This window comes from Antechinus flavipes, chromosome 2 (assembly GCF_016432865.1).
Source record: "Antechinus flavipes isolate AdamAnt ecotype Samford, QLD, Australia chromosome 2, AdamAnt_v2, whole genome shotgun sequence".
NCBI classification, from domain to species: Eukaryota; Metazoa; Chordata; class Mammalia; order Dasyuromorphia; family Dasyuridae; genus Antechinus; species Antechinus flavipes.
Genome location: NC_067399.1, coordinates 385,268,633 through 385,412,811, shown reverse-complemented (window position 1 = coordinate 385,412,811; position 144,179 = coordinate 385,268,633). Strand labels below are relative to the sequence as shown.

The following is a 144,179-nucleotide window of genomic DNA, read 5'->3' as shown; positions in this document are numbered from 1 at the left end:
ATTTGACAGGAAAAAAATTCAAGCCCAGAAGGAAATGACATTCAACATCCCAGACATGGGCAATCTTTTAATAGTGATTATTGTGAATTATATCTATTGACTCTTAGGTCCAACATTCTTTTGGCACAACATACTCCTCTTTCACCTTCTCTCTGTACATTTTTCCTCTTAGCAATCTCATGCATTCCAACACAGATGACTTTAAATCTCTATCTCCACATTGTATACAATAACAGCAAGATTATGTGACCATCACCTATGATAAATTTAGCTCTTCTCAGCAATACAGTAATCCAAGACAGTTCATTAAATTTGGGATGGAAAATGCCATCTGTATCCAGAGAAAGAACGATAGAGATTGAATGTAGGTCAAAGCACACTATTTTCACCTTTTTTTTTTTTTGGTTTGCTTTTCTTCTTGGTTTTTCCCTTTTGTTATGATTTTTCTTTCATTACATGACTAATAAGGAAATATGTTTTAAATAATTATACATGGATAACCTATGCCAGATTATTTGCTATCTTGGAGAGGGAGGGAGATAAGAGAGGGTAGAAGAAAAAAATTGTAACTCAAAATCTTACAAAAATGAATGTTGAAAACTATCTTCACATGTAATTGAAAAAATAAAATACTATTAAAAGCTAAAATGAAATCTGTATCTCCAGCCCTCACCTCTTCTTTGAGCTTAAGATCCTCATTTTCCACTCTCTGCTATATATCATAATATTTATAACAGTGTCAGTTTTTGAGTTTGCAACATTTCTGAAAGTCATAATGCTATTGTAACACTAATAGTCTCTTCTCCAATAGATATAACCTACTAACTAGTTCTATCTCTTTTCCTGGAATCTTCCACATCAGAAAGTTTCTCACTAATTAGTAGCTCTTTACCTATAACTTCAAAGGTAAGAAGATATACTTGACTGAGATTGATTCTTTTCAAAATATAAAATATCTCTTGCCTTACAGATTATGTATGTTCATATGGATTGTCCAAATGCCATTCACATTAGGTATTGATAACTATCTCTGGAATATTCTCTACTCTTCTCCAAGGGAAACTGTAATTCCAGCCTTGAGGAGAAGAGGAAAAATGATCATGAAGCTAGTCAGTGTGTTCTTTGGTCTCTGAGAGAGGAGGAAAATTATATCTATCTGCTGCTCTAAAAGTTAGTGATTTAGAGACATAATTTTGGTTCAAAATCAAAGAAGAGCCACTTTTCTAATTGTTCATGGACTGGAAAATGGTTGTTCCAATCTTATACCCACCAGTTTTGATCCTTTCTTGTCAATCACCATTATACAAAAGACTATCACAAATAGTGAATAACTAAATAAACCCTTTTATGCAAGCAAATGGCAAACATAAATTCATTACAAATTAAAATATACCAGAGAATTCACAAGAGGAATGAACTCTTTAGTTGAGAATAAAATAAAATCTCAGTTCAACTAAGAGAGAGGCCTTGATCTCATTCAAGGGAAATATCTCAAAGTTGCTAAGGAGATCAGCTGATATTCAGGTGCATGTGGAGTAGTAAACTTCCACTACATGTCTGTAGCTTCGCTCTCACACACCACATGTGTGAATCAGTCCCAAAAAGAGTCTGTGACCATATGTGTTCTCTCTCAAAAACAAAATACAGACTTTCTCTTCTCTAGAGTTCTTTTTCCAACCCAACTTCTCACATAGAGATGTAACATTGCATTAGCATTTTCTCTACTAATTCAGAGTCATACCTAAGCAGCAGCACATCAATTGTGATGGCAATGGACCCCATCCTGGTCCTTCACAATAAAATGATTACTCTGTCAGAGACAATTGTATAAAGGTTGCTCACAAGAAAAAATGTATTCTCCAGTATGATAGTGGTTGCCTGCCATAGTATGGAGACTTGACTAGAATTGCAGTCCCACATCTTAAATTGTTACCAACTGCATCTACCCCAAGATGTTTCTGGGTTAAAAGACTTCAAGTTTCTGTCTCAGTCTTTTATTTCCTCCCACTCCCTAACCAAGAATTTCAGAATCCCCTAGAATATTACCATCCACGGCACTCTGGGCTTCCAGGCTTCCTACAGCTTCTTTGGACAGAATGCTGCAGACTTCCAGGCTCTATGAAGTATCTCCATTCAGAGCATTGGGGTCTTCTCAGTTTCATATAGTATTCTCTGTCAGTGAATATGGGCCAACTTAATTAGAGCTCTGATAATTTCAGACCTACTTACCTGAATATGTACTGGATTCCTTGATTAATTCCTTCTTTTAGTGATTACAAGCTTTTGATTAAATTCTGTTGTATAAAGGTGTTTTAATGTTGTTTCTCTTTGGATTTCTTTATCTTGATCTGGTGCTATATATAGATCTTTTTTCTGGAGTATATGTCTGAGAGTTAGGATTCTCTATAACTCTCCTTGTCCTTGAATTCTGTGGGCTAGCTACCTTATAGATAACTTTTGATCCCAGGCTCATACCTTCCTGGTTCTTTAGTTCTTTTCATATGGTGCTGCCTTTTTGTTTTTGTTTTTGTTTTTTTATTGATCCACACTTGCTCCTTTCATTCTCTTCCTCGCTTTTCTTCTTCCTGATTGCCAGCTCCAGGAATATTACTATCTCTATTAATAAAGATAAGAAAAAGGGACTAGAGCTGAATTAAGGCTTTAAGTGGATGCCATGAAAAGGGTGGGCAAAGGAGGACAAAGAGAGAAAGGTAGGGCTAAAATGGATGGAAATTAGAGGATGAGAAATAGCAGGAGTCAGCAAAAAAGCTTAAATTACAGAGATGAGGGAAACCAATGATAGAAAACATAAAATTAAAAAAAAGCATCAGTTGAGTGGGTGTCTTCTTATTGACTAGAATTTTTCAAATCTAAATAAAAAGATATTGAACTGAAGATAGAGGAAGAAGGAGAAATATTTACATTTATCTATCAAGGTAGATACCATAGAAAACATCTAGAGTGTAGAAAGAAAAAAAGCAGTAAATAGCTTCATTAATTCACAGGAGGCAAAACTGAAGAGGCCACTAATAAAACCCATGGAATTAGATGTCAGTACAAAAAGTATAAATAACAAGCAAAGTGCACAAGAGATTCTAACCTAGAGTAGTAAATTTGACTTCATAAGTTTCACTCTATGACTAAAATATGACTTTAAGTCTATGTATTATCAAAATAGGTAAGAGGAAAAACATGAAGTCTCATTGTGCATCAAGAAAATATAATTATTTGAGAAAATTTGGGAACTAACAGGAAGAAGCATTTGGAGAAAGCATTTGGGAGAAGATCAGTAGAGAGAGAAACAAGTGATATTGTCATCAGAACATACTGTAAACCATCTGGACAAAAAGAGGAAATAGATGAGGAGTTCAGGAAATAGACTACAAGCCTAGCACATGATATAGTGGGGATAAGGGACTTCAGTTATCTGGACATCTGCTATAGTCTCTCTCTCTCTCTCTCTCTCTCTCTCTCTCTCTCTCTCACTTTCTCTCTTTCACAAAAATCAGAGCACATAATAATTCTTTTCTCATTTTCTTTTAATGATAATTTTGTTTTTCAAAGGGGAGGTATTATTCTTAGCCAAATTCTAAACAAGGAGCCCAGTTGCCAAAATAAAAATGATGAGAATTTTAAGTGGAAATATTTACTCCATCTTAGAATGTATAGTAAAGAAGGAATGGAAATCTTCCTAAGAGAAAACTAATTTCAATAGATTCACAAAAAGGATTAGAAAGATACCATGGTTCAAAATTCCTTAGAGGAAATCAGTCTAAAAAGAAGGAAAAGCACTTTTAAATTCTGAAGTAAAAAAGAGAAACAATTCTGGTAATTAGAAAAAGGAGGGGGAAATTTAAAAACCAATGTGGACATACAGGAAAATCATCAACCAAATTAATTTGAAAATATCAGACACAGAAGATGGAATAACTATGAATATGAAAGTAGCAAAACCCTATAAAAAGAAAAGAATAAAAATCAGAAGGAACTTATAATAGAGAGGAATGCAAAAGCCAACAAAAACAAATTTTTAGTTTTATACAGAAAAAAAAAATCAGAGAAGGGAGCTCTGAGTGGGGAAAATAATGAAATCAGACAATGGAAAGAATATAGAACTGATCAACTTTTATTTCTTTGCTTTTTCTGTCAAGGAAAATTCTTTTTGGACTAAAAAGAGCAAAAGAAAAATGGTTAAGAAGGAACTAAAAGCCAAGAAAAATAGAGATACACTGGGGAATACAAATAAAAAAAGCAAGACACACCCTGCTTTCAAAAAGTTCATATTTTAATGGGGAAGATAACATACACACACACATACATATACACACATATACATACACACATACACCATATAAAAAGAAAGTTCAGCTATAGAAAGGAAGCAAAGGTTCGGAATTCCTAAGGACACTGAGGTGGAGAACATTTCACTGCCCAGTAGTCAGGTGATAGAACTAGAAGTCTGGTAGTAGGAAATATAATAGGGTCTAGTAGTCCTCCATATCTCTGAAAGGAATAGAGTTGGTTAATCCCATCTTATGCATTAGGTATAAGTAGCCTGTGAGGATTCTAGATGGCCTCAAGGAAAAGGGCAGACAATAGAGAGTTTCCAATGCCCAGTTGGTTCTATGTTGTAAGTACTGTCCTAAGCTCTATGAATTTAAAAAAAAAAGAAAAGGGAGCAAAAATAATCCTTGCCTTCAGTAAACTCTTATTGTAATGAGGAAGACAACATGTAAATAACTAGGTACATATAAGCTTGTTGTTTGTCCTTTGTTTTCTGAGAGGACTAATGATATCAATGTCACCAATGACACTAATAATTTACAAGTGAATTGAATTTAAGTGAAGCTGGTCTGGGCAGTCACCAGTCTCACTCTCCTCCAGAGTCATCTTAATCCAGTAGCAAGATATAGGTCAGGATGAGTGGAGATGACTCCAGATGTATAGGGACTTTTAAAGCTAAAGTCTTTCCCAGGTAGGTCTCAGTCCATTCAAAGATTTAAGGCTAAGTAAGAAATGAGAGAAAAGATGACTTAGTTTGTCTTCTCAAAAATAAATAAATAAATAAATCAAACTGGGAGGAAAGGACCCTCAGGATTTCTGGCCAGAACTGAAACAATTGCTATTCACACACACTCCAAGCCATTAAAAACCAAACTATGACCAAGAGATGCTTGGACAGGGACCTATTATTAACTATACAATGAACCAGGGAGATTTGGATCTAAGGCAAGGTCAAGTAGTTCCATTTAAATTCCCAGGGGCTTCATCAAAGTCTGTTTTTTTCAGAGCTCTTTTCAAGAAATCACAAATGAAACTACATGGGACAAAAGAGTTAATTGTCCCATATAGAGTAAAAAGAAAGAAATCTCAAAAGGAAAAAAGAATAGCAGTGGAAGATCTGATCATGACAGGAAAAGACTGGGAGAAGATTTCTTGCAAAAACTGAGATTTGAGCTGTCTTCTTTATAGGAAGCCAGAATAACAAGGAGATGGAGGTGAAGGAGGAGTGTATCACATTTGAAGAGAAACAAGTAAGTGACTGTTGTTGCAATGTATAGAAAAGGAAAAGTAGAAGAACCTGGAAATACAGAAAAGAACAAGGTTATGAAGAGCTTTAAATGTCCCAAAGAGAATTTTCTATTTGATCCTAGAGGAAATAAGAATCCATTGATAACAACACAATCACATTACATGTATCATTTGATCTTTAAATAATACTTGGAGTAGTCACCATTATTATGTCTATTTTGTGCATGAAACTGAGATAGATTGAGTGACTTGTCCATACTAGCATATAAGGAGATAGTATTGGAAGAGAACTTGGATTTGCTGCTGGAGTTTCAGGGGCTGCATCAGTCTAAGATAGATATTGTAGGATACAGAATTTTTCAAAGACAAAACCTTCTGAGAAGAGAGAAATAAAATTGCCAAAGGAAGCTTGTTTCTTTCTCTGCAGCCACTTTTCCATGATGAAATCTGGGCATGAATTATGTTGAGGGATAAGCAGTGAATGTATGTGAGGATAGATGAAATGAGGATAAAGACAGGATCACTCCAAAGAGGAACCAGTGTTTAATCCAATTTGCCAGTGATGCTGAGTGCCCAAGCTGTCCTTGAGGACACTGAGATCTGCTTGGAAAGCTCAAGTTCCTGAATCACTGAAATCATTCAAGTCACAACAGGTTTAGCCATGAGTAAGAAGAACAGCCTTGGGGTACATGTCTGTTGGGCAGCTAGATGGCACAGTTTGATAAAGGATTGGGCCTAAAATCAGAAACAGTAATCTTCCTGAGTCCAAATTGGCCCTCAGACACTTACCGTGACCCTGGTAAAGTCATTTAACCTTGTTTGCCTCACTTTCCTTTTTTGTAAAATGAACTGAAGAAGGAAATGGCAAACTATTCCAGTATCTTTGCCAAGACAACCCCAATGGAATCATGAAGAGTCAGATGCAACTGAAAAGCAACAGAACAACAATAAAGATGTCTGATAATTTTCTGCAAGAGCAGGAGGGATTGAATTTAATTTTAATAGGAATTTGAGTTCCTGATAGTGTTTCCTTAAGCTTCTGGATTTGGCCTGGCTTCAGACAAAGACTTTGAGTGGCTTGATCCAGAAGCAGTCTGAGGTATCCAGGCAGGTGCGAAATCAGAGGACTTGGGTTTTACACCTGACACTCACCACCTGGTAATTCACTTGATCTCCATGGGCCATAGGTTCCTTATTTGTAAAATAAAAGGTTCAACTATATGGTCTTTGAGGTCCCATACAGCTTCAAATCTATTAGCCAATGGGTTCTTAATGCATTTGATTTTTTTCTTTTTATCCTGTTGTTGTGATTAAAGAACTGTACATATAGATCATATTCTTCTGAGTAAAATTCATTGAAATACCATAAGGCTGGGAAGAGAGAGTTCTTTTGTGTTAGAATCTTTACAAACTGTTAAGTCATTAGAGTTGATAGAGACAATAATTATCTAATTTAGCATGGTTCACTATGATTGATCTAATCCTATAAGGAGATGTTATGGGCCAAAAGAAACAAGGTACTAAGTATAACTAATTGATACAATGCTTGTGTTCACACCAGTATTCATTGGAGTTCACAAGTATGGGAGATTCACAAAGTAAACTTTGTAATTTTGTGAATTCACACCACTCTTCGGTGTGCCTCCAGAAGGAGGAGTCAACCTTTGGGAAATCATATATAAAGAGGCTCTTAGCTTCGGGTGAGTTAGTTACTTCGGGTTAGAGAGCCAGAAGCCCTCTCTCCGAGGCAAGAGAGATTCATTCCATTTTCCACTTGGCTGGCTGGGCTGAAGGACAAACCTTTGGATTTGGAGACATTCGGAGGGAAGGAGGGAGCTCTTGGAACCAAGAAGAGAGATAGGCCAAGAAAACTAACCGGGCTATAACTGAAACTAAGGCTGCCTCCAGAAAACTTCTCCCCCAGAGAGAACCATTATTTATATTATATTATTTTAAAGAAGAAAAAGAACACCACACTTTTGGAATGGAAGAATCATTGAGGAAAGAGTATAATGGATAAGTCCTGACATATTTAGTCATTATAATAATGAGAAGAACTTTCCTAGAGCTCTGAGAACCAGAGAAAGCTTGGAATATTAATCCCAGAGCATCTGATAGTATTGGGTGGAATGCATAATTGCTAAGTATGAGCTTTTGTCTAATTACAGAATTGAATAAAAATACATTATCAATGGAATTTCCTGATTAAAATAGGTTAAAATAGAAATTCAAGAGTTAATCTCAGGTATAACAGACAAATCTGGAAGGATGGCTGCGCTGGGAGGTTATAGACAATTGTTTATCATCTGGAAAAGGGAACCAGAGTACCAGGAATGGGAGAGCAGTTAAAATGGAGGAAAATAACAATAATAATGATAATAATTCACTTTTGTGGCTTAGAATTGTTGATAGATAAGGAGAAAGCCTGAGAAAAATCTGATATGCACCATAGATTTTGGATGAAAATGTCGGAGTTGGAAGAGAATGGACCCTAAAATTATAAGAGAAGTCAATCTAAGAAAAAAAGGAGTCTCTCAGGCATGGGTCTGAAGATGAATATCAAAAATTCTATCAAGAAAAGCAGCAACTAATGTGGATGCAAAAAGATTCACTTAAGTGTGTGTGTGTGTGTGTGTGTGTGTGTGTGCGCGCGTGCGTGTATACGTGTGTGTGTGTAGTAAGTACAGAAAATGAGAATAAGGTCAGATGACAGAGAACAAATACAAAAGAATGAATTGTTTCTATAGGAATGCTATCCTGAGTGTGATTGGTAATGTAAGAACAAGAAAAAAAAGTTTGTTTTTTTACAATTGTATTAGGCACCAAATGAAGATCAAAGAATAGAGAGAAATAATTCTTATGCCAGATCTCAGGATAATTATGAAAAGTGAGATAGTATGTGATGCATAGCACATTAAGATGGAGATTAAAATTATAGGGAGACAATTGTATGCAGTTGAAAATAAGGAAAGTTTTTTAATCAGCAATGGTAGAGGTAATAACATTAGTGGAGGTAATAGTTACTGAGGCACAGAAAACCTTTTGTAAATGATGGAGTAGGCACAAGAATGGGACCCCCAGAGAATTGTTAGACTAGAACTAGAGGATGTCCTATCCCCTGGTAGAACCTCTGGCAGAGCCTCTCAGACAAATGCCTTTTATGCCTCTGATTCTGAAGCCTTTTTTTAAATTTTCCTTTTTTTGTTATGCACTTAATCATCCACAAACACAAATATTTCAACATATCAAGAACAAAGAAGGATTGTAGAAGACATTGTGAACTTTTGTTGTGTACAGTTTGTTTTTAAAGGATATATTAAATTTAACAAGGCATTAAAGTGGCCCTTTATATTTGTGTTCCCTTCTTACCTTATTTTGTTTTGTTTTGAGTATGTTTAATATTTCCTTGGTCCTTTCTCTCTCTATCTGATTCTGCCTCTATCTCTGTCTCTCTTTGTCTCTCTGTCTCTGTCTCTCTCTGTTTCTGTCTATCTCTATCTGTCTGTCTCTCTGTGTCTGTCTGTCTTTCTCTCTTTCTCTTCCACTTCTCCTCTCTCTCTCTCTCTCTCTCTCAATTTTTCTCTCTATCTATCTATCTATATTTCTCTGTCTCTGTCTCTCTCTCTTTGCATATCTTTTCCTATCCACTAATTCATTCCCCTCCCCACTCCAACAAAAAGACTATTTGGATCAAATAGTCAAGCAAACATATCAACACATTAGTCATGTCAGGAAATGTATGTCTTATTCTGTATTTCTAGTTCATTACCATGGAAGGCATACTTTGTCATCAGTCTATTGAAGCCTTTCAAAAATGTTTTCCTGTATGATACTTTGGTCAGTGAGTATATTGTTCTCCTGATTCTGCTCATCTCACTCTACATTAGCTTATATAAGTCCTCCCAAATTTCTCTGAATCCTTCTATATTTATTATTTCTTGGAGGAATGAGGAAAAGATATGAGAAGGGGAAGGGAGTAAGCTTTTTTATAGTGCCTTCTATGTGCCAGACACCACGTTAAGTGCTTTTCAAAAACTGTCTCAATTGATCCTGACAATAACTCCATGAGATAGGTGCTTTATTATTCCCATTTTAAAGTTAAGAAAAATGAGATAAATATAGATTAAATGATTTGCTTAAGGTTATACAGCTAGTTAGTATCTGATGCTAGATTTGAATTCAAGTCTCTTTGACTCCAGTACCTGCCTTTTGTCAACTGTGCCTTCTGGTTTCCTTTATTATAGCACAATAATATTCCATTACATTCACATAATATATTGTCTTTAGTTAACCCCATTCATGAAGTTCTTTTCTTCTTTTCCAAGCAACACAAAAATGAGTAATGGTTACTTCATTTTTCATGGTCTTAATTAAATGATTCAAGTGATTTTAACAAAGATAGTACTCTCTGGTATCCTTTCCAAACAATAAGAAGCTTTATAGGATTGCTAGATCTCCTCTTGCTGAAGTGATTGAAATATTCAAACACATATACTCTATTCCTTTAATTCAGACTTCATTAGTTACAAACAATTTGCAAAAGTTGTAAAATTTAGATGGTTGTAATTATACACTTGCTCAGAACCATCAGCAATTCCCTCCATTCCACAATCTAATATAACTATACCTGATGGCAAATTCAGTATATGGAACCTACAATCCAAACAACAGGCACTAGCAAACAAAAAAAGCACCAAACAGACATACAAAAGAGTAGGGAAAGAGGATGAGGAAAGCAGGGATTCTTAACTTTTTTGTGTATCTTGGAGTTCTTTGACAGGCTCATGAGACCTGTGGAGCCCTTCTTAGGATAACTTTTTAGTATATAAAACAAAATATATGGATCACAACGGAAACTAATTACATTGAAAAACAATGATCAAATTCTATATTTTTAAAAAGTCATGAACTCCAGGATAAAAAATCCTGGTGTAAAGAAAGGGGAAAGAGAACACAGAGAAAAAATGAGTGGACAAGGGATGAAAAGAGGGAGAGAGAATGGGAGAAAAGGGAAAGGAAAGACAGAATGGAGAAAGGAGGAAGAAAAAGAGTAAAGGAGAGGGAGAAGGAGGTAAGGAGAATTGGATAGGGAGCTATAGAGAGAAAAAGAGAAAGGAAGATACAGTGCAATGTGAAATCTGGTACTCGAAGACACAAAATCTATTTTCTAAACCTGGGTTCTGCTAACCATTTGCTGTGTAACTTTAGGAAAGTCACATTTCCACAGGCTTCAACTTTGTCTTCTGTAAAACGAGAATGTTTGGCAAGATGATCTTCAAGGTTTCTTCTGGATTAGACATCCAAGCAAAAAAATTCAGAAAAAAAAATACAAAGGTTTAAAAATATTACCTTTCCTTGAGGAATAGAAGCCAAAATAATCACTAGAAGGAAAGAAAGAATAAATGAGTGAAGGAAGAATGAATGAAAAAGGATTTATTGAGCCTTTACTAGGTGTAAAGCACTTTGCTAAGTGCAAGGAATACAAATAGAAAAGCAGAAATAGTCCCTGCAGTTCAATAGTTCAGATCCTAATGGGCAAGACAACATATCTAAAAAAAAAAGAAATACCAGAAACATTTTCTATAAATAAGGAAAGAACATTGACTGCAACCTCCTGTGCCTGTGGTACGAGACAGAATCACATGCAAATGGGTAAGCTTTTAAACAGTAAAAAATAATCCAGGAAAAACATTGTAGGTGTCAGTGTCGAAGTGAGTTACAGTTATGGACCATGTTCTGTGTTGACAACACCTTATTTCCCAACTCAGTGAATCCTCACCTGCTAATGATATCAACAAGGTCCTGACCCAGCAACCTCCAGGCCTTCCCTGGAAAATATCTGGAGCAAATCATTAAGAGATCAGGTTCCCATTCTCTGGAGGATAAGTAGGTGCTAAGTATCAGCCAAACTGGATTTGTCAAAAACAAATCAGACCAGGTTGCTGCACAGTCAGCTTTGTCTAATATTCTTAACTACAAAACCTGGGGAACATGCGCAATGCATTCAGAGCTAAAAGGGAATGTAAAGAGCATTTTGTGCAGTCTCCTCATTGTACAGGAGAAGCAATGTGAAACTATTGATCCAAGGTTACATCCTGGGTCAGGTCCATAATACTTAGTGACCCTAGTATGCTTTGTCAAGTTGAGAGGGAACATCAGTTTTCAGTTCTGGATAGAGATATTTTTTATAAATACCTTGGACATAAGGAGGGACATAATTGTTGGCTTCGTGAATCTGTGAGATTATCATACAGCACAACAATCAGATTTATTCTGTTTAGTTCTAAATTGCAATCTGTATTAGTAGAGAGGATTTCCTCACCTGTCATTCCTCAAAAACAAATTTCTACCCAATGGCTCACTTTGAGAACTGTGCTCATTTTTGGTTGACATAGTTTAAGAAGAACATTGATAAACTGGAGTGTCTCCAGAATCACAAAATGTCAGTTGAAAGGAAAGTTAAAGGCCTATCCCATACCATATGAGAAATGCCAGTGTGCAATATTCTAGAAGAGTGGTACTCCAATTTTTGCCAAAAGGCTTCCAGTGAAGGGAAATTTGATCATTCCAAGGAAGCCCATTTCATTTTTGTGTAGATGTAATTGCCATACCTAAATCTGCAAATAGATGCAAATGTTTCCTAAAAATGAGAGCTGTCCAACTATGAAATTTGTCATCTTGGGAGGGAAGGAGTTCCTTGCCAAAGGCGTTGCTTCAGATATACTTTCTGTTAGAGACACCACGTAAGGGGTTAACTCATCATGTAGTAGGTTGGATTTTTGACATCTCTCAATTCTATGGAAAAATCTTTAACATGCTTTCAGAAACTATGTGATGGCTCAAATACAATCTGATGTGTTAGCTGGAGATTGTTGTTGATCCTACCCATAGGCCTATTCAGGCTACCAGATTCAGGTTTCCCATTCTCATTCACACTTTATTTTCACCTCTTACTCCTACCTCCCTATATATAGAGACAGTGCTTTGAGATGCCAAGAAAAAAAGTAAAAAAAAAAAAAAAATGAATTCAACAACTATTTATTAGTGCTTTCTACTCATTGTGTTACATGTTAGATATATAATGACAAAAAATAAAATAAGAATCTTGTAGAGAGATATAATATATACCCAGATAAATAAATACAAAATAATTTAAAGTAGAAGAGAGAAATGACAGCTATGTAAATCAGAAAAAGAGATGCTCCCTAATCTGACCCTTGAGGGAATCTAGGCATTCTTAAAAGTGAAAGTGAAAAGAAAGTACATTTCAGGCTCTGAGAATAGCATCTCAAATTGATGGGATATAGCTTGTCAAGTTCAGGAAAAAACTAGTAGGCCAGTTTGTCTGGGATGTAGAATGTGGGATGGGAAGTAATGTGAAATATCTAGAAAGATAAGAGGGGACCAGATTGCAGAGGGCTTTACATCTCAGTCTGAGCTGGCATTTTATTCTATGGCTATAGGTAGCCATTGAATACTATTGGTCAGGGGTAATGTTAGATTCATTTATTTTAAAGGAGATTCATACAAGTTGTAAGTGAAAAATTGGAGATTAGAATTCAAGTCTCCTGATTCCTAGAGTTCTATTACACTACCTGTTTCTTTCCCTTTTCCTTTCTGTTTTTATTTTTATGGACTCATCTTCCCAATCCCAACTACTTACTTCTTCACTCTCCCTAGCATTTGCACTTTCAGGTTTTACAATCCTTGGATCATTTATCCATCCATTTCATTCTCCTGTCTTCCTACCTTAGCTTCTCATTCTCACTGACCTTTTACATGTACATTTTTTTCCCCAAAAAGAATGCTCATTCCAACTTCTTCCTTTTCCTCTTAGATCTATAGAACTGGGAATGGGAAAAACAACATAATGCTTCTGAGAAGGTAGCAAGCAAAAGAAAGAATAGGAAGAGAAGAATAAGAAAACCAAGAAGGAAATGAGAGTCTGATCACAAGAATGAAGCGAAAACTTAATGAGGAAATAATATGAATGAGAAGAGAGAAGTCTTCAGGAAGAAGAAGAGGAGGTATAGGAATAACAGAGAAATAAGGGCAAGTAGGAAGAAGGCCTTTTGAAGGGCAGGAGCCATGTGGACTTTTTTTTATTTTTATCACAGAGGCTAACAGATGGAAGGAAATAAGCATTTATTAAGAACATATTATGTGCTAATCTAATCACATAATAGCAAATAAGTACCTATTAAGTACTCAATATAGGTTAGTCACATAATAGCAAATAAGCATTTATTAAGGACCTATTCCTCTGCCAGGCACTGTACTAAGCATTTTATAACTATTATCTTATTTGATCCTCATACAACCCTAAGAAATACCATGCTCCTGATTTTGCAGTTGAGAAAACTGAGGCAGACAGAGATTGTGACTAATTTAAAGTTACACAGCCAGTTAAGTAAATGTGGCCAGATTTGAATCAGGATATTTAGATCCAGTGCTCTATTTCCTAGCCTCATAGCTGCTTCTAAGAAGCTCCTTTATAGCAGTGCTTTCTATAAAGCATTAATACATATTTGTTCAGTTCACTCAACAAACATTAAACACTATCAGCAATGGAGCACTGTGCTGGGCATTGAACATGCAAAGAAGGAGAAGTAAAAGTGAAAAGGATGAAAAATGAGAAGAAAGGGGGAAGAAGAGAAGGACAGAAAAAAAGTATAAGAAGAGAAGAATGGGGGGCAGTAGATGGCAGAGTAGATAGAGAACAGGATGCAAAGTCAAGAGTACTTGAGTTCAAATGTGACCTCAAACACTTAACACTTGCTGGCTGTGTGACCCTGGGCAAGTCACTTAAGCCCAATTGCCTGGGGTGGGGAGAAGAGGGAAGAGAAAGAGAAGAATGAAAAGAGCAAGAAGAAAGCAGAGAATAGAATGAGAAACAGGGGGACTAGGAGGCCAGAGAGGAGGATAAGAACAATTAATTTATGAGAATCTGCTTTTAGTCTATTTAGCATGAGCTTTGCTCATTCCCAAAAGAATGGGGAAAAGAAACACTCATCCAAGAAGGATCTTACTATAGCTGAATGAAGCCCAGGCTACTTCTCCAAACTCAAGCACAGAATTAGAACTTCACACCCTGTCAGGTGTCTGGACAAGTTATTCCTTTTTCTTGGATGCCTTTTTCATTTGAGCCTCATTAGAGCAGAGCCCAGACTTGCTCACACATGGCAGGTGCCAGCTTTCTTAATGTGTGCTGTGACAGATACACGAACTGCGACATTTTAAAACCATGAAGTCTACTAGGAAAGTCCCCAAACACTCTGGGCTTTGCTCAGCCTATAAATCCCTTTGGTTCCTCCTTTTTCCGCCTCCCCTTCACTACCATTTTCTTTCACAGTCTAATATCCTGAAGTCCAAGTTTAATCAGAAAACATCCATCCTTCAACACCTTTCTCTAAGGACTTTTTGGATTATTATTTAAAAAAAAAAACTCCAAAAACCATTTACAGGAGAGAAATGTCTTCCCAAGACTGGATGAGAAAAAAGACATTAATTCAAACTTCTCCAAAAGAACCCTGTGGTGCCTATGGCAAGTTGAAGAAACTAGCTTTGCCAAAGTTCCTTAAACTTCTTTCTCCAAAAGCCTCATTCTACTCCTGCAGCTCATATTCCTTAATGAATTTCTTCCCAGAGAAAGGTTCTGGGCAGAGACTGCTCTAGAAATAATGACATACAGGAAGGTTTAATCCATGCAATAATGTAATAAAAAAAATACAAATGTATCTTGATTAAGCAACTCTGTTTTGGCAAGACTATGCTGACCCAGCATCCCAGGCCAGGAGGGGTGCAATGTTTAAAAAGAAAAAACCTGGAGATGGTCTCCTTGAAGACAGATTGCTGCATCATGAACAACTGCCTTTTTATTGACTTTCAAAGCTCATAACTAAGGGTTACGTTCCCAAGTCACTTGAACTATATTTTCTATATTACTTTGACCCCAGAACATTGTGGATCTAAAAAAAGACTGAGCATTTCATCAATGCTAATTTATACATTAGCTGAATGCTTACTTGTCAGGTACATTAGAGTAGGATTCTTTTTTTCACAAATAGATTGGACTAGATGGTTGGTAAACTTTCTTCCAGCTTGAAAATTTTGTGAGGATTCAATGATTCAGTGATCGCTTGCCCCACAGATTGCAGAATACCCATGATACAAAAAGAAGAAAAGAAAATATTGAAGAAAAATGGAAAAATTAATCATATTTTCATAGTTAAATAGAACACTAAAATATGCATGTGCAGTGAAAATTTAATGCTGTCTCTTCTATCAACTCTCATTAAAGGCAGGAAAACAGGAGAAACCTCATTTTTTGTAACTCTCCATCTTCCACTGTTTATATATGGATTTTTTTCTCCACTATGCCTCTGGCATGTAATAACTATGTGACTTTGGACAAGTCACTTAACTTTGCACTTCAGTTTCCTCCTTTGTAAAAATGGGAATAAAATAACACCTACCTCAAAGAGTTGTTGTGCCAATGTGTTAACATATGCCAAATGTTACACATACCTCAAAGCACTTTATAAAAAAGCTATGATAATTGATGGTGATAAACCCTACAATATCCCTCTATATAGCCTCTTCTTCTGAATGGTTGGTTTTCCTAAAAACCTTAATTTCAAAGAAGTGTCCTGGCCATTGCACTCTAGCCTCCACTCCAGACTAATGGCCTTTTTTTTTCTCTTTCATGTACAAAGCACTTTCTCCTTCCACCTTCCAAACCATGCTTGACTCCTCATTTTCAGTTTTCTTTTTTATGTTGGCTTCCTCTTTAGACGATAAGGGACTTACAAGTAGACACTGTCTCTTCTTGCTTGTATATGGATTCTTAGCATTTAGTACAGTGCCTTATATGTAATGAACATTTAATGATTGTTGACTTGACCTATTCGGCTACATTGGGCTGGATCTAACCAAAATTTTTATCATCAATCACTGAGACACTTCTGTTAAGCCCATGTCCTGAGAAGAAAAAATGGAGCCAGTGGGAGCACATGATAAACCAAAAAGTCAGCACTTTGGACTCCTAAAGCATATAAGCAAACACAATAAAAAAGACTAGAGCTTTGTGGAGAGAGATTGAACAAATTCCCTCATTGGCACTCTCCATATTTTGTTTCTTGACCTAGTACTAAACTCCAGTTCTGAATCTCTCTCTCTTCCTTATCCTCTTATCCTATTCAAAATTTTTCTCTGTCAAAACTTAGCCTTGGATTACTCCTTTTCTATTTTGCCTTAGCTCCCTTTCATGTACTACTGAACAAAACCGGAAAAAAAAATCATGAAATCACAGTGACCAGGTCCACTACACATTGAAATTACATAATCCCAATTGGGCACTCTCTATGGAAAAGCAATCCTTTTATATCTCCCTAATTGATTCACAACCCCATTCACCACAGCATCTTTCCTAAACTCCCATTTTCCCTTTCCTATTCCACCCTCTCATTTGAGAACCTTAATTCATATTTCACTGAAAAAAAAATTGAAGCCATTTGCCAAAAGTTCCCTTTTCTCCCCTCCCCCTTATCTCATATTATTCAGATGCCTTCACTGCTATCTGATTCTTCACTCCTATCTCACATGAAGATGTGGCTCTTTTCCTTGCCAAGATAAATCCCTCTACATGCATGTGATCCCATTTTGGTCTCTTTTTCTGGCAGATTGTGCTTTCTATCACCCTTACTTTCTTATTTAACTTCAATCTTTCTCTGTCTACTGATTGCTCCACTAAAACCTTCAAACTACCTCTGTCTTTTCTATCTTTAAAATACCTCATTTGATCTATTCACCCTCACTGATTATTATCCTCTATCTGTCCTCCCTTTTGTTCCCAACCTCCTTGAGAAGGCATTTCACAATGGAAGCCTCTGCTTCTTTTCTTCTCACCCTCTTCTTATATGCCTGAGTCTGGCTTTTGACCTCGTTATTCAACAAAAACTCTCCTTTCCAAAGTTACCCATGATACTGTAATCACCAAATTCAATGGCCTTTTCTCAGTCTTCATTTTCCTTAACCTCTCTGCAACCCCTGATACTGTTGATCTTCTTCTCGGTGATTTTCTTCTCATGTTTTCAAGGAATTATTCTCTCCCAGTTCTCTTTCTATCAGTCTGACTGATCTTTCTCTCTTTCCTTTACTGGACCTTCATTCATCTATTCACTGTGAGTATCCCCCAAGGCTGTCTTGGGCCCTGTTCTCTTCCTCCTGTATTTTATTTTGTGATTTTATCAGCATTCATGGATTCAATTATCATCTCCATGCTAATGATTCCCAGATCTACTTATCCATCCCCAAACTCTCTCCTAATCACCAGACTTGCATCTTCAACTGCCTACTGGACATTTTGACTGGATGTGCCATAGGCAGCTCAAATTCAACAGGCCCCAAATGGAATTCATTATGTATCCACCAAAATGCTCTCTTCTACCTAACTTTTCTATTACTGTAAAGGGTATTGCCATTCTTATAGTCACCCAGTCTTATAATCTAGATTTCATCTTTGATCTACAATTCTCTTATCCTTCCCCACATCCAATTTATTGCTAAATCTTGTCAAATCTTGTCTTTGTCACTTCTTTAGTATATGTCCGCTTCTATCATCTGGTACTGCAGGCCAATCTCACCTTATACTTGAAAATAGCCTGGTTGTTGGTCTTCTGCCATAGGTCTCTTCCTACTCCAGTCCATTATTGACTTCTAAGCACAAGTCTAACCATATCACCCACCTATTCAATAAATGCTAGTGTTTATCAAGTCCAGGTTTAAATATGAAATTCTCTGTTTTGTGTTCAAAGATCGTCACAACCTGCCCCCTTTCTTCTTTTCCAGTTTTCTTATACCTTACTCAAATTCAAGTCCCAACTCCTTCACTTCTAGATAGAGATTGTCTTTCTTCTACCCAAATGTCTACCTAATTCTGGACACATATCAGCCCTACTTTGGAGAAAATACCAGAGTGCACATCTGCATGAGCAAAACATGGAAAGAGAAAGCCCAATTTGCATCTATGGTTCTCACCAAGCCTTCAGCCTTATCCATCCTTTCCCTCATATGCACTTCTACTCATTCTCATAATATGCTCCTGTTATCACTACATTTTTACATATAAGTTGAGTCTATTTTCAATAGAGATAGAGCATCAAACTGATGCACACCAGCCCTATTAAAACACACTGGCTTTTCCAATAAAAGAGCAGAAATACTGCAATCCACTGCCCTTTACTTTAGAGAGACTGTTCCTATAAAATCTTTCCCATGCTGTGCAGCATTTAGACCATGCCAACATCCCCTGCCAAACAGAAGTGACAGAATTTTGGCAATATACATAATTTCACGTGTATAAAATTTCATCTTGAAGGGAAAAAATATCACTAAGGTTGACATTTCTTGCTAAGCGATGTGTTGAATATCAAGGTTTAACAAAACAGTGTAAAGATGTTAATTTTGTCAATGGCTTTGAGCACTGACCCAGGGGACTAAGCATTTACCAGTGTTTGACTATCCTTATCTTACTTATCAGTCCCTTGGAGGACTAAAACCATATTCTCGCTCCAGCCACCCCTCACCTCTCTTGCCTCCAGAAATATGAAGTACTCAAATGTAAGAATTACTAATTCCAAGACATGGCCTGGTAAAGCAGAAAGAAAACTGACCAAGTCCAAAGATCTAGATTTGAGTTCTTGCTCCATCCATGATTAGGAGTTGGATTTGGTGCAAGATACTTTGTTTCTCAAAACCTCAGCTTCTTTGTAACTAAAATGGTGCCTCAGAAATAATTCTGATAAATCCTTACCTAACCCTGGCCCCTTGCCTAGGCTAGCTCAGTGACCAAAGTATTATCATCCAATATATCAAAGGCAGTATGATGTTACAGAAAAAGTAATGAATTTGAACACCTAAATTTAAATGGATACTTAAATTTAAATTTTGGCCAGACACTAAAGTAGTTAAATGACCTTAGTAAACCACTTAATCTTACTAAGCCTCAGTATTCTCATAGTAAAATGGGGGAAATAATACTAGGACTACTTAATCACATAGGCCATAGCATTCCATGTCAATGCCCTTTTAAAAGTGTGATCCTGGCGGTCTGATGGGGAAGAGGGATGTCTGAATGAGAATGGTAAGGGAATGAGAAGCTTCTCCAGAGAGGAGAGAATGTCAAAAAAAAAAAAAAAAAAAGAAAAAAGAAAGAAAGAAAAAGCAGTGGAAGGATACATCAAAGTTTTCATAAAGATCAGTATAAACCATCCATAGTGTAGCTCTCAGGGGCAACTGTATTTCTCATGTTCTCCAATAAAACTGTATATATCCCACTTGTTATGCTAGTTGTTAAAAGGAAAAGTGCAATTGGTAGAAGGGAGCAAGTGGAGTCATTTTGCCAGGTAGGTGTCTCCTCTAACTTCTCTGTCTATATTTAATCTCTTTTCAATCCAAATCTTTAGGAAAAGGATAACTATATGAATATTTCTAATGATATTTTAAACTATTTCCTTCTTATTCTGCCTACAAAGTAATCAATTACATAGTGAAATAATTTTAAAAAATCAAATAGTAATCTTTTTGAAATGAGGAAGCTTCCTTCTCAATAATGCAATGATTCAAGGTAATTCCAATAAACTTGGGATGGAAAATGTCAATCACATCCAGAGAACTATGGAGACTGAATGTGGATCAAAGCACAGTATTTTCACCTCTTTGTTTCTTTGGTTTTTTTCTCATGAGGTTTTTTTTTCCTTTCATCTGATTTTTCTTGCACAACATGACAAACATGGAAACATAAAAGGATATATATATATATATATATATATTAGTACATATTTAACCTATATCGGATTGCTTGCTGTTTTGGGAAGGGTGGAGGTGAGAGAAGAGAGGAAAATTTGGAACACAAAGTTTTACAAAAATGAATATTGAAAACTATTTTTACATGTATTTAGAAAAATGAAATACTATTGAGGGGGATAAAAAAGAAAGAAATGAGAAAGCTTAGCCGCAATGATTTCATTTCTTCCTTAGTGTGTGTCAGTGGGTTTTGTTGACATGTCTACCTTAAGAGGAAGGCATCCAAAAGAGTACATGAGGTTTCTGTTTCTACCCAAGGTGTCTTGTCTATCCAGAGGTAAGATATACTGCCCCAGGGTCAGAGTGCAAGGACCACCATCTGGTAAGAGACGTGTCCCTGAACTTTTGGACTCAGCAGACACTAAATACCTGTTAAGCCCCATGTGAGAAAATTCTCCTTGTTTAAATGGTGTCAAATTGCTTTCAGGTGTCAACATGTGCTATTGTTTAGGGCAATGATCACAATATCATCCACAAACAAAAGCGCATAGGCAGGACTTTACATTAATAGTATCACAATGACATGCAGGAGTTCTCTCCCTGTGTAACTTGTAATGACAGGGACATATGCAGCATAGAGAAGAAACATGTTACAGATGATTAGATGCTGACTTCAGAAGTCAAAAGAACTGGGTTCAAGTCCTACTTCTAACATGGTTAGATGACCCTGGTCAATGTCTTGGTCACTTAACTTCTTAATACCTTCAAAGAAAGTGCCAATTTGCATTGCAGAGGAAATTCTTCACTAAGCACTTTCTACACTAAAATTGATTGTCCAATTTCTGAGGGTTCTGGAGTATATGTGTGTATAGTAATAATACTGAGCACTTAGAGTTTTGTGTAACTGGGCTCCCATCTATAAATGCCCACATATGTAAAAAAAAAGGTGCTCATGTATAGTAGCAATTAATGGTTACAGGATTTAAGAGTATATATAGTAGTCATTTTTGTCTCTTTTACTTTGGGAATGTCCCTAATTTTAAAAATATTATTAACATAACTAGCATTTCTTCTTAAAATTTATTTTTATTTTCAGTTCTAAATTCTTGCTTTCCCTTTAGCCTCTCCCTCATTAAGAAGACAAAAAATATGATAGCCCTTATACATATGAACTCATGCAAAACATATTTTACATTAGCCACTTTCTGAAAAATAAAAGCAAAAAAAAAAAAAAAGAACAAAAATATGCTTCAGTCTAAATTTCAAGTATATCACTTCTTTATCTGACGGAGGCCAACATTTTATATCTTAAGTCCTTTGGACTCATGGTGAGTCATTGTACTGATCACATTGTATTTTCCACAGTTGGTTATCTTTACAATATTGCTCTTACTGTGTGGATTATTCTCCTGGTTTTGCTCCCTTTTACTTATATAGCTAGCATTTCTAGATCTATATTAAATAATAGCAGCAGCAATAGATATTTGTGTCTTACCCATAACTGCAATGGAAAGGCCTGTGAATTTTGCTTCTCCATTGTATCTAGAGCTAATTTTTTATTTTAAATAGATAATATTTTATCATATTAAAGAAAGATCCTATATAATTTTGTTTAGCATAACCATTGTATTTCTATACCCATTTATAATCATGTAATTTTTATTGTATATATATACATAATATATATAATATATATTATAATTAATAGCTCCTACTATAGTTATATATTTTCTAATATTATCTAAATCTAACCAATCCTAAATTTCTGTTATAAATCCAAACTAATCATAATGTATAATTTTTTCAATACAGCATTATAGTCTCTGTTGATACTTTTTTATGACTTGTTCTCTTTTAAATTTTTTATTTAATTAAATATTTCTCAATTATATATAAAATTTTAATAATTAAATTTTATTTAATCTTAAAAATATCTTTCTCTCTCCTGTCTATCCCATACCAATTGGGAAGCCAAGCAATATATCAATTACACATGTGAAGTCTTGCAAAATATATTTCTATATTACCCATGTTGGGGGAAAAACAGTAAGAAAAAATAAAGTAAAAAAAGTTTCACTCTGTACTCAGAGTTCTTCAGTTCTCTCTGGAGGTGGATAGCATCTTTTATCATGGGTCCTTTGGAATTGTCTTAGGTCATTGTCTTATTAAGAGTAAACATTTCACAGTAGATTATTGTACAATATTGCTGTTACTGTGCAGAATGTTCTCTTGGCTCTGTTTACTTCATTATGTATCAGCTCATGTAAGTCTTTCCAGGTTTTTCTAAAGCCATCCTGTTTGTCAGTTTTTATACTTCATAGCATTCCATCAAATCACATATCACAGCTTGTTCAATTATTCCCAATTGATGGGCATCTTCTCACAATTACACAAATTACACTCTTCTTAGCTATGTCATTCAGCTTCAGATTCCTTCCTTATTTGTAAAATGGGATTAATAAATGCACCTATTTCACAAAGTTGTTGTGAGAACCAAATGAGATATTAGTAAAGTGCTTTGCAACCCTAAAAGCTAGGAAAAGCAAAATACAATACTCATTCCTATGTATACATATATAGACGTGTGAAAACACACGTTTATATGTATATATTATATGTAAATATATACATACTGCTTTGTATTACCATTCAGTGATCACCAGAGATTTATCATATTTAATTTTTCCAGAGGTCTATTTATGTTCTTAACTTCTATGCAAATTTACTTCCACTACTACTAAAGATGCAAACTCATCCAAATTGTCTCCTGTACAATTATTAGCCATGCTTCCATATATCCAATCTATGAAAATATATGATGGCAGCTAAATAGAAATTAAGCTTCTATTGAAGATCTCCGATACTTGCCTCATTACATAGTTCAAATTATTTCTAGACAGTTTCAATTGTTAGGGTATTCAAGACATTATAGTAAAACACTACAAAGTAATTATATCTACCATATGTCTTTTCATGGCCTCTTAAGTCAGGTGTAAATTTGTAATTCTTTTAAGATTGTGATGTTCCATTACTTTGAGCCAAAGTGCATCACCAAAAGAACAATTTATATAGTATTTAAATGGTGATCTCTTTAAAGGAGTGAATTGTTTGGACTCATTAATAATAAGTACTGTACAATTTCTCAAAAGAAATCCTACTGAAACTCCTCATATATAGTCCTCTTCCAAGCCATTGTACATCTTTAATACTATTCCCAAATATACGTTATATATACATATATATACACATATGTATATTTACATAATCAACATATACACATACATTCACACACAAACATATATTTGTGGGTTAAGAACACTGAATATGGTGTCAGAGTATATGAAGTAAAATTCTGGTTCTTCGGAGTGGAATGATTTAGTAATAAGTAATTGGTCTATCCAAGCCTCAGTTTCTTCTTCTGCTCCCCTCCAAAAAAGATTAAAAAAAAAAAGAGAGAGAGAATTGACTAAACAATTTCTGAAGTCTTTCTAGATCAAATCTTGAAATTATGTTATAATCTGGACAATATGCATTTTTCATCCAGCATAGATTTGCATCTCAATCCTTTTTTAGTAATAATAAATCTTAGGGATTACAGAATTTTCAGGAATCACAAAATGTCAGAGTTTGGTAGTACCTTAGAATATATCTAGATCAATATCCTCATTTTATATATGAGGAAAGTTGTAAAGGACACACACTTCAGGCAAGTGGTTGTATAAAATTTCTCTTCTAACTTTGAGCTACTCTGATTCTATTTCTAAGATCCCAAATTCAAGGAAAACTTCCATGAATTTTAACCTGAATACAGTATAGAAATTGACTAGCTCTAAAAGAAAACACACAAATAAAATCTATATCAAAAGTGCATTCAAATTCATATAGCAATTCTCTTAGTGTATTTGTCAAAAAGAAGAAAAGAAACTTTCATCAAACAAATAAATGTATGTGGTGGGATTTGTGTATATATATATACATACATACATATGTATGTGTTGTGTTGTTGTTCAGTTCCATTGTTTTAGTCATACTGATTCTTCATGACCACATTTGAGGAATTCTTAGTAAAAAATATGAGAGATTTGATAAAATGGCAATCTCTTCTTCATGTCATTTAACAAATGGGAAAACTGAGGCAAATATGGTTAAATAACTTGCCTAGAATCACACAGCTAGTAAGTTTCAGAGGCTGTATTTGAACTCTGGTCTTCCTGATTCTAAAACCACCATGGTGTAATGGATAGAAAACTGTCTTTGCTACCAGAAGGAACTGGTTTCAAGTCTTGCCTCTAGCATATGTTGATTATTTGACTCTGTGCAAGTCATTTAATCTTTCAGTATTCTAAGCCATTTGTTCCACAAATGCCTTTCAGCAATGACAAGCACAACAACAAAGATTAGGAACTCTGGGGTAATTGAACATCCTATTCACAATATTCTTTTAGAATTATTGAGTACTGACAATAACTATGATGATGACTGTTGCCCCCAAATGCTACAAATTAAATTTGCATTATATATTATAAAATTAAAAAAAAAATCTAGCTATTAAATAACTTACAACTTTGAAGAAGTTACAACTTGGAAGATGTTACAACTTGGAAGACCTAATATAATAATCATATAGAAAATTTAAATCTGATGTTGGAATTTTATTTTTATTTGGTTAAGATTTGCAATATTTGGCTCAATGTCATAATCTAGCCTCACATCAATATTATTTTTTATTTTAATTTAAAATGTGAAGTTGAAAAAGCCACTTATACTAAAATGTGATAGGAAATGGTAGAAGTATTTCACAAACTTCATTGCTGAGAGGTAGAAATTTTTTTTAAGATGTCTAACCAAACAACAGATATGAAGTCAGTTAAAATACAAAATATTTATTTTTGGAATGTATAATGACAAGCACTGTATTAAATGACAAATGTACTTAAAGTTCAATTACATGTATCACTTTGCTTTTATTTTAACAACATTTACACATTCATTAACCTTTATAAAAAAATCATCTTTTCAGACGTGACATTTTTCTCTTCTATCACTGGTATGCTAGAAATATTTGCACAGAAACTTTACTAAATCACTGTTACAAAACAGTTTATTTAAAATTTTGATCAATAGAAAATCTTTAACATAAATGGAGCATGAGTTTAAATCAGAAAAAAAGCCTTCAATATTGCAATGAAAGGCAATATAAGGTTTATTTCTGCAAAAAAAAAAAAATGTGATAGTGGTTTTGATGGTTTTAAGATGGCTTGTAATACATGTGCCCAGTGATCACTTTTAAATATCTTGACATTTGCACTGCAAGAGCATGAATGTTCAAAGAATCTTGCTCACATAATTATATAATTGATTACATGAGATTACAGGATAACAGAAGGAAATATAGTACAGCACACAGTACACAAATGAGGGGATGTGCATGTCTGACCATCCTTCATGAATTAGTGGTGGTTTGGAAACAACCTGATCACAGGTTGAAAAATGGCAACATAGTTTAGCTGGATCTTAGTGGTTAGAATTTGATATCAGTGCTATATGAACATCTGAATCTTATACATGATAGTGACAGTTTTCAATCACTGTAATAACAAACCTATAATACTTTAAATATTCATATGCTCCTTATCATAGAAGAAAAATCTATTTATAACAACTGAGCATTTATCTATTATTTAGGCAAAACACTGCCTAAATACTATTAGAGAATTTTTTAGTATAAACACCCACTGTAAATCATTGAGGAATGACCATCCAGGCTCTTCTTAAAGGTCTCAAGTGATAGGAAATTATCTATTACTTGATATAGACTATTCCTTCTAGAGGAGACATTGTCAACTTTTTTATATCAGGGATTCCTTTGACAACTGCTGCAGCCTATTGACCCCTTTTCAAAATAATGGCTTGTTGCCTCCGTTCATATGGGAAGTAAATACTAAATTTCAGTTCAAGAGTAGTGAAAATAAAGATAAAATAAAGTTTTCCCTATCCAAGCACAAGGACACCTTAATCCATCAGCAAAACTCTTGGGCTTCCATGAACCCTGAATCAAAACTTTCTGATAGAGAAGTTATTTAAATAATTAGGAATTTCATTCTTGCATCAAACTAAAATCTGTCCTCCCTATAGCTTCTACTCATTAAGTGATAATGATGACAAGGAAGAGAAAAATAACCATCATTTAAGAGTACTTTAAAATTAGAAAAAATAATTTACATATACTATGTTACTTGGTCTAGTTGCTAGCATTGGGACTAAGCTGAACAAATCTTATCTTTTTTCCACACAATAATCTTGTAAATAGTTCAGAACAATTATATTACTATGTAAGTCTTTTATTCTCTGGCTAAATTCCTTCAATCTATTATTAATTGACTTAATTTCACAGTTTTCTTCCCTACACATACTCAAGCTCATCATAATATTTTCCCAAACATCATACTCCTTTTCCAAATACAACTATACATTTTGTACTACTGGACACAGTAACTAAATAGGATCTCACAAGGGTGGTGTCTTGTGAGATCAAAATTTCACAAGTCCTGGACAATATGTCTTTTCTTTTAAAAATGCACTCTAGCATCATTAGCATCATTAATACACCAAACTGTCCACTCACAGAAACTTAAGAGTTGAAAAGGAACAATGACCTCCTCAAAGGCAATTTAGTATAATCTACTTAGGATCAAACTTGTTGTTGCATCAGTACAAGGAGTGCCCTGTGAGAAACTTCCCTTATCCATTATAGATTTCTGTACTCTCTGCAGTTTATAATCTCAGAGAACCTAATTCACAATGGACCAAAAATCCACTCCAAAGAATAATGAACACGTGGTCATCAAGCCCTCCTATGAAATGAACCCATAATTTCCTAAAGTATCCCCTTCCATTTTTGATAATCTAATTACAATTAAGGTTTTCCTTATATGTGCTTCCCTGAAACTTCCAATCATTTCTTTTAAAATCTCTAATTTACACCGAATAAATCTCATCACTTTTCTATGTGATAGCCCTTCACATATTTGTAAATAATTACAATTGTTCTTCTAAGTCTTTTTTTCTCCAAATTATACACTCTTGGTTTTTTTTCTTCAATTTATCATTTTATGGAATGATTTCAAAATCCTTTACGAGTGTGGTCATATTTCTCTACTAAAAATCAATGCCTTCTTAAAATGTGGTGATGCCTAGAACTGAACACAGTAATCTATGAGTTCTGATCAGGACACAATAGAGTAAGATTATTAAGTCTTCAGTTGTGGTCATTTTGCCTGAATTAATACAGTTTAAGATTGCTGCTACCATTTGGGGCTACCATATCATACTTAAATTGACTTATATTGATCTTATATTGAGTAGCAGTCTACTAAACCTGGTGGATCTTTTTCAGATAAACTACTATCTAGTCTGAGAGAAAATTCCTGATCATTTTCAGTCAAACTCTTTAGTCAAATTTTCCTAACTGGTACTTGTAGAATATTTTTAACCAAGTGTAAGAATTTACATTAATCCCTATTGAATACTGTTTAATTAGATTGCACCCAACATCCTAGACTGCTGAACTTTTTGTGAATCCTGACTCTGTTTTTAAATGCATTATTCCTCCTAGCTTTTTGTCATTTTGTCATTTTTTAATTCATTTTTTGTCATTTTTTAAATTAAAAAAAATTTTAATCACAACTATCTATTCCATTTTCTACAATACTGATAAAAATGGTGAATGATCCTTGGATGTACTCTACTAGAGCTGATATCCAAGTTAATATCAAACCATAAATGTCTACATTTTGATTTGGGGGGGCCCCAAAGGAAAGTGTGAGAGAGAAGAGATATTAGACTGCCTACCAAACTTAAAGGTCTACAAAGTCATTATGCTAACCTCATTCTTGTATACCTGTAAAACCTGGCCAGTATACCATCACCATTCCAGGAAACTGAATCACTTCCATTTGAACTGTTTTAGTTAGATTCTGAAGATTACCTGGCAAGATAAGGTATCAGACAATAAGGTCCTTTCTTGAGCTGAACGGCCATGCATCCAAATTTTACTTCTGAGAGTGTACTCTTTTAGACTAGTCACATTTTCTTCTTTTTAAAATGAAACTTTTTAGGTTACATATGTATGTTCATTTTTTTTTTTACATATTTCTATATGCATCATATTGGGAGAGAAAAATCAGAACAAAAGGGAAAAACCATAAGAAAGAAAAAAAACTTAAGGAAAAAAGATGAAAATAGTATATTTCAATCTACATTCAGTTTTTGTAATGGTTTGATTGGTTTTCTGGAGGTCTCTGGACCAGCCTTCATTTCAGCAAAGTAATCACCACGAGAAGAGCCAAGGATAAAGTTCAAATTCTTTATTGTCTCCTTGCCTGGGGCTTGGCTAGTTTTCTGGAAGCCCTTCAGAGCGGCCTTGGTCTTGGTGCGGGAAGCAGGAAGACAGGCCAGCTGCCAGGGTAGTGTGAGATGGAGTGAATGAATCTGGCTGAGTTTATCTCAGTTTACATACTCTATTCTAATTATATTATCATAGGTGTGACTCTTGTAGAATAGGTGTCAATCTTGTAGAACTATATTAAGTACTGAGTACATGTACTGAACTAGAGAACTATTAATCACCTTGCTAACTAGCTAACCATTGTCTTATCAATTCCACTGAGTTAGCACCTTGTAAGAATCCTTGTTTCAAGTACAGAGTTCTGGCCCATTACAAGTCTCCATAGTTCTTTGTCTGAATGCAGATTGCATTACATTTTCTATTCAAAGTTTATTGGAATTTCCTTGGATCACTGAATTACTAAAAAAAAATCTATCATAGGTAAAATCATTACATAATTGTGCTGTTGCTGAGTACAATGTTTTTCTGTTTCTGTTCACTTCACCAAGTGTCAATTCATGTAATTCATTTTAGATTTTTTTGAAGTCAGCCTGTTCATCATTTCTTATAGAACAATAATATTTCATTATTTTCATATCACCATAACTTATTCAGCCATTCCCCAACTGATGGGCATCAACTCATTTTCCAATTTCTTCCTACTACAAAAAGAGCTGCTATGAATATTTTTGCACATGTGGGTCTTTTTCCCTCTTTTATGGAATATAGACCCAGTAGTAGCACTGCTGGATTCAAAGTGTATGCAAAGTTTTATAGCCCTTTCACCATAATTCCAAATTGCTTTCCAGAATGGTTAAATCATTTTACAACTCCACCAACAATGCATTAGTGGTCCAGTTTTCCCACAAACCCTCCAATATTTATTATTGTATTTTCCTATCATCTTAGCTAATCTGAACGATGTGAGGTGATGCCTCAGAGTAGTTTTAATTTGCATTTTCCTAATCAATAGTAATTTAAAGTACTTTTTTCATATACTAGTCACATTTTCAAATGCTAAAAACCATTTTACATTGATCTTATATAAGATTCATATGGAGCTCAGAAGTAACACAAATACCCCCAAGGTCACTTTGAAGAACTTTGGACTTGCTTGTAAGATATAAGAGACACTGCTAACAAGTCTGCCCAGCATGGCATGCCTACATCATAAAAGGCACAATGCTCTGTGACTAAAGAAGAATTGCACAAGCTCAAAATAAATGTGAGCTGTACAAATTTAGAGACATTTCCACTCCAAATGTTCATGTGGACTATTTGTGCATGACTTGTGGTAGAGCCTTCTGAGCTCATATTGGTCTGATCAGTCACAGTCAGACACACTATATCTTGACCCCAATATAATGATGTCATTTTAGTCCTTTTCAAGCACAAAGAATAACCAACCAACCACAGCTTCCTTTTGAAGTATCATGGAAAATAATCTATAAAGACCTTAAAGTAATTATAGGATCTGCTTATTTAGTAAAAATAGAAGGATGTTAACCCTTTTGTAAAGCCAAAAAGATCCATTTAAAACCATCAACAAACATTATCTGTAATGAGGATAAGCTAGAAGCCTTCCCTATAAGATCAGGGGTGAAGCAAGGATAGTCATTATTACCACTATTATCCAATATTGTACTATAAATGCTAACGCTAGCAATAAGAAAAGAAAAAGAAATTGAAGAAATTAGAACAGGCAAAGAAGAAACAAAACTTTTCCATATATTTGCAGATAATATGATGTTATACTTAGAAAATCCTAGACAATCAACTAAAAAACTAGATGAAATAATAACTTTAGCAAAGTTGCAGGATATAAAATAAACCCACATAAATCATCAGCATTTCTATTTATTAACAACAAAGTCCAGCAGCAAGGAATAGAAAGAAAAATTCCATTTAAAATAACTGTAAACAATATGAAACACGTAGGCATCTCCATGGCAAGACAAATCCAGCAATTATATGAAAACAATTATAAAACACTTGTCACACAAATAAAGTCATATCTTAACTTTTGGAAAAATGGCAATTGCTCATGGGTAGGCTAAGCCAATATAATAAAAACAACAATTCCACCTAAATTAACTTTCTTATTCAGTGCCATACTAATAAAAACTACCAAAAATTATTTTTAGATCTAGAAAAATAACACCAAAATTAATTTGAAAGAACTAAAGATCCAGAATATCAAGGAAATTAATGAAAAAAAGAAGGTGAACTAGGTGTACCAGATCTCAAACTATACTACAAAGCAGTAATTATCAAAAGTATCTGGTACTGGCAAGGAAATAGAGTGGTGGATCAGTGAAATATATTAGGTACAATGGACACAGTATTAAAAGAGCTTAATGATCTAGTGTTTGATAAATTCAAAGACTTCAACTTCTGAGACAAGAACTCACTATTGACAAAAACTATTGGAAAAACTGGAAAACATTATGGCAGATGTAATATATAGACCAATATACCATATATCAAGATAAGGTTAAAATGGATACATGATTTAGACATAAACATTGATATCATAAGCAAATTAGGAGAACAAAGAATAGTTTATCTATCAGATCTGTGGAGAAGGGAAGAATTTATGACCAAATAAGAGATAGAGAGCATTACAAAATGTAAAATGAATAATTTTGGTTATATCAAAAAAGTTTTTGCTCAAGCAAAACCAATGCAAGTATGATTAAAAAGAAAGCAGAAAACTGGGGAACAATCTTTATGGCAAGTGTCTCTCTAAGGGCCTCATTTATCAAATATGAATCAAATTTGTAAGAATACATGTCATTCCCCAATTGATAAATAGTCAAAGAATATGAACAAACAGTTTTAGATAAAGAATTCAAAGCTGTCTATAGTCAGATGAGAAAATGCTGTAGAGAAATGCCAATTAAAACAACCCTGAGGTACCATCTCATATCTATCAGACTAGCTAATATGAAATAAAAGGAAAATGATAAATGTTAGAGAGGACTAGGAAAATTGGGACACTAATTCATTGTTGGTGGAGGTGTGAATTGATTCAACTTTTGTGAAAAACAATTTGGAACTATGCCCAATGGACAATCAAACTGTGTTTACAGTTTGATACAGCAATATCACTACTAGGTCTATATCCCAAAGAGATTTTTAAAATGGAAAAATAATCTACTTGTACAAAAATACTTATAACATTTCTTTTTGTGGTAGTCTGAGGGGATGACCATCAAATGAGCAAAGTGTGGTATCATGAATGTAATAGAATGATTTCAGAAAAAAAAAATTAAAAAATACTTACATTAATTGATGCACAGCAAAGTGAGTTGAACCAGGAAAACATTGTACAGTGTAATAGCAATATTGTATGATGATCAAATTTGCTAATTCCAAGCTTAGCTTCCATGCTTAGCTAATTCCAAGCAAGACAGTGATCCAAAACAATTCCAAAGGTCTCAAGAGAAAAACTACTATTCATAACCAGTGAAAGAAGTGAGGATATATGAATGCAAATCAAACATACAATTTTCACTTTATTTTATGAATGTGAGTGTGTGTGTTTTAGGGGGTAGGGTTCACTTCTTTCACAACATGACTAAATGTGTATGATATAGAAAATTTAAAGCTCAAAAAATTTAAATGTATGTTAAAATCTGTCTTTAAATGTAATTAGAAAAAATAAAATACTATAAAAAATAAAGTGGGAAAAAAAATAAAGTGGGATACACATCTAAAAATCAGACAACCTCACTATCAGAATGTCTCTTTCTATAATCCTTTCTATAATATATGAATGTCTCATATATCTCCAACATTCCCATAAAATAACAAGATAGATTTTGTCAAATTCTTTTCTACAATGTAGATAAACAATAACTAAAGACTTCCCTAAATGTAGCAGTCTAGTATTGTCACAAAAAAAAAAAAAAAAAAAAGGAAAAGAAAAAGAAAATGTTTGGCATGACCTTTTTTTGATGAAATTTTTGTAATCTTTTCCTATTCTAGATACTCATGAAGTATCATTAATAATTCAATCCACATGTCTATTCTATTGGTCTATAGATGACAGATTTTACTCACTTCCCCTTTTTGTAATGTTTAGGGAAATATTTTCTCTTTTCTAAATCTCTAGTATCTTTCCAGTTCATAATATTTCAAAGATCACAAATAGTAACCAGCAGAGGCTTGAAAAGGCAACTGAATTTCAAAATTTTGGGGTATTTGTCTATTGCTGCCTTCTTGATATCACAATCTTTTGGATTTTTAACAAATTGTTCATATGGAGTTATGTGATATTTTCTATCTGTTATAAAATTCTAACAGGAGAAGCATTCACTTAAATGAGACTTGGGGCATTGTGAGTAATTTTGAACCTGAAAATAGAAAGATTACTGAGATTGCAGATTAGAATGCTGTTACATTAAAAAATTATGAATAGTATGAACTCATAAAAGAGTGAGAAATTAGGGGGAGGTGTAAAGAGTACAAGTTTGCAAAAAGCTTGGTGTGATTCTCATTTAAACAAAACTGCTTAATACAGTTGAAGATAAAACCAAAAAGAAGATTAAAAATGAAACAGATATGTCAGCATTTCTATAATACTTTTTTTTAAATCAATGACAGTAAACTAGGCACATTTAGATTCTAACATCTCAATCCCCAAGGTATTAAATGAAGAATTAGAAACAGAATAATAAAGACATGAGACCAAGATCTTTATTCAAAATGATGAGGAATATAGTTAGGCAGGGAGTAGGGACAATAACTTTGACTTTCTTAAACTCTTCCCCTTGGAAGTGACTTTTTTTTTTTTTAACCAGTTTACCAGTTTGAAAACTGGTAGATTTTGAACTCCAGAGCTAAGATGATGAAACTGATTAACTCCTGAGTTTTAGGAGCCATTGGCTTATAGTTTAATCTTCAGATATGAAAATTTGGGAGATATATATAGAATGCTAACAATAAGCTAATGTGATTTCTTTCAGAAAAATCAGAAAATCAATTGGCCCACATCCTGGACCAAAAAGAAGAGTGCAAAGAAAAACCCAATGCTAAAGTTATAACATAATTGACAAGGCTCTGTTTTTTATTGTAAAGCTTTGCACCTAGAGCTGAGAATCTCTCCTTAGGAAAATAAGAAATAGCCAAGATATCAAGATGGCAATGAGGTAGTATAGTACATAAATTTCTGGGCCTGGAAAAAGAAAGACCTGAGTTTAAATACAGCATTAGACACTAACTGTGTCACTCTTGGCAAGTCACGTAACTTCTGCCTCAGTTTCCTCAACTGTAAAATAGACATAATAGTACCTACCTCTCAGGATTGTTATGAGGATAAAATCACATATTTGTGAAATGTTTATCATAGAATATATAGTAAACACTGTATAAATGTTTGTTCCCTTCCCTCTCTCTTCTCGCCAAAAGTCTGAGAAAAGAATATCAGGAGAATTTTTGCTGGCCCTAAAATAAGGGCTTTTTCTAAAAGAACAGGAAAAGGAATGTGTGAAGGTTTAAATCTGAAAGAACACAGCAGCACCTATTCTCTTAAAATGAGAGCTAAGGATTTAGCTAAGGAAAAAGTTTGTGATTACCTGCTAAGCAAATATCAAGTAGAGCAGCATCTTAGTCAAGAATACAGATATGTGTCCAGTAGAATAATATCTAATAGAGACCATTTATCAAGGAGAATAGGGTCTAGCAAAGTAGCACCTAGATGATACCGTAAGAAACAGTGAGATGATATCACTCCCAGACACAAGCAACCTTACAACATTGAAGATATGCTATCCCTCTAGAAAAGAATCTTAGTCATATGTGCATGCCTCTCTAAAAGCACTGTAGCTGCATATTTTCTCTATGTGTACACCCTAGCTGCGTGTGCTCCCTTTGTACATATCCCTCCACATATATTCTTTATATGTGTCTACTCTTCCCACTAATGTAATATGTGTGCATCTAGTTTATAGGGTGATTTTTTGTTGTTACTTTTCTTAACTATTCATTTCATTATTCTGTTTTGATTTAATTGTGTGATCTTGCTGACTATTAATGATAAAAACAATGGGGTCTTATATATGTAAATGTTGTTTCCCTATTAAAATGGGGGAAACAACTGTTTCATTCTTGTCTTTGTATCCCTACTATTTAGCTGCTCTTTCATTTAGTTGCAATTTCTTTGCATTTTCCGCTTTCATTTATAGTGAAGACATTCATATTGATATGTATATACCAATGAGATCATAGACATGGCAAAATACTAAAGTATTCACAGCATGCTTGGTCCTATGATGGACTTTGAAGATAGAGAGACAAGCATCTTCAAGTGTACCAATGACCAAACTGCTGAATGAACTTTGAGATTTGTGGCACTTGAAAAATGTTAATAAGGGACAGCTAGGTGGTACAGTGGATAGAGCACTAACCCTGAAGTCAGGAGGACTTGAGTTCAAATCTGACCTCAGACACTTAACACTTCCTGGCTATGTGACCCTGGGCAAGTCACTTAACCCCAATTGCCTCAGGAAAGAGAAAGAAAGGAAGGAAGGAAGGAAAGAAGGAAGGAAGAAAGGAAGGAAGGAAGGGAGAGAGGAAGGAAGGGAGAGAGTAGGAAAGAAAGAAAAAAGAGAAAGAAAAAAGAAAGAGAAATAAGAGAAAAAAGAAAAGAGAAAGAAAGAAGAAATATTAATAATATCAATTCATGAAAAAGTAAGAAAGACAAATTGTGTATGACATCCAGTTAAGCAAAATCATTCCAAGAGCTGAAGTATGTAGAGCAGTAAAATGCTGCAATAAGTTCTGTGAATAAAGAAGTTTGGTCTGGCACATGTATAAAGAATGGATTAGAGGGGAATAGAAAGGAGACAGAAAGACTTAAGAAACTATAGCTAACTTGCTCCAGGCAGGTAGTAATGAGAGCAGGCATTAGAGACAGAGAACAGAAAGGATAGGAAGATACTCAAGACATCATAGAGATAGAATCAATAGAACTTGGTGACTGCCTGCATATGAAAGATAAAGAATGGGGGAGAAAACTATGAAAATGTCATGGCTTTGACCATCAGAGACTGGAAATACATTATAACCCTGAGAGAAATGAAATCTAAAGAAAAAGAAGATAAAATGGGAAAGCTGATAAGCCTGATTCTGAATGTATTGAGTTTGAGGAGTGATAGACATCCTGGTTAAGATATTCTGAGAGCAAATGGAGGCTGGGGTCTGGAACTGACAAGACATACATGTCTGCATTTGTTGCTTTTCAGTCATTCAGTTCTTTGAGTCTTCATGACTCTGTGGACCATAGCACACCAGTACAATCCATAGAGTTTTATTGACAAAGGTATCGAAAAGGTTTGCTCTTTCCTTCTCTAGTGGATTAAGGCAGAGATTAAGTGATTTGTCCAGTCACACAGTTAGTAAATGTCTGAGACCACATTTGAATTCAGATCTTGGTCCAGCCCTCCATCCAGTAAGCTGCCCAGCTGCCCAGAATCAAATCTGAGAGAGTAAAAAAGATGGCCATAGCCAGCAGTGTGGAAAGAGAAGAGTTGAGAGCCAGGGACAGAACAAGTTTATTTCTATGCTATTGCCCAACTGAAGAGCCAGAAAAACATATGATGGGTGTTGCCACATATTTATTTTTTAAAACCAAAATAAAAAAAAATAAGCCCAACTCAATTGAAGCCAATTTCCCCAAATTAATTTTTAGAATGAAAAACTCTCTCATTTCCCATGCTCTCCAACTTTAAAATGAATTCACTCTCTTTGGGAATTGGAGTGTCTGCCAACCTGCTGACAACTTATGGAGCATGCTAAGCTGTTGGAACAATTTGACCCTAGAGTTTGCAAAATACATCATCCCCACAAATCAGGGGTCACAATGACCACCTTTTAAGCCACTGGTGCCCCTCAATACATTCCCCAAGGACACATTGAGCTAAATTAAAGTTTCCAGTAAGCTTTAGCATTTGCCAGGGGAAATGATGTAGTATGGCACATTTGAACTAACCTTGGCCTGGGAAGAAGGAGGTTTGACCTGGATTCTAATCACAACTTCACCATTACTTAGTTGGGTGGCCATGGCTAAGCTGACCTCTCTGGGGCTCTCTTTACTTTAAAAATGTTTGATTAGAATAGATCTTTAAGATTCCTCTCAGCTCCTAGCATGCTTTATTCCTTACATATTATAACTTAAGATCCCTTCTAGTTCTAACATTCCAAGTCCTAAGGAACATTTTAGCTATACTACCCTATGTTCTAACATCCTGCTTGCTAATATTCTCTGCTCTAGTGTCCTGTCCACTTCTAACATTCTATGATGATATCATATAACTAGTTTATAACACCAAGGTGCTTATCTTATGTCTAGTTCAATTTTGATTCTTCTTTCTTTGGACTTCAGCTCCACTTGGCGATCCTATCAGCCAACATTTTAAAATATGAGTTCATTCCCTCACTAATCATTGCCAACCTTCCTGAAGTTTCAGACAGTGTCCCTTTAATTTCATAAAACTAAGCAGCAACATCCATATGTGGGGGGTTGTTGGTTTTAAGTTTTTTAATTTTTTTTTGGACTCATTCTGAGTGTGATATGTTCTGGAGAATGTTTTTCATAGCAAGGAAAAACTCAATTTTTTTTTCCACATTGGGATGTGTCAAACACAATTTATACCCATACATAATTCATCCCTTAAAATAAATACCGAAACCCAAGAGAGGAGAGGCTGCCGCAGAATTTCTAACAGGGGAAATTGTCTCCTTTCCCCATCCCACCATCAAGTAAATGAAAGCCAAGGAGTGAACTCCAGCTCCAAGCCCGGGCCCAGGCTGAGTAATGTAGCAGACTTTTTTTTTTTTTTTTACGGGCCTCTTTTGTGTCTGTTGAACTGTTGCTCTGTCTTGAGTAAAATCTCCTGCAATAGAAAGTAGAAAGCCTCAATTAAAACCACCTGCTGGCCTTTGTCAGCTGAGCTTAATGCTGTCAAATAACTTTGAGCTCTTTAAGCCAATACAAGTCATTAAGCAAGAGGTGAATTAGAGATTCCACCGATAGCAGCCATCCATAATCAATTGATATCTTCCTCTGCCAGAGGCAGGTATCTGAGTAGGACACCTCCCCCACATGCAGCCCCAACCTTGCTCCCCCCTCAAGTCCTGGAGTTGGGGGGAGGAAGGAGGGAGACCTCTACCCCTGGATCTCATTAGGTCTGAGGAATACCAGGTCTGGGGTAGCACTGAAAGGCGGTCAGTAGGCCTATCCATTAATAACTCTCTGGTGCGCTGCGCATTGTAATTGTCAGACTGCAATTTACAGTAATCCTCCAATGCAAAAGCTTAAATAGCTGCAGCTGATTTGAAATTCATACACCCAGTTGAAAGAGAGAAGAACAAGATGCGTGGGTCAAAAGGCCAAACTGTGCAAGTGTGTGTGCTGAGTGACAGACATTTTAGTGCTAGCCTGGGACCATATTTTAAAAGGTCACTGAAAACTTTTGGCTTGGGCCCTCTGACAAACAATGAACTTTCCATATATTTATTTGCCATCTCTTTGTTTTTACAGCAAGCAGAATAAATGAGTTAAATGACGTTGTGCGGGCCTGCACATTGTCAGCACAGGTTATAAGTCATTATTAAATGCCATCAAATCAGACCAAGCCCGGTTGAGGCAATGAGACTAAAAGTTATTTGCATTCCTTCTGTCATAAAAAATCATATCCCCTTACCCAAGACTTTCGTTTCTTTATTAAATGCAGCCACAAGAGTATTTCAGGTCTGGCAATATAAGCTCAGGAAACCCTCTTCTGTATAACTCAGTGTAACAGCTTAGAACCGATTCCACTAAAAAGTCCCAGTTGAGTGTATCTGGGCACTCAATCAAGACATACATATTACTTTTAAATAAGATTAGCTTTTATATTTTGCTGCTTAAGTTAAAACTTTCATGTCGTTCTCTCATTTTATGTAAACTCCTGCATAATTCTGTTTTAGTGAACACTTCAAACAAATTAAAAACCTCAAGCTGGACACATCTTGAACAAAAACTTTCCTAATGGCCTTGCAATCTGTTTGCTGACATGAAAACACTTTCAAATAAGATGGATTTTCCCGTCATCACCCTGGCTTTGTAATTATAGCAGAGGGCCATTAAGCCTTTGGTTACAATGGCAAAAGCAGTATCTCTAGGGTTGCAAAGAATATTTGACAAACAGCTTACAAGTGACCTGGACCATCTGTTTAAAAAATTGTTTGTTCCTATCAACTGCCAATTGAATTTAGTATTAATTATAAAATGGAAATCAATCAACCCAAGGGATTTTCAAAGGCTTACAGAGAGAAAGGGGGTAGGTAGAGTAGAAGACAAAAACTTGGAATCATAAAATGATTAGTGCTAGAAGGGCTATAACATTATAATATGGAATATCAGAATCAGGAAGCTTAGAATCAGAACCATATCATGTCAGAACCTTGCAGTCACAGAACCTAGAATATCAGAGTTAGGATGAGGATTTCAAATCACTGAATCATTGTTAGAGCTGGAAGAGGCTTTAGAACAGAATATAGAATATCAGAATTGTAAGTAGCCCTGTTAACATAGAAGCATCATCTAGGTCAAAGTCTCATTTTACAGAGGAGATAACTATGATTTAGTTTTAGCAAAATTTAGTGACTTACCCAACATCCCAATAAAAGTTTCATCTGAATCTGGAACCCAGATCATCTAATTTCAAATCTACTGCTATTTCAGCTTCCTTTTAGGTTCCAGCTACCAACTTAAAAAAAAAAAAAAATCATCAGTTCAGGAAAATCACCAGAGAATAAACTATTTATACCCTTATTCATATTAGTTTATTCTGGAAATATTAAAAATTGGCTGTCATGGTATCTTCTCACTCTGAAATGTTCAAGAGAAACTGAATGAGTAAAATATTAAATATTTCATCCTTTCATAATTTGAAAAATACATCCTTGGCCAATAGTAAAGTTTGGGCCAGTAGGAGAATTTTTTTTTTAAATGAACAGCAAGCAATTTTACTCCCCATTCAGAATGCTAATCAAATGAAAGCCATATTCAAGTTTGTTCCACCTTGGCTTGATTTCTTCATCTTAACAAGCCTGGTGAAGAGACAGTTCGGATATCATAGAAAAAGAGATCATTAGGGCTGGCAGGAGCCTTAAAAACCATCTAATCCAACTCCTTTATTTTACATAGACCCAGAGTGGCTAAGTAATATATTCAGTCACAGAGCCAGTCAATAAAAAAAGTCAGAAACAGAAATATATTCTTACAATTTAATATACACACTTTAGCATCCTGATCAAGATTATGAGCTAAAGTTCATTTAACTACATGAATCATAGAGTGTCAGAGCTGGAAAGGACCTTAGAATCATGAAGCATAGAATGTTAAAGTTGGAAGGTAACTTAGAGAAAATCTAGTTTAACTCCTTTCCCGAATTAATAGACGAGGAAACTAAGGGCTTGGCGGTGGTGGAGGTTAGAGATAGGTTAGAGACAATGCTGAGAACCATGATCTTTTCTGTTTTGCCACCAAAATAAATGTACTTATTCCCAAGGCTGCACCTTAAATAATTTCTTACATTTACTCCAAATCTATTTTTCTGTGCATTAATAATAATAATGATAATAGCTAGCATTTATATGAGGCAGCAAGTGGTTTATTGAAGTGAGCACAAGTCAGGAAGACATCTTCCTGAATTCAAATCTACCCTCAGATACTTACTGTATGACCCTAGGCAAATCATTTAACTCTATCTCAGTTTCCACATAAAATGAGCTGGAAAAGGAAATGGTAAACCACTACAGTATCTTTGCCAAGAAAACCCAAAATGGGCTCCTGAAGAGTCCAACTTAACTGAAACAATATAGCACTTTTAGATCTGCAAACAACTTTGCAATTTTATACTTACTAGGAGATAAGTATTATTATTATCTCCATTTTACAGAGACGAAAACTAAGTCAGATAGAAGACAAGTGACCTGCTCAGGGTCACACATCTAAGTATCTAAGGCTGATTTTGAACTCAGTTCTTCCTGACTGCAGATCCAGCACTTTATTCATTGTAAACTGTCATAGCCATTAACATAAGTGTGCCTGAAGATGGAGATTCAATCGTGTTCATGCCATCAACTAGCTTTGTGACTTTGAACAATATAGCACTCTGTATGGGCTTAAATTTTCTCATCTGTAAAATAACCACATTAGAATGGATTATCTCTGAGGCCTCTTCTAGCTTTAACATTCACTGAGTCTATGAATATCCGGTTTATTTTACCATGTCAGGGAAAAAAAAAATTTGGCTAAAATGAAGCATTTTTTTTTTTACTGGAAAGGTCAAATGCCAGCAGCATACTTGACACGCATAGAAAATCTTCTTGTTAAGCCCAGCAAAATTAGTACCTTATGAGAAAAACTGGACTTTCCAAAGCACCTGACTAAATATTTCATAAATGCTACAAACAGCAAATGACTCCAGTAGATTCACTGGATTTACAACCATCAAACTATATTAAATTTACAAGATCAAGATTTATCACCTATTAAATGGAACCTTGTTTTAATAATATCTTGCACTCGATCCCAAAGGATCTCAAATGCTTTATACCCGTCACCATGGTGCTACCCCATCATTCAGAGCATAGGAGTGAAAGAATCCATTACACTGCAATCTTTTGGACTTATTTTCCCATCAGGAATGAATGGCAACAGCTGTTCGGGAACAGTGAAGGAACCTCCAAATCCAATTCAGAAAAAGAACACATAACTTTAGAGCAGATAAAATATGGAATCGTAGTCATGCTACAGAGAGGAAAAGGAATATTGGTCCATACCTGTATGATCTTCTCCAAGTTGCTTCATTTCTCTGGGCCATGGTTTGACAGGCTTGGTCTAGATGACTTTGAAGATCCCTTAGGGCTTTGAATCTATGACTAAATAAAATGTTTACAAGTTGATGTGAACCTTAGAATGGTACCAAATCCATACCAAAGAGGTGGGAAGCACAGGGACTAAACCACACACTTGTAGGTCACAAATCGAGTTAGAAAATCACATAATAACTATCTATAATCTATGAAATTTTTATCTTTATTTTTGGAAATATTTTCCCAGTTATATTTTGATCAAATTTAGGGTATATGTTTGACTGCTCTGACCTAGAATATGTACTAGGACACAGGATTTCAGAACTGAAAGAGATCTTAGTAAACAGATTCTTCAGTCCTGGGCTGTTGAAACTAGAAGAAGCTCCATCTTTCTACATGTTTTTATGGATAGGAGATAGAGCTATCAAATGATAGTTATTATCAACAACATAATTTTTTAAAAGAGAGAAACATTGGAACAGGGGGCTCAGAAAACCTGAGTTTTATTCCCATTTTTTTGGTTACTAATTAGCTGCTTGACATCACTTAGGTGAACTAGAAACTCCTCATTTACAAAATCAAGGGATTAGGATAGGCTCTGAAATCCTTAATAACCCTAAAATTTTATGTTTTAAGTCTTTCCCAGCTGTAAAATTCAAAAGCATTAAGGTCCTTTTTGGTACTAACATTCTATGTTCCTTTCTAGCACTAACGTTCTATGACTAAAGTAAGACCCTGGAAGAAGCACGATGAAAGCACAAATGTTATTCACGCTACAACAAACACATGCTTTGGCAGTACCTCCCCTCTGTCAAAGCAATCAATCGCCTTTACCAAGTCCAGTTCTGGAAATGTTAGCTTGTGATTTGATATGTATATAACTAAAAATTATAATTTTGGCTTCCTGGGAAAACTGATGTAGTCCATTATTCCAAAATCGGCAGAAGTAAAATCTAACCACCAAATGAGACACAATCCAGGCTCTGGGCTTTTAGAACTTAAAATTTGAGCAGACTTTTCCAGAATAGTAACTGTTTGCCCATCAACACATTTTAAAGAAAAATGGGCAGAAAACCAGGAAGGCAAGGTGGCACAGCAAATACATCAAGAATCTAAAGAAGCTGGGTTCAAATATGGCACCAGACTTACTTGCTGTGTGACCTTGGGCAAGTGCCTCAGTTTCCTCCTTTTTAAAATACTTAGAATAAGGATAAATTTGAAATTAATTGTAGAGCTCTTTGCAAATCTAATAAAATCTAACTATTATTGTTCTTAATTTTACTCTTATTATTAGGTTGATGCCATTCACTTGAAAAATCTGTTCTACTCCTATGGTCTCATTTAGCATTATAACTCCATATAGTATCTAACCATTTGACTTGCACACAAATCATAGCACATTAAAAAACAAAGTTCACAGACTCATAGCATTTAGAGCTGGAAGAGACTTTGAGATTATTTAATATAATATTTTCATTTTGCAAATAACTAAGGCCCAGAGTACCCAAAATACTTAACCCCAAATCAGACAAATAGTAAGAAGAATGTTTAGCTTTAATCTCAATCCTCTGACTTGACTCAGGACTTATCCCCATAGCTAGGTTCCAAGGAGTGAAAATAATGAAACATTTGAAGTGGTCTATGTGACCATTTCAAAGTCAGTTTTTACTCGTGTAAACTCTACATGACCCCATTTGGTTTGTTTGGAATTTTGTTTTTGGTTTTTTGACAAAGATACTGGAGCGGTTTGTCATTTGCTTTTCCAGCTCATTTTACAAATGAAGAAACTGAGGCAGTTAAGTGACTTGCCCAAAGTCACATAGCTAATAAGTATCTGAGACTAATTTGAACCTGTCTTCCAAACTCTAGGCCTAACGCTCTATCTAGTGTGCTATCTGGCTGTCCCCCAAGTTTATTTGAAGTTACAATTCTATAAAACATGATTCTAGTCCAATGGAAAGATGCTGTATAAATTCAAAAATATAATGTGAAGAGGGAGGATTCTGGGAAGATGGCAAAGTATGTGGGTAAATTTCAACCTCTCCAGCTTTCCCCCACAATTAGAACAAATTTGTCCTTCAGAGCAAACATAGATTGGTGAAAAATCAAGAAGACTTGGGACAGAACAAGGGTTCTCTGGACACAAGCCAAGATCCAAAGAAATATCTCAAGCTGGGGATTAATCCAAGTGAAGTGCAAACACCTCTGGGCTAGATCCACAGAAGCATCAAGGGGGAACCTTTAGCACTAGCTGGGTGTGCCTGGAGCCTCAGCAGGAACCACAGAAACTTTCATCTCCTAGACAGTGAAGGGAGGGGGAAGGGTGTCTGAGACTGGGAAGACTGAGGGAGCCTCAGCTGATTAAGAATACCAGGCCCATCTGTGCTGCTGAGATTCAGCCCTGGGTAAGAAGGAACCAGCAGACCCAATGAGTGTAGAAGCAGTGAGGCAGGGATGTTGTCAACACTGGCTGAAGGGTAGAGCTTTTGGTTTAGGGTTCCAGGTCAGAGAAGAGAGCAGAAGTGATGCTAGAAGCATCATACTACCCACTCCACGATTAGAGGTGCTTACAGGAATACTTATCATTTAAAAAATAATGAATGCAAAGAAGAAAGAACCCAACCATAGAAACCTATGGGAGTACAAAAGACCAAGGCTCATTTTCAAAAGAGGACACTGAAGTGAAAAAAGCTGCTTCTGCTCCAAAGAGCAACATTAATTGGCTCCCTATACCCAGAGAAAATGTATAGAAGAACTCCAAAAATAATTTAAAAATCAAAGGAGAGACATTGAGGAAAAAATAAAAAAACTACTCAAGAAAAACAAGATTATAAAAAATAAAATTTATCCAACTAGAAAATAAGATACAAAATCTTAAAGATGAAAATAACTCTTTGAAAATTAGAATTGAGCAAAAGAAAGCTGGTAAAGCTATAAGACACCAAGAATATAAAGAATGAAAAAATAGAACAGAGTATGAAACATCTTAGAAAAACAACAGAGAACAGATCAAGAAAAGAAAATATAAGAATACCTGAAAGTTGTGACCAAAAAAATGCACCTTGACACAATAATGCAAAAAACCCCAAAAAAGCCCACCAAGAAAACTATCCTAGATAGAATATGAGGGAAAAGTAGAAACAAAAAAGAATTCACTGATCACCACCTCAAAGAAGTCTTTTGTGGAAAACACATAGGAATATTATTGCCAAATTTCAAAACCTCTGGATCAAAGAGAAAATTTTGCAAGAAACAAGTAAAAAAGCAATTCAAATATGCTGGAGTTACTATTAGAATTGAATAGAACTTAGTAACAGTCACAATAAAAGACCCACAGGTCTGGAATCACATATGTAGGCAATCAAAAAAAACTAGGCCTGTGGCCATAAATTTCAAAACTATCCATATTGAATGAAAAAAATGGACATTCAATGAACTTTCAGATTTTCAGGACTTTTTCAACCAAAATCTGAATTTAATAGAAAATTTAACACATAAGAACCAATATCTGAGAAATTAGCATGGGCAAATTGTTTATGGTTTTTACATGAAAATGTGTATCATATGTTGAAGACTGACATCAGGTATCTGGGTAGTTCAAAAGATTTATACAAATGAAGTGCAGAGGAAGAAACAAACACTGAGGCATTAGAGAAGGGGAAAGGGCTCATAGTTCTGAAAACCTACTCACATCAGGAATGGGTTAAATAGACAATACTATATAAATACCATGAAGGATATAACACCCTCCAAAATCTATAAAGAAATAAGAAGGCAGGATGGAGAGAAGGGAAAGCAAAGAGTAGGGGAAGAAGACAGGGGAGGGATCCATGGGGTGGGAAAAGTTAAGTAATAGCAAGGCACAAATAAGGAGCACAAGTAGAAGAATTAGCAGGGATAGGAAAGAAGAGATATATACAAACACTATAAAAAGAAGCAGGAATGAATATAGATGTATGTATGTGTGTCAGTCTGTGGATGAGTAAGATATATGTGTGTGAGTTTGTTTTTTGTCATTATCTATAAATATATCTGAGCTTAACTACAGACTGCTTGAAAAAGGTGGGGAATAAAAAGGATAAAAAAAATAAAGTTTAAAAGTACATAGCAACAAAAGAACAATCTACAAGAAAGAAAAGATGGACACTCATGAATATAATTTTTTCTACTATTATATAGCCTTTCTTGAACTGGAAATTTGTTATATATTTTGAATCCTCTGTGATGTTCTTCTGGGCATATGACAATGTTCTGTTTTTGTTCTTGTTTTTGTTTTTAATAAAAATAAATAAAGCAGGCCCTCTATAACAAGGTAGCAGTAGCTGTACAGTAACCAGAGGTGCAGCTTTTCAGGACATAACTGAACTTCATTACCTATTCCTGGGAAATAGAAAAGGATATAATGTGAAGATTGGAGCCAATCTAAATCTTACCAAAAAGGAGTTTTTTTCAGTAATGTTACAAAAGTTGCCAAAGCAATGGATAGAATCATGATACATATATATTTAGTTATGCAAATAATCATTTGAATCTTAATAGACAATTAATAGTAGCATCTCTATTTCACAACCGAGGAAACCTGCCTGGAAAAGTTAAGTGGCAGAGCTGGAGCCATCCAGAATAATGGCCTTTTCTATCCATTGCTTTGGCAACTTTTGTAACATTACTGAAAAAAACTCCTTTTTGGTAAGATTTAGATTGGCTCCAATCTTCACATTATATCCTTTTCTATTTCCCAGGAATAGGTAATGAAGTTCAGTCATGTCCTGAAAAGCTGCACCTCTGGTTACTGTACAGCTACTGCTACCTTGTTAATAATAATGTATATAATAATGTATATAAAGCAATTCTTCTCTCCTGGGATGAGAGATAGGCCCATCCTAACATTGTTTTATAATCAACTATTATCCTCAAATTAGAGGCATTTTTAACCCTTCTTCACTTCCCTCTGAGGTTGTAATGAACTAAGCTTTGTAAAATTCAATTACAGATACATGTTTTGATGTTTGTTTTCATCACTGTAAATGTGTTCCAATTCAAATATCACCTCCTCCATGGTTTTCCTCATTTTCCTCTCCCTATCCCAATCCCTCCCTAGATTTCATACACTTCTTTACTCTGCTTTTCTATTGCATTTAATGTTAACTATATTGCTGGTAGTGTGCTATGCATTGGGGATACAATAATTATACTTTACACAATCCAAATGAATTTAATTCCTACTATTTTTCATCTAGCTCTCAGCATACATTCTGATGGTAGAAGTAGTGAGAAGCCTAGATTTGAATTCTGGCTTTGCCTCTTATCTCTATAACTGGGCCAATCATCTCCTTTCTCTGGGACTTGATTTCTTTCTCCATAAAATAAGGGATTGAACTAGAGAGCTTTTATATCCCAGTTCTAAAATCTCAGGAGCAAAAATTAAGATGTTCAATCATTCAATCCACAAATATTATTAAAGTTCTATATGCCAAATGCTGTATCCTTAAGGATACAGATAATAAAAATGAAACTTTTGTCTCCTTTTGTATCCCTAGTGCTTAGCATAGTGCCTAGCTTAAAAAATGTTTGATTGATGGAAACAAACCCTGCTCTCACACACTTATATCCTATTGGAGAACATATATGTATAGAAGCCGATACAGAATAAATAAAACTATAAGGCAAATACAAGATAATTAGAGAGGGAAGAGACAATTGGAAAAAGCAAAAAAAAAAAAAAAAAGCCTTATAGAGAAGTATTTGAATAAGGTTTTGAAGAGAGGGATTTTATTACATAGGGGTGAAAAGGAAGTATATTCCAAGCATGGGCAATAACTATTTCTAAGCACAGAGACAGCGCAATAGTTGCCTTATGTACAGAAAAGAGAGGTCAATATGACTGGATTGAGAGTGTGAGAAAATGAGTAATGTTATGAAAGTGGAAAGATTGAGTCCAGTTAGGAAGGGCTTTAGGAGCTAAACAAAGGAGTTATTTTATACTAGGCTCCTAGGAAAGTCATTGGAGTTGAGTGAGTAGGACAGTGACACAGTCAGATGTCACAGTCAGATGTCCACTTTAGGAAGATCAGTTTAGTAGCTATGTGGAAGATGGAATGGAATAAGTAGAGACTTGAGCCTGGGAGACTGTTTAGGAAGCCATTGTTATTATTTTAGGTAATAAGAGCCTATGGTAGCTCTATAAGCAGAGAAAAACAGATAGATGCAAGAAATGCTGGAGGGGCAGATAGCAAGATTTAGCAACATATTAGCAATATGGTGTGCAAGAAAGTAAGGAGTAAAGGATAAGGCTGAGGTTATATGCCTGGCAGATTAAAAGGATACAGTTGTCTTCAATAGAAATAGTGGGTTTGGAAGAGGTTTGGGTTTGGGAAGGGAACAAAATGAGGCTGTGTTTTAGACATGATAAGCTTGAGACATCTGTGAGATATATTATTTCCTTTGGTAAAAAAAAAAAAAAAATGCCACTAAAAAAGGAAATGGCAAATAATTCCAGTATCTTAACTAAGAAAACCCTATGGATAACATGGTCCATGGAATCATGAAGAGTGGCACACTATTAATGATTGAAAAACAACAAAAAAGTATTTTTGAAAGGGAAATATATTGTGACTACATATAGAGAACTTGTCTTGGTCCTCACAAGAAAGTACACAACAGGGCAGGTAGATGGCACAGTGAATTAAAAAATCGGTCCTGGAGTCAGGAGGACCCGAGTTCAAATGTGACCTCAGACACTTACTGGCTTTATGACTCTAGGTAATCCTGATTGCTTCCAAAAAGAACAAAAATAAAACAAACAAACAAAAAAAAAATAATACAAAGGGTAGACTTACTATATTAGGGTCAACACTTTTTGTCATACCAACTAGACAAATTGCTAAGTAACAGAGCAAAGTCAAAACTGAACAGTAATCCACCTATCAACTTAAAATTCTATAACCCCTACAGGGTTTCTTTCTTCACAAGCTGATGAAGAGCAATTCAGGGTGGTAGAATGAAAAAGGCACTTGATTTGGAAAACCAGAGAATCTGGGTTGAATTCTGGCTTTGCCAATAACTATTTGAGTGATCTTGGGCAATTTACTTTTCCCAAGTCTCAGTTTCTTCAATTGCTTGGAAAAAAATAAAGGTTGAGGGTAGGTAAGGTAATGGTTTGGCCTAGATCTGTAAGGTCCATTTTACCTCTACATTTTATGGTCCCATGACAGATGAGGAAACAAGCTCAAGGATGTTATGTGACCTACCCATGATCATGTAATTAAGAGTCAGGCTCAAGATTTACACATATAGTTTCACAATATAAGTAGGAAGGATTTTTTTAAAAAGCTAGTTCAATCCTTACTATTAAAGTGCTGGTTTTTAAAAATAGATCTTTCTGGATATCTCTTGTTTTCACATTAACAGCATTTCTCTGTGAATCCTTCCTCTTTTGCTGTCCAAGAGAGCTATCCCTTCATGAGAATATTTTTTTTTAAATCAACAAATCAATATATCTTTTTAAAAAGTATTATTATATGTATGTTTCACATCTATGGAATATCACCTTGCAAAGGAGAGAGGTCTCTTCATAGCTCTTTGTTAGATCAAGCTTGATTTTTATAATTTTATTATATCTGTGTTTGTTTTACAGTAGTTGTGCTTTTTATTTATACTTAACTACCATTTGGAACATCACTTTTCTATGAAAAAATGTGTTCCAAGCCCCCAGCTTCTGGAAATTAGGAATTCTATCCTAGGAATGTTGAGGGGGTATTTTTGAGTCACTAGTAAATTAATTTTACACATCTACATAAAGAAAAATGCTTAATTGCATAAGAAAAAATAATACTTAAGTATTGTTCATTTCTTGGTTCTTTTGACTCCAGGCAAAATGGAATAAGGAATTCTGCTTGAGGCTTCTTTGCTGGCCATGCTTACTTATAGCACTAGTTTTTGGTGAGTTTAGTGTTCCCTCTTAAGAAAAAGTCTCTGCCAATCAACCCAAGCCTTATTTAACAATGGATCAGAAAATGTGGACCTTAAATGGACCAAAGTCCAACATTTTCACTTTACAGAGAAAGAAACTGAAGTCCATAAGTAAAGTGACAGGTCTAAGATCAACAGAACAGCAATTTGGAAGATCTGATTCTAGGGAATCTTTACATGAAGGATCATAAACCTGGTGCTGAACCTTAACCTACAAAATAATTTTAGAACATCAGCTTACCTTATGAAGTATTTAGTGGGACATGATTTTTATAATTTGTATCACAGATTGATAAATTTTACTATATTAACTGGGTCTCAAGTCTAGCATACTAGGAAAGCAAGCTTAGAGTTAGGAGACCTAAGTTGCAAACCTGTTGTGATAATCTCTCTAAACTTCAGTTTCATCTATAAAATGAAAAGAATACACTTGCCTGCTTGTAGCACAAGACAGAAGATTTTGAAATAAATGCAAATTCATATTATTACTTTCTTTGATAATTATCAAGTAATTATCATCTGCACCAAATTGAATAAATCATTTTTCAAGAATTAAAGATACCAAGATCATAATCTCAGCTGGAAGAAGACCATTTAGTGCAACCTAAAGTTGTCCAAGAATAATTTTTACAGTATCTTCAACAAGTGGTCACATAGCCTGTGCTTTAGTAAAGAGTAGCTTATTATCTTCTGAGACAGCTTATCCTATTTCTGGACTTTGACACTCTCAAATAATCTGAAATAATTTCATCTTCCAAGATTCCATAGAGGAAAATTTAGTAATTAGTGCTTTAGAAAATTTAGTAATGAAGTAGCAAAGTAGATAGAACTGGGTATGGAATCAGGAAATCAGCCTGAGATACTAATTCTCTGTTTCACTTTCCTCAAATATAAAATAAAAATTCTAATAGCACTTGTCTTACAGATCATGTGAGAAAATATTTGTAATAGTACATAACAAAGTCCCTAGCACAGAATGGACTCAAAATATTTGATCCTGAAGGATATTTGGGACCAATGGAGTTTAACTATACTTTAGAAAGGTCACTCTGATAGGTGAATAGAGGATGAACTGGAGTGGAGATATAGTGGAGTTGCAGAGGCCATCTAGAAGGCTATCTTTATCCTTATCTAATTTAAGTGAGTTTTAGACATAAAATTACCCAGTTTATTGAATCTGTATTAAAAAAAAATTTTTTTAAGTGTGAGCTCCTAATAAAAACAAAAATATACCTTACTTCGATTCTGAAAATGGTAGCACTTTTAATAAAACAAATAAAAAGGACTCGAAGTGAACAGACCATAACTTTATTGGAGATATACTCAGCTACAATTATTACATTAAAAAAACTATTAAAGGTAATTGTGATCCATAAGGTGCAGACTGCAAATTTCTGCAGCATGATTACAGTATGAATGAATTACATTTTATGTCCCTTAGAGACAGCTGCAGCATGTGATGGTAAATATTTTATTGTCCATCAAATTATATTTGTTATTAATTCTACTTGATTTTAACCATCTTTTACATCAAAACTATTTACAATTTTAAAAAGCCTGCAATTTTCCATTCTTGTTCACAAAACATTTGCGCTTTTTGCTACACAACCTGCTGCTGCAGTGAATATTGAGTGAATTGACAAAGCAATTTAAAATTGTCTGTGGTTGCTGCCCAAGGAAATGGGCTGGGGAAAAAATCGACACAATGAATGATTGAAATGTATTTACAAGTTACCTTTGAAAATTTAATTTTAACTGCTAGTGGAATATATATAATGGCCTACCGCAATGGAAATTTCCCAACATATTGCTACTGGTGTAACCACAATTTTGATAATCATTTTTAATAATAGTCTTGGTCTTAAAATGGCATATCTTACTTAAAAACACTTAATGTACAGTATAAAATAAAGGAATTTATTTGGAAATAAATTCCTGAAAATTAATCAATCAGTGGTTGAAAAATATACACATATGAACATACTTAAAATCACTTTATAAGGTAACAAATATGACAAGTGAATTTCCTTTCTGTAGATATGAAAGCCCCATGAAGGATGGATTTTATGTATACTGTAAATAGAGGTCTCAGGATCTCAGCTGGATGGCACCATCTATATGTAAAAGAGCTGAAGACTTAACTCAGCATTCATAGTTAACTGGGCCTTTCAATGAGTTCTGAGACTGTACTGTGGTTGGCTTAAAATTCTATTATATTCTGTACTCTGAAGTCACAGCATAATTTCCAGTAACAATGCTGAAAGAACAGGCTGTTATGTGAACTGAACAAATAGAACCAGAGTTTCTTGATATTTAAACATGGTGTATTATTTCAGGCGCTTGAATCTTTCAGAAACCAATCTAGTACACCAGGTATGTGAAATATTGGTTTGTTCAGAGATAATTACAGGAGTGTCAGAGGTCATTCTAATTTTAATCACTTCACATAACAATAAAAATATAACCAACAATTTAAAAACATAATTAAGAATTTTGTTAACACATCTTTGTTGTATTTTCACAAACAGTAAAAATGCCACAGACATTACAAATGACCTATTTAAGTTGTGCAAGTATATGACACATTGCAGGCATTATAATTATCTTTTTCAAATTCAGTAAATCAAAACAGCAGCAAGGCCAAACCACATTTTTTTCCTCTCTGTTAAGCATATTTTCCTTGAAATGAGGTAAAGCATGGTACCAAGTGCAATGCTTAATTGTGCTACATGAACAGAACAGCGCAAAAAAAAAAAAAAAAAGCTATTAAAAACGCAGCATAGTTAGAACTGTTGAAAGTACAGTATAATAGAAATAAGAAAAAAATTTAAATGTTTGGAGGTTCATGCCAACTAAGCCCCACACAATCCTCTCAGGAGTCTGTGCAGACCCTATCCCTCAAGATTGGTTCTAACAGTCTCCTATGACTGACTATTCCTCAAACTATCAGATCTTTAACAATATTTTCTGTTCAACACTGCAAACACATGAACAAAAGGGAATACAAGATTCTATTACATGGCAACACAAGGTGATGTCTTAATAGATGGATGCAAAACATTTCAATGAGGTTACACTGGGAAGAAATTTACAAGATCAAAAACATATCAGCAGCAGGAACTATAGTTTAGCAGTCACAAGATACCTATTTCAGATACCTAAGTCATAGTCTCGCCTAGTAACGAGGGGATGATTGGATGCTTCAGAAAGGCAAGATACAAATTAAATTAAGCTCTTTTCCCCCCAACTAAAATGAAATAGCTGTTCATAAAACATTTTGATGGCAGCAGGAAATCTGAACCCCTGAGAATCCTATGACCTAATTTTGTTTTAATATCAACTGAAATGACTAATTTTTTTTTTTTAATGTTACAAAAGATACAAAGGAATGTTTTCTCCAATGTCATGTCACTTTGAAAACATTTGATCTTAGTGCCAGGAAATAATGGAATTTCTATTAATTTGTTTAAAAAATTAACATTTCTATTCATTTCTTTAAAATTATCCTAAAACCTTAATTTTTGGCATCAGTTTTTTTTAAATAAATTACCAAGGGATTGTTGAAATGACTGCCACAAAAAACCAATATGAATAGAATTAATATCAATCCTTATTTTAGCAGCTGTAAAAATTTATAATACAGATCAAATTTGACTTGGTTTTATAGCATGCTATATTTTAGGTTGAGATTTTTTTTTAAACTACCACATTAAAATCACCTTCCTTAAAATTAATATTTTTTAAATTCCTTAAATAATTTAGAATCTCAATTTAAATTTTAAGACATCTGAATCCAATAAATAAGCTTAATTTCCAAGAAGCTTTATCTACCCTGTCACTCAGGCTTCTTTGAAAGCTGGAGCTGACAGTTGTCTTCGTGTGCATGCAAAAAGGGGTTGTTCTCTGGAGCAGTTAAAAGCAAGGAATACAGTATTCAACTGTGAGTTAACACATCAAAAACAGCATTACATGAAGCATCAAGTTCAGACTGATGTGCTGGAAAACATCAAATACCTCTGCTCAGCTTTCTCAAACTTCAAGCATAATTAATGGAGCAAAATTGCAGCAAACCTCTACTGGTATATTGGTGGGAGTACAAAATTGACCCACAGCTTTTTAAAAAGTAAATTAAGAGGTATTATAGTTACAGTGCAAAAAAAAATTAAAATTTCAAGCATAATACATAAACATAGCACCAAACAGAAAAAAAAAAAAATGCATGCAAAAGAAAAATAAAAGAACTGAGGTATTTAAGTGAAGAGTGCCTACCAAATCTAATCAAAGAAATTTAGGCCAAAAGCCTACAAATGCAACTTTTTTCCTTCCTCTCCCATCCCCCCCAAATAGACTGAAACAACAATGAGCTAGTTTCTCTAAATCAATGACCTAAATCACAGGCATCCCGAGTACGGCAGTTTATCTCTAACATCAAACTTTCCTGGCATTTAACAGCAGAGCTTTGGTAGGTGACACACGCATGCAACATTGTGAAAAGCACAGTAAGAAATTCCTATGAGAAGTCTAAGTGTAAAGGTGCTCTGTTTTTTTTTTTTTAATAAGTAACCAATCAATTATAAAATCTGCAGCATATTTTAGGTGTGATATGTCTAAGGTTATTTTGTTAGAGCAACGGCTTGGCTTCCATGGCAAAATTTTTCCCCATAAACATTCCCTTAATTAGAACTATCTAGCTGGCATTTTCCAATGAAATTAAAATTTTAGCCAAAGACCACTTGTATTTATGGCATTAAAAAAATTCCATAGATTAATCATATTTTCTGTGTTTTTTCTTCAAATAATTTATGTATGTTCACTAATAAGATAAAGTATAATTCAGCTACATTAATGAATTGTAAATATTGAGCTGTTTCATCATATGACACATGATAAAATGTAGGGAATGTAAAATAAATTTGTCCTAAAAAGATTAGAAATAAAAAGTACATCCATGAGGGTTTTACTTTTTAAGGCAAGAACCTTTTCTATGCAAGATCATGTGGCATCAGAAAACTGAAATTTTATTCTAACAGTATGCCAGCCCAGCCATTTCAATTATAAATCCATCCCTAACTAATAAGTGCAATGATTGGGAACATCATCTGATACTAAGATAACATGGAAATAGAGGACAATACTGACTGGCACACTTATTTTCTCTCATCCCATATCATTCAGTACGGTTTATAAACTGTTTCATGACTGGCACTAGTGCACAGATGGAGGAATTTCAAGATCACACTATAGAAATCTAGCAACTGCTTTAGTTGTATGCTCCCTGGCCTTCTAACACTAAGCAAAGCTGCACTGACAAAAGACCTGATAACAATGGTTTTGGAGACTTGCTCAATGTCATCATTAAAGCACTCTTGTGATTAAGCAAAGCAGAATTGAGGAAAGAAGACAAGATTGTGTTTGCGCAAAAGACTAAAACTACCATTAGTTTCAACATTTTTTATACATGTTAAATGTTTGACTCTGCTACTACTCTGTTTTCAAACAAACTTTAAACTCTGTCTTCAATTTGTTCCTCTCAACATCAACTTTAAAATTCTTTTTAAAATGTGTTTTACTCTCAGTTTTGCTCTTTGTTTCCAAGTGGGCGTCTCAGCTGTTGGGAACCTGAGGCTGATTTGCTTTGAGGCTTCGTAGTGCTCTCCTCGCAGCTGCAGATTTGGCAATCCTGTAGCTCCGGCCAACACCTTTAAACTTTCCCTTCCCAACCACTTCCACAGTAACTCGGACCTTTCCATCATAGGTTCTTTCTGCAGGACTGAAAAGAAAACCAACATTGCTAATGAGAGATGCAATCACTTATATTTAGGTCATTGAGGAGACTGCACAAAAGAAAGAGTTAACCTTGCCTTGGTTCCTTGGTTCAGCATTAAATGGTAAAAATAAAAAGTGTTGTCGGCAAATGGGCTAGAAGACATAAATTACCAAGCAAGGGACTGTTTAAATGATAGAACTCTTACAAATAAAATTTCTCTGGATTCTGATTTTTGGGTGACTATAAAATTTTACAGTAATACAGACTAATATTGATTTGGTTTTAACCCACAATATCTGATAATGTGACTAATACTGAATTATATTAAAATAACTTCCTTTAAAGCCAATTATTTTTTTAAAATCATTAAAATTAAAATCTCAATTTAAGTTGCATACATTTGTATATTTCTCAAAAACTCTCTCTCCCCTTCACTTAGCAATCCATATGACATGGGGTAAATATTAATATCAAAAATATAGATGTATTTTTATATGGTAAATCTCTGCAAAAAAACCAACAGGTACAATTTAATGATGCATTTTCCTCAGAAAAATCCTACAAAATCAAAGCATCAGAGTTAAAAATCAAGTCTTCTATTATATATGTGGAATTTTAGGCAATTTACTTAACTATTTTGGGCCTCAGTTTCTTCATGAATAAAGTAAAGGGATTATACTAGATAAGCATCTAAAGTCCCTTCCAGTGTTAAATCTTATATGATACCATATGATCATCCCAATTTTATAAATTAGAAAACGCAGGCTCAGAGAGGATGAGTGCCTTATCACAGGAATTTTTCGTAAAAACAAAGTCAGAACCAGCACTTGGTGATTCTAACTCTCTTACTTAGTGATCTTTTCAATCATTCATGGAGCCTCTACATGAAAAAGTATCACTAACTCTCTAGGAATCATTAATTATTATTATAGGTGTCATTCGGTAAACTATCACATAGGGGAACTTAATGACTGCTGAATTGTCCTGAACCTTCACGAGAAGGCTCTTCTTACCTAAATTTGGCAGTTTCTGGTTCCATCTCAAGCAATTCTCTTACAGGAGAACGGGGGACATTAGCAGAAAATTTTTCTATAAGCAGATTGAAAACATAATATGAATAATGTTCCAAGAAATAAATTATATAACAATTCATCATTTCCTGAAAGTAAATAATAAATAAATAATACCTATTAATGGTCGCATCATTGGATAATAGACTTGCCAAACCATTTCCAATGACATTCCACTATCCATATAAATGGCACCAGCAAGTGACTCAAATATATCTCCCATAGCCTTCGGCACTTCTATATCTTCCTCTTTCTCTTCATCCTCCTCAGATCGTCTAAGCTGTTTTAAAAAAAAAAAAAAAAGAACAATTATTTCATGGAGCATCAGGGCAAAAGATAATACATTTTAAAAATTAATTTTCTTATAATCATTTTCCTTGAGGTTTCATTTCAGTAAAGATAAGCAATTTTCTCAACATCCCAAACAAAATATAAATATGTTGTACCATGTTAAAAAAAAACAAAGTAGATAATGAATTTTAAAAACCCATTAAACTAAATTAAATTAAAAAATCTCTTGCCATATAGGAAGACTATTTTTTTAAAGAATACTCAGTTATAAAGGTACTTCCAGCTAAGATATGCCTGAAAAGTTATACAGCCCATCTAGCTCCTCCATTCCTACTCAAGCAAAAACCTAAAAATCATACTGAATTGAGTAATGGTCAAGTTATCCAGTGAAAAATTACATTAAATTATTTTTTTCAACCCCAGAAATGCAAAAAACATCAGCTAGAAAGTCATAGGCAATAGTCCCTAAAAGAGCCAAATAGCAGATTAAGTAAACAACAATGGAAATAGGGAAAGAAAAAGTGGTAAGAGAAACATACTAGTAGAAGAAGGAAAAAGGGGGTAGAATTGACTATTTCTTAGAATTAACTGGGAGTGGGTAGGTGAGGGAGGAGAGAGGTACCAAAAAAGTCTCTCTCATATGAACCTTACAAAAGAATGTTGAATATGTATACACACACAAGAGTTTAGAGCAGAAATAGATTAAATTCGACCAATAGATTAAATTGGTGGAAGGGGCAAAGGTAGGTTAAAAGGAGAAAAAGCAGTCATAAACAAAACACTTCCAATTCCTAAAGAGAATATTAAAAGAAAAAAAAAGAAAAAAAGCAAAGAACTGGAAACTAAGTAGATGTCCATCAGCTGGGAATAGATGAACAAAATCTGAATACATGCATGTAATGAGAAATTATCATATGGTAAGAAATGACAAGATGATTTCAGAGAATCCTGGGAAGAATGAACTGATTTAAAATGAAGTGAGCAAAACCAGGAAACAATTTATAAAATGACAACAACATAAAAAAAAAAGTTTCAACCAACCAAATCTTCAGGATTATGATACAGCATTAAACTCCTCACAGAGATGATGGAGTCAAGGTACAGAAGGAAATGTAGATTTTTGGACAAGGCCATTATATGAATTTGTTTCACTTGAATATGTTTATTTGTTGAACGAGCTCTTCCTCCCCCCAACTTTTCCTGTTTTTAATTAGAGAAAAAATGGAAAAGTTGGGAGGTGGTAATAGAAGAGACTACCAGTGGTACTCCAAAAAAAGCAAAGAAAGAAAGGCCAAGCAAATATTAAAAAAAAAAAAAAAAAGCATACAGACATATAGGAAGAAATTCAGAAAACAGCATAATCAGGACAAATCATTTTTTAAAATACAAGCTTGAATTTATTATATGCTATCTATCTATATCTATGTCTCTCTCTCTCTGTCTATACACACACACATACACACACACACACACACACACACACACAAAGAAGCAAATGGTAAAATTGAGATTCATTGGTTTCTCAGACAATTCTTATTTTGGATTCTACTGTACATATGGAAATGCTCATTGTGAGGGATTTTTAATTTCAGATTTTTAAAAAAATGTAAATACAAGTTACATACAAAGAAGTTAGATTAAATTTGATCTAAATCATATAATGCCTAAATCAATCAAAATCTACTATCCAATCAAAATTATACTAATTATCTTCTCTTGATCTCCAAGACAACCTGCTTCTTTTTTCATTGAATTCAGTATCTAACTCGGTCTTTTTTTCTCCTCCACTCCTGCTCTCATATTAGAGGACTTCAACATATATGTTGACAGATATTCCTTCAAAACCATAACTTTACAGTTCCACAATCTACTCATTTCACCTAACTTAGTCTTATACCCCACCTCAGTAATATACAAAGATAATCATACCTTTGGTTTTCTCATGACTCACAAATACACCATTTACATGCTCATGAACGCTGATATTTCCTTATCAGAAATTATAATCTGTTATCATTCCACATCTCCCTTGCAATCACAAAGCCTATTTACTCTGCCCACATCATGACCTCCAATCCCTCAACCCCTCAGTTCTTTACCAGATCACCATCCATGCACAAGCTACACTCACCTTCCCACCATCTGTAACAAGCTACTTCTGATCCCCCTTAATAGTAGTGCCTTTTCTTTGTTGATTATTTACTATTTATTCTGTATTAAGTTTGTTTGTACATAGTTGCTTGCATGTTGTTTCCCCCATTAGACTAAACTTCTGACACAGCAAGGATTGTCTTCTAACATTCTTTTTATGCCCAGTGCTTAGCACAGTGCTGACACATCATAGGTACTTAAATGTTTATTGCGTGACTGGCTTACATTAAACATGCTCATTTTAATTCAATTACTAGTAGACACAAATCACCACCTTTCATCCTACCAAATTCTCTAACAATACTATTGCTTAAAGTCTTGAATGAAACACTCTAAATAATACTGGCACAGTACTTTATGTTGATAATCATTTAAAGTTTTAAGTATGAGAAAAGTAAGAATATGAGTTTTAATTAACTTTCATTCAGTATAATGTTATATAACAGAGTGCTGATCTGTGAATGGACTGAAGGACATCACATTTGTGCTTAGTCCTTTTATTTTCCTTGACAAGAAATCAAGGAATAGAAACACTCCATTAACAGTAGCATCTACTCTTCCCATTTATTAGCCTTTGTATCAAAAGGCCACTGTCTGGACTGATTCTACTGATATAAATGGGAATGCTAGAAACTAAGGGTAGGGTAATTAGAAGGATATGAGTTATTTAAGGAGTAAATTAAGTTTTCTTGACTCTTCCAAAAAAAATGAAGGTTAAGCTAAGAGGAAGGACAGAAAATTACTTCATTTCTAGTATTAGAAGGTATGTGGAGAACTTTTCAAAAGATTGGAATAGATATAAAAATCTGAGAGACATTATATTTAGTATCTTTTCCTATTAAAAATCTAAAACAGTAGTCCCACCTCAAAGACAATTAGAATTAACTCCCTTGTGAATCTTATAAAGTTATTTTAAAAGACTATCAAATGTCAATGCATAAAAACTGAACTAATTTTTTTTTCAAAAAGAATATCTTCTCTTTCCAACTAGAACCAGAATTGTTTTGCTGATATAAAAGAACTAGTATGCAAAGAAAAACTATATAATGTTATGTTTTTTCCCCCAAGTTAAGAAGTCTTAACATAGTGTCCCATACATAGGAGACTCTTAATAAATGTTCACTTATTCTTTTGGATGTCACTATTTTTACCATAGCAGAAAGAAAAGAATTTAAAATAGTTAAGCCTAATAAGAACAGTAAGAAAAAGCCTTTTGAAATGAAGTATACACCAATCACCATGTTCTCAAGAATGAAAGTTCCAAAAGAGAACTTGAGCTGAGAGTCTATTGGTGGGCCATTTGCACTATGACCACCACACCTGTAATAGCTTGAGGACTTGAGAGAAGTTTAGAAAATTTCCCCTGAAAACATTCACTGCCTTTACCACTAACTTCCCAATGGCATTCACCTGGTCTTTATGCTACTATAAAAACATCCAAATATAAGGTTACAAATATACTGCTATAGTGAAGTTAAATTCAAACCACCAACTCAAAAATCACTAACCTCAGAATCCATTCCTTGCATTTCATTCTTCTCAAGCTGAAACTGCACAAAATCATCAATAACATGGAATAATTCAGGAGAAACAGCTTTGAAGTACTTGTGGTAGTCATATTTAACAGCTAATGATGCAAAGATAGTATTATTGACAAGAGCAGATCTTAGGTCAGTTAGAACTCCTGGGGAGTGCTGCCGTGGGTCTTCATAAAGGTGCTTGGTTATGAGGTAGTCCAAAATTGCATCTCCCAGGAATTCCAAACGCTGATAACAATCTGTAAGGAAGGGAAAAAAAATTTAAATCAGTTGCCACAGCAAATTCTTAAAATATTATCTACCTGACACTTTTTTGTGGCAGCAAAAATCTGGAAATAAAGTAGATGTTTCTCATTTGGAGAACAGCTAAGTACATTAAAACATATGAATAATGAAATATTGCTGTGATATAAGAAGCAAAGATATAAAGAACTAAGAGAACTGGGAAAATTTATGAACAAATGCATAGTAAGGTAAGTAAAACAATATTCACAACTACAATAATGTAAATGAAAACACTAAAAAAAGTTAAGTGATTAAAAAACTATCTTGGCCAGGGAGAACAAATGCACCCCACTCCCCACCTTCCAACAGAGAGAATTGGGGGTGGTAGGAATTAATATCTAACTATAATTAGAGGTCAGAACAAATGGCATAATGTTATCTTTAAAATATCTGTATGCATAAGAAGGAATCTGTCTCTCTATAAAACAACTTTCAGTAATCCATGAACTACTCTTACTTAAAGCTTCATTTCTTAAAAAGATAATTTCTTTATATACTCATAGGAAGAATGATCTAGTCAGGAACTCAGGATATTTAATCCACCATCTTATTTTGCTCATGAGAAGAATTATCCAACATCACACCACAACTTAATTGAACTTGTCATCATGGATTTTTTGGGTTAAAAAATGTGCTTTAATGCTATTTCAGAAAGATATTAATTTGAGGGATTATATTCAAAAAGACACTGGAAATTAAAATTCATACTACAAAATGAGTGATTTATTTCACCAGTTACAAAAACCTGAATTATACCTCACAAAGGAATATTATTTACCAGTTACTGACATCACATATTCAGGCATGGACTTGACCATGTTGTCAATGGGTGAACAATTCTAATATTTTCAGCCATATATTATAATTTGTGTTACATTTTGTGGAAAAAGAAGATCTATTTAATTAACAGGATTGGATTCTGATACCTATTTATAGATTTATAGAAGATACTTCAATAGAAATAGAGTTGGATTTTGGGGAAAAGATAATGATAATTAGGTTTCGAACATGATAAAGGTGAGATGTAATTTCAAATATTCAACTGGCAATTGCTATTGCAAGACTGAAACTCAAGAAAGAGACTAGTGGCAGTTATACAGGAGATGAGGAGATGCCCAAAAGAGAATATAAAGAGAAGAAAAGATTCTGAAAAAAGCATCAAATTCCACAATTGAGAGATAAGTGATAACTCTGGAAGGAGCAGTTTCATGTGAGTGTCAAGACTGAAAAACAGGATTAAGATTTGGGAAAATAGGTTAAGGATTGGGAAAGAAAAAGTGGTAGCAGTGAGCGTCAACATTTTCTAGAACTTGCTGAAATCATTTAAATAATTGTTAGTCATATTCAATGAATATTTCAACTTCATTTTTTGATTCTCTGAATATAAATACCCAACACCATCAATATGAAGCCAAGTTCCAAGTTCCATTTCAACCCTTATGGTGATTTTTAAAATTTCCCTGATGAGTGAGCAAGACCTTGCTAATTGAAATATTCTTAAGGACAGTCTCTATCTGTATATGTTGATTCAGGAATCGTTGACAGGATCAATCAAAAAAGCATTTTTATTAAGCAACAAATCTGTGCCAGTCACTAGGGAGACAAAAACAAAATGAAACAGCCCTGGAAGATATCAAAATGGATATAACACTGGATCTGATGTCAGGATGACCTAAGTTCAAATTCAGTCTCAGACACTTACACTAGCTGTGTGACACCGGAGAAATTATTTAACTTCTGTTTGCCTCAATTTTATCTCCCAGGGTTGTTATAAAGATCAAATAAAATAACATTTGTAAAGCACTTAAAACAGAGTCTGGCACATAATGAGCACTATATAGTCACTTTTTTTTTTTTTTTAACTATTAAAAGTAAACACTAAGTAAGAAAAAAGTGAGAGGCTAGGGAATGGGACTAGCAGATCAGAAAGGCCTTGTGTGAAATGTAGCACTTTAGATGGTCTTTGAAGCAAATTCAGCTCTACACACCCCACCCCACCAAGATCAGACAGAACAAAAGGATATAAAGCCCTATCTATAGTACAGAACCAAGTTATGGACAAAGTCATCTTGAATAGGCATTAATGGGAAGCATAGGATTTCTGGGTCACATGATCAATAAGATGAAATACTAGACATTTTCTCTGCTTTTTAGTACTTCTTAAGCTTCTCCAAAATAGAAGATACAATAGATAAAGCAATTTTAACTGTCTGCATGGTCTAAGACTATGAAATGGCCATCATGGGAAGAGGCTTAGATAGCTTTGAGATCCAGCTCCATGATTATATCACTATTTACCCCGGGGAAGTAGTTGGAAAGTGAATGGGAAGCAACTACTAAGGAGAAGAAAAAGATTAAAATTGCCAAAGATCTCAGAAGGAAGAAAATTCAGCTAAAAAATTGAGCAGATACAGACAAAGACAGATACAGGAAAGAATTAGTAACAGAAGGAAATGGAGCCACCAGATTAACTAAAAGAGTTAAGATAGCAATGCATAAATATTGAAAGAAAAAGGAAAATGAATCAGAACCTGGTAAGACAAAGAATCTAGTAGATTTCAAAAACAGCACAGGGTGCTCTTGAATAGTTTATAAGAAAAATTAGAATTGTAAAAATAGAATTTGTGGCCTATAAAGCAGAAATAATTGGCAGAATAGAAAAACATGAATTTATTATGGCAAGGTTCACCAAGGAAACAAATAAGAGACAAATACACAAAAGTGAAGCATAAAATGGAAGAGAAGGAAGTAATATTAACATTAAATGAAAACACGATCTCCACACAAGCAAAATATATTGATCTCAAACACAGGATATATATAGACAAGTTAAGGATTATGTGGTTCTCAGAAAGCACAAAAAAATTCAACACTATAAGGCCAGATATAATTCAAGAAATCTGCCCATAACTTCTGAACAAAGATCAGAAGAATCCACAATTGCCTCCAGAAAAATTAAAAAAAAAAAAAAAAAAGAGAATCTATAGGAGAATGGGCAAATGAGGAAAGGGGGAAAGAATCTTGTTTTAGTAGTTAAAGAAAACACTGCTGATGAATGATCTTATGAGAGGAAAGAAATATTCTATAAAGGGAGATGGATATCTTACAATGGTTATGATCAGCAGGAATTTGATACTTCAAGAGAACATTCATTCTCTCTCAAGAAAAGAGGAATCTGACCAAATATGAGCAACTAACTACCGAAAAGTAGAAGAACATGGACCTCTCGGATTTTACAGCAAATGAGGGGAAAAACAACCAAGAGGAAGGGAGCAAAGTTCAATAATAAACTGCACAATCAGGGACAAAGGAAAGTTCCTACCATGGGACAATATTCTCTCGATCTCCTGCAGGAATTGGTACTTTTCAGAAAAGAACATGACAAAATGAAAGGAACTGTGGGGGAGGATGGGTGGTGAGGGGAGGTGGACAAAATATCTGAGGTAATAACAAAGAAGTTATTTAGAGGAAGGTAACCCCAAATAGGAAGTTTCAATGCAGTGAGGAATACAGACACTAAAGAAGGACAAAATAAGTAAAAGGGTCATATATTGAAAGGAAGATAGGTAACAAAGAGAATGAAGGAAAGAAATTAATTTTTTTTTAGGAAAAGGCACAGAAAACAGGTTTTAAAATTAAAAAATAGAGAAAAGGAGGGGGATTCTACTGTTTAACTAAGAAGAAAACAAAGAAATAACTAGAAAAAAAAAAAAGCAAGCAAGAAAAAAGGAATTAATAAGTTAAGGGAAAAACTCCAAAACTAGGGGAAAAGTTAACAAATAGGTTCTCTAAGGACAGCCAGAGACAGTCCATTAGAGAGCAAAAGAAAAAAAGAGTTACCAGCTTAAAACAGATTTAGCTAAAATAGTATAGTATTATGTTTACAGAAGAAAAGGAAACACAGGAACGGTAGACAGAAATAGCTATGATTCTGTTCTAAAAAATATAGACTGATATGTAATTTATACAATCTATAAAAATTAAAATATCTATTATATACAATGGCATACTTGAACTTGGGCTGCCAAATCTGATAACTTGATACCAACATTTTGGTATTCATCACTGGAAAAAAAAAAAAAAAAAGCAGTATTTTCTGCGTTAAGTTAAAAAAAAAAAAGCAGATACTAACCGATGGGTGAATAAACTGGAATATGAATGTAATGGAATATTACTGTACTATAAGAAATTGCAAATATGAGGAACTGAGAGAAACATGGGAAGATTTAATCAACTAACAGATCAAAACAGAACCAAAAAAATTATGCACAATGACTATAATAATGTAAAAGAAATTAGTTATAAAAGGAAGCCAATCATGAGTAACTTTAAAAAACAATCAAAGTGCATAAGAACAGATAAATAAAATGTATCTCCTACCCTGTCTGCTCAGACATGTGATTAAGCTAGAACATATAAATTGACAGGCCTATTTATTCATGGGTGTTTTTGCTTAACTGGTTTTCTTTGTTTATAAGGGAGGTTCAAATTTGGAGCAGGAAGGTGAAAAGGAGGTATGTCCGAACATAACTATAATGTTTGAAAAAAGCTGATAAATCTAAGAATTGAGAATGCCAGGAGTGTCAAAGATAAATGCTTTCATATTTTCCAAAGAGCTTGGTTCTCACAGAAAGTAAACACTTCTCATGAGCATAAAGATATCACTCTCCACAAAACGAAAAAGTAATTGATACTGAATTTTATTTTTAAAGTAATAAAGTTGTATTTTAGGAGACCTTACCAGTAATGGTATTGTAGTGGTAGGAGGCATGAGTAAATGCTTGAAGAAGGTAAGCTTTATTCTTGAAATTGTAGTTAATTTTCTTTTCAAAATTTTCAAAGCCTGATATAAGGTGGTTCAGTGTTTTTTCGGCATCTGGATAATCAAACATGCACCTCGGCGGAATCTTCAAACAGCCATATTCTAAGTCTTTATATAAAGAAGACTGTAAATTGGCTACAGAGATAGAAGCAAAGTTCACTGAAAGATTCTTTTGTTGACTGTTGAAATTATCCTTACTGGGGTATAATGTGTTCTCCCAATCACTCCTTTTAATTACTGGGAGCACCTTCAGCCCCAAAGAACAGAGAAAAAGTTGAGCAGCTCTCTCACCACAGCTGGTTAAATAGCAGCCCAGTAGAGCTTCCACACAGTCTGCAATGCTTTTATCAGCAATACACTGCTCTGTATGCAAGTCATAAGAAATTGACTGTTTTCCTGTGTCAATACCACAATTTTCTTCTGATGGATTCCAGAACCCTACTACAAAATCATCTTCTTCAACAGCCTTGCTAGGATCCAAATAGCACATTGCATCCCAAGAGCTATAATCAAAATCATCAATATCAGATGAAAATGGTATATTACCTAGGGATGATTTTTTGGGCATTTTCCATTCATAATTTGAGTCATTGGTTGAAAATGGAGAAAGAGATATTTTCTTCACAAAAGCCCCTGATCCCATTAACATATTATCTATAAACTTAATATGTTCCTGATCATACTCCAAGAAATCGTCTTCATAATCCACTTCCTCCTTTGGAACCCTCCACATCAGATCTTCATCTTCCTCTTCATCATAATCTTCATCTAGCTTACCATTTGCCAACATGTTGTCTTTTGTCTGAAAGGAAAAAAAGAGGGTAAAATGAAGGGAAAATATAACTGTCACTTTAAAAAGCAATTTGATATTCAATAAAAGCAAGGAGTTATGGATAATTTCAAATGAATGACTACTTCAAATACTAAAAGTCAAGTTTAAAATCGGCCATTTGCTTTCAATTAACATAAAATAAGTTATTTAATCACATAAACAAAGACATGTTCATTTTACTGTTTATTTTTGAAGTTACACAGTGATCTTTATCCAATAAGAACTAAGGTTTTGTACAAGAGCATAAATTTGCAATGTTCATTAAGAAAATGAAAGCTGAGCATTTTTTCTGCAGAATAAATTTTAAAAAAGAATATTTATAAGAATGCCTTACATAAGAACCTTACTTTTTTAAATAAAAGATTCCCAATATTTTTTAAAGTATGGCAATGGAATTAAAAAAAGGGAAATTACAATTAACAAAGTTAAATTTTTGATGTAACAAAATGGTTTGACTCCATACACATCAAAAAAAAATTGTCCATTAAAAGAGAAAAGATGACTCAAGTTTTCATGAAAAAGGTCAAGCCAGTGTTTTATTGAAATTTTTGGCAATATTTATGCATGTGGATAAATTCATATGTTAAAACAAAATTCCTTTACTTAAAAGGAAAATATGGTATTGCACTTTTGCAGTAGATACTAAATAAAAGTTTGTTATGTTTATGTAACTTTTAAAATGCTACAATTATTATTAGTGTTGTTTCTAATTATAACTAGTAAAATCATTGAGAAGTTTAGAATAACAAAGGGCATAATTTACTTTGTCAAGAAACCTATTCTAATTCCAATTTTATTGGCAAAAGCTTTTAGAGATGTGATAAGATTCAATGGTAGTGTATCTTTTCTAAGAATTCTAGAAATATGCCACAAAAGCATTATGCTTTTAAGAGTTATTTTAAAATTACATTTTAACAAGGACAACTTTTAAAATGATATTATTGGGGGTTTTTTTGTTTTTAAGAATTTCAGATATTTACAAATATTTTATCAAATTGTTGAGGAATTCTATTACATTTCTTTGAAAAGGTGGTTAACAAATTCAAATATTTGCAACCACACTTAAATTTTAATTAATACAGTAAGTTTGCAAAATACAGACCTGGAAATGGTTGTCAAATACTGATTATAAGAATAACTTTCACAGAAATATAAAATCACTTCTGTTTGAATAAAAAGATATGAATTATAGCCACCTCATCTATGCACCAAAATTAGGACAATGGAAACTAGTTCCTATTACAGTAAAAAATAAATTGCTTCATGCTGAAACCTGCTGTTTTCCAAATTACAATTTCTATATCAAATATAAGGTTAGAAATATACCTAATGAATAGGCCAGTCTTTGACCCTCATAATAAAGAGTGTTGAATGATCAAAACTGTAGGAAACAAATCAATTGTTCTGATCATTTTCATTAAAAATCAGGTGTATACTAGTATGAGAATTTATACTTTGGAAATTGGCAGAGTCTACAAATTGTTATTGCTGATCATCATTAGACTTAATAAAGTAACAAAGAAAATGTTAATAAAGTAGATTAAACTTTAAAATGTCATGGAGCAGCGAGGTAGCACAGTGGATAGAGCACCAACCCTAAAGTCAGGAGAACCTGAGTTCAAATCTGGTCTCAGACACATAACACTTCCTAGCTCTGTTTGTTCTTAGGCAAGTCACAAATCCAATTGCCTCAGCCAAAAAAAAAAAAAAAAAAAATGTGCCATAGCTTTTAGGAGATCTGGTTGTTAAACATTTACCAGCACATCCCTTATTCCAGCTGAAATGAAGTTTTTAATTGATGTACATATTTCATGTTTAAATCAAATATTTCCCACTAGATCTTTGAGGGCAAAGGTAGTTACTTCACCTAAGGGAGAAAAATTAGTGCTCTGAAAACAGTAGGTGGTCAATATAAAGTTTGTCATTCAATTGAATACACCAAACCTTTATTAAGTACCTGATGTGTTCAGAGCACTGTGCTGGGCTGTTAAAGTTTTCCATTGGTTTGAATAAGGCATTTTTGTCATATCACACATGTAACTGTTTAATTTATATAAATTATAATCTGGTGGAAAATACATATTTTTTTTTAAGTTTTCATACCTTCAAAGCAATCCCAATAGACTTTGGATAGAAAATATTATGTGCATTCAGAAAAAAAGAACTAAGAGACTGAATGTAAATCAATACATGCTATATTCACTTCTTTTTTCCATTTTTTTTTCCTCCCTCCTTTGGTTCTTCCCTTTTTCTCTTATTTTTCTCTCCCAACACGATTCATAAATCAATGTGTGTTAAAAAATAAAAAATAAATTTAAAAACCCAAAAAAACATGTTGTGGTATATAAGTGGGATAAAATACTACTGTGTTGTTAGAAATGATGAGCTCAATGATTTTAGAAAGAAACATAAAAGACGTGCATTATACTAAAGAAAAAAAATAACTGGAACCAAGACAGCATTGTATACAGTAATAGAAATATTGTTTTAAGAATAACTTTAGTGAATTATTTATTTTGACTATTATAGATACCCAAATTAATTATAAAGTATATACATCTGTATTTACTGAAAAAACAGATAAGTAGATGTATATGAAGAATAGTTTTATACATATATATACAAACTATTTGTGTTTAATGATAGCTATTCCTACCATTTCTAATCTACCTCTACCTTTGCCAATTCTAATGGTGGGGTATTGGGGAAGAAAGGGAAAAGATTTATGTAGTAATTGTACTATATATTTGAAAAAATAATTGCAAATTTGTGCGGTTTGATTTGAAGTTTCATGTGTAATCACTTTTTTATACTATGTTATGGAAATGCTTGTTTTATTCCATAGTTAAAAATAATTTAAAAGAACAAAAAAAAAACTTAAAAATAAAGTTTTTGTACCTTTTCAAAGAAAGCTTAAATTCAATGTAAATATTCAACTAGATATCCTACCTAAATTATCCAAGATTTTTTAAAAATGCTTATTTCTCAACATTAAAATATCTCTTATATTCTTTCCAGCATAACAAAAAATGGATGTGGAAATATCAGTGATTGAAACCAAATATGAAGAACAGTGAGATGCCGTGAAGTTTCATTTCATTAGCCAAAAAGCCAAATGAAGGAGGGTTATGAGGAGAGAGAGGAAATGACACACAAAGTGGGAGAAGATATGGTTAAACCCAAGATGGTACAATATACTTCATTGTTCAAAATATAAAATGAAAAGTAATTTAATACCCATACTACAAAAATGTAGTAATTTTATTCAATATAGATCTTTACAAAGTAGAATAACTTGTCTCTGTTTTTATTAGGAAGCTAACATTTTGCTAAAGATTACCCAATTAATACCAGTTTTCCCTCTAACATTCTTCTAAATTTAAATTAAATTCTAAATGCAATTTTTGAATTTTGTGTTACCTTGCAAATAAATTTAAATTTTCCCTCCATTATTTTCCTCTTGTGATTTCATTTTATCTGCTTGCTAGGTAACTCAATTTTTAAATTTTTCTGCTTGCATGCTAGAATTGCACCTAGAATTTCAGCTTTAGTAACAAATAGTCAAATACCATAAACCTCTATTTTTCTAAGTAAAATGAAGATTTAATAGTTTAATAATTTTCTATTTATTTTATTGGTTTGAACCTGTGATTTCACTGGTATAAGAAACTCCCAACTACTGTGCAATTCAAAAATCTCACAGAGCTGCCTGGGCTATAGTAAGGTTAAATGACTTCTCAAGGTCACATAGGTAGTATTATGTATCAAATACCTAGACCTGAATCAATTTTTGCTATATGTGAAGATAACTCTCTATCCACTCAATATACTTTTCAAAGAAGAAATCATGCCATTTGGAACCATTTAATATGCATTGCTAGACTATAAAAAATCATTCAGGAAATGCATATTTAGTTACAGGCACAGTTGTCTACAAAACTGTTAATAAGAATTGCTGGAGTAAAACAAAAACTCAAATATTAAAAATAATTAGTACAGGCATATGTAAACTAGTATTTTGTTAGCAATACCATATAAATCTTTGAGAGATGGAATTACCCAAAAGATTAATTTTGTAAATTCAGCAAGCTCTTTTAATCAACATTTAGTGTTATAAACTCCAGTAACCCTGCTAGGTGCCCTCTGGTGGCCTCGAAGTTAAGCCTAAACATTACAGATTAATTTCTCACTACTAAAACTAAAATTTTATTTTCTAAGAAACCTACAACCTCTTTGTAGTGAATTTTTGCTTGCTTGTTTTTGTTAAAGTTCACAAGAAGAAGAAATGAACTATTAAAAAAAAAGACTGAGGAAAATGGAATATCTTTATCAGAACTCCAGAGGGAGGATTTTTTTGTATTAAACAGAAAAATATTAAAGAAAATAAGATATAATAGATATTATATTTTTAATTTTTATACAACAAAAACCAAAAGGAAAACAAGTAATTCAAAATGACAAATGGGAACAACAAAGAAATATAAAAAGACCTTTATAAAATAATGCAAAATGGAAAAAAAAATTAAATCAAAATCAGAAAATACAAACCATGATTACCTAACAGGAAAAGTGGACAGAAGTAAATAAAGACAAATAGGAAGGATTAAAAAATTATGTGTCATCTTTTATGCAATGAAATTAATTCAAATGTAACTTGTGGCAAAGCAGATATAAATCACTTTTTTAAAAAAGTTCACAAAATAAAAAAAACATTCTTTTGGGCTAAAATAAAGTGGAAAACTATGCTTTTAGTGATTAGTAATTTCTGAATTCTACTGGCAAAAACTATCTTGCTGAAAGTGTATTTATTTGCACATAGTACAGAAATTCATGGTTAGAGATCACATCATTTTTCATTCTGTTTTTAACAGTTACAACTGTAAGTTAAAGAAAACCATTTTGAGGAAAAAAAAAGAAAGATTTTTTCCTATTTCTTTTTTAAAAAGGCATTTGTCATTGAAAAAGAGTACTCACTAAAAGACACTCAGACCAAAAAAAAAAAAAAAGAAAGAAAAAAGAAATAAAGTAAGTTGCTGGTTTTACTGAAAAATTAGTTTAAAATAGTAATAAATTGAAAATCACTGCGGTTCTACCAGAAAAGGCAAAATACATAGAAATAATTGAATAATAAAAGAGCATGCAGAAAGGCCCTATGAAACTCATTTCTATTGGGCTCCTAAAAACTATTTCAGGTATTGTCTCAATATTATCCGTGGACTGGATTCAAATGGTTATTTTCATTTAAAATGTGGTTAATAATTTAGCTCTCAGCAAATTTTTAAAACATATATGGATGTTTTGTCCTAACCAAGGGTTAATTAAGTCAATCAAGTTTTAATTATATTTTTTAAGAAAAAGTTTTATTCAGAAAGAGAGGTCCCAAATCTTATTTCATATATTACTAGTATACAGGAAAAAACTAGTAAGACAATCATAGCTAGTTACATAAAAATCAAATCAAAAATCAGAGATTAATAACTTACCATTTCATCTTTCTCCCATTTATCTGTGTTACTTTTGTCTTGATTTACTATATAACCAGGAGGAAGCCAATTTACAGGGGGATCAAAAATTGACACTACCATGCGACTGGGCAGCCCTTTCTTCTTTCCAAGGCGATAGAGATTACAGTTGCTGACCTTCAACAGAAATGTTCATAAAACACCGATACTCAGAAAAGTACAATGGAACTCAAATAAGACAAAGCTGCTTTTGTTGATTTCTTCAAATTTTACTTTTTTACCAAATTCAGGTCAAGATTTGTCTATAATAAACATCTTATTTTCTTTTCTCCCTTATTAACTTCTTCAAATATTCAAATATTTCCCACCACCAATACCAATAACTTTTTATTTATGCATTATAAAAAAATAGAATCATTCCCCAATATGTATCCTCTTCCATTTTTTCTTATAAGAAAATTATAAACAAAATCCAACCAATACAGCAATCAGGTTTCACAGTATATACATAATTTCCCATTGGGTAGGCCTATCTAAATAGAGGGAGGAATATTTCCTGTTCTTTCCTTAGGGACAGACATTAGTCAATGCAACTAATATGAGGCAATTTTTCTGTTTATTTTTCATTGATAATGTAGTAATTTTACAAATGGTAAATTTGAAGTTTAATCTTCTCTGTGCATCAGTTTATAACAATTTTCCCATATTTCTCTGAATTCCTCTTCTGCATTATTTTTTTGTACCATAATAATATTCCATTAAATTCCTATATTTCAAATTAGTTTTCCATTCCCTAAACAATAACAATTACAGTATTCTCCTACTACAAAGAGCACTGTTATGCAAATTCTGTTGTATTGAGGACCTTTTACTTTTATAACTTACTTTCTAGAGGTAGAAACCTAGGGAAAGGAAGAGAACTGCTAGAACAAAGAATATGAATGGATGGTTTAGTGACTTTTCTTTCATAATTTCAAACTGTTTTTTTTCCAAATAATTGTTAATAGCTTTTTTGTCAGCATGTCTGTTTGCCCATATCCCACTAACATTTACTGTTGCAATCTTTTATTATCTTTAATATCTTAGAAGCTGAAGTAAACATTGGAATGGTTTAAACCTTCACTATTAGTGAATTTATAAAATTTTAAAATTTAAAATTTATAAAATTTATAAAAAATAGAATTTATAAAATTCTTTCATATGACTGTCGTTAGTTTGCTAACTTTTTTTGAGAACTTTTTTGGTTCATATTCTTTGACCATCTATCTTTTGGAGAATGGCTCTAGATCTCTTGTCCCAAATGTTAGGTTTTATTCAAATATATTTGAAACAAAGACCTTTTCCCCCCGATTAAGTTTCATTACTTATCTTGGAAGCACTGATTTTATTTATGCAAATGCTTTTAAATCTTACTTAACTAAAACTGTCTATTTCTTTACTGGTTAAGCAATCTCCTCTTATAGCAATTTGGAATAATATGGTTAACAGTGACTAAAACATCTATTTGACCAGAGATTCCATTATTAGGAATTTACTCCAAGGAGAGAGATAACAAAAATAAAGATATATATCAAAATGTTTAAAGTAGTATTTGTTTTGTGTATGGTAGCAAAGAACTATAAACAAATGGATGCCCAGTCAATGGGGAACAGATAAGCAAACTATGACTCATAATTACAAACTATTATTCTGCCATAAGAAATAATCAATACTGAGAAATAGGGAAAGATATATAAACAGATGCAAAATGAAATCATTAAAACAACATATATGATGACTATAATGTAAATGTAAATAATAACAAAATAATCTCAACTGAATTCCATGAACTCAGAATAAACTAAAGTCTGGACTCAAAGAAGACTCATAACCATCTTCTCCAGTGTATTTGCAGAGATGGGAGATCAAGGATCCATAGAGAACATTTTATATGTTAATGTTAATATGCTGATTAGTTTTGTTAAACTTTTTCTTTTCTCCATTTTTAAGTTCTTTATTAAAAGAAATGATCTTTGAGTAAAAATTGGGGGGAAGGTACATTGGCAAAAATAGGTAATAAAGAAAAACCACTAAACTTTTTTAAAAGATTTTTTTCTAGCCACAGATTTTCAAGGTATTGGGTTACCCCCTTTCATTCTTGTCTCTTAAAAAATATGGAATCGTGTTTTTGTATTGAAATTTTATTCCCATTTGGAACTTATGGTGTTTTATGGAATAGACTGGTCTACATCTCTTTTCTGCCAAAAATGCTTTAAGTTCTTTCATGCAATCTTGTCAAGTAGGCATGCCCCAGAAGCTTATCTTCTTTGGTTTATGAAACACTGGATTATGTTCACTTACTTACTGGTATCAGATAGACTTGATTCTTTATTTCTTGTTTCATTATTTCTCTTGAGTTTCTACATCTTTTATTCCTCCAAATGAATTTTTAAAATGTTAAGTTCTATAGGTAACTCCTTGATGATTTAATTCAGATAGCACTATATTTGTGAATTAACTTAATTAACACTGTAATAATATATAGGCTCCATTTAACAATGAATAGTGACTGTATCTCTACTTCTTTGGCTCTTTTTTTTATAAAGAATATAGGTGTATTTAGCTAAGTCCTAAGTAGGCCTTGGGAGATTAATTTCCCAATATTTGATGCTTTCCGTGGTCACTCTGAATGCATTTTTCTTTGTTTCCTTCTATTTTTTTCATTAATACTAAGCATATTTAATGCCTTTAAATATAACTTCCTTAACTATAAGCTTTCATTGATGTGTCACTGTGGCACAAAGTGTTTTTAAAAGCTATTTCAGGGAAGTACAATTCTGACAGCTCTTACCAGGCTAAAATGACTTTGAAGTACAGGCCCAGTCAAAAACTACATGTCTGTTGTACAAGGATCAGGTTAGTGAAGAGAAACTCTTCATCAGAATAGCTATAAAGTGACAAGTTTTCCCAGCCACAACACTCTGTAAAACTATCTACTATAGAGGTAATGTAATCGGAAGTACTCCACATTTATGAAACTATAGATCCTTGAAGTAATAAAGTATCTTTACCTATACTTTATTCCTATATTATTCATTAAAATAGTAGCAAAACATTAACAAAACTTCTAGTGATTTTAAACATTCACTAAAGCATACAATTTGAGTACAAAAAGGAAAAACATAACAACATACAACTAATGTATATAATATATACATATATAATATAATGTAAACTTTAATGTGTTAGTATATACATACTAAACTGAAAAGTAACTTTTTCAATTAAGAATACAGAACATGGAAAAATAAACAAATATGCATTTGTATTTCCAAACTCAAAACTTAATGACATTAAATAGCAAATAATTGCTTTTGATGATCAGACTAGCAATCTAAAAGACAAGAATAGATATTCAAAGTCAGTAATATCATAATATACCAATTATATGTACAATGGAATATCACAAATTCTTGGTCTTAAACAGTTAAGAACTTAATTTTTTTTTGAAATTCAATCATGAATATAATACTAATTGTAATGTAACTCATATCACACAAGATGGGACAGAGTTAAATGGGTCTCAACATTTAGATCAGTGGTTTGGATCTATTTAAATACCTGCATTTCTGAGCACAGCTCAAGTATTATTTTTTAATCTTACATCGCAAATCAAAAGACTTTTAACTCCATAAAGAGAAAAAGGTAATGTGTAAGAAAATCACCTTATTTACATCCATATGATAATTTTAATCCCATCATTGTTCTTTTTTTTTACTATCTCTAATTTCTCCCATGGCTTGTCCATCTTACATTTATCCAAAATTGGAAAACTTATTATTACCTGTCAGGAAATTGTTGATTTCCTTGAAATAATTATTTAAAGAATGCTTTGAGCTCTAGCTCACAGCACTCTACATGCCTGAAATATTCTTTTTCCTTTCTTGCCAAATCTTACTTATTCTTTAAGAGTTAGCTCAAAGCTCATCTACTCTGTAAAGTCTTCCATGAACACTGAGAAGTTCCTTCTCCCTCCTCTGAATAGTCGTAAGTTAGTATGTACAATTCAAATTAAGCATCTACAGTCTTATAACTTTTATATATCATTTCTTTAATTAGACTGCAAACTCCCTAGGACAAGGAATTTTATTTATGTATTTATATTTGTACTCTACCTCTGTTGCCTCCAGGGCCTAAGTAGAATTTTGCACATATTTAGTCAAAAATCAAAAAGCATCTTTTGATATTTCATTTGAATTAAAGCATTGTATCTAAGAAAATCAGATAACTCAGAGAAACTTCTAAATTTCACTGCTGATGAAAAGGTTCATGTCAAGAATTGTGTTATTACTATTTAGATCTTTGCTGGATATTGCAGAGAAGAGAGAAATGAACACTGGAATAAAGTAATCTGGAGTTGGTGTTGCCAAGTGCACAGAATAGTCAAATTATATTTCCAAAATTGATATTACATCTGACAACATTAATTAAAACTGTTTGATACTATACAAAAAATAGAACCTGATAATTATTTTTGAGGAAGTTTTGCAAGTTTAGAGTATATTATTGCTTACCTTTTTACTTCTCATGTAAGAAAGGCGGCCTTCATGAGCATCAGGGTAGGTGCAAAACAGATACGTGGTGATTGCATGCTTTAAAAAGGAGTCACCAAGCATTTCAAGTCGCTCCAAGTTAAATCCATCACTAGCATTGGAAAGCGTCAAAGCCTGAAGAATGAGTCCAGGATTTGGGCCAAGGGTTTTTGAGGAATACCCATTGGAAGGGCTTTGTTCAGAATCAATTCTCCCTTTTGAAGTAATAGAAGTTTCTGAAGTATTGGTGGTCACTGTCACTGCCTTTGTGGGGCATCCATCTGAGGTAGATTTGTTAGCATTTCCATCAAGGTATTTATTACTCAGCAGAGTACATTCATTGTTGGGTTTGGGCTGGTTCTCACTATTGTATAAATTCTGAATGGGATATGAGGTAGTTGGTTGTACAGGTATTTCCTGCCTGTAGTAATTTAGCTGATTTCCTTGGCAAAAGTCTCTATTGACCAAATCATAACTGCCATTAGCAAGATTTTTATTGTATGAAATACCATTAATTGCTGTGAGTTCTGTGGAAACTTCAATTTGGATCTTATTGGGTGACTCACTGAATAATGATCTGCAGGTCACAGACATCTGGTCATGATTTTCTAGAGAGGAGGTTCTATTAGTGCCTTGATGTGCAGCATTTTCAGGGACTACAATTGTGCTGTGCTTACAGTAATTTTCATTTTCAGCTAAAGAGGAGTTAGGAATTGAGATGAAAGATTTACTGTCAATAGATTTTTTCCATCCAAAGTCCAAATTAGGATATCTGTAAAGACAATATGATTATTGAAAGCTTTTATGCCACAATATTAAGTGCAAAACAGAGTAGTTGAAATATACAAATGTAAACTTGTTCATTTTCTTTTGACTCAAAAAAGAAACCTTATTCAGACAGACTTTATTACAAAAAGACAACTTACTAAAATCTGCTATTCAATAACTTATAAAGGATTGAATCTAGTGTAAATGGAGATAACAAAGCATAGTGGAAAGAACACTCATTGATATTGGGAGTCAGAAGGGATAAACCTGCATCATGGCTCTGACATTAGTTATATGGCCCAGGGCTTTACATTGTTATGAAGAAAGTAACCTTGTAAATCTTAAGACACTATAAAAATATGAACATTTATTATTTTGCCACTTGCATTAAAAAATTTCATATATCTCTCATTATGTTGGTCTATCTTTATGCACTGAAAAATAAAATACATAGGGTTTTTCCTAGATTACCACTAAAGTAAAGAGGGCAGGATGGCAAAAAGTATGTAGGAGGAAAGAACTAAAGATTATGATATGGATTTTTTTAATGAAAGAACCCTTTGGAATGTCTCAGAAATTAGTTGTCAGACTTTCTCAGACTCAGACTTTCCTATCAGATCTCCTACAGAATTCTGCTATCATTGATCAAGAGTTAATCTTCTAGGGAACATATATTCTTTTACATAATGAAAAAAGGATTTAAGCAAAAAGTGAATATATTTTACATATTAAAACATGCTTAGTTTTTTAAAAATTTTCAGAATAACTTTTTAAAAGTATAAAAATAACTAATCTCATTAGAAATTAAATTCATTCAATATCTTTCTAACTAGAATTTCAAATTAAGCAAGTAAAAATTTTCTTTTAAATAATGCCAAGGATACCTGAAATCAGCAGGGAGTGATTTGACCCCTACGCCAGCATCAATGGCTGTCTGGGCTCTTAGTTCCTCTGCTGTCAAAAGGCAGTGCAGGCGATAAAGGATGCTAGGGAGACAAACTGCTTTTCTCCACAATGATGCAGGAATTGGATGAATTGCACAGAGCTCAGGAACCAGTATCTTTGAATGGAGGAAAAGGATTAATCAGGTTAATTTCTAACGATCTTAAATATTTGTCATTTTGATAATATAAAAAATTATATCTTGTCATTTCATATTAATGTAAAAGCAGTACCTGTTTATTTTGTAGACTTTCCCATTTGGCTTTTCTTTTTTCAGCACTACTTAGAGGAAGGGCTTTCCCCTTCTGATTTAAATGGCGAGGAGTCAATAGATTAAGTCTAAAATAAGAAATAAGATTTCCTTTATTATAGCAAATAAAAAAACCAACAAAATTTTAGATGACAAAAACAAAGATATATGTCATTACTTTTAAAAAATAAAATATTTAGTGTAAACTGAATTTCATACGTAGATTTGGAACTACACAAAGGACTTAAGAAGTCACAGTCCAACCCTCTCATTTTACAAGATCATAAAAGTAGTCAGAAAGTAGTGTTAGATGAAATTTAAGCCCAATTCCTGTACAGCAAGTACTCTCTGCTGCCTTCCCACATTTCAATGACTTCTTACCTTGAAGATGTATGGTCCACATCCAGCAAAGGCTGGTTTAGATTGGTCAGATCAAGATTGTACTTTGTTTTATAATATTCTGCAAAAGTTTCATATTCAGGGGATGGGAATTTACTGAGTGGTGTAAGATCAGTATATACATCAGCAACATAAAATCGATGAGGCTGATCAAAATTCCGATACCTGAACAAAAAATTCAGGGAGGAAAGGAGAAAGAGAATGGAATTCAGACTGATTAACTTACTTTTAGTTTAAATTATCACAACTAAGAGAAAATTAACTTAAATGCTTATTAATATAAGGTAATAAGAAGTTAGATGACATGTAAGAAAATTATAAATTTCTGATAATATATCTTAGTTCATTTCAAATAGACCTTAAAAACAAGATCTGTACCCAACTTTTAAAAAAGAAGCACTGAGGCAACTAGGTGGTACGTTGGCTAAAAGATCTAATTTCAAATCTAGTTTATAAGCTGTGTGACTATGGGCAAATCACTTAATCCTGAATGTCTTTAAAACCTTGTTTTTTTAAAAACTTCGGCAATTCATGTCTAAATCTTATTGTAAAGTCCCTCTAATTAATGCCATTAATTCCCATACTCTTCAAGTTTATACTGCCTAAAATGTCAGGAAGGATAATAAAAAAATCCCCAAACACCCTTATTTTGAGGTAGGGAAATGGAATAATTACAGAAATAAGTTACATAGCCTTAAATACATAAACAACTTATTCTCACTGATTTTTAACTCTCCATTTATTTAACACACTTTAATTAAGTGCCTATTATGGCTATGTAAAAACTGACCTTAGGTGAAACAATATGATAGGTAAAAGATGGTTTTACAAAAAGAATGTTATAAATAAGAGATTGGCTAAATAAGGTTTGGCTAAAATTATAACAATAACATTATTTCAAGTCTTGGTAGTGACACAAAATACATACTGTTCCAATGCAAGAAAAATTCATTTCTTTAACTTTTAACTTTATTTCCCCTTATTATCATCATGATAAATATTTCTGTTCTGGTAAAACATTTATCTGTACCTTTTAAATATATTATTTCTATTCAGTTTCACCAAGTTAGATAGGGCAGAAATTTTCGAAAACTGAAAAAATTATAGGGTAAATATTTAAGTAAATACAAAAGTACAACCACCATTCTATTTATTCAAAAAGGATACCAAAGCAAAAGTGTAAGTTAGCCCAATTCTGACTAATGCATAGAATGATGATAATCACAAAGGATGATAAAACACTGCAGTATTTTTTGAGTCACAGAAAGATAAGATGCTCCACATTTTTAGTATTCTAATTCTTTGAAAATTATTAACTTGTTTGTTCTACATAAATTTACATGATATTTACTATTTCCTGAATAAGCTGTATAAAAGTATTATTCTATATGTGCCATTGTCTCCTCCAAAAAAAAATTTTTTTTAAGACAAAAAATAAAAACCACTCTGTCACTGTAATTTATGATTTTTAATGGATTTTTCTTGGCAAAATTCTTGGGATATATACTAAGAACTATTTTTATTCCATAGGAAGAATCTGAAATTGTAGGTAAATAGAAGAAGGGAGGAAAAAGAAAGTGGAACCAGGCAAAAACATTCTACAGAAAGTAAATACTTAAATTACTCTCTCCTTATATTAAGATCCTTTTACCATGAAATAATTGTTTGTAAACATAATTAAAGAAATTAAAGGGAACACAATTCTTGGAAATAAGAATAATAATGTTTCCATACTCATTTTTTCAAAGCCAATACATATATATTTGCACTGGAAAGCATATTCACATATATATTGAAGCCATTTAAATTAGGAAAAAAATGCAATACACCTACCTTGGAATGATAACTGCATCCTGGTAATCTTCTAGTTTGAAAATAAAAGGTGTTTCTTTTGTATACTGAGTACTGGGAATGCCTGTACGAGCTTCAGATTTTTCAATATCATCCATGAACTTAAAGTCAATGTCCAAAGTGCTGGAGTCATTAACTAGGGGAAGGATAAAAAAAAAAAAAAAAAAATCTTTACTTTGTTAAAAATAAAAAGGACAAGTACAAAAGTTCCAATTCTGATCACACATGACCAGATTTGTCTCCAAGTTATGAATAGAAAAATAAATTTCTACATCCTAGATTTAAATTGCTTCAATACTTCAAAGGCCTATGATTTCACTGAGACAGACCATTTCTGTCAATGTACACTGCCATTCTTCTTGGAAGACAATTTCTAAAATTGCTACAGGTGAATAATTCATCACCAGTACCCAAGTGGTGATGGCCATCTGGGCTGTAGCTCAGACCACAGAAATATAGTTCATCATTGGGTCAACACCTATTAAACTTTAAAATTAGCCACCAAAAAAAATTGCAGATTTTGTGAGCTATTGCATAATATAGTTAAAAGTTGGAACTTCTATTCTATTTTAAGACTGAAACCTTACCAACATTAAGAGGTAGAACACAGTAGGCTGAATCAGCTTCTGTGGGTTTGAATTCTAGTGCAGGTTTTTCAAGCCGAAGAATATGTGAGAATATGTACTGATGAAGTCTCGTGATCAGCTCAAGCATTTGTAATGACAAAGTGAAACCAGACTTCTTCAACTCAATAGATATAGTAACCTCTCCAGAGCGTGTATACACAGGAAAGTGAGGAATCTATGTACCAACACAAAAAAGCCCCCAGCCAAAAGTTAACAACTGAATGGTGATTAGAGTTATATCATCTATAAACAAATAGAAAAAATGTGTGAAATATTTAAATAAAGAAGAAATAACACTTTTCAAACACTGAATTTAAATTTTAGATTAATAAAAGATGCCATATAAATCCCATTCTTTCTATGAAGAAGAATAAAGGAGAAGAGAAGTAAGCGGAAGATAATATAGAGAAGAGGTAATAAAAAATGCTACCTGAGGTATAGGTTTGGCTGTCAGTATTCCAAAGCATCTTGTGGTATCCTCTGGAGGATAGAGTTTTCTTCTCCTAAAGTTAAGCTCATCAGGTAAAGGGGTAGTTAATACCATCCCAATTACATATAAGTAACAGGGCTGATCAGGCTTAGGATAACTATTCCTCAAACATTCTGGAATCTATAGTTGGAGAGAGAAAAATCAGAATCATTAAAACAAGCTCACTTAAACTCAATGAAATCAGGTAATTTTTCTCTAAAAGCTGCTAAGAAAAAAGCTTAAGAAATAAATACACAGCACACGATCTATAATAATCATTCAATGAATAAACATTTGTTCAGCACCTACCATGTGGCAGGTACTGAGCTTAGCATTGAGATTATAAAAAGAGAGAAAAGACACTCACAAAAAGCTTATGATCAAATGGAGAGATGTAGAACAATGATCTTACATTTGTTAATGCTAAAATTTTTCTTTTGCTATCTAAACTTTATGATATAGTCTTTTAAAGAACAAAATACAATAAGTTCTTTGTTATTAAAAAGTCAAGAAATTGAGTCTTCAGAAAATTCAATACCTGGTTTAGAATGGTTTACCCCGGTGGCCAGAGTATAAACTATATATGAAAAAAATCTCTACTATAAAAAGTAGTCCTCTAGCCTTTTGCCAATGATCTCTACAGAAGAACCTGCCCAAGAAGATCATTCTACTTTTGAAATGCTCTAATTATTATAAATCTTTTTGTAACATCGAGCCTAAATTTGTTCCTTTACCACTTCTATCTATTGTTCCTGGCTCTGTCTTGGGGCCAAAAACAACAAATCTAAGCCTCTTCAACATGACATTTCTTCAGATACTTGAAGAAAGCTACAATGGGTCTTCTCCAGATCTAAACAAACTTTATATATGTAATGGTTTCAAGACCCTCCACTATGCTGGTTGCTCTTCTCTGATGCTTCTGAGTATAAAAATGTCCTTCTTAAACATGGGTCCTTGAGCTGAACACTATTCTATATGAAGTCTGTGGAGGGCAGAACACAATGGCACTATCAACACAGTACAAAAAAAGACCAAAATATCTGAGCCAAATGGATTATTGAGTCTTGGAGGTGAAAACATGTACAGCAAAAGCAAAATAAAACAAAATCTTAGAGACTAAGATGTAAATAAATAAGTTGTTATTCTCTCTAAAAATAAAAATTTGGAAATTTTAACAAAAATCCTAGGAAGTTCTGCAAACCAGTGTTGGTATATCTATAAATCAGATCCCACCAAAAGATCACAAAGCAATCTCAAAAGTATTAACACACACTATGCTAAGTACAGCTCATACCTGCAACTCAGCCTCTGAAAGTAATAGTAGGATTACATATCTAGAGCTAGAAGATAGACCACTTAATCTAACTACCTAATTTTACAGTTGAGAAAATCAAGGTTCAGTTTATGAATCAGTTTATGAAACTGATCCAAGTTCACATCAGGTAATATGCATAAAATGCTGAATTTATAGCCAAGTCCTCTGATTCTAAAGCCAGTGCTCTTTCCACGCTGCCATGAGTATTTATTTATTGGTATGAGTATCAGTGATGTTCTAACTCTTCTTTGCCATTTCAGTTCTCTGTTAATCCCTCTCTTTATGTCCAAAAATTATATTTTCCCTGGCCTGAACCATTAACATTGTATATCTTTTTACTACAGTTAAGTGGAAATGGGTGAAAGATGTTACTGTCACTAAAACTTTCTCAGGAGAATGAAAAAAAAATCACACCAATGATCAGAACCATGAAAAATGGTTCCAAGAATCCACCTAACATGTTTGAATAGATAAGAATTAAAGTTATAAAGAAACTGGGATGTGGGCCCTTTAAGAATCAATAAAAATGCAGAATAAAACAAGTTCTCTGAAGTAGTAACAAAGACCCCCTGAGAATTAGAAAGTGACATGTATCAAAATTGTACACAGCAACAACAAGATTAGGTAATGACCAACTATGATAAACTTGGCTCTTCTCAATAATGAGATAATTCCAATAGATTTGGAGTGGAAATGCCAAATGTATCCAGGGAGAAAACTATGGGGACTGAATGTGCATCAAAGCATAGTATTTTCACCTTTTTGGTTTTTTTTCTTTCTCATGGCTTTTTTCCCTTAGTTTGTTTTTTCTTTCACAACATGACAAATACAGAAATATAATTTAAAAGGACTGTACATATTTAACCTATCTCAGATTGCTTACTGTCTTGGGGAGGTAAGAGAAGAAGAAAGAAAAATTTAGAACACAAGTTTTACAAAAATGAATGTTGAAGACTCTTTTGTATGTATTTTGAAAAATAAAAAACTATTTTTAAAAAGACAGTTATATAGTAATAACTGAGGTTATTACTATGTACTATATGACACACATTTAACACTTTTTTTAAATCAAGATGGCAAACAATTTTTGCAGTTCTTCTCTACCTATACTCCCCTTTTACCTAGAATGCTATTGCTGCATAATTCAATAATGTTAAATATAAGAGCAGTTAAAAAATCTCATATGCTTATCAGTCCACAAACTAAATATTACCATTTTCAAGATCCAAGAGACAATTAAGTAAAATCTATAACTGTTCCAGAATATATATTAGTTATAAAGCTTATCTTACTTAATATATGGTTTTAAAAATACAATTGCTCATTTGTTTGAAACAACTCTGGAAGCACATTTGACATTACTAATACCATCAAAGCTGTATTTACTTAATACCAAGAAAAAAAAAGACCTAAAAATGTTAGCCGTTAACTACTAGCATGAAGACTACTTTCCCCAGGTTTGTATACACATATAAGTTAGACTCAAAACCAGAGAATGTTTTTCTACCCAATATATGAATGAGGTATTGATTTATTAAATACTTAATATATATCCAAGAGCAAAATACTAGAGGAGAAAGAGACTAACACTGGAATCAAAGGACTTGCCAATAGTCAAATTCTGCCTCTGACAATATGTATGCGTGACCCTATACAAATCACTTAGCCGTGGTGGACGTCAGGATCCTAATCTGTAAAAGGAAGAATCTGAATTAAAGGATCATTCCAGCTCTAGACCAATGATTTTATGTACCTAGTCTTTGTGAAAGATATAGAAACACAAGACATAAACAATGCTTTATGGAATTAAGGAATTTGTGTTCTAATTGAAGGGACATAACAAACATATGTTAAACAGAAATATAATAATCTGTTGAAGTGTGTGATACAGAATATACAGAACATTTATAAGTTTGGGAGAGGAAGTGCAATCAACAAGATAAGTAGACAACCATTTACTTATGGTAAATAAGTACTAGCTGATGGGCCAAGCACTGTGCTAAATGTTGGGAATACAAAAAAAAGTGAAGATCATTTTTTTTTTTTTAAGTACAAGCTCTCAAGGAGTTCATAGTCTAATAGGAGAGACAAAATACCAACAACTATGTATAAATAAGGTATACACAAGATGAACTGGATAATCAATATAGGGAAGATACTAACATTAAGAGGGATCAGGAGGGGCTTGTTGCAGAAAGAGGAATTTTAACTGGGACATGAAAGAAGCCAGGGAGGTCAAGAGGCAGAGATGGAGAAGGAGAGGATTCTAGACATGGGAGACATGAAGTAAAAATCCCTGGAGTAGAGAGACAGGAGTGTCTTGTTCTAGAAACAGCAAGAAGGCCAGTATTACTAGATTGCAATATACATATGAAGAAGTAAAGACTAAAATAATTGGAAAAACAGGAGGATAGCTTTGAATGTTAAGACTTTATATCTGATTCTAGATGTAAAAAGAAGCTATTGGAACTTACTGAATGAGGGAGGAGAGGGAAAAGAAAAAATTGCTGTTTAAGAAGGTCACTTTGACAATTGAATGGAGGATGCCTAAGATGGGGAAAGAATTGAGGCAGAGAAGTCAATCAATACATGCTCCAGCTCCCTCTGATTGGATCCTCCTAGAACCTCCATTTTAAGGAACAAGCCAATCCTATCTTGATTCCCCTCCAGGCTACAAAATTTGATTTTCTCTACCATGCCCACTGAGCTGAATACCTTTATTCTGAATCTACCTTCTTTCAAGTCCTCATTAGAGTATAAACTCCTTGAGAACAAAAGCTGATGGCTGTCTTTCTACTTGTATTTGTGTTCTCAGAACTTGACACAGTGTTTGGAACATAGTAAGTACTTAGTAAATGCTTACTGACTTGATTTTACTTGACTTGACTTCCTACATGAAATGTTAGACTTTTCTCCTTTGAGTAATCAAGAACTTCATTGAAGATGCTCACATTTCTCCATGCCAGAAATGCATTTTTTTCTTACAACCTCTTGTCATGTTCAGATTTCTTCATAGCTCAGTTCAAATCCCACTTGGTGTAAAAAGAATGTTTAAGATACTTGATAGTTACCAATGCTTTTCTATTCTCAAACTACCTTGTATTTATTTACCTGTTTTTATAGATGAACATATATACAAACTTCCCCCCAAAATATAAACTCTCTGAGAATAAGCATAATTTTTTTTTCATTTTTGTATGTCTATTACATATAAACAGGGTATGATACAATACAAATACAGGGTGCAGCACAGTAGTTAAGTGATTAATAAATATTTGTTGAATTGACCTGCTTTATGATTGGGCCTAGTGCACTGTCATATACAAAAAGAAACAATTATAGGACTTGATCATCTACAGGGAGTATCACTTCCATTTAGAAATTAGACTTTGCAATGAAGATGGATTGTACAGTAGATAAGAAAGTAGTTCCTGGAGTCAAAAAGACTCCTCTTCCTGAGTTCAAATCTGGTTTCAGCAATTCCAATAGACTTGTGATGGAAAGAGCCATTCACATCCAGAAAAAGAACTATGAAGACTGAATGTGGTATTTTTACCATTTTTGTTGTTGTTTACTTTTTTTTCTCATATTTTTTCACTTTTGATTTGATTTTTCTTACACTGCATGATAAATATGGAAATATGTTTAGAAGAATTGTACCTATTTAACATATATTGGACTGCTTGTTGTCTTAGGGAGAAAAAGGCAGAAAAATTTGGAATACAAGGTTTTGCAAAGGTGAATGTTGAAAACTATCTTTGCATGTATTTAGAAAAATAAAATACTATTTAAAAAAACATAACAAAACAAATCTGACCTCAGACTACAGTTAACTAGTTGTGTTAACAACTAGTACAAGTCACTTACTACTGTGCAAATCACTTAGTATCCATTTGCCTTTGTTTCCTCAACTGCAAAATGAATTGGAGAAGGAAATGGCAAATCATTCCAGTATCTTTGCCAAGAAAACCCCAAATGAGGTCACAAAAAAGTTGGACACAACATTTGGATCCTAGGAGTCTTAATTTTTAATTACCAATAGTTACTTAAAGATAATGTCTATGAGTCATGGAACATTAAGATTTCAGAAAAATCACAATTGTAAATAACCAAAAAGGTGGGTTGGGTAGATCCTCTATATGATTGTAGGAAGGGCACAGACAATAACACAGAATGAGTAGTTATAAATACTACAGTCTTTTAACTCTTGTAGGACCTAGTTACATTCATATTCTTACACTGAAGTAATAAAGGTAGATTCACACTGTAAAGTACTCATTCTCTTATATTCTGTAATCCAGGGACACTGGCCTTTTTACTGCTCTTCAAATAAAATAATCCATCTCCCCATTTTAAGCATTTTTTCTGGTTTTCCCCCATGCCTGTCATTCTCCCCTTCTCATTTCTCTACCTCCTGGATTCCTTCAAATTCCCAACTTATAAAAAAGACCTTTTTTGATTCCCCTTTAATGCTACTGCTTTCCCTCTATTGATTATCTACAATTTAACCTCTATATAATTTATTTCTACACAGTTGTTTGCATGTTGTCTCCTTCAGGCTCTGAGCTCCTTAAGGACAAAAGCTGTATTGTATTATTTTGTATCTCTAGTTCTTAGCATAGTGCCTAATATAAGTGCTTATTGTGTGACTGACTACACATATGTTATATGTTATATATGTTATGTTTTTGTGAGAATCAAATTCTCACAAAAACATAACATATATAACATATAACATATGTGTAGTCAGTCACACAATAAGCACTTATATATATGTATACATATATATTTGATTCTCACAAAAACCCTGTATATAGCTAAGAATAAATAACTTATTTATTTCACATTATAGATGATTAGGCAGGACATCTAGATCAGAGAATAACATGACAAAGGAACAGAGATAAGAAGGTCTCAGGGACAATGAGAAGACTAGCCTTGCTGAAGCAGAAGGAAGATATTGGGTAAAAGTGGAATGTAGTCCAAGGGAAGGTGTGAATCTTAATTGTGCCACTTACACTGGTATATGGCCTTGTGCAAGTTACTCCAACTTGCAGAATCCCAGTTTCTACCTTTAAAATGGGGATATATATGTATATATGTATAGTATACATCACAAGGAAAGCAAATTACAAATCTTAACTGTATTGCATAAATGCAAGTGAAACAAAGGATTTATATTTGGAATATAAATTGGAAATAAAGTTCCAAAAGATGTCATATTTTTATCCAGTTATAATCAATACTAACTGCTTTGGGGTAACACTGCCTTCGTTTTGTGGAGCCTGGTCGACCTGGAACGCTGGTTTCTTCTTCATCATGCAAATCAAGCTCTTCCTCATATTTAACAGTCTCTTTTCCAACTGGCATCAAATGATCATCTAGTTCACCTGTTCATTAAAGGAAAAAAGAAAAATTGGCATACATAATATAAGACTTACTTCTCTCAAAGTAAAATTATTAAGTATGTTCACTAGTGAGATTCTAAAAGCACTTAAAATGAATTCATCATTGTTAATTACATTTTTGAACAAAGGACCACAGTTTCAGCATTAGGAGAGACTTGTTATTTTACAGAAAAAGAAATTGAAGCACAGAAAGATCAAATAACTTGTCCAGAATTAGAGCTAACAAATGTCTGGGTGGGATTTGAACAAGAAATATCTTATTCCTGCAAATGCCAACATTAAAATTTGCTTTTCATTTATAACAACGAACTAGGTTGGAATCATCTAAGTGAATGGCTGTCATAAATTTTCCACAGCTATCTAAAGGATAGCTGGGCTGCCATGGCAAGGACAAGAGGGATATATGAAATGTATTTCTAATTATGCTATTTCTAAAATGATGCAAATCAATGATGAGTATTTTTCCCCACAAAAAAGTAGGAATGCTATTTTAAGACTTGTTTGCTGAGGCAATTATAGAGTATATGCATACTTCATATGTGATGCAGTGGATAGAGTAATGGTCTGGAGTCAGATAGATCTGACTCCTTAAACACGTAACACTCCCTAGTTGTGTGATCCTGGGCAAGTCACTTAACCCCAATTGCTTTGCCAAAAAAAAAAAAAAAAGTTATTAAAGAATTTTCTTTACCTAAAGTACACCATCAGCAAAATGACATCCCTACAAAGTACAAATTTAGATACCTACTAACATTCAATATTTCCATCCAAAGGTTTAATTCATGCTTTTCTGTATTCATGTTTGTTGCCTTTCAAAAATCCTTACCAATTTTGTGCAGTTTTTCACAGCAAATGAGAGCTACAACTCTTTCAGCCAGTCTTGCACAACTCATTGGTGGACCCTGAAAATAATGAGACCTTTAATTTGTGCCATTCATTGAAAAATAGACAATACATGTTTTTCTTGAAAATAATTTTTTAAAAGTTCCCTTTACTAGACATTATAAACTCCTACATTTTTAGAAATAGTGGAATGTCTCCATATAAGAGAAGATACACTTTTATAAATTCTTATGGAAGAACAAAAGGAAGTCATCATTATTATAGTTTTAAATTGTGATTCAATTAAATTTTTAAAAAATAGCTTTTTCACATAAGAAACTCTTTATTCCAGCCATAAATCACAAACAAAATAATCAATTATGTAGCTAGAGACTTATTTTAATATATATGAGTTACTAGTGATGATACTTAATTTTTAATGTAGAATAAGGAATAGGCTTTATCTTTGCTGCTCTAGAAAACTGGTTTATAAAGGAGCAACAGGTGAAAGCTAAGCAGATTTCAACACAATATAAATAACCCTTTTATTTTAAACTCATATTTGATTCCATAAATTTAATTATAAACAAACATGAACATTGCAGGATACAATGATTAGGAGGATTATATACGAAATCATGAATTTCAATTCATGCTGTTAGAGAATACATTAAACTTAACACAGTAGAGACAAAATAACCCTGCTTCCATCCTTTCTTTATGATTTGCATGTACTATGCTACAATACTACTTTTTTTCCTGCATCTTTATCTCTACCTACTACTGTAGTCAGTAGATGCCGACACTTAAAACAAATTAATCTAACTGAGCAAAAAAGGTTAAACTGGCCATTTCTAAAAATGTGTATCTCATTTCTAGTTCACCAGCATTCTGCCAAGAAGTGAATAGTATTCATCATTTGTGTTTTGAAGTGACATACTGCATTTAAAAAAAAAAAATTAAGAGTCTTTCAATAACCTAGTGTGATATTTCAGAAATATTCAAACAGAAGGTGAAATGTACTTGCCAGGAATATTGAAGAAGGGACCTCTGAAAAGGCTTGGAAATTAAGACTATATGAGACAATGTTAGACAAATGAGTTATAAGGTCCTTTCCAAATGTAAAATTGTATGAATGATATAAAAATAGTTCTTAGGTATTTCTCCTCTTCCACATGGATATATCCTTCTAATCAGTAATGTTTAATATATGATAATTTTTTTGGTGAGTGATATCTTAGTTATTATTTACATTCATACAATAACAGGGGTAGATCTTAAAAGTAAGTTTAAATTTTAAAACAAAATAATAAAGAAAAATTGAGAGAAAAATGAAATGTGATTCATATGACTTCTTCTATAGTAGAAATTACAACACAAAGAAATAATATTCAACAGATAACTTTTCCATACTCACAACAATGGCAGCTCGGAGAGGTGAATTAATTGGCAGATAGAGAGTTGAATAAAATGTACCATCTGACAATTCCCGGGTTTTACACTTAGGAGCTAGATGAGTAAATGGATCACTTGGTAATCTTGCACAATATCTATGAAGAAAAAAAAATTCTAAAATTGGAAAATAGTGTTATTTTCATTACCTTGAATATGAACTCAGCTTGCAACTAAGTACTATAAAAAGTACTAAAAGGAGTGTGATCTATAACAGGATCATATCAGTGAGAAAACTAATTGCTCATACTCAAATTTTTATAACATCTCAAAAAATATAAATTGGCATGACAATCTGGTGTTATTGCTTTGAAAAAATCTAATTTCACTTGATAGTTATATACTTTAAAAAGGAACTATTATACATAATCAAACAAAAATGGAATCCATCAATCCAGCGTTGCCAATGGATGCTTAAACATTAGCTCGCTTTTTTTTTTTTAACCTTTCATGCAAAATTTGAGATTTTTTTAAAGTGTAATTTTTATACATATCATGTCTTGGCTTGGTACAAATAGCTAATGAGTTTTGTAAAAGTATACCACTTATTTGGAATTGGATACTTTGGTATGATTTAGGTAGATCTAAAATGACACCATTCACTTTTAAATCTACAAATCTTGTAATAACCATAGGTTTTTAGTCTTGAAATAAACACATATGATGTAGTACCATACCTATTTATGTGTCCAATGGCTGTATTAATTGTGACTCTTGGACTTCCATCATCTGGCCTCAAAACATATGGTGGGAAAATGTCATCATCATCCACAATAGGTTCAGTTTCAGTCTCACCAGTATCAACTGACTTCGAACATTTATTTCTTAATATCTGTATTTTTTAAACATAGAACTTCTGATAAGAACAAATTCTGTTCTAGTCAGTTCTCTCTGTCTTTTTACACACCAATCCTTAACAGGAATTCATTTCTTTATCCCTGACCCTTTCTCACTTCAAAACCCTAAATTTACATTTTCAAAAAGGTTTCCCAATTACTTCCATGTCATGATCCTCTTCAACAATGAAGAACAAACAACAACAATATAAGATAAGAATAGCTATACTATTTTACTGGTTCACACGAGGAGCTGGAAGAGATGATCTCGGAGTCCAAAGGCTCTTAATCGAAGATCCATAAACCTAATGACTACATTTCAATATAATCTGTTTCCTTTAAATTCTTAGGTATTTTACTTTATATTTTTAAAAACATTATTTTGATGTTACCATAGTCTGTAACAGATTGTCAAATGACACATCCATGCCACTAAAAAGATTAACATCTCCAATCCTTTCATTTAATAAATAAGAAAATTTATTAGAAATCCGGAAGAAGTAGGCTTTAAAGACAGGTTTGGTGCTTCTTCCATCAAACTATGTTCCTTCCTTTGTTGTGAGGATCAAAATAAGATCATGTCCACAAAGAAATATGTAAACATTAAACTGCTATATGAGACAATTACTATTATTCAGTTTATCATATATCCCTTATTCAATCTATAGTGAATCCTTTAAGATAACTGAAATTTCATCTTTCCCAAAAAACTATTCTCAGTCAAACACAATTTTATTCTAATTGGTCTCAAAACTTCCAATTTATACTATTTATTTTTCTGATACAATTGAGATTAAGTACTTGCCTTGGGTTACATAGTAGGAAGTGTTAAGTGTCTGAGACCATATTTGAATTCATGTCCTCCTGACTTCAGAGCTGGTGCTCTATCCACTGTGCTACCTAGCTGCCCCCAATTAATACTATTATTATGCCATACCTATTATGCTATTTCAAGGAACTTGAGATCTATACTAATGTGTTAACTTAGCTCTTCATGAGATTAAAAGATTTTTGTTCCTCTATTCCTGGGTTATGTTCTGTGACAATGTTGACTACAGTGTTTAACACATCACATTTAAAAGTTTATATATTGAGCTCTATCGAAATATCGTTTGAACTGCTTGATAAAGACTACATCTATTTATGAAAACCTACCTTTTCAATAGCTTTGTAGGTTTTGAGATCTTCTTCAAAACTTTTTATTTTGTCTGAATCAGCTAGCATAATATAATTAGAGATGGGTGCCCTTGCCCTTCCCTTGGATTGTACATAAGATCGATATTCCGTGGGCAAATCAAAACGAACCACCAAGTTGCATTTTGGTATGTCAACACCTTCCTCTACAATACTGGTTGCAATAAGAAGGTTGGTTTCATGTGCCCTAAATTTCCTAAGTACCTGTAAATAGAAAAAAACCCCAAGATATAAATAGTTGTTAAATTGCAAAGCCATCAGTATAATAGAAGTTAAAACAACATGTAAGAGTAGGTAGTTAACAGCAATTAAATCTAAAAACTGATAAGCAAATTGATGCCATTCTTTAATACATGTAATGCACTGAGTATTCAGAGAACAAACTAAAATGATAACAGCACAGTAAAGGAAAGAAAAACAATCTAAATATACAAAGTATATTTCAAAAGAATACTGTAAGAGTCATAAATCCCAGCATTTAATTGGAATGCTTTCCAATTAAGTGTCCAAATGTACTATAACTCTGTATAATCTTTTAAGTATAGTTTTTCAAATATGCTGATCTCAATCCTCTAAACCTGTCAAATTATTTGCAATTATATACTGTAGACACCTGTTTATTTTATTTTTTTGTAGACTCATCACAGCAACTATGATAAGCAATCATGGTAAGGAGCTTTTTAAGCAAAAATTTTCATTCCATTTTTATACAAAATTTTCTAATACACCAGGGTCAACAATTTCTTTTTTTTTCTATTAGAAAAGCTAAACATTGAGCTGACTTTGAAAAAGCTGAAACAATCGGATTGGTTCTGAATAGTGTTATAAAAGTTTATTCTGTAAAAATGATTCAAGAACTATATCACTCTACTTGTTTAATTGAAAACAAACTTACAAATTTGAAAGTGTTTTATTGTTTTTCCAACAACACCATTTTACCTCAAACTTTATGCTTCTTTACAAGAATATAACTGATACCTGGGCATTAAAGATGGTAATAAAAATAAAATCCAAAATTCTATATATGTAAGTTTAAAAAGCATTCAGAAAGCTCTAGATCAAACCATAAATTCAGCTTGGTATAATTTGCTACAAAGGTCTCTTTAATTGTAGTTTATTAATCTAAAGAAAAACTAAGAAGTTTTTTTTTCTTTGAAATTATAGTTGAATGACTAATATGAAATATATTTAATATGACTGTAAATATATATCCTATATCAGATTGCTTGCTGTCTTGTGGAAGACAGGGATAAGGAGGAAAAGTTGGAACTCAAAATCTTATAAAAATGAATGTTGAAAACTATTTTTTCAAGTAATTGGAAAAAATAAAATACTATTAAGTAAAGAAAAAAAAGAAAAGAAACAGACCTAGCCTTAAGATAATAGGGACCAGTATAGTCACTATTATATTATTGTCCTTTTTCTTAGATTAACAGAACAAATAATTAACAAATAGACATTGTTCATGAATAAGAAAATAAATTGTACTTGAAATCATCATAACCCTCTGAAGCAAAATGAAATTACTGATGACAGATCTGCTAACTTTTTGGACAACTTTTCAAGTAGAATATGATTTTGTAGAGAGCTGAAACTATTGGGATGCACTGAGGTCAGGACTGCTGAGCCCTTGAGGCTAACTACTGATTGGACAATACTCTATGGGCATATGCTTGGAAAATGGTCCTTTCTACTATCTGTACTGGCTCAATGATTGGTGTATATAGGATGGTAGGAGGGACTAGGGGGTGGAGTAAAGCTAGCCAGGGACACACACTCTTGGGGGTAGAGGAGAAGGCAGTTGAGGAGAATCTGCTTCCATCCTGTTCAATCCTGCCTCTGGGGACCGAGAATAAAGATTGAGGACTTTTGCTTATCCTGACTCTAGCTGATTCTGGGTATCCTGGGTGCTAGTGCGGTCATTACATGATTTGATTTAGAGCTTTTAAATGATAAAGATATCTTCTGTATAAATATTGTATTTCAAACAAATACTAACATTCTAAGTAAAATATCTAAAGATAGAACTTGTCTGTGTAAATCCTGTTAGTTACTAAAAAATTGTTTTTGTTCAAATTACCTCTTCCTGTTTTCTGAATTCCACTTCCATCTGTTTGTTACGAGGCTGATTCTTTCCAATGCCATGTCCAGTTATAAAATTGCTGCTAATATAAGCCAGCTCTGGATCTTGTTTGCCAGCTTCTTTTATCAATCTAAGAAAATTAAACATTAATTTGGAAGTTAAACATACCTAAGGATTTTTTTTTTAAAGAAAACTTTTTGCTAATAAAGTCTACATGAAAAGTGTAAGTATGAATGCCCATCTCCTCCCAACACATATTAGATGGTCTTGGTATTCTGTACTTTCTCTTCTTAATTGTTTGTTAGACAGAAGTTTATAAAGACATCAGTGGAGCTAATTTCTTCAGGAAATATTGGAAAATGATTTGTGTAACTCTATGCAGAGCTTTGTGGAGTGTAAAAAATACCATTTACACAAAAGGAAATGGCCATATTGATGCAAAAGAGTATTTATTCACTCAACAAAAATTTATTATATACTGTGCTGGATACTGACAAAAACAAAAAATGCCTATCCTCAATAGACTTATATTCCACTGAGGAAACAACATATATGCAAATAAAAAATAATTTCAACAAGTGCTCACAAAATTGGAGTAAGATCAGGAAAAGCTTCATTTAAGTGGTGACTCTGGGATGTTCTTTGAAAAAGCTGCAAGAATTTCACATGACAACAGTGAATAGGAAGAACAATGCAGATATGGAAGAACAACAATTTAAAAGCAAAAATAAAAGCAGAAGCAAAAAAGAATGTCAGCTACATAAAGGATCCAAGTAGTCACCTGGATTATAAGAAAATATGTAAAGTGAAAATAAAGGAGTAGGTAGGAACCAAACAGTAGAGATCTTTAAATATGAAACTGAAAAGTTTTAATTTTATCTTAGAGGTAATAGGGAATCACTGAAAATAATTGCATTGGACAACATTTTAACAAGAAGAATTACAACTTCTATAGACTCAATTGCTTCAGTTATACAGGGTTACAAGAAAAGCATTAAGACCTAAGGGACATAGAATCTAGTAATCTGCTCTCTCTAAGGTTTTCTAAAAGCATTAGAATACTTAAAAATAATGTGGATGGTTTATTTCCTTTAACTTGGACATTTTACTTAAACTACAACTTAATGTGTAGTATTGATATTTCAATACTTTCAGGGATCTAGGATTTAATCGGCTCTATCATATCTGAAAAATAAAAACTTGTATCATTCAAGTATATGGAACTGTCTTTTCAGTTTCTACCAGTACTATACAGAAGAATAAGGTTCAATGTGTAGTTTCTGAACAAGACCATAATAAAATGTTTTAAAATCATTTTATAAAGCAGAATGAATCTACATGAAAAAGCAAAATGAACACTTTTATTAAATGCTTCAATAATGTTCAATAATCCAGAAAAAAGTTTTTTTTAAAAGAACTGTTAGCTAACACTAGTCATTTAATTTAAATAAGTCACAACTCTCTAAGCTGGGTTTTCCCTTGCTTATAAAATGGAGAGGTTAAACTATGTGATACCAAATTACAGTTCTAAAGCCAAGATCAAGAGTTCGTGTCCTTGTGGTGATCACAGAAAATGAAGCCAAGTGAGATAAATGGTTCAGAGTTCTGTAACTTTGTGAATTGTCCAGGGCCACATGGCCAACAAGTGTTTAAGGCCAGATTTGAACTCAGTAAGATGAGTCTTCCTGACCTTAGGTCTAGCCACTTAGTCATCTAGAATCCCTAAATATACTATTAACAGCTAAAAGAAAATTAAACATATTACCTGTTTATCATCACAAACAATATATTTTCAATACATGTAAATTAAAGTTTAAATATTCTGCTACAGATATTCTAATCCATTTAGCTGAAAGTAATATCCTTTGATTAAAAGAAGCAATCCACAAATAATAAGTTTGGGGCAGAGTTCCTGGTAGCCTCCACAGTGAGATTTCAATTCTACAGTGATCAGCCAAAGAAACAAATCTACTATAAGGGATATATAATTTTGAATTAATTTATACCATTCTTATACTCATTTTAGATTCCTCAAAATGTAAATTTTCCCCTTCTCAGTTGTTTAACAATTATATAAAAATGTGATATTATAAACATGTTTGTAATATTTATGTTTGCTCTCAAAAGTTTTTCCATGTATTATTGTAAAAATGCAAAATACAGCTTTTTTCTACTATAGAAAAACTATTAATCATAGTGTTACCTGTTTAAAACAACTGCTGTATATCTTCTCTCCACAAAAATAATACCACATAAAATATTGGTAAATGGAGAGGGAAAATTTGTCTCTGGCTTCTCTTTTTCTTCAATTTCTTCATCCTCATCATCATCTTCAGAATCACTCCAAGATACATAATTATCTTGATTCCTATTATTATACCATTCAACGCTCTCAAACTGCTGCCGCTCATATGGTTTATATTTACGTAAAATTTCAAGCAGTTTTATTACTTTCGGCGTAACAAATTTCAGGTCAAGTGAGGCAGGTGAGAAGTGCTCTTCACAGAGTGCATGTATTTTCCTTAGGAAAGTGTCTGTAAACAATAAAAATTTCCTGTGCAGCTCCTCTTGCTCATGTTTGATATATTTCTGAAGTTCTCTTACCATCATTCCAGCTACCTTATCTGTACACCAGGGTCCCAGAACCACCAATACTGCTCGGCAGTCTGAAAGAATCTAAAAAATATATAAACTTTTTTTAAAAAGTGAAAAAAAAAAGGCAAACAACAATGATCTGACAATTCACAATGGTAAGCTTTCATTTCTCAAACTCTCTGCTAATAAATTTATCTCACTGACACAAAATAAATTACTTAAAGATTAAATTCCCCTTTCCAGATCTAGCATTCCATTTTTTTATTGCAACCTACAGATGAGTCACAACTCATCTGATTAGAGGCTATAAAATCATAAAACATTAAAAATAAAAAATGCAAAGTATAAGCTTTTAAGTTCATTAAGTAAAAATTTCAAGCTTGTTAGCTCATTTCTTTTATTATCACTTTTTATGTCTAACTCATGGACCATTTCAACCTTATCTTGTTATAGGGTGTTAGGTGTTGATCAATGCCTAATTTTTGCCATATTATTTTCCAATTTTTTCTGCAATTTATGTCAAATAGTGAGTTCTTATCCCAGAAGTTGGAGTCTTTGGGTTTACTAAACAGTAGATTACTATACTCATTGACTATTGTGTTTTGTGAATTTAACCTATTCCACTGATAAACTACTCTATTTCATAACCAGTACTGAATGGTTTTGATGATTGCTGCTTTATTATATAGTTTTAGATCTGATATAAACTAGTCCACCTTGATTTGCAGTTTTTTTTTTCATTAATTCCATTGAAATTTTTGACCTTTTGTTCTTCCAGATGAAGTTTGTTATTATTTTTCCTAACCCTGTTATTTTTGGCAGCTTGATTGATATGGCAATGAATAAACAGATTAATTTAGGTAGAACTGTCATTTTTATTATATCAGCCTACCCATGAGCACTGGATATTCTTCCAAATGTTTAGATCTAACTTTATTTGGGTGAAAAGTATTTTATGATTGTGTTCCTATAGTTCCTGACTTTGTCTTGTCAAGTAGACTCACAAATATTTTTATTATCTATGGCTATTTTAAATGGGGAATTTATCTTTGTGTCTCTTGCTGCTGGACTTTGTTAGTCATATAGAAATGCTGATGATTTATGTGGATTTATTTTTGTATGCTGCAACTTTGCTAAAGTTGTGAATTGTTTCTAGTAGTGTTTTAGTTGATTCTCTAAGTATATCATCATATCATCTGCAGAGTGATAATTTGGTTTCCTCATTACCTACTCATTCTTTTCATTTCTTTTTTTTTTCTCTATTGCTAAAACTAACATTTCTAATACAATATTTAATAGTAATGGTGATAGTGGGTAACCCTGTTTCACACCTGATCTTACTGGGAATGATTCTAGTTTACCCACATTACATATGATGCTTGCTGATAGTTTTAGATAGATTTGTAAACTCACTTCTAAGTAAATAATACAAAAGGTAACGAGGAAGAGTCAATTTAATTTAAGAAGCAAAGGGAAAATATTTTCCCTAAATTTTAATACACTATGCAAACATTATAATGCAAATATAATTACTCCTGTAACTGATGATGATGACGATAGGAAAATTAGTCTATAAACTCCATTTGTATGATGCTTTAAAGTTTACAAAACCTTTTGGTTAGGACTTTGTTTTAGGCTTTATAAATGACATTCCTTTTTGACATCTAAAGTTATTAAGAGAGAGGTTAAGTCTTCTCTTTAAGAGAAGGGATAAGAAGGGATTAGTCTCTCGTATAGTGACTAGACAGCAGTTCTGAATTCCTTAGGGAGTTCCAAAGAGCAATGAGTATTTTCCTTTCCCCAAGAGAGAAGATTATTTTGGAAGAGACAATAGGGAAAGTTTTCCCACTAGTCATATATTTCCCAAAGAACCTCAGGTATGTAAGCTTTAGAGTTTAAGTTAGAATCTTAAACTCTCTTGCCCTTACCTGACCCTGCTACCTCCTACTTATGTTTGCGGGAACTAAATCGTCTTTAAGAAAAATATCACTGAAGGGAATTTTAAGCTAAATTTATCCATAAAGAGGATCCTTTACTTCAAGGGTTTCAATAAGAAAAATCAAGAACATTTCTAGTCAGGGTCTATACAATAGACTATTTGCATGTGTTTTGACTTTTCTGAATTAGTACAGGGCTTCTTAACCTAGAAAATTATATATATATATATATAGGAATATTGTGTAGGAAAGCAATTAAAATTTCATTTTCACTAACCTTGAATGAAATATGACATTGTATTCAATTATTTATTTTAAAAACAAAAAACATATACTATTTTGAGAAGAAGTCTCCAGTTTTACTTAATTAATAACAAGGTCCACAACCCCTCCCCCCCACCACACACACACACACAAGGTTAAAATCCCCTGGAATAGAGGAATATTGAAATGAATATTTATAGGGACTGACATAAAAACTAACCTTAATTTAAAAGTATAATCTGACTTTAGAAGTAATTCCCAGAAACTGATTCCTTGTTTTGCTGTGCGTTTGACTTTTTTACTTTTTAAAAAATACAATGAAGAGCAAGGCTATGGAATATAACATTTATTCCACTGGATTTAGAACTTAGTACCTTGTATTTGAAATCTGTCTCTGACACATGCTCCTATATCTTCTAAGCAAATCACTTCTTCTCTTTGGGTCTCAAATTTCCTACATGTAAAACAAGTTAATAGGCTTCCACTAACGCTAAGGTTTCTTTCAACTGTGGGTTTCTATGATCCTAAAAGCATGAACAACTGAAAGAACCATCTTAACCTACATGATTACATAGTTGATAGAGATCTTCTTTAATCCTGAACAATATATACACACATACATATATAAAGTAGATAAGAATTAATTCAATCTTAAAGTTCAAAGCAAGAACGCAGTTAAGGCATGACCAATTGGAAAAATTTATTACAAAATTTTGTAGCTGACAAAAGACTTAAGCTGGTGTGAAACCATTTCTTTAAAATAAATATGCTTGGTTCAAGTGTGCTGTTTCCTTTCTGACTTGCAAAAAAGTATGTATTCAGGAATTAGGAATCTTCTTACTCAAATATGGTATTAACAAGAAAAAAAAACATTTAAAAGAGAAAAAGATGCATACATTTTAACTTGAAAAGAAAAAATCTGTTTTAGAATATTCTTTAATTAAAAAATTATACCAGCTTTCTATCTTCCACTACTAGAATACTATTGTTGTTTTGTCCTTTATTCTTGAAGAGAACCATGTTATCAGGAAGGTGATGCCATGATATGCAAGTGGATTGGATTTAAGTGAGGGAGGGCTGTATAAGGTCACCATCCTCCCTTTCTCCTCACGAGCCATTTGGATCCATTGGCAAGATAAGGCTCAAACACTGAAAATTTCTTTGTAACTTCTTAACCATAAAATTCAAATATTTTTAAGTCACAAAATTATGATATTCAGTTTAATGAAAAATGGCAAAGAGTGAGCATGAAACAATTAAAGCAGTCTTTCCTATTAGCAAACATTTATGCTCTTACCTGTTTAGAAATTAATATAGAATCCTTTTCTTTTGAATGCACAGATATGTTGCAGTCATTGAGAAAATTAAGTGCTTCATCCAATTCCTTTAGCAGCCTTTCATAGAGCCCACTAGTATCAGTATATGGTCCACAATCTACCACAATCTCACATGGTTGAGAAGTATATCTTTAGGATTAAAACAAACACAAATTTTCATCAGCAACAAAAGCACTAATGAAAACACTTTACAATTTTTCTTAACATTGTCATAGAAAATTAAGAACTATCATTAAAAAAAAAAATTGTTCATCCACCACAGTATTTGTAATTATAGAGTATAATTTCAAAGTCCGACTCTTTCTATATGGCAAATAACTGTTTGGACATGCACACATATAGTGTAATTAACTTATACCTTAACATAATTAACATGTATTGGTCAACCTGCCATCTGAGGGGAGGGGGGGAGGGAAGGAAGGAAAAAGTTGGAACAAAAGGATTTGCAACTGTCAATGCTGAAAAATTACCTATGCACATATCTTGTAAATAAAAAGTTATAATAATTAAATAAAAATATTATAGAGTATAATATGAGGCATCATGCCTGTTCTCCATTAGTGTCAACTTCAAAAGCCTAGATACTAACCCAAAAACATCTCAAACTTCTCTTAATAACTCAACAGCTAAAAGCTGAAAACTTGTTGAAATCACTAATACTTTTAACATAAAATGTTGGATTTTGGATAATAACTTCTCTAGCTTTATTATTTTTTGTGTGTGTGTGTAAAACAGGATATTCCTTTTCTTGATCCAAAAAAAAGGTTTCTCCAAGATTAGTCCCAGTAATTAAATGGAAGAGAATAGGCAGGATTCTATTTGGAAAATTTTCCTATTTGGTAAGCTGTACATGGCTTTCAACAATAACACAAGCACAAAAATTAATCTCTCACTCAAATGTGGTCCTGGATAATCTCTTAAATTAGGATTCTTGTAATACTGCAACTTCCAAAGAATCTAAGTTGTGAGTGATATAATCAAATTAGATAGGAAGAACAGAAGCAGGCTATAAAGTATAATAAAACTGGAATGGTAGAGGGGAGGGGAGATTATAAAGGACTTTGAAAACCAAATAGAGGAATTTGTATTTGATCCTGAAGCTGACAAGATGCCATGGGATTTCACTCTAGGGGTGTAGCAAAGGAATGGAGTGAAAGAAAGGGATAACCATGTCAAACTTGTTCTTTAGGAAGATCATTCTAACAGCTATCTAGAGGAAAGACTGCAATAGAGAGACTTGTAACAGAGAAACCAACAAGCAACTACTGAAATAATAAGTGATGAGAGCCTATATCAGAGGAGTAGAGGATATATTTGAAAAACGTTAACAAAGTAAAATTGATAAAAGATTACATTAGGGAAGTTAGGAAAGGGGTAATATTTTGGGGAAAAGATTGATATTTCAGTTTTAGGCATGGTGAGCTTACAACATCCAAAGAAAATCCAGTCTGAAATGTCCAATAGAGAATTGAAGATGTGAATCTGAAAGTCAGCAGAGAGGTTAAGATTGGATAAGTGGATTTAAGATTCACTGATAGAGAAACTATAATTGAATCCATGAGAACTGATGAGATCACCAAGGGATATAGTGCAGAGGGAAAAGGGAAAGTGGCATAGACCACAGCCTTATGGGCCACTCAGTTAGCAAACAGAACTTGGATAAAAATCAAAGGAGACAGAAGCAACAATGATAGGTAGGAAAAGAAACAAAAGAAAATAATGTCTTAAAAATCTAGAGAGAACAGAATAGAAAAAATCTTTAGATTTGATAATTAAGAGAATACTAGTAACTTTAGAAAGAATAATTTTGGCTAAATAATTAGGTTAGAAGCCATACTATAGAAAGCTGATGTTAGTCACAAGAGGAAAAATATATATAGAATGCAGCTGCAGGGATTAAACAGATCAGGTAAAGCTTTTCTGAGGATGGACAAAACAAAGGCATTTTTGTAGACAATAGAGAAGTAGTAGATAAGAGTCTGAAGTGAGAAAGTATGAATGATGGAGGAGACATTATGCTAGACAAGAAGGAACAGAATGGACTCACTTGTGCAGGAATCATATAGACAAGGAGAACGTACAGTGGCAGAAGGAATCTGTATGATATGAGATGAAAAGAGGAGGGGGAAAAAGGGACTTCTCAGCTAATCCTCAATACAACTTAAGGAAAATACCAAAAAGCTCCTCTATTTAGTCCAGAACTGGGGGAGAAAAGATACCTAGAAACATGAAAGTGTTATGAGAACATGGATTGCCAAGAAAGCCAAAAACCAGACTGAACACAATAAATGGGTTTCAAAGTCAATAGAATTTCAGTTCTGATCTCATGGAGCAACTGTAGTGACCAATAAGTCAATTGGAAGGAAAACTGAGATGGCTCCATCCTGGGCAATGAGTACATACTTCATGAGGCTGAAATTTAGTCTATGGGACTGCCCCAAGACAGAAATGTACAATACCAGATAATTTATTCTGAGAGATCCTCCAAGACTCCTAAAGCCAATATAATCAACAATATTTGGCAGGAATCTATCAATGCTCCATCAGATAATAATGTCAACTCCCCCTTGGAGACTGCAAGAAAATAGATATGGAGACACTGCTAAGGACAATAATCAAGTTAAGTCCCCAGAAGAATATGAATGGAAAAGCTAGGAATTTGAGCAGAGAACAGGCCCAAATCTGCCCATTCAAATAGACTGGAGTAATAGGGAGGACCAAGAACCAGCCACATGATCCAAAACTACAGACGGGCAATGACAGTCAAAATATATTAAGTACTTCTAGAACTAAGCAAGGCCTGGTCCCAGCACAAAAACAAAATTTATAAAGGAATGTTTGCAATGTAGTTTCAGGATTCAATCCTATCCTTTTTCAGCCACTGTTTTACAAGACTTAATATTGTTAATTTAACTATTTTCACATATTTTTTTAAATGAATAACATTAAGTTTTATAAAACAGTACCTGAACAAGGATTTGAGTTGCCCTCTATTCTTTCTCTAATTTCATCATACTTATTTCAAAGAACTCTTAAAATATCCTTATCCCTTTTCATGAAGTCTTGAACTCTCACATAGCTTTCTGTGACTTATTTTTATAAGCTGGGACAGAAAATAGATCTTAATCTAGAGATTTGAAGTCAGCAATGGAGTAAATGACAAACAATAGTACTAAGTTCAAGTCAAATATTTGTTTAGTTTACAGGACACTGAACTAAAGGCTGGATATATGGAAGGGGGAGGGGAAATGGGAAGATCATCAGAAAAGGTTTCACAAAAGAGATAACTGGGGGATCCTTAAAGGATGATTAGGATCCTAAGGGTAAAGGTAAAGAGAAATACAGTTGAGAAATAAGTAAAGGACAATATATACATATATATAAAGTCTGGAAAGGTAAACTGGAGTCACATTGTATTTCGGTTGAAAAGAAAAAAATTATTTTGTTCCAAAAGTAATAAGAAATCACTTGAAGATTTTAGTCAAGAGAATGAAAAGATCATGTCTGTGCCTTAGAAATATTATTTTGACAATAATATAGAACACAGATTAGAAAAGGGAAAAGCTGAAGTCAAAGGGGCCAACTGAGAAGTAATTACGAAAATCCAGATAACAAGTAATTTTTGAGAGGCTGAACAATATCTGTGTGTGGGGGGAAAGAGAAATGATGCAAGAAATGCTGTTGATGGAGAATCAACAGGAGTTAGCTATTAACTGGATATAGGATGAGGGGGGAAGAAAAAAGGAAGTGTCAAATATGACAAGAATGCTGGCAGTACCCTCAAAAGAAAAAAAATGAATTTGAATGAAGAATGAGTTTAGGGAGGAAGGTAATTAATTCTATTATAGACATACTGAGCTTAAAATGCCAACAGGAAATCCAAGGAGACAGTACCTGGCTATCAATCTGTGATAATCTCAAAGGGATATATAAATGAATTAAGGTGACCGGATTACTATGGTTCCAATAACAGCCATTTCCAAGTAAAGATTAATTGTGGCTACACTCAAAGGATTTAGTGAGTTGATCTGAGAAACTGAGATTTAGTGAATTGATCTGAGAAACTGAGACAGAGGGAGCTAATATCCAAAAGAATTTTTCTACTTAAGGTCTAGGGATTTGTATAATACAGGAAGATTCTGGAGTTTCCATACATGAAGACATCAACAATTCCTTGACTTCTTATCCCATGGAACTTTTTTTATGATTTTCAATTAATATTCCTTCCACACATTTATTTTCAAAGCACATGACAAACATGACAGAATTTAGATTTCAGTACTACAAATTAAATGATAAGTAGATTCTTTACCAAGGATGACATGAACTAGTTAAAACTATTTGTCTATAATCATGCAAAATACATCAAAAGGACTTTAAGTTGAAAAGAAGGCTTGGAGGAAGAAAAAACTATTTAATATCTACCAAGTGAGATACAATAAGATAAGATGCATAGGTAGAAGACTATAGAATAGCAAAAATGCCTAAAAAATTAAATAAAAATAAATCAAGAAAAGAGTCAGCAATACAACCCATGGTCTTACATAATCTTCACATAAATGCTAAGTGTGGGTGATAATCTTATTCCCTATGCAAATAAAAAAAAATTGCCCTTATTGCAATCATTGAAATTGTAAACAAGCAGACTCAGGTTTGGAATACAGCTCTAGAAAGGAAAAACCTATTTTGTAATAGGAGAAATGTAAGTGAAGTCAAACAGTCTGGGATTTTATATTATCAATACATAATTTATATATAGAAATACATATATATATGCATATATATTATATGTACATATATGTAATATGTATATATAATACACACACATATATGAATATGCACATATAACAAAAGATGTACTCGTGAGGAAATCCAGAGAGGAATAAAGGTAGAAAACATCTGAATGAAAAAGTATACTATAAACAATACCAAAAATACCAAATAACCAAAAAATACCAAAAAACAAAGCAGATCAGAAACCTGGTCTTGAGGCATGTGATATACAGTTAGTGGAAAATACATCAATTACCTGGACGTCTAGGAGAGCTCTATCTCTGCCCAAGGAGAACAATAAAAAAAATTCTTGATCAGCCTTAAAAATTTCATCCATCCAAAAAAAAAAAAAAAAAGAGGACTCAAATCCAAGATACATTATTCTGTACCTGATACTCCAATATTTACCAAGTACAAACAGACTGATGATTTACAGGAAACTTGGGACCTATGGGAACCACTCAATTTTAGAATACAAGAGAGAAGAGGAAACAGGCATACTCTGAAAAAATTATACCTTTAAGTACTCTAGAAAAATGACACGTGGGAATTCATGACCTAAAAATCCCACAGAGAAGTCAGCTCAGGAAGAATGAAATGAGCAGCTCTTAGGGGTGAAATGTTGAAGACCTTAAGAGAAACAATTCCTTCCAACACAAGCAACAGCAGTTGTCAAAGAGACTAAAATGACTCACATCACACAGGTAAATTATCAACAAACTTAAGTTTTTAAAACCTAGAAACAAGGGCTGGTAAATGTGTGGAAATTGATTCTTTTGAAATATTTATTGACAAGCACAAAACAAAGTGCCAAGGGATAAGAAGTTAAGGAACTGTTGAAGTCTTCATGTATGGAAGCTCCAGAACCACATAGCCTGAGGACTTCCCTGGTTTACAAACATCCCTAGCAAGGGCAGGTAAGAATACTGTTAGGAAAGCTAAAATTTAGAATGAATTGAGTGCCTTGTCAAATGCTAAGACAACAAAAAGGATTTTTAAAGCTATTTTGGAATAAGAGGAAATTCAAAGAAGAAATAGTACCACAGCTGATGATACTCAGAATTATGCCAACTTGAGGATATAAGAAGGCAGAACTACCAAATTTATATTTCACCAGTTTTTCTCTTCCAGAGAAAATTATCTTTTTCTGTGCCTTCATAAAAAGTTTTCACTCCACATATGGGATTAAATTAGTAAAGCATTTTTTAAAATGCCTATTATGTGCTAGTAGTATCCCTACCTTAGGTAAAGGCTGTACAAAGTCAAAAAGAAATTGTCTTCCTTCAAAAAGCTTAGTTTTTATCAATAGACATTGCATGTACATATGAATACATACAAATAAATACCAGTAACGAAAGAGGAATTAGTCATTAGGGGAAATCAGAAAAGGCTTCATGTAAAAAGGGGCATTTTCGAGTTGAGTTCTAAAAGGAATTAAAGATCCAAAGAGACAGAGATGAAGAGTAAGAGCATTCCAGGGATGAAAAGACAATGCAAAATAAGCAACTATATCCAATCAAGCCAAAGGAGAGGGGAAAAAACTCACAAGAGGGAAAAATGCTAAATTCTCCCATATCCAGAGGGCTTCTGTGTACATAATGCTAACACAGAGACTTCCATTCATTTAGTAAACATTCACTGAATATTTACTGTGTTTGAAGCATAGGATTAAGTATTACAAAGACAAAAATAAGGAACTTGTCCCAGTAACACAAAGTATGCTGTCAAAATATACCTGTCTAAGACTACCAAATCAGTTGCAGTTTCAGCATTACTCTTAAGGATTTTCTCCAGTTTCTGAATCTTCTCCTCTAATTCTGCAGGATCACACTTCCCATTTAAAATAGAAGCAGTTAATCCCAAAATTCGAGGACATGATGGATAATCTTCACAGATCTAATATAATAAAAAAAAGTTATTAGGAATTTCATTTTGCCCTAATAACATTACCACTGATCTTAAATCTGAAAAGCAAGACAAAGTCTGCTCTGAAAAATGAATATAAGGATTTATGTAGCAGAAATTCTAATGATAATCCTGGTACAGGTTCACTACACAGATACCAGATTACAATTTTCCCTAATTTATTGTAGTATATTTAAATAATTTAGGTTTACCAAATATTAACTTAGTTATGTATTCAATAAATAAACACTGCTTCTATAGTTTATCTGAATTATGTTTTATAACTGATTTCAAATAATTAGGCACTCATTCAATCAGAGCTGAAAAGGAACTAGATATCTAATCCAAACTCCTTAATTTAAAAAATAAGAAAACTATTGTCCTTAGAAGTGATTTACGCTAGGATCCCCCATCATTTTTACTTAATTTTTTTTTGTTAGGCATTTGGGGTCTTGCCAAGGGTCACACAGCTAGGAACTATTAAATGTTTAGGGCTACACTTGAACTCAGATCCTCCCAATTGCTCTATCCACAGTACCATCTAGTTTCTCCCGACCCCCAATCATTTTTAGCAAGTAATGGCACTTACTGTAAAATCAAGTGATCTAAATGATTGTTTTTGAACCTGAAGAGAAAGGGGATTTGCCTTTGTTCACAGTTGTTGTTATTCAGGAAATAATCTATCTTTATATATAATTTAATTTCATTTTTATATAATTTAATTTAACTAATTTATTTAACACACTGATAGCTAAGGATCTTTTATAGCCATACCTTCATAATTTCTCTATAGGGATGGTCCAGGATTGCAAGATGACACTCATCAAATACCAACAGATTAATGTTGGATAGTGATAAGTAATCATTTTTCAAAACATTCAAGGCAACTTGACAGGTCATAACCAGAACCTAAGACAAAATAAACGCATATATAAAGTAAATCATCTATTAAATAAATGAAATTACATAATATATCAAGTGATTTTTTTAAAAAGACTATTATTTGAAAATTTAGTACCCAAAGCTAAACAAAAAATTCTGAACTAATTCATGCATTTATTTTGCATTAAAAGTATAATTATGAATTATATAGAAGTAAAACTGTAAGACAAAGATTCAAGATCTCAGTGATAGGGGGTTCTGCCATGTGATTACATCTGTTTCAGGGTCTCTGGGTCTTTTTAATTGAATTGAATTGTCAAATAGATAAAACACTAGCATCTTCTAGACCAATTTTTTCTTAAAAACTCAATAATCAAGCCCTTTGTTTTACAGTTAATACAGCAAGTAATTTTTCCCACCAGAATCTATTATTCATATGATACTTCAGTAAAAACTGAAGAATTATGTCAAATTCTAATAAATACTGCTGCAAAGACTTAATAACTTCCAACTTGGAAAAGTTAATAACAAGAACAACATAAATAATAACAGAATGTTTATAGTGCCTTAAGATTTGCAAAGTGCTTTATAAATATTATCTCATTTTAGCTTCATCACAGTCATGGAAGGCAAGTGTTATTATCACCATTTTTACAGGTGAGGAAATTAAGTCACAGAGAGGTGAAATAATTTGCCACCTAATATGTATCTAAGGTTAAATTTGAACTCAGGTCTTCCCAAGTCCAGAGCTCTTATCCACTACACAACCTGGATGTCTCTCTTTATTTCCTAAGTTACAAGCATTCTAATATAAAAGTAACATTTTGAAAATAATTTCACTTTCTGTCTCACAAAGCTGTGGAGAAAAGGCTTGGTAATAACTCATTTCTCCAACTGGTCTCCTAGTGTATAATAATTAGTAGCTTAGAATCCAATAATTAAGAGCAAGTGATAGATAAATCACCCTGCAAGTTAGAACTCAACTTTTCTTTCAGGAAATTTAGTATTTATATATTGATTCAAGGTTTGCAAAGAATTTCATAAGTGTCCCATTTTACCCTCGGTGGCAAATGAGATGAGTACCATAGGAAATAACATTTTTATTTTACAAATAAAGTAACTGAGGCTTAATGAGTTAAGTGACTTGCCCATGGTCACAGGGCTATTAAGTGTCACAGGCAGGATTTGAACCCAAATTTTCCTGACTCAAAATCTAATATTTTATGTACTAAGATTCATATTGCCACTCTAAACAATTAATGATACTTGATTTCAAGACTGACATTTTAATTCAATAATCATTAAGTTCCAGTGTATGCAAGAGATAAAATATTTCAGTTAGATATTATTCCTATACTCATTCAATTTACCATCTAATCAAAATATTGGTTTATTATACTGATAAAAACAGGAAAAGGCAACTTTTGATTATATATTCTTTTAATTCCTAACTCAGATAAATAATTAAGGTTAAGATCACTTTATAAATCAAATTCAAACAAATTTAATGATATATATATATAAATATTTCTCTACACCTCACCTGGTGTTTAATAAACTCTTGGTTCCATTTCTCCTTTGTCCAAGATGCACTAATTTCTAAGCTTGAATATTCTCCAACCTTGAGATCTGAATGCGTTCTGACAGCTGATGCTTGCTGAGCAACTTGGTTTGCTGAACACAAACATATAATTTCAAGTGAGATAAAATAAGCATTCCTAACTGAGTCTATGACCTAATAACATATTTCAGGGCTCATAATTAAGATTCTATTAGAATGAAGAACTTCTCAATGGGAAATCTCTATTCACCTATATGAATATCAAAGTGGCCTATCATCTAAGAAGTTTGAAGAGCGGGTTAGCTATCTTGTCCATGATCACATAGCTAATTTGCTTCACAAGCAGAACTTAGTTCAACCAGTCTTCCTCACTACAACGCCAGTCTTCCTATTATGCCAAGTTATTCTTGATAGTAATATTTATTTTCTAGAATGAACTATGTAATTTCATTAGCACTGAGGGTGTCCAGTGAGGTCCTCCTAACTCTAAGGCCAATCCAATACCTGCCATATAGATGGGCAACTTATCTAACATGTAAGAACTACCTGGAGCACTAAAAAAATTAAATGATTTGCCCAGGTTACAAAAATCAGGATGTATCAAATACTGAACTAGAAGACAGATTTTCCTATATGAGGCTAGCTCTCAAACCATTAAACTAACAGTACAAGTTTTACAAAACAAAAAGTAGAATCATAAACTTTATGTACTAAGTTTAAAGAAAGATATATAAAGAAACTATATAAAGGAAGATACATAAAATCAATCATATAAACACGTTAATTGTCTCTGCCAAAATACTACTACTTAGCATCACTTTTCTAAACATCCTCATTCATTTAGTCACAACCTTCAGTCAGAAAAAATATTTTCTTCCCCAACTTCTACAAATGAATTTTACTTCTCAGAATTCCCAGTCACCAAAGATTCACTTATTCTAGCTTAAAGAAAGGGAATGAACTTAGGCAAAAATGATAATGATTCTCTAGCTACTAGAACTATTTTCAGTTTATATAATCATTTATCATTTTATCACTCAACAAGGATTTAAACTTTTAAAGAATTCTATAAATCACTTTAAACACTACATATTAAGTTAAGTTACTCAAATTACTCATATATGAGTCAGAGTTTCAAAAGAACAGATAAACACTCTTACTCCAAATAAAATTTGTAAAATGTAAAATTGTAAAAAAAAATTGCAAAATGTTTGACTGTGTTAAAACAAATGCCATCCCCATCACCCAAATCTTGGTGACTATTTTACTTTTTTTTTTTTGTAAATTCTCTATCAAGAAAAATAATGTAAATCAAAAAGTTACCAGGCACAATTATTTGAACTTTCAAACAGTGAATTTAAGAGGAAAATCAAAAATTAATATCACTATTCTTAGGAATTTGAAAAACCCTTTATTAGTCAAATTCCTATCAATAAACACAAGAAAAATTTCTTTATGACAACCCATCATTTTTTACTCCATACAATTTTTTAGATAAAACAATATTTTAAAAATTACCAGAGTTGACCAAGAACACCGTCCTTTTTCCATTTCTGTTGAAATTTCCCCTGATCTGATAGGACAGCTCTTTAGTGAGTAGTACTGCAATAAACGTCTTCCCTGAGCCAGTGTTTAAACAGACTATCGTATTATGATCCAGAGCTGCTTCAAGCAGTTCAACCTAGAAATATATTGGGGAAAAAAATAAGATTTTTTTTTTTACCTATTGAATGTAAAACATAACAAAAATAAAAATGCAATAAATATATAATTGTTTTTTTGCAGAAATTATAAAACAAATTTTATGAACATTATTCACAGAACAAAAAAGATTCTTGAATATGTGAGAATGACAGCTAGATCTGCTAAAATGCTTTTGAAAATTATCTGATAGCTATTTTTATACTTCAAAATACAACTATAATTTACAAACTTTATTTAGGAAATTTTACTTACATACTAAAAACACTTACTTTTAGGCAAGAAAATCTATAGCTAATAGGAAACAGTTAAATACAAGTAATTCTAAATAAACTAATAGGCCATTAGTGCAAAAGTAAAGGAGTCTACTCAAATTATCTTTGAAATTAGTATTCAAGTGTAGTGAGATTTTCAAGATGACTAAAGAAAAATGAGGAACTTAGGAAATAATATCAAATCAATTAAACATAAATATTAAGATAATTGGAACTCTGAAAAGAGGTGTTCTAAATAAGAATGAATGGGAATAGAATTGTTTTATACCAGTAAAACTAGATGTTTGTAATTCATGTCAGATACAAACTAGTTCACTCTGTGTTAGTAGAAAATGCTTAGTTATTATCATGAGTATTAGTACCTGATATTTTCTTGGGGTGTAAATGTTATCGTGAATTGCTTCTTGTTGCCATGGTAGTCCAAAAAAAGGACCCATTGGTGAAGAAGCAGGGGTCATGAGCTGTAGTCCTGCCATGCTGAGGGGTTGCAAAGCAGGGCTTTTCATTCATCCAGTGTTTCTTTCATTGCATTTTGTTCTAGCACAGCTTACTATAAAGAGAAAAAGAATACTATTATACAACCATGCATTATTATAAAACATTTTAAAAGCAGAGAAATAAAGAAAATATTAGGGTAACATATTAGAGTAGCATATCATTCTATCAAAGTACTCTATCAAAACATTACAGAAAGTCTTCAAGTGTCAGATCAGTCTCAAACCAAAAGAGATTGCCATTTCACCTTTTCATAGATTAAGAGTTTTCAAACTGATCAACCATTAACTATTTAAATAATTGTATGTGTATGCATGTATATATACATGGATATGTGCATAGGTACATTTATCCATCACATGGATATATATAAATATACCTATATGAATGTTTTAAAATACTTTTTAAAAATAATGGCAACTTTTGAAAGGTGATGCAGAATAAAACTAGAATAATATGATTTTTATAACATATTATACCATAAAATATCCATCAAAAAATGTTTGGTTTTTTTTAAACTGAACCCTAATTATAATAACAAAGCCTAACCTCAAAGAGATGATAGAAAGCACCTCCCTCCCTTTTTTTACAAACTGGGTATGGAATGCTACACTGATTGCCAAATTTGGTTAATATGTTGGCTGATTTTAGTGAACTTTCCTCTCTCTTTCTTTTTTATTTTGATACAAGATTAACTATGTAGAAAAGCAGGGAGAGAGCATTTCCAAATGGAAATGATATAAAAGTAACAGTAAAAGATAACAAAAGTGTTTTAAACTATATGGAAAACAAAATAATAAACAACATTTCCTCCAAGTGTCTAGAGACCTAGCTACCAGGAAATATACAAGTTAGTAATCATGTCTACATATTCTTTTTCATGGACTTGACTCCTTAAAACCACAAAATATGAGCAAAGTATTGATGCTACTTTTCCAATCCATGGACAAAAACTCTTGAATATCATTGGTTTTATAGTAACAGAAGGGATTTGCCTACTTATTGTGGAAGAATTCATCTTTTCTACCACCCTTCATAAAAGGAATGGAAAAAAGATAACTTTTCTCAATTGCATTATTAGTTACCTTCCTCTAAATCCAAGAAAGAGAAATGTCTTTGTTCCATGACAAGAGCAACTCTGCTCTCCAATGTTAAATATGCAGCGTTAGTAGTATATTACTTGATTTTTTCCTATTTAAGTCAACCTACAATCTAAGTACATGATAATATATATTTTTTAAATGTGGGGTCACTATACTGTAATTTATACATGTATAACCAATGAGTTCAAAAGCAAATTCAACAATGGAAGAAAAAATTTTAGCCTCTAAAACCATTCTTTTGAAGGAAGATAATGCAATAGCATCATCACTGGGAGTTGAGGACATCCAATGACATAAGAACTGTGAATCATTATTACTTCAGTACAACTATTCTCAGAGTATTTTTCAAACTGTGGTAAAATAGCAAGGCTTTTACAAAGGACATCTGTTCTGTGTTCTTAAAAATGACCAAGCACTTGTTCTGTCTATATAAGAATAAACCTATGTCCTACATGAAACATAATCTGTCCATTATTCACTGGAATACCACCCAAATGAGACCTTTGTCTTCCCTCAAGCATAGATTTAATTTATGTCACTTAAACACAAAGTATATCCCCTACCCTTCATCTCAAGACTGCCTAACCAGTAGTTTAATAATTTATCTAAGAAGAGCAGTCCTACATAGCTCTTTTCAACAGTGAGGTGATTCAAGCCAGTTCCAATGGTCTTGTGATGAAGAGAGCCATCTGCACTCAAAGAGAGGACTGTGGGGACTGAGTGTGGATCACAATATAATATTTTCACTCTTTTTGTTGTTATTTGTTTGCATTTTGTTTTCTTTCTCATTTTTTTCCCTTTTTGATCTGATCTTTCTTTTGCATCATAATTGTGGAAATATGTATAGAAGAACTGCACATGTTTAACATATATTGAATCACTTGCCTTTTAAGGGAAGGAGTAGGGAGAAGGAAGGGAAAATATTGAAAATCATCTATGCATATTTTAAAAATAAAAAGCTTTAATTAAAAAAAAAAAAAAAAAAGAAGAGCAGTCCTAAACAGCTAATGTCCAGGAATTTCACTTCTCTCCCTGGGGCACTCATAAAGTCAGTTCTCCCTTTGTACCTCCCAGCCTTGTACTTACATTCCAATGTGCCCCAGTGACAGAGTCCCTTCAGGATCCTCAAAGCAGAAAAAAAAAAGTGGTTGTGATAAGAAGAAAAGCAAAAAAAAAAAAAAAAAAAAAAAAAAAAAGGAAGGTAAAATCCTGGGGGAGTTGTTTCCCCATACTCAGTCCTCATGCCATTTTCTCCCTCCTCTTTTATACTTCATTAACTTTTTTTCTGTTTCTCATCTCAGAATCCTCATCCTTTCTTGATAAAAATGTAGACTGCTTCACTTTGTAAAGAGAAAGCCTTAAGTAAAAGTGTAGGTTTTCTCTTCTTTTCTCTCCTCTCTTTCTCAGCTAAATTTTGCCTTGAAAATTTTGCCTATACTCTTCCTTCACATGGTCTCAATTCACACTTCAATCTTTTGCAATATAGCTTTCAATCTGATCACTTAACTAAAATTTTTGTCTTTAAAGTTACTAATTAATCTCCTTATTGACAAAGTTCATAAATTTTTCCTCAATCCTAATCCTTCTTGATCTCGCTGCTACATTTGACACTGGTAACCACCCTCTTCTTTTGGACCTCTCCAGTTCTGGTGTCATAACTCTTTTCGGTTTGGTTTTGGTGATGCTATTTTATCACAGTTCTTCTCCTACTTGTATGAATATTTTTCCCAGTCTCTTTTGCTGTCTTATGCCTATCTTATACCTGCCCCTTTTAACTATAAGAATACCCTAAGGTTCTGCCTGTCCTGTATCCTCTTCTCTTCTATCTCCATTCTCTCTCTGTCTTAGAAAGATCAGTATATACTCCAGTAGCTAATAATAATAGCTAATATTTATTATCCTTATTAAGGTGAAAACTGGCAAAGATGACAAAAGATGGGAATAATTACTACTGGAAGGGTTGTAGGAAATAGTAGCAACTAGCATTTCTATCCTGTATTAAAATCTTCTGAAGGACTTTACAAACATTAGTAAGGACTTAATAAAATAAATGGCATTATTATTTCCATTTTAAAGTTTAAAAAAAGGAGGCTAAAAGAAATTAAGTGACTTGCCCAGTGTCCTACAGCAAAGAGGTGTCTAACAAGATTTGAATTCAGATCTTCCTGACTCCTACTTAAACATGTCTCCACTAAGTCAAGTTCCTTCCTTTCCTTTACTTTTTTGTTTGATTTCTATTTTGCATTATTTCACAAAAGTTTTGCCAGACTTCTTTATGTAATATCAGCTTCAAATTGCCTTTTCTATTGAAACTATAAAGTTATTATTGACTATTGAAGAGTCTGCATTTTGACAATTTAATTACCTTTCCCTGAGGTCAACCAGTGAGGCTGTGTGAATAATTTTACTTTGACCTATGAGGAATCTATACATAGACAGAGACTTATGACCACTATTTTTAAAGTGAAAGTATTAATTATTTATAAACAAATAGTTTTAAATCTTATCTATAAGGAGATTGTTACCTGTCATGGCTGTCAGAGACTAAGATAAAGAGAAAAAGATTACTTCTTTATTAAAAGAACTGTTGAACTTTTTATTTTTGACAGGAACACTTTAAAAAGGAAAAATTTTAAAGACTTTGGTAGCTATCCTGAGATACTGTGGGATTATATTCCAGAAGTGAGAACAAAGGAGTAGCCATGATGGTTAATGCTAACTTTGTAATTTCACATCTAAAATGTAAATTAATATTTTTATCAATTTTATTTATTACTTGTTAGAATCTTCTAGAACAGGGATTCAGCAAACTATAACCAAGAGCCAAATTGGAGCTCTCTTTGGCACTAGAAGAGTGCTTTTTATATATTTTTTAATACAATCAAATTATAATTAAAAATAAAAACCATTTGATCAAATCCTCAGGGTATAATATGCTAATGGAGCTTGCATTCCACCACAACAGCTTTCAAGAATCAAGGGTCACCAAGGAAATGCAACAGAATAGGAATTTTGTAATGGCATATATATCCAAATCTATATGTAAATATATACACACATACATACATATATGCTAAAACTTTTAAAGCACATTTTTATTGATCATTTATAATATTAAGAATTAAAAAAAAAAAAAAAGAATTAACCACCCTGCAACCAGTAATCCAAGGTCTTATTCTTGTTATTACCCCTTCCAACTATATAAACTGCAACCTTTACACTTGTAAGTATTCTTACTATAAACAAAAGTTTTGCCAGACTTCTTTATGTAATATCAGCTTCAAATTGCCTTTTCTATTGAAACTATAAAGTTATTATTGACTATTGAAGAGTCTGCATTTTGACAATTTAATTACCTTTCCCTGAGGTCAACCAGTGAGGCTGTGTGAATAATTTTACTTTGACCTATGAGGAATCTATACATAGACAGAGACTTATGACCACTATTTTTAAAGTGAAAGTATTAATTATTTATAAACAAATAGTTTTAAATCTTATCTATAAGGAGATTGTTACCTGTCATGGCTGTCAGAGACTAAGATAAAGAGAAAAAGATTACTTCTTTATTAAAAGAACTGTTGAACTTTTTATTTTTGACAGGAACACTTTAAAAAGGAAAAATTTTAAAGACTTTGGTAGCTATCCTGAGATACTGTGGGATTATATTCCAGAAGTGAGAACAAAGGAGTAGCCATGATGGTTAATGCTAACTTTGTAATTTCACATCTAAAATGTAAATTAATATTTTTATCAATTTTATTTGTTACTTCTAGAACAGGGATTCAGCAAACTATAACCAAGAGCCAAATTGGAGCTCTCTTTGGCACTAGAAGAGTGCTTTTTATATATTTTTTAATACAATCAAATTATAATTAAAAATAAAAACCATTTGATCAAATCCTCAGGGTATAATATGCTAATGGAGCTTGCATTCCACCACAACAGCTTTCAAGAATCAAGGGTCACCAAGGAAATGCAACAGAATAGGAATTTTGTAATGGCATATATATCCAAATCTATATGTAAATATATACACACATACATACATATATGCTAAAACTTTTAAAGCACATTTTTATTGATCATTTATAATATTAAGAATTAAAAAAAAAAAAAAAAAGAATTAACCACCCTGCAACCAGTAATCCAAGGTCTTATTCTTGTTATTACCCCTTCCAACTATATAAACTGCAACCTTTACACTTGTAAGTATTCTTACTATAAACAAAAATTTTACCACCCTACAGTGATGCAATGAACCTTTCCACTTCTTGCTATACTGATATTTAAATAACAAATGTATAGATACAATTTGTTGCCAGGTTACAGTCCAAAGCCATGTTGGCTTCATCAGTCTATCAGAAGTCTGTACTTTCACTTTATTAAGGAGCCAAAGGCAGTCATTCCCCAATAGAAAATGATTGCAGATATGAGTAAATAGTGATAAAAAAAATTATAAACAATAACCACATGAAAGCATGTTTCAAATAACTAATATTAAGAAAACTGGTTGGACCAGACCTGTGACTTAGGTGGTATAGAGAATTTCCAGTGAAAAAATTCCCTCTAAAAATGTAGAGTAGAACCTACTCTGAATTTAAGAATCTTAAAGAACTATGGGAACACTAAAATGTTAAATAATTTGGACTTGCTCCAATTATCAAACAGGCCATGAGTCAGTCAGGATTTAAAAGCAGAACTTTTTTAAAGTGAGGTTATCTGTCAATCCACATCACCAAGCAGCCTCTAATAAGAGAAATTATTTAAAACAACTATGAAGTTTCACCTCACACCAAGTAAATTGGCAAAAATGCCCCCAAAACCTAGAAATCGCCAATATTGAATAGGCTTATGAGAAAGACAAATTAATAAATTCTTAGTGGAATTGGTTCAAGTGTTCTTGATTTCAGTTTGGAATTAGGTAAGAAGGGCAATTAAACTTCATTTTTTGGCCCAAAAACTCTATTAATGGGGTATACACCACTGAGTTTTGTTGTTTTTTAAAGAGAAATCTAACATAAAGCAAAACATTCATAGCAGCATTTTACTTTGTGATAGTAAAGTGAAAAGCAAAGTAAGTGCTCACTGACTGGGAAATGGTTGAAAAAATATAACATACAAATGTAATGGAATATTATTGTATCTAAGAAATACAAATATAAAGAATTCAGAGAAATATTGGAAGTTTTTGTAGGAGTTTATAAAAAAATCCAAAAGAATATTAAAAATAAAGTAAATAAAAAGGTAGAAAAAAAGGGAAGCCATTCTGTCAATATAAAGTAATTATTAAATAAAAATTAAAAAAAGAAAAAAGAAAAAAAGGAAGCCAAACTCTAAGCAACAAAAACAGCAATGGTCCTGGAAAACAAGCAGAGAAAAAAAACTGCATACATTGTTTTTGATTAACTTTGTCTTAGTTACAATTCATTCTAAGGTAGGGTGCGGATTACTATGACTGTAAATGACTATGAGGTAAAGAAAAAAAAAGGAATAAATAAAACATTAAAACAAAACAAACAAAAAAAGCCATGGCCATCATCGAACAACACTGAGGATTAAAGAAATGATAATAACAAATAAAGGGACATTCTTTCTGTATTTAGAGGATAAGACTAAATTATAAAGTATAAAATATTAGTACTATATGTCTTAAAGACATATATGACCTTCTGAATTCAATTCTCCCTGTGCAACAAGAAAACTGTTTGGTTCTGCACACATATATTGTATCTAGGATATACTGCAACCCATTCAACATGTAAAGGACTCTTGCCATCTGGGGGAAGGGGTGGAGGGAGGGAGGGGAAAAATCGGAACAGAAGTGAATGCAAGGGATAATGCTGTAAAAAATTACCATGGCATGCGTTCTATCAATAAAAAATTATTAAAAAATTTTTAAAAAATAAATAAAAAATAAAAAAAGACTCTAGTGGTTCCAGATTTTCAAGGAACCAACTCTAAGGAAAAAAGAGAAATACTCTCTTTATAGATATGTAAGAAGCTGGTTATCCTTACATGTATCTGATTTGTAATTTGCCTCCATAAAGACTTGGCAGGAATTTCCCTTTGGGTGAGTCTCTCTTTTGGTTGAGTAATTCTACACATTTTTCTCATATTTTCTTGTATTGTTTAATCTGTAGAACTTCTCCAATTTCTATTTGCTATCTACTTGAATAAATGGATTTACTCTGTATTTGAGACAGTCTTTTGCATAATTAGCTTTTGGTGGGAAGGAACTGAGCTTAGGTTACTTTTCTCCTTTAAAAAATAACTCCTGATATTATTGTTCTGTAAGGAATGACCTGCAGGATAAATACAGAGAGGACTGGCGAGACTTACATGAACTGATGCTAAGTGAAACGAGCAGAACCAAGAGATCATTATATACCTCAACAACGATACTGTTTGAGGATATATATTCTGATGGAAGTGTATCTCTTCGATAAAGAGAGTTAATTCAGATCAAAGATGGACAGAAGCAGCTACACCCAAAGAAAGAACACTGGGAAATGAATATAAACTGCTTGCATTTTTGTTTTTCTTCCCGGGTTATTTCTACCTTCTGAATTCAATTCTCCCTGTGCAACAAGAAAACTGTTCAGTTCTGCACACATATATTGTATCTAGAATATACTGTAACCTATTCAACATGTAAAGGACTGCTTGCCATCTAGGGGAGGGGGGGGGGGGGGGGGGGAGGGAGGGAGGGGAAAAATCAGAACAGAAGTGAATGCAAGGGATAATGCTGTAAAAAAAAAATTACCCTGGCATGGGTTCTATCAATAAAAAGTTATTTAAAAATAAATAAATAAATAAAAAATAACTCCTGGAAAGGATGGTGGCTTTGCTGGTTTTGAACTTAAAAAAAAAAAATCACGTCCTCAGATCAGAAATAGCTGCAGGTAGGGTTGGAGAGAAGCTTCAGGTAAAAAGAGATAACTTCCCATCTAGTACTCCACCTAAAAAGAGAACTAAGAGGCCAACTTGATGGCTCCTTCTTCTACACCATGAGCTGAATTAAGACAACCTGTGCTATTTACATGTGACATGGACATCTGACATTAACAATGTAGACTTTATGGATTTGCATATTGGGGAAAAGATGTTCAATTTTTAGCATTCTTGTGGTCAATAGAATTTATTTCCAAACTATGGCTTTATCCTGCCAGATCTGAATGGTAAAATTGAATTTGACTGCATGAATTTTCAAAAATACAAAAAAAAAAAATCACAATATGCTTAAAATTCTGAATTTCTGACTACATGAATCTTTAAAAATATAAAACAAAGAGTATACTTAAAACATAACACAATAAAGTTGAACTGAATATGAATAGCATTGATTACTTTAGAAAAGACAGCAGACATAGTCATGATACATGCCATGTTCCCCCAAAAAATTAACTTGTCATTAAAAAAATTTCATATGAAAACACAGCTGTTATTAAATAGTATATACAAAAAGCTAAATTCTGATTCTTATGTGAAAATCATTTGTTTAAAAATATTAGTTTCACAAACTTCTAGACTCTTCAATATCTTAATTTTAGTTTTTATCTGGAACCACAGATCATAGAAATAAAGTTGGTAAGGCCCTTTGAGCTTTGCTACTCCAATTCCATCATTTCAGATATGGAAAATAGGGAGGGGTTATAGTTTGTACAGGATCTTAAAAGTAGGAAACAGAAATGAGATTTCAATTCAAGTCTTCTGATTCTATAGTCAAGATTTTTTTGATTATGTCATAATGCACCTACAAATGGGGGCAATACCTACAGTACCTACTCCATAAGATTGTTTATTTTTGTGAATTTTACATTTACCGTTTTAATTTCTGAGAATTCTGTGTTGCTGTTGGATGAACTACATTTTGACACTGATAGTGGTGTATAAAGGAAAAGTCACATCATGCCCAAACTTCTGCTCTAAAAATAAACAAATAGTGACATTTGAGACTTTCCTGAAAATGAAAAACAAACAAATCCAAGAGAGGAACATCAGTGATTTAAAGAGATTAATAAAAGAGCTGTCGACATGTCAAAATCAAACAAAACCATCTGTTGCTTTTTAGTTAACTACATTTCAGAGTTTTCTATGAACAAACAAGCTAATTATAATAAATAACTGCCAGTAATTTCAGAAAATTAGAACATTCTCATTTCAAAAAAAAAATGATGGAGAAGAGGATTAACAAGGAAAAAGAGGATAGTTTTAAAGACTGAGCTTTATATTTTTCTTTATATAATTTGAAAATTATTACATTATTATGTAACTGTTATAACATTTCAAGATGCCTCTAAAGGTATCTCAATTTAGTAAAAAAAAAAAAAAAAAAAAAAGTGTTAAAAAAAAGTTAATTAATTGAAAAAAGAAAGCACAGATGATTGGTCAGTAAAAAGTAAAAAAACATATTAGGAGTAAAAAAGAAAACATGGGGATGCTAGCTGCCTATATTTACTTTTTAATTTTCCTTTATTAATAGCACACATCATATCTTTATAGTGTGGCTATTAATTTTATAATTTCAGATATCAAGATTATGTGTAAAATTGCTTTGATGTCTATGTTTACCTCAAAATGCTGATTCTGAGCTCTGCCAGAGTTCCTGAGTTTGTAAATTTGTTTCACACTAAGTAACCTAAAGGGTAATATAAAAAGAACATTTTTTTCCAACAAGACAGCATGTTTTGCTCAATTTTAAAATTTAGATCATTAGGAATCAATGAAGAAGTTTTTTAAAATTAGACACCCTTAGTGTATCAAGACAAAATAACACTTTTGTAAAGCTGTTCTTTAAAAAGCTTCAAAGAAACTTGTATTTCCTAGCATACCTTAAAAAAAAAAACTTCACAAACCAATTATATTTAAATGTTTTTTATTCCACCAAATTTAATGTTTTAAAGTACTTATATATAATCATGTTTTATGATTTATAAAGATTATTTTAAAAACAACAAGTTAGATCTTAAAATTTACTAAGTATTTGATTTCATTTCTAATCCATTTAGTACGACTCAAAGACAATAATGACTGATGCTTATATTTTGCTTTCCTTTTTTAAATTAATCTCTATTCTACAAAAAATCTATGAAAAAAGAAAGGTCACAATGCTATAACATCAAACTATTAAATAAAAACAGCTGATCTTAATAGTTCTCTAGATGATTCTACTGGTGACAAAAGTAGTAAAAAGCCAAGTAAAATCTATTGATAGCACCTTTTGTTTTGATGCTAGAAAGCTTAATAAAGATCCAAGATTCTAATTTTAATTAATGAACATAGCTAAAATTACAAACCTGCCAATTCTGCCAACTAGGATCTTTTAAAAAGCTAAAAATAACCCTGAATTCTGACCAGTCACAAATCACACATAGTCAAGTTCTAATACAAACTAGCATACTTAACCTATATTAGCATTTAAATACTGTAGCATTGGTACAAACTGCCAGACAAAGGCTTGTGGCAGCTAAGCCTTCCAAACAGAAAGCTAAAAGCATCTGGAGCTTCCCAAAGAGATTTTTTTCAACAATAGTCAATAGTGAATGCTGCCAACAAATTTCTAATTCATCTATTTTACTAATGTCATATTCAAATACCATTAACTTCACAAATAAAAGTGTCAAGATTTCATTCCCACTCTCCTTCAAGCAAAAAAAAAAAAAAAAAAATGCTTGCCTCCCACACAATCCCAAAGGCACAGAAGGTGGGAAACATAAGAATCATGACTATCAAAAGACCAATAAGAAATATTTCTGCCTAACAACTTAAATAAATAATTTTCAAGATCTTTAGTCTCCTAAGGGGGAAAATGCTACAGAGATTTATTTTAAAAATAAAACAACTATGTTAAGGAAATTTATGGCTAAAGTTTAGAAATTAAAGATTGACTGTAAAAGCATTTATTAAGCACTTACCAAATACCAGTCGCAATGCTATATACAGTAATATATATATTACTACCTACACACACACACACACACACACACACACACACACACACACACGAATGCCTCTGCCTTCAAGAAGCTCAAATTCAAATGAAGGGAGACAGCACAAAAATACTGTTTTGATCTGGGAACAGATAACAATAAATTCAAGAAAAGGCAATGTTGATTGTCAGTGTCCTTTCTAGAAACAATGACAATGTGGATATGATACAATTATCACAGCAAGAAAGGTGGCAATGACTTATTATCTTCAAAGGTGACCAGGAAGACATATCCAAGTTAAATATCTGACATCTACTGACAAGTCACCACAGAACTCTAAGCAAATCTCTATTAAGTTACATGGGACAGGCACTTGTGTATAAAGTATGCTCACCAAGTGTTCCCTATACCAATGAAATCACAAGTCTAGTCCCTATCCCTAACAAGTTAAAGAGGGGAAGAAAAAATTAGATAAAAAAGAGAAGAGCCTGAAAATTATCAGTGTGAAGAAGCATGGTTCAAGGAACTTCAGACTTGACATTCTGGCAATCTAATTCTCAAATAGGATTATAGCATTTCTTGCTATTTAAATATCAGAGAGATTTTTTAAAACTACCAAATCACATTGATTAAAGAAGTGGAAATTATAGCATAAAACCAGTCTTAGATGAAGGAGGCTTGGGTTTAGATCTTAAATCTGCTACTCTTTAGCCATGTGTCTTGGGCAAGTAATCTCACTTCTCTGAGATAGTTTCTTGGCTATACAACAGGGACAAAACAGTTATATTAACTACCAGAATTGTTATAAGCAAAATGCTATATAAACCACAAAGCAACATAGAAATTACTCCTAGAAGAGCCAATCCCCAATAAATAATCAAATATCATGAACTGGCAGTTTTTGAAAGAAGTAATTAGCAAGCTATTTACAACCACATGAAAAAATAAAATTGAATCACTAAATGAGAGAAGTATAATTCTTTTTTTTTTTTAAATTAAGGTTCCACATCCATCATGATCAAAACTTACAAAAAAAAAGTAACAACTGTTGGAGGGGTTTTGAGAAGACAGGCACCAATATATTGCTAATAGAGTTGTGAACTGGTCAACCATTCTGGAAAACAATTTGGAACTATATTCCAAAAGCAGTCACTAAACTCTGCATGACTTTTGATATATTATGTATGTCAAAGAACCTATAAGAACAAAATAATTTATAGCAACACTTTTTGTGTAGTAAAAAAAAGAAAGAAAAGAAAACAAAGTTGTTGCCCATTAATTGAAAAATGGCTAAATAAATTATGAATGATATTGTGTCATAAGAAGTGTCAGTAAGAAACATCAGATCTCCCAAAACCTGGGGAGACTTGTATGATCTGGAAAAGTAAAGCAAACAGAACCAAGAACAATTTATGTAATTAATTTAAAAACCTAAAGAAAAGAAAATTTTAAAAATTAATTCAAATCAATGCAATTACCATCTAAAAATTCTAGATGAATGATGATGAAGCATGTTTCCCATCTTTTGGTTAAGATGCAAAGAATGAGATACCCATTTTCAGATGTGGCCAATATGTGAATTTGTTTTGCTTGACTGGGAGAGGTTTTTGATCAGAAACTGGGGATACAATAGATGGATAATAAAAAAAAGTTATGAAAAAAACAATAAATTTTTTAAAAATATATATATAAAGACCAGAAGTTCAGAAGCTGATATATATAAGTAAGGCAAATTAGGTACTTTTGTGGTGATTTTAAAAGCCAAGCTGTACAGAACACAAGTTTTATTTCATATTTAATCCTTTTTCTTTACTGAAATGGTCACAAATACTGATGTTTACATTTAGAATAAAAATAAAGGAAACTTCTTAAATAGTATTGAAGTTAATTATTTTTTGCTTTTATTGAGAATATTTATTATAGATTTACTGTATTCACTAACAAATTATATCTAGAACATTTATAAATCTGCAGTTATTCAAAACCTTCATAGTTCTGCACACATTAGGTCTCTCTCACACTGCAAAGTGCAGTCATCAGGGAGTTATTACAATTAATGACATTTGTTAGGTTTAAATAATAAGTCTGATGGACAACCTTTGTTGTCATCATTTTTTTGGTTGTTTAGTCATTTTTCAGTTGTGTTTGACTCAATAATTCTACTTGGAGTTTTCTTGGCAAAGATTTTAGAGTGGTTTACCATTTTCCTTCTCCAGCTCATTTTACAGATATAGAAACAGAGGCTAATAGGATTAAGTGACTGCTCTAGAATCACACAGCTAGTGTCGTAGGCCAGATTTGAACTCAGGAAAATCAGTCTTCCTGACTTCAGGCATGGCACTCTATTTACTGGGCCACTTAGCTGTCCATTGCTTCAGTTTTCTCAAATGTAAATTGGGGGAAATAACATACCTATCTAGAAGGGATGTTGTAAGGATCAAACAAAATAATATTTGTAATACACTTAGCACAGTACCTAGCACACAATAGATTCATAATTAATATTTATTTCCTCCCCCCTTCCAACCTCTTTAATCTTTGCTTCCCTATCTATCAGTAACTCTTCAGCAATCTCTACTCTTAAAGATCTGCCTGGGGGGGACTTAGAAATTAAGTGACTTGCCCAGGGTCATTCAATGAGTATAGGTAAAAGGCAGCATCCTCATTATGGTCTCTGTTTCAAACTGATTATCCAGAAGATATATAACTGGAAAAGGAAGTAAACTAATCTTGCACAGAGTATACATAACTTAGAAACACTATTTAGAGAAATAAAAATTAAATTATCTCACACTGATCAAACTGGCAATCACAAAAGAGAAAAATTACAACAACTGGAGGGGCTGCTGGAAAAGGAAAATATGAATGTACTGTTAGGAAGCCATAAATTGGTCTGGCCATTCTGGAAAGCAATTTGGAATTAGGTCCCCAATGTCCCTAAGTCATGGTTCTCTGACCCTGATCTCATAAGCAAAATGATCAAATAAAAAGAGAAATATTCATATATACAAAAATAGTTATAACATCTCTTTTTGCAGTAGTAAAATAATTAGAAACTAGAGGAGTAGTCTACCCAGAGGGGAATAGTTAAACAAATTATGGTATATGAGTGTAATGGACTACTAATATTCCAGGGGAAAAAAGTGACCAAAAAAAAGGTTCAAAAGAAATTGAGAAGACCCTTTATGATGCAAAGTGAAATGAGTATAGCCAGAACAATTTATACAATGATAGCAATATTAAAAAGAAGACAACTTTCAAAAACTATAGAACTTTCATTAACGTAATGACAAACCACAATTCCAGAGAACTGATGAGGAAGAAGCACACTACATACTTCCAGCTAGAGGTGATGTACTTAAAATGCAGAATGAGAAATGCATTTTAGGATATAGTCAGTGACAGAATTTGCAGTATTTGAGTATACTATACTTATGTTAGGAAGGTTTTCTTTTTTTATGGTTGTCTTGCTCAGTGTTGGAGGTTGAGAGAAGCTGGAAGGGTAAGAACACAATAGCTTCTTAATTGGAAAAATTTTATTTAAAAAATTTAAGTAATTTAATTAATTGACTTAATAAGTAAAAAATAAGTAAATTAAAATAAGTAAAATAAAAAAAATTAAGTTAAATTGACATTAACTAAACCTCAAAATCTCCATGGATGGTTTACAAGAAGATATAAAAAAGGATTCCATAACAAGATAAGGCATGAGTGTTGAGATTTTTATTGCTGTAGGAAGTACCCACATGGTTTGAAATCAAATCCACTGAAGTGTCAAAAAAAAAAAAAGAAATGTGCCATTGAAAATTTACATAAGGAAATATTTTGTTTACTAATAGTATATTAAATAAAAGCAGATATTTCTAAAAAATAATCAAAGATTCTCCCTTTCTTCTTTATTTGGTTTTTTCCTAATAGACAAAATTTATACTATTTCCCATATAAAGTATATATTTTAGATGTCAACCCTTAGGGTTGCTCCCATTTTACCTTATCTGTTCTTTACTAACCTCTCTGAAAGCTACTGGAGAAACACTTCTAAAATGAATGTGTTAAGATTAGATAAACACTAATTCTAATCTATAAATACACAACCAAGGTCAACTACAAATTCAACTTATTTCAAATGTCCTCACTGATAAACAAAAATTATTTTATTTCTATAAGACCTTTGTCCTGAACTTCTAAGCTCCTTAAATTCTTTATCATAAATCTACATATTCACTCCTAGACTCTCTCCTGGGCTGAACTGCTTTTTAAATGCTTAAAAATTACTTTTTTAAAAAAATTACATTTTATTTTTCAATTAATAAGCCTTAGTTTTCTCTCCCTCCTACCTCTCTCCTGGCCCTAGTAAAAAAAAAAAAAAAAAAAAAGAAAGAAAAGAAAAGAAAAGAAAAAAAAAAGAAAGAAAAGAAAGAAAACTCCTGCAACAAACACAATCAAGCAAAAATGTGTAACCACCCTGTCTATGTCCAAAATTATATATCTCAATCTTTGTCAGGAAATGGGGAACATTTATATCATTGGCCCTCTGAAACATTTCTAATTGCATTCTTGCCATTATGTGAGAAGTTTCCTCCCCCATTTCTCTTCTTTTCTTCCCTAGTGCATCCTTTTCCTCTCTAACTTTCCTTTTTCCTTTTAAGACCTAAGAGTCACTTTTGATGCCCCTAATGAGTCCTGCTGAAAGAACATCTGGCAGTACTTTAAGAAGTGACTTCAAAGACCCTCATTAGAAAGAAAACACTTCATCCTTATGAGTCTCTTCCAACCTCTCACTAGTATTTATATTTTTTAGGTTTCTCCTTATCCCTTTGTCTGTATTTCAGTTTCCACTAAGCTCTGGTATAAATATCAAGAGATCAATTTTCCCTGATATAGAATAATACTCGTTTTTGCTAGATAAGTTATTCTTGGTTTTAAATCTACATCTTTTATCTTGTGAAATACTATATAGTCCAGGGGCAGCAAGATGGTGCATGATTAGAGCACCAGCCCTGAAGTCAGGAGGACGGAGTTCAAATTTGAACTCAGACACTTAACACTTCCTAGCTGTGTGACCCTGGGCAAGTCACTTAACCCCAATTGCCTCAGCAAAAAAGAAAAGAAAAGAAAAAGAATATTATAGTCCATCTACTCTTTCATGGCAGTAAAAACTAAATCTCATATGATTTTGCATGATCATGAACCTGGATCTTTGATAATGACCTCTTTCTTTCTGGCTATTTTTGGTACTCTTTCTTTAACATGTAATCTCTCAAATTTGGTAGTATTACATTCCTAGTAGTTTTCATTTTGTGCTTTATCTTAGGAGGTGACAAGCAAACTCTTTTGTTTTCAAATTTCAATCTGCTTCTAAAAAAGTGGGGTAGTTTTCATTCATGATTTCCTCAAATATGATATCCAGATTCTTTAAGCTAGTACAAATCTTAAATTAGGTCTCCTTACTCGGTCAGAATTCTCAAACATGTCCTTGAAGGCTACATGTGGTCTACAACAGTCCTGAACCATATTAAAATATAATTAGAAAATATTAGCAAAATACAATAAAACATAGATAGCATTAATATATATTCATCTAAGCCAATATGTGTCCTGCAGAGATCCTTACAAATGGCTTAGTGTCCCATGTTTCTATTTAAGTTTGATAGCACTGTTTTAGAGCAGTTGTTTTTGTAATACTGAATTATCTTACATTTTCTTTGATTTTTTCCTCCAATCTTTTGACTCATTTTAATATTTCTTTTTGTCTCATGGAATCTTTAAGTTTGTTTTGATCTGATCCAATTTTAGGGATCTGTGTCTTGGATAAGATTTTGTACCTCTTAATTACTAAGTTGTTCATTCTCTTTCCAAATGTCTCCACCATAGCTCTCATTTCTTTTTCAGTTCTTTCTTCTATTACTCTCATTTCATTACTAATACCATTTTAAAATCCCAAATCAAACAAATATTTATTAAATGACTACTACATCAGGCACCATGTTAAGTGCTGAGGATACAATTAATAACAAGACAGTTTTTGTCCTCAAGGAACTTAATAATCTAATAGAGGGAGACAACACACAAAAGAAAGCTGGAAAGCAAGGGACAGAGTAAGGAGAAGGGAGTACTTGATTCAGGGGCATTTTGTTTTTTGAAGTTGAAACAAGGAATGGTAGCAGAATGTAGTGAGCTCAGAAGTCCAGTTTCTATAAACTCTATAAAAGAAAGCATTGGGAAGAACTTAGTTCTCCACTATTAAACCCTTCAATCAAAGGTGAGAGAAGTTAGTCAAGGTTTCAGTTAGCAATACAGAAGTGATAAGCTTAACTTGGGAAGAACATCTTGTTCCTTAAGAGTTGAAACCAAGCATCATTTCTTCTAGAAATTCTAAATGATCTTGTGAGTATGTTACACTTTAAGGTTTTGCACACAGATGTTTTGAAGTTATTTTCTCCTTCTGACTTTGTGTATTGGACATCTCTAGTCTCATAATAGCTTTTTCTTGTTTTTTGTTTTTGTTTTTGTGTAGTCATTATTCCAGCAATATGCTCTGGGTGAACTGGAATTGCAGACCTAATTGGAAAGTTCTTTCAGGGATGAATCTATGATCCTGGCATTTCTGGAAGATTCCTTTGCAATGCTTTCCTAGGCAGGGGACTAAGTCCAGGATCCATGGATTCAGAGTGATTTTGTGCTGAGAACTACTAAGCATTTAGTTTGTACTGAGTCCCAGATTCAAACCATGAGCTTCTTGGCTGGGTCAGAGCTCTAGGCACTAAGGAGCTGTTGGCTCAGGGGAAGCTGGATACTAATTCCACTGTACACTCTAGGCTGTCCTAATTCAGAGCCCTGGAAAACTTGGGGAAATTCTGTGTTGATTCAGAAACAGTAATCCCCCAATTCAAATGAAACTAGTCATTTGGGCAACTTTGTTTCTTTCCTTTTGTCTCTACTTCGTTCCTTCCTCACTGCCTCTCCACTTTCCCTTTTGTCTGTATAGGGTATCATATCCAATTCTTGCAAAATATTCTTGCAAAGGGAATGTTAATTTTTTTTTGAACACTGAAACATCCCCCCCCCCAAGGTATTTTGGGGTTTAGAACCTGGATTTCTTTTTTTTTTAATTTATATTTCTCTAGTGATTTGTTATTTTTAAAAAAATTTTTATTTAATAATTACTTTATATTGACACTCGTTTCTGTTCCGATTTTTTTTTTCCCTCCCTCCCTCCACCCCCTCCCCTAGATGGCAAGCAGTCCTTTATATGTTGGATATGTTGCATTATATCCTAGATACAATATATGTTTGCAGAACCGAACAGTTCTCTTGTTGCATAGGGAGAATTGGATTCAGAAGGTATAAATAAACCGGGAAGAAAAACAAAAATGCAGATAGTTCACATTCGTTTCCCAGTAGAACCTGGATTTCTTTAAGAACCATCCCTTAAACTCAATTCATTCAGGATTTCATAGATAGGCCAACAATAGGTCCCAAACCAAGCCCCAATTGGTCAAGGACCAATTTGGGACTTTAGGACTTTGACTTACAGTGAATGAAAATAGCAATTGTTTCTGTTTTGGGCAGAAACCCTGAGGCTCTTCTCCCAGAGTAATTATTTTTTTGACTGAATAAAAAAGAACATTCTTTGCCTCAATTCCTACCTAGACTGAATGAACATTCTTACCACAGGAATCAAGTGGCTCTAGAAGAGAAAGAGAGGCTTGTGACAATGCACAGCCCTGGTTCACTTAAATTCCATTCACTTGCATATATATCATGGCAGTACCTTCCTGAAGTGCTGGTCCTCTTCAAGAATAAAGGACAAACAAAAACATCATCTCTTTCTTCCTCTGCTACAATCTCTGAAGGAGAGATAATTCTTATTTCTACATATAACTTTCTCACCACCTAAACATGTTTTCTACTCCATTCTGAAAAATTTTCCATTTGACCCCCATATTTCCTCAAATAATGATCACCACAAAACTATTTAAAAAGAATCAACCATCTACCAGAGTTCTTATTCCAGGACCTGGGAACTTAAAAAAAAAAAATCTTAACAGCATTTCAAAATAATTGGGTTCCACTGTAATCTTATGTATTCTGTGCATTTAAAAACCTTATCTTAAAAGGGTTTCATGGGCTTCAGCACATGGTCCATGGCACCATAAAAATACTCACTGCCTCCACTTACTCATTTTTCAATCCCTACAACCTAGTTAGCAATTCTACACTAAGAAATGTAATTCTTACTCATTTTTTCAATCTCTACAACCTAATTAATAATTCTACTCTAAGAAATGTAATTCTTTCCAGTGATCTCAACTGCTAAATCCAAAGTCCTTTTCAGTCTTTATGCTCACCAGGCTAGTCATGGGACTAAAACACAAAAGTGATACCATTCCTGCCTTCAAGGAGTTTACAATCTACCAAAAAAACATATTCTAGTCACAGTTAAGTTAATTTAAGATATATATATATATATATATATATAATGCACAGTAATTAAGGTGACAGCACATAGACCAGGAACTTAAAGAATTAGGATTTTTTTTAAAAGAGTTATTTGCAGACTTCCCTCAGTATCCTTTGCCCATTCACCACCTATTACTAGGTTTGTAAATTCTGAATAATCCTTAATCTTTTCCTCTTCCTTATCTCCCACATTCAATTCCTCGAGCAATTTTGTCAACTTTACTTCCAGGATACCTCAGTTAAGCCAACATCACTACTCTCCAGACTATAAACAGCCTGCTTTCAGGCACTTCCTCTTTCCATTTATCCTCCAAACAAATTTTTTAAAATAATCTCTTCCTAAAAAAGAGTTCAGACCATGTCACTCCCCTACCTAAAATAGGGTTTCAGTAGTTCCTTACTGCCTATAAGATAAAATACAAAATCCTCAGTCTGATATAAAGATTTTTGACAATCTAGTACTAACCTACCTTTCCAGGGTTATTTTATCTTACACTCAAGTACTCCACATCTGACATTCCAAGTATCCTATTCATCAAACATACCCATAGTAGAAATGAATTTCCTCCTAGAAATCACACCCAACTTAAAGCCTCAGCTCAGATGCTATCTCCTTATGAAGCCTTCTCTGATCCCAGCTTTGGTCAGTGTTCTGTCTCCCCTCAGATTACTTTGTACACAAGTAAATTTAACAGTTTGCTCATAGTAAACACAACATTTACTAGACAAATTAAAATGTTTAGGGGACAACCCTCAGATCACATAAAAGAAACCTGCTAATTTCTCTTGTATTAAAAAAAAAAAAAAGCTTTTGTTTATCCCTGTCTGTCCCTTCAAACTATTCTATTTCCATTCCTTATAAACTATTCTATTTCTTTTCTTCCTGATTACTTCCACATACTTACAACTTGCCTCCAATCTTTCTCCCTTTAATCCAACCTATAAACAACCAATAGACTAATACATGTGACAAATATGATATGTATACATGCATATATAGACAAATAGTTATGTGTTTATATACATATACAACACATATTCTCAAAAACAGGCCTAGTTCATTTTTACCAGCATACCTTGGTTCAAATCGACCTGCCTTCCAAATCAGAATACTCTTCATCCTTTCCCCTATACCAAGCATATTCATTCTTCAAAGTCCATCAAAATCCCTTACTTCTCTATTACACCTTCCACAATTATGCTGATATATTCTTAACAAAAGAATTGGCTCTAAGATTTTAATAAACATTATTAACATTGTGTCCATTATTTTCTTCAATCTATACAATCAACAAAACAAATCAAGCTTTGATTTGAGGTATTTGTCCATTTCTGAGATGTAAATGCAATGAAAATCTAACAGTCAGGAAGGTCTGATATGATTAGACTTCAGCATATCCAACTTCTCAATCCCTACAACACACACACACACACTTAAACACCCTTCCACACCTTAGCATCTTTTTATCTATCACCTCATTTCAACAACTAAAGCACTTATTAGTAAGCTTACCATTCCATTGATAGTCATATACTTTCTTCTATTTTTAATTAACTTTACATGTTTCTCTTCTCTCTTTAGCAAGACTCAAGGGTACCAGGGAAGGAGGAGGTGTGTTGATATTATGTATCTCTGCATTACCTGTAATTGTTAAATATGTAAAAGGACCCAAGATTTTAAAAAAATTTTTACAACCCATTACTGGAATATGAATATATCTATGATTATATCTATCCTGTGTACAGAAATAAAGACAATGGATCAAAGTTAGAAAGAAGGGAAAACAATTTTCATTCACTAGGAAGTGAGTTTTGTATTACATGTCTTCTATTGAATGCTTGCTTTTCAAGTATACTATCAAGGGAATTCACTCTCCAGATGATCTCTATGATTCCTTCTAGATTGAAGTCTAAATCTATATTTAGAAGGATTAACAGTAGGTATGAGAGCAAGAGGAATTTGTATGGCATCAGATTTTTGGGTCTGCCATTTTTAAGGGATACATGAGATCTGACTGTATTGCAAATCAAGTTATTATATAGCAATACTGTGTACAAATATGCAAAGGTTTATTTTCCTATTAAATCTACATTATTAGTAGTAAGCAGAAGGCGGCATAACTGAAGTACACTTAGAGCATTTTAAGATCTAAATATTAATTCCAATAAATAGATATTACCTTTACTACTTTACAGGTGAGAAAAGCTGACTTAAAAGTTAAATGTATTGCCCACAATCATAACTAAAAAACACTTCAGCTTTAAATTTCACTTGCAATATGATGGATGGTCTACGGAACTAATAAAAGAATGCTAGGGTAAGAAAGTTAAAATTAAAGAGTTCATAAGAATAAAGATTACTACCTCAGGCCAAAGCTGACAGCTCTCTGATCTCTCTGTTTACCTTGTCTCCACTTTGCAACCACCCTAAGGAAATCAAAAAAAGGAACCACTGCAATAAACAGAAGAGCAATGGGCAGAGTATTTTATAAGCTAGGTTAATTTTAATTTCCTCCATGTACTAATAGCAATACAGTTGACAGGAAACAGGACCTGATCAGCTTCTGAAATGGCTGTTAGAAGCATTTAAAAATATTCTACTTCAGCAGCTGCCTTCCTGGCAAAGGGTCAGTCTTCTTCTTTGTTTTCAATAGGACCCAATCAGAGCTGTGCAGATTTCATACATTCAATGAATACTAATGAAGCACCTACTACATGCAATGTTCCGCATTGAGAGTGCTAGAGAGCCAGACAAGATTCTTGCCCAAAACCAATCTAGTGGGTTTTTCTACTGAAAACCAAATGAATACTATGTGCATGGCAGTGAGGATACACATATAGAAAGTGAGACAGTTCTTATCCTCAGAGCTTACATTCTTCTGGGAAAAGATAATGCCTATTAACATACAAGTAAATATAAGATAAATGCATAGTGGTGGAGGGTGGGGAGAGTATGGGAGAAGGGAAGGAAGGAAAATGAGTGAGGATTGTAGAGGAGGGGAAGTCAGAAAAGTCCTCTTGAATGTGGTTCTCCAGCTGAGAGTTGAAGGCATGCAGGGGTTCCAAGAGGCAGAGGGCATTATAAAAATGCATAGGCAAAAAAGGGATGACATATAAAGGGAACAGAAAGTAATCCAGTTTGAATGGACTACAGAGTGTTTAAAGGAGAATAATCTATATAAGGCTGGAGAAATAGGCTAGAATCAAATTGTAAAAGAATTTAAATGAAAAACAGAAGACTTTTATTCTCAAGATCACTAAAGGAAACTGCTGAAGTTTCCTGAGCAGGGGAATAACATATTCTTTAAGACTCTCAATTTAACAACTATGTAAACCAAAGTTCAGAGGGAGGACAGATTGGATGCAGGAAAACCATTGTAACTGTCAAATCAAGAGACCATTAGAGCCAGAACTAAGGGTGATTGTGAATAGAAGGAATGGGACAGATAAAAGAAACACCGAGGCAGTAAAATCTATAACAGTTGGCACAACTGATTCAATAAGAGAAGTTAAGGAGCAGTGAGAATGAAAAGCCCAGATGACTGCTAGGTTGTAAACTTGGATAACTGGAAGAATGTTGGTGTCTCTCAAGTAAAGTCAAGGAACACTTAATAAGTACCTAATGTGTGTCAGGCACTGTGCTAAGTGCTGAGGAGGAAAAAAAAGGAAGCAAAAATATTGTTAAATCATGCCCTCAAGAAGCTTAAAATCTGGGGCAGCTAGATGGCCCAGTGATTAGAGTACCAGCTCTGAAGTCAGGAGGACCTGAGTTCACATTTGAGTCAAACACTTAATACTTCCTAGCTGTGTGACCTGGACAAGTCACTTAATCCCAATTGCCTCAAAAAAAAAAAAAAAATTAGGAGCTTAAAATCTAACAAAGACAATAACTATGTACAAATAATAAATGTTAAGATAAATTGGAGATAACGACAGATGGAAAATAATAACATAAAGAGCCCAGGAAAAGATGGGATTTTAGATGAAACTTAAAGGAAGTGAGGAAGTAGAGATGAGAATGAAAGATAACCAATAAAAAGGTCATGGGTCAGATGAGTGTCTTCTCAGAGGAATAGTCATGAATCTTATTACTAAATTAATGAGTAAATGAAGAAGGATAAAGTGTAAGAAGACAGGAAAGGTAGGAAAGAAATAGTTTATGAATGGCTTTAAAAAGCAGAAAAAGGATTTTATATTTGATTTTAGAAAAGGAAGCTATTGAGTTATTTAACCTGGGAATGAGGGAATATTTTGACTGCTATGTGAAGCATGGACTAGAGTAGAGAAAGCTTACAGAAAGTAAAACCAAAAGTTAGAAAATTACTACAATAATCCAAGAATGAGGTGATGAAGACTTGTACCAGAATGAGGGCAGTGTCAATATCAATACAGGAGCATATAGGAAAGATGTTTTCAAAAAAGGATAGTTAGGAGGGATATATTTAGGTAGAAAGATAAATTCAGTTTTGAATGTGTTAAATTTGAGATGCCTATGGTACCTATAAGGTGAGATGTTCAGATGACAACTAGGGACATAGGCCTGGACCTTGGGAAAGCGATGATGCCAAGATATGAAAATGTGGGAATTATGAAATTCCGGATCCATGAGATTGGCAAGAGTAATGCAGAGAAATGAGAGATCAGGAGAAAATCCTGGGGTACATGTATGGAATGAGATACGGATGAGGCTCTAGCAAAGGAGACCAAAAAAAAAAAAAAAAAAAAAAATCAGTCCAACAGGTAGGAAGGGAACCACAGCACCTCAGTAATATGAAAAAGCAAGGAGGAAAGAGTGCTCAGATGGAGGAAAGGTGATCAACAGTATAAAATGCAGAAGAGAAGTGATGAAATTTGAGAACTGAGAAAAGGTCATTGGATTTAGCAATAAAAGGGTCATTAGTGACCTTGAAAAGGAATAAAGTTTGTATTAAATGGTCCAGAAGGAAGCAACATAAGAAGTTGAGAAATAAGTATAATATGTAATAATCATTCTTCTTAGTTATAAAGAATGTCAATAGGCTAAGATGACAGGAAAAGAAAATGATAAATGTTGGAAGGGATATGGGAAAACTGAGACAATAATACATTGTTGGTAGAGTTGTGAATACAACCATTCTGGAGAACAATATGAAACTATGCCCAAAGGACTATCAAACTATGCATACCCTTTGATCCAATTGTATCTCTACTGGGCTTATATCCCAAAGTGATCATAAATAAGGGAAAAAAACCTACATGAGATCATAAATAAGGGGTAAAAAACCTACATGTGCAAAAATGTTTGTCACAGCCCTTTTCATAATGCTAAAGAACTGGAAATTGAGTGGATGTCCATCAATTGGAAAATGTATATAAGTTATAGTATATGAATGTTAAGGAATATTATTGTTCTATAAGAAATGAGCAGCAGGATGATTTCAGAGAATCCTGGAGAGACTTACATGAACTGATGTGAAGTGAAGTGAGTAGAACCAAGAGAACAACAAGGTTACATGGCAAACAATTCTGATGGACATAGCTCTTTTCAACAGCAAAGTGATTCAGGACAATTCCAAGGTCTTGTGATGGAAAGAGTCATCTGCAGCTAGAGAGAAGACTGTGGGAATTGAGTGTGGATCACCACATAGTATTTTCACTTTTTATTGTTGTTGTTTGCTTGCATTTTGTTTTTTCTCATTTTTTTTCCTTTTGGATCTGATTTTTCCTATGTAACATAATTGTGGAAATATGTATAGAAGAATTACACATGTTTAACATATATTGGATTACTTGCTGTCTAGGTAAGGGAGAAAGAAAAAAATTTGGAACACAAAGTTTTGTAAAGGTGAATATTGAAAACTATCTATGCATGTTTTGAAATTAAAAAGCTTAAGAAAAATAAAAAGAATGTTAATGAGCTTTAATTAAATATATGCCATCGAATATGAGATATAACTTAACTTGTCCTATCAAGAACCAATGGTTAAGTTTTAGCACTAAAGAAACCAAAGTTAAAAACAATGACTGAGTCTAGATAGGAGTTAAGGATCTAGTTAATTCTTAATATTAAAAATAACAATAATAATAACAAACTATGTTGACTTAACACTAGTTTCAGTATTATCTGCCTACCCTTCAATTCTAATTATCGCCTAAAATGACTCTGAGAATAGTCTATTCTATCATGGAACCTATAATCTAGACTATGCCAAAAACATGTGTATGAATGAGATTTTCAAGATCATTCATATTAAAAGACACTAAACATAAGACTTCTCTAAAGAAACTTTTCATCCTTCAAGAGAAATATCAATGTTACATGTTGGGATCAATTTGTATCAAAGATGAGTTTATTCTAAACAAAGTACTAATATTTCAAATCCAAATCAAATTATATTAACATTTGAGTTTCCTTGGTTTCAGTAGATTAATTTTGACCATGTTAATCATTCTACTAAAGTTTACAAGTACAAAATTCCACTTATCAATTATTATATACATCATATGGCACCAAAAACACTTTATCTTTAATCATTTTAAAATGGCCCTTTTTTAAATGGAAAAAGGTTTATCTAATTATGTTGATTGAGAAAAATCACAGTCTACCTATTAATTCCAAGTCTATCTATAAATATCTTAAGAAGGAAAATCCATGCAAGTAATCTAACTTTTGTTGTCGTTTGATCATTTCAATTGTGTACAACTCTTGTAATCCCTTTAGGGAATTTTCTTGGGAAAAATACTGATTTTCCATTTCCTTTTCCAGCTGAGGAAACTAAGATAAGTAGGGTGAAGTAACTTGGCCAGGATCATATAGCTAGTTGTGTCTAAGCCTGGATTTGAATTTAGGCTTCTAATTCCACTTCACCACCAAGCTGTTAGTTAACTTTATATTTTTATATATTACTCCTGGAATAGGCACCACTTTTCAATAAAGGTTACAACATTAGTCCCATAGAGAAAAGTAAATTTCTTTTTAGATTCTAGAAATCTTTTCTAGGTATAAGACAAAGAATATATCTCAAAACATATCTCAATTAAACTATCCAAACAGAATCTTTACTTAACTCTGTTTTTCACCTTATTCCTAGTTTTCTGGGGGGAAAAAAGAAATCACAAGGAAACAAGCATACATAAGGAATTTTGCTTAACCAAACACACAAAACCATCAAGGATATCTAAAGACAATATACATACTATTAGTAAAACTTCATTAAGAGTTCAGTGAGGGCATTATTATACCCTTTTTTACAATTCAGAAAGCAGGGCTCCAAGAGAAGTATATATTTAGCATTGGAACTAGGAAAGGGTTGGGAATTAAACTTTGATCCCTCTGGCTCATGGATCTTTTCCCATATATGATTCTGCTTCTTGAAACATGCTAAGGAACAAAAACACATTACAAGGGAAGATAAAAGGAACTGTATGCTACAGACAAAAACAAAAACAAGAAATAGTTCTTAGTATAATATTAAAAAGATATTATTTAGTACAATGAGCTGTTAAGAAAGAATCAAACATTCAATATGCTTTTTAAGAAGGTAGGAAAGTACTGCCATAAAATAAAACAAAAATATTGCTGCTTAAATTGAAAAACATTGCTGCTTAAATTATCAGCTTTCAGTCATCCAGGGGAAAAAAATGGATTTCCCAAGCATTTCAGATAGTTTAGGTATTTTTTTTAATATGCTGACTGGTATTAGCAGTTGAAATCAAATTAATCAATTGCTAAACTTGAACCAGTAATAGACAATGCCACAATATTACTGACATGTGGAACACACTAACCAGTACATTATAATAATATAAGCAAACCCAAGTCATGAAATTCCACTTTAACAATTTTTGGCCAATAGTCCAAGACATACATCAGATTACAAGATCAGATACATATACTCATTTAAGACATGAAGAAGCAGAGGCCCAGGAAAATGAAGTGACTTGTTCATGGTCACTTAGCAGCATAGGCAAAATTTCTGATTCTTACTTCAACTAAATGATCCAAAGTATTCACTAAAAAGCACAAGGGCTCAAACAATAATTTAGGTCATAATTTGCCTGTATGGACTCTATGACAAGATTCACTCCTAAAATCCACACTCTCTTTCTTACAAATAAATGGAAATGGCCACAGAAGGAATCATACATGAAAAAGTGTAAGGAATTAATAATATATGAATCTGTAACTACAGAAATATAGTTATTCATCTTAACAGTTTCTTGAAAGCAATCTGTTTCATTTTTATCTTTGTATATGCAATGGCTAGCATAGCGCTTATCACATAGGAGACATTTAAATGCTTATTGAATTAAACTGAATACTACAACACAATAATTGATACTTTAAACCAGTTAAAGAATACTATGAGAGATATGAAAATAAAAATTTCTTGTACAATCAAAATTAATGAGATTAAACTCATTACCAAAAATAATGTAGCTAAAGAATATATGTACCATACTGATAATTATACTTATCAGCAAAGTACAGTAGTCAGGAGAATTAAGTTAATTTTCAGTGATATATACTATAGTATCTATCTATACTATCTATAGTATACTTTACTCACAGAATTTCTGAATTAAAAGCAACTTTAAAGAACATCTTACTTACTTTAGTGGATCTGTGATTTCATCAGTGTAGGTCTTCCCTCCACCAATGCAGATCAAAACCTTTCCATGCCTTCTCATCCTGTTTGATTCTTATCCATGTCTTTATATAGATCCTCTAAAGAGAATCTACCCAACTCACTGGAGGCTTTTTTCTTATTCTTTTAATATCTCGAAGGGCACCAATGTGCCACCACTTCTTGAAATTGCAGGAGTTGTAAGTATGAAAAGAAAAACCCTAATCTGTACAAGACATGTGCAGAAAAAGCAATGAAAAAAAATTCTTCTCTCTTAACTAATTCACTTTTTTCAAACTCTGATCAAAAAGTGATTTGGTTTTAAGAAACAGGCCAATATAAACTCAGCTAGCAATCAACAAAAGGACTTACTAATTTGTAAGGCTATCAATAATTTTATATTGCTTTCATCCTTGAAATTAAAATGGTTTATGATTATTACTAATCTTTAAAATACAATCATGCAACAAAAATCATTAACTGCATACAATAAAAAATTGTTAACTAGCATTAAAAAATTCAGACTGCAAAATTTGTTTTGATATCAATCTCCATAAATATTAAGAAACCCTTCATCACAAATAAGTTTATTCCTCAGATTACTTAAATTATTTTAAGAAACACTCAAGGCTTACTTCTTTTTAACAATTACTTAATAAGTAAGGTTTACTTCAGTACTGCCAACATCACTATTTCAATTCTTCAATAGAAAAAAAGGAAAAACTGCACATAGTTTGTCTTTAGAACTTACTTTATTCCAGTCTATTTAGGAACTTTTATTTACTATGCAATTTACCCAAACAGCTATCCTAGATTAATGAGGTAAAGGGATAATTTTAAATATTAATGAATTCCAAATAAATCTTAAAAGCCAAAGTGGCCAGAATAAGAGAAAAAGCACTATATAAAAGTATACCTAAAATTTAATATATTGGTTATACAATTAACAAATGTCTGATGATCAACTATAATTTCTTTCCATCTATCATATATATTATATATGGTTCAATGAAAAGAGGGTTTGAACCTAGCTCTACCTGCTAAATGATTCTGATTAAATCACTTAATCTCTCTCACAGTCTCACTTTCATCATCTATAAAATGGAAATACTTTTTCATAGAGTTGTTCCAATGAAGCAATTTGAAAACTAAAGATATATAAACATGAGTTACTACTATGAAAATAAGGAATTACAAATATAATGGGTCTACATATTTCTCTAAAGGGCTTTTTCATAAAGGATAAATTATCTATTAGCATACTGATTGCACTAATTAAATGAATGTACTTAAATGCAACAGACTAGAATTTATTCAATTAAGTATTTACTGAGAACCTATTATATACTTAAAGCACTGTTTTTAAAATAGTCAGAAAAATATTAAAGATGCACTTAATTGATGGGCAACATGACCAAACTGATCATTTTAACAAATCAATCCAGCATTTCTGGAAAAAACAAACAAACAAACAAAAAAAAAAAACAGAATTAATATTCCTTTTTTAGGCATCCATTTCCCACTAGGAGGGGAAAAAAGGCCTTCTGGGATTCAAGACATCCCCAGCTCCCCTCAGAACAACTGATAAGAGGAGGAGGGGCAAAAAGATGGCCTCTACCCACCTGCCAGTCAGGACTCTCCTTGGTCATCTCCCAACACAAACAAGCTTTTCACTCTAAATGATAGCATTGCCTCAACCTTTCCTTCCAGCCCTGTCATTTCTCAAGATCATTCCTGCTCGTTTTAGGAAAAAAAGGAATAAAACTGAGGCCAATAATGGGGTGAGAATAATTAGAGGGAAAGGTGGAGGAGGATGGATTGGAACTCACAGCAGGACAACAGAGACTGGATTAGGGAATATCTCACTTTCACGACAAAAAGGGTTTTTCAATCAGTTGTAGCAGACTTTATGCTTTTAAGTGCTTTAACGGTACCTATCAAAGAAAGGATGAGGCAGAAGAGTTCTAAAGAGGATGGCAGCATGGCTAGGGTCTTTTTGTTTTTGGTCTCCCACTCCCCTTCGTGCAAAGACATTTTGCAGAAAGGCCGCAGGCTACATCCCTGCTTGGTTTTTGTTTCTCTTCTTTTCCAAGGGGATGAACAGTACAGGAGAGGGGGGAGGGGATGGATGGACCGCACAAGGAGCGAGGGTGGGAGGACGAGCCTAAGGACAAGGCCGTCAAAGAAACGGATCCCTGCTCAGGCCAAGCCCGCGAGGCCACGGCCAGTCCGAGGGCGGTACGGAGAGGGCCTAGGCGCCGGGGGGCGGGGATGGCGGCCACGCGCGGCCTGGCGCGGCCCAGCCCGGCCTGGCCTGCTCCAGCCGGCGGGAAGACAGATCGCTTCTAGGCTGGCTGGCAGGCAGGCCTGGCTGCGCGGTGCAGTCACCCCTTTACCGTGGTTCATCAGGGGCCGGCCTTACCTGCAGGATGAGGCGCAGAAGGGCTCCGGGAAGCATCGGACCCCGATCTTCAGACTTCCCCCTCCCCTGGGCCGCTACAGCCCGAGCCTCATTGTGCCGCTGCCCGCCGCCGCCGCCGCCGCCACTGCTGCCGCCGCCATTTGCTCTTGCTCGCTCCCTCGCTAGCTCGCTTGCTAGTCGCCGCCGCCTCTTCCCCAGGCTGTCAGGTTACTCCATTCACCTGGGCCTGGATCAGCCTCCGGCCGCCGCCGCCGCCGCCGCCGCCGCCGCCCCTCCCCGCTGCACTTGCGGAGACAGCGCAGCGGCCGTAACCCGTCCCCGCAACTCCTAGCGCTCAGTCTGCGACAGCAGCGCAAAAAGGCTCTGAGAATATCACTGGCTCGAGGCCACCACCACCCCACCTCCCACTGCTTTACTTGCTCTCCTCCCTTATTCTACAGCCACTCACAGACCCCCTGACTTCGCTCCTCACTCACGCAGTCACCCCCTCCTTGTCCTTCTGAGAACGAGCTTGCGATTGGCCGAGGCCGGGGAAAGTGGCGAGACAGAAGGGCGCGATGTTGGAGTAAGGGAGGAGGTGTTTGCGGCCCTGGATGAGAAGGTGGACTAGCCTAGGATAGGAGCCTGGAAAGCTAGGCTGGTTCTGGGCACTATTGGACTGCTCTAAGGGCGGTCTCCCTCTTGAGTTTTTGGTAATCTAGATTTCTTTTCTCACTCCTTGCCTCTTCTCTAGAGTGCTTAAATGGATATTTACACGAATTGTACGAGAAGTAGAAAGGATCTTAGAGATCATTCGACTGTCGTTCATGAAGTGCCTACTATATATGTGCCAGGCACTGGGAATACAGAACACCCCTCCCCCCCCAAAAAAAAAGTCTTCTTTCAAGGAATTCCCGCTCTAATCTTGAAATCAATGAACATGTTTTGATAGCTTGATAGCTGCATTTGAAAAAAAGTTTCCTTCGTAATCTGATGCATTTTTTGTATTAATTTAAAAACATTCTGAGGAGTCCATAAATTTTATCAGACTATAAAGCAACCAATTCACAGAAATGGTTAAGAATTTCAGGCTTCAGGAGTTATAAACTATTGGGGCAGCTAGATGGCGCAGTGGATAAAGCACCAGCCCTGAAGTCAGGAGGACCTGAGTTCAAATGTGACTTCAGGCA

At 33.2% G+C, this 144,179-nt stretch overlaps 1 protein-coding gene and 1 long non-coding RNA gene across 2 annotated transcripts; both read right to left on the bottom strand.

The window, feature by feature from the left end:
* Positions 1 to 36,278: 36,278 nt before the first annotated feature.
* Positions 36,279 to 41,762, bottom strand: LOC127546509 (uncharacterized). Its single transcript, XR_007950032.1, has 3 exons — positions 41,558 to 41,762; positions 39,380 to 39,477; positions 36,279 to 37,620 (listed from the first exon to the last, which is right to left on the bottom strand). It is a non-coding gene; the product is annotated as an uncharacterized LOC127546509 (long non-coding RNA).
* Positions 41,763 to 50,850: 9,088 nt separating this feature from the next.
* Positions 50,851 to 143,271, bottom strand: DICER1 (dicer 1, ribonuclease III). Its single transcript, XM_051978436.1, has 27 exons — positions 143,011 to 143,271; positions 112,355 to 112,542; positions 111,535 to 111,697; positions 109,999 to 110,129; positions 108,348 to 108,482; positions 107,404 to 107,564; positions 100,856 to 101,024; positions 96,966 to 97,438; positions 94,760 to 94,892; positions 92,641 to 92,883; positions 91,327 to 91,481; positions 90,615 to 90,747; positions 89,202 to 89,277; positions 88,218 to 88,357; positions 81,614 to 81,793; positions 81,145 to 81,358; positions 80,540 to 80,693; positions 78,689 to 78,871; positions 78,291 to 78,396; positions 78,000 to 78,175; positions 76,330 to 77,119; positions 71,798 to 71,953; positions 65,402 to 66,284; positions 60,346 to 60,614; positions 56,513 to 56,675; positions 56,339 to 56,414; positions 50,851 to 55,328 (listed from the first exon to the last, which is right to left on the bottom strand). Exons 2-27 carry the CDS (start codon positions 112,496 to 112,498, stop codon positions 55,163 to 55,165), a joined length of 5,772 nt encoding a protein of 1,923 aa, XP_051834396.1. The 5' UTR covers positions 112,499 to 112,542; positions 143,011 to 143,271; the 3' UTR covers positions 50,851 to 55,162.
* Between the last annotated feature and the right edge of the window lie 908 nt (positions 143,272 to 144,179).

Bases quoted from the DNA above. Each gene is read 5' to 3' on its own strand.
- DICER1 (XM_051978436.1), bottom strand. From the start codon at position 112,498: ATGAAAAGCCCTGCTTTGCAACCCCTCAGCATGGCAGGACTACAGCTC. The intron at 78,397-78,688 runs GTAAGAAGTCAT...TTCTTATTTTAG, and splicing joins GTGGACCATACATCTTCAAG to ACTTAATCTATTGACTCCTC. The intron at 55,329-56,338 runs GTAAGAAGAGCC...TTTTCTTTTCAG, and splicing joins CCAGAAACTGCCAAATTTAG to TCCTGCAGAAAGAACCTATG.